Genomic DNA, 107,986 nt, shown 5'->3' on the forward strand with positions numbered 1-107,986 from the left:
TGTTCAGACCAGCGCGAATTAAGAGGACTTCCAAGATAGTCAATGACATATAATTCAGTTTGAAAAATCGATGAGCCCAACATTTGCGATCAGACGGCGTGGACTCGCACTGCTTCCCCATTGATTTTCTTCTATTCTGGGCATAAAGGTTCACTTCCTATATTGGCTCCTGCGAGCGCAGCGATTCATCTGGGGCCTGAGCATGGCCTCAAGCAGCTCTGCCAGTGCATGAACGAGCTTCTGGAATTGAGATGTGCCACTAATGTGTGTGAACAGCCTTGGCGCTACTCAATGGTGAGCAGATGGAGCTGCCAGCGGAGTCCATTAGTCAATGCAACTGAATTAAGAGCAGCGCTGCCGCCGCCTCCTTCGCTTCTTCCTTGGGCCGGTGAGGAAGCAGAGGCCGCCGAGGTGCTGTTAGAAGGTGGCGCAGGTGGCATGCTCGCAGGCACATGCGATGGGAATGATGCTGCACGTTATGCCATCTTTAAAGATCAATAGAAGGGGAAAAAAAAACCTGAGGAGGAAAATCTGCAAGGGAAATCAAATTCTTTGGCTTTATTTGATTAAAATCGACACATCAAGCAATTTTATATTGCTCATATACAGCAGGCGTAGTTCTTTCGGAAAAAAAACTGCTCCATCACCGCTTTCTGGAAAAGGTGATCGGGCAAATAGTTTTTTCCACAAATCCGACATTGACACGGAGCAGAAAGTACATGAAATCATTTTTGGAATAGTGCTGTGAAGTGGAATTTGGTCACTATTTTTGTGCTAAATTATTTATTTGCTTCTCTTTGTAACTCGAAGCTCTTTATAAAACCAGTTTTACATAATTATTAGTACAATCGAACCTTGTTACTATGTACCTCGAGGGACATAGTGAATCTGTACGTGAACGGCCGTTTTAAAATTCGTTAATGTTTTTTTTTTTTACCTGTTACTGTCGAGTGAGGCTAATTTATTTTTACAACTGTGTGACAGTTTTAGAATGTCATTTGGTGGTTTATAGGGGCTAGGGGGTCCTCAGTAGCTCAAATGTGTACACAATCGAACACTAACGCAGTAGTAAATTGCCAATTGCGGTAAGTCCTGAGTGCGACTCCTTGTTCTGAACCAATGACAAAAAGACAAAAGAAGACAAAGACATTTTTTTCCCACATGAACTGAGGTGTTTTTACTGCATTTCAACAACAGCAAGCCTACCCTGTACATACACTGCACTCACGCCGTCCTCGACAATCTCGTACCAACAAAGGCAATAAAAGCACCCAGTTGATGTTGCGACGGGTCAAGACGACACACACGATGGGCGTAGATGTGATCGACGGAACTGTGGTGGGGGTGATCCACTGGCACAGAATCTTCTAGCAACTGGACAATTATACTGGCACACACGTCATAGCCCGTCTGTCACTGCCGTGATGCCACGCCAAGGTGGGGACAAGTTTAAATAGGGGACAAAACGGACAAGGCAGGTCCAAACCTCATGCCTCGGTGGTCTCCCTTCTATTGCCACTTTTGTCCGCATGAAAAAAAAAAAACAAACCAAAAACGTTTGTGTTAATTTTCAGAATATGATACTCTTGCAAGTCATACACGTCCATATAGATAGATAACTCTTTTTTTTCCACTCTCTTTTTTTTTTTGTAAGTCAGCATACAAGGTAAGCTAGGTGACTATATATGAAGACAACGACTTGAACTTTCACAGCACTGGCATTGGTTAATCTTAAATACAGTACTCAAGCATTGTTAGATGAAGAAAAGAACAGAATAAAAGAAAGAAACATAATACCCCTGAAACAAATAAGCTACAAGTTGGTTTCGCTCATCTAAAATGTTTCTTTTGTATTTCAATTGCATGATGTACATATTTGTGTTAACCATACCAACAGACACGAATCTTGTGGGAAATGTGTTGGACTTGCCTTCAATTAATACAGGACCATGCATATCGCTTGTTGATTTGTTTTCTTCTTCTTTTTTTTGTTGTTTTTTTTTAAACCAAGACTCAACTTGTCACAAATGTGTGGAGATAGTGTTGTCTTCACATAGACTCGGGTAATGGGGCTTTTAGTCGCTCGCTTCATGGTGCACATCCACCCTATTGCATGTTGACAGGTTATGCAGGATACAGTGGCCATCGTGGGGTAAAGGAAAAGGTTGGCTGGGTTTGGTGTGTGTGTGTGTGTGTGTGTGAGTGAGGAGGGGATTAGTTACATTTTGAACTCAGGCAGGGGGTGGTGAGGGGCCAGGCGGCCGAGAGTGAGAGGGAGAAAGGGGATGTCAGCTCCTGGACGACAGCCTTTGAATCCATGCAGACCTGAGTGGTGGTGCCTGAGTTAGTCTGTTTAATGTCCGTCCTCCCTCCCGCAGGTTTCGGTGCTCTACGAACACAAAGCAAATTGCGTTACTGTCTGGCAGGGCCGAGAATTTGTCTGACCTGCCCTTGGGTACGCTGCCTCGTCCTTCAGTTTCGAATAGGAGTGAAAACAAAGATGTCACAAGTTGGTGCAGGGACTGATTGATACGTGAAAGGGAAAATGGTGGATAGCGGCAACTCAAGAGTCACTTCTGAGGCCATCCAAGTCAACAAAAATTGGTGGTTGTGGGGGGGGGGGGGGTTAAACCAAAAAAAGACCCGCTAAAAGTCACAGCAACCCCCTGCCCATCCATTGTGACTGTTTAGGAAGTCAGTGTCAGAACTTTAACAGGTCGGACGGTGCAAGGGATTAAACACCCAAAAGAGATAAAACATTCAACAGTACGTGTATTTATCCTATCATGATTGAAAATATCTGCATTTTTTTCAGAATTAATATTGGGTACCGCCACATTGGCATTTTCAATACATTTTGTCAGGTGTTAAATGTGCGCAAAACCTTGCCTGTCTACCATTTCTATTTCCGTGATGGGGAACATGTCATTGCTGAGATACGTTTCACTCTTATTTTCTTTTTGATTGTGGTAGTTTTGTGAGCCCAGTGACCAAAAATGTGAACTGAGTCGGTAAATGCCCAAAATGGTGTGAAATAAGTCACTGACGATTAAATACGGTCCTATTTTGTATTTTTTCTGCTGTGATGATGACGTAAATGAAGTTGTCTTTCCTCACGTTCTCATTGTCTCAGTCTTCTGCTCCTGGATGGGAAATGCAAGAAAACAGCCCTGCACAAACTTTTCTTTTCTTTTTTTTTTTTCCCAGGGCACACCTACAAGGAAAATATTCCAGAAATGATGGACAGGGATTTCCTCATCCTCTTTCCTTTCCTAACGTGCTCATCACGGAAAGGTTTGAGGAACGGGGGAAGTTAGGAGGAGAAAGCCCTCGTGTTCCTGTGGACTTGGATGTGACATTGTACCGAGTACACGCGAAGCGGTTCCCTATGGAAGAACGCCGACGGGGATGCGGACGGGAAGCGGACCGACACTTCACCAGAGCGGCTCAGACGGCGGGCGAGTGACGTTCCGTACCTTGACGGGGCCATCCACCGGGTCCAGTCCTTGCTCGGACAGCTGTTTCAAGGCACTTAGAGCAGCCTGAGAAGAGAGGGAAGAACAGATGGTCGAGTGAATGCGCAGGGAAGAAGAGCGCGTTGGAGTGGGAGGAGAGTGAGTGTCACCCTTCAGCTGCTTTTCAAATAACACTTAACTCTGGGAAAGACAATGCCAGCAGGACACTTTCCCTTCACTCTGTGTTGTCTTTGGCTCCTCCGTTCTCACTGTTTGTCTAGCGTTATTGGCTTAACATTTCCACTTGATGTTCTTGCTGCCAAGTCAATAGGAGCGAGCGACATCTGTATCCCCGAATGTCACACCTCGGTAAAGACCAGCGGCGAAAGGAACAACTAACGTTTGAGGAGTCCATACTGCGGGAACTTCAATGAAGCGTATATAACGTTTGGCTTAAGACTTGAGCGATTTCAACGAATTCTGCCACTCTCGGCTTGACGGCGCACCTTGTGGGTCGGCCGCTGAATCAAACCGCAAATTGAAACCACTTGAGGGCCACTTATAGAAAGGGGCTCCTTAAGTGTGCCAAGATAAACGGGGCCCATCTGATGTTGTCCAGGTTCTGTCATGACGCACATCCTCTCTACCCCAACGAACCGGTCCAGATGAGCTGGCATTTTCCCCGTTCGCAACGCCGAGTGTGGGCTGAGGCGCGGTCAGGGAATGTAACTTCGAGTTGAGCAAGATGCCACAGGATCCGGGCACGGTGGAGCACATTCGACATCTGTCTCCCCCCCTTCTACGTGCATTGCATACACATCATTGGGGTAGGAGATGAGATGCGTGTTAACACCACCCGTTTATTTTCAGTTCCTTTCAACACTCCTGTTTCCACGCTTAACCGTTTTGACATAGGAGCATCGGGCGGCTATTTGCGTCGGCAAAAGGAGCGCTGATAATGACACAGCTTGGATCATTTAGACTCGTCACCGCTCGATCAGAGTTGAGATAAGAAAATGAGTGGCTCTGCTCAACAGATGAGTGGCCAAGTGATAAATGGATGAGCCAAGCATACAGACCACCCACATTAGCCAGGATACAAGCTTAATGTACGGCCCCGAAAGAAAATAAAAAGCCTTCTCAACATGCATTCCGACACTAAGCACACTTCTTCACATCTGAATTCGAAAGATACGTTCACTGTGAGATACCCAAAAGCCACATACAGTACAAGGTGCACCAACGTGGCTCTGTGGAATGCAACGCAACAAGGGAGGATAACAGCAATTATCGTCTGTAAAGCTTGAGTAAGAAAACCACGCCCCAGCCAAAAAAAAAAAAAATGGTGTTTGACTTCAGATTATGAGAGTCCTAATGCAGGAATGACAATTTATGACTGAAGGAAGCATAGGTCAAAATCTGGATTTTATCCATCAAACTGACGAAACCAAATCTGCAATGCCTGCAACAACACAGCAAGACAGGTTTGAGAAATTGGACTGTTGGGATTTTATTTTTTGGAATGAAAAAGAAAATCACCGGAATACCGTTTTTCGCATTACGAAGATAGTTACACAATTTGGGGATTTTTGGATTTCAACATTGAACAGGAAGATCTAGTTAAAGTAATATTTATCAAGTGAATAAGTAATTGTCATCGAAACTAACTTGTGTGTGTGTGTTTTTTTTTGTTGCATTTATTCAAATAGGTTTGGGAATTTTTTCTCCTTGGGTAAATAGCTGCGGCCCATCTGTTTTGGGCTGTGTGGGGGTGTGTGGAGATAAACAGCCATAAATCAGAGGTCTGACGGTGGCAGAGCTGCTGATATACGACAGGCAGGCATAAGGGCCAAGGCAGTCAAGCCTATGGCCTAAAAGCTCAACAGAGCCCGGGACAAATACTGGGCCTATCTCTGGGAATGGAAGCCAATGATCCCCTTAACTCATTCACTCCCAAAGACGTTTTTAAACGTCTTTTAGACATAGAAAAACTCACTTGTATTCTTTGGCATTCGACTCAGCATGACGTAGATTTGTTCTTGATTTTACTGCTTGGTGCTTTCTACCGCCCTTATTACCGATTCGTCTTACTGTTTATTGTGTATGTTAAATCGCTCCATGTACAGCACTTTGTATGCAGCGATGGCTGTTTGAAAGTGCTCTATAAATTCTGTTGACTTGACTTGACAGTCCAAGAATTGGCTGGTACTGAATGACTTAAGTGTAGATCTACAAGGACAATGAACACATTAAGATATAATATACAAAAATCTTTGTTCATGATTGGATGTGCTTGATGGGACATCTCGCACAAAACTGAAGTGAGCCCTATTAAGTCCCTCTTCAGCCTCACTCTCCTTGCACACTCCACCTTCAGATAACAAACCGGCACTCACCCCGTCCGTGCCCACCTCACACATTGGCTCATTCATCCATCTATTTCACTTCTCGTAGTTCAAAGGCTCGGACAAGCAAGCAGTCAAACGGACCGCCGCCGTCTGAGGACGATCTGCAACTATAGCCGAGTTTCTGATGCGGAGTGACAAGAGCGGCTCATTTTTCGGGGCCTGCTGCTCTGTTAATGGCTTCCCCAACAGAGGCTTTGATTCCATCAACGGCTTAGCCAAACAAAAGCCCAGTCTCCCAGGAGTCCGATGCATCGGCCCGACGGATCTAATGGATTGTTAGATCACATTGACCCAGACAAATCGGACTCCCGTGTCAGTTCTCACTGCAGGACCGCTGGGTTCTAGTCAAGCACGAGGAGAAATATGGCCGGCCGAGGAGATGGGAAGACAGCGCAGCAAAAAAATAAATAAATCTTGGATTGCAAATATTTTAGAAAATAAAGAGAATGTGCAATTCTTTCATACCCATTACAAGCCTCTCTGGACCTCAAAAGCAACATCTCCAAAAACAAGTACAGATCAATTTGCTCGTCTGCGTCTGTGTTGGGAATGGAAACCCTGAACAAGCATGTGCTACCACCGCAAGAATTTAAGGTTGGATGGCGATGGGCGTAAACAGGTAAGAAAATAATAAAGACAAATGGGACACGGTACAGTAGTGTGAACAACAAACACAAATGGCGTTCGAATTCTGCTGTGTCTTTGCCACTGCCCCAGATGTTGCTCTGTTTTATTCAAATTGCATTCTTCATTTCCTGGGTCAACACATAAATAGAAACTTCACTCCTGGCTTATCAATAGACAGAACTAGAGTCATTCCAGTCAATTGTTGCTGAAAAATGGGAGGGTGCGGGGACAAGAGAGTAAAACGCAACGTGTATAGGACCGAATTGCAGCGATTGGTGGAAATTTTGCTTCCACCATCTTCCGATTCTATTTTTCTGGCCTGCAGTTGCCTTCCAGTTACGAGTCTGCTGCCACTTTGATCTACTTGCAGACACCAGTCACAGGTTTCATCCACTGACCCAGCCTTTGATCATGGGCACCAGATCCACAAGGATTGGGTCTCATAAAACCCATCCCTGACTTTTGATCCAGGCCAAGACTGTCAGTGAAAGGCTCCCATCATGCGAATCATAATACACGAGGGAGCGTGATGGCGCTGCGCTCAAAGGCCGCTGACTCTCAGTGCCTGGAAGTGACTCCAGACATCAGTGACGTCGGGAGTCATCTCGGGGTTGATGAAACAGTGCTGCAGGTGCATTCAAGTATGAAGTAAATGGGGGGGGGGGGGGGGGGGAAGTAGGCTTCAGCAGTGTGGTTCTGATAAACGAGCGGCTGCCATTATCAATGCCAGACAGTGAAGTGACTCAATTACATGAAAGCAACTGTTGTCTTTTGTCACTCCGTTTTGAAATCAATCTTTGTACGCTTGCATTGTTCTAAGAGAGGTTACCGACACTTGTGATTACGGAGCCTTGCAGTAAAGTGGGAGGACAACTTCCACATGAAAAGCATCTTGGATGGCTTGTGATGAGAACGATCTAAGGGATGTCGGCTAGACTAAACATTGACCAGAGTGGATTTCAAACGGGGCGCTTTATAGGCAGCATGACAGGAGCTGGAAAGGTGGAAAATGAGTGGCATTGTCAGACATCTAAAGCTGGATATATTGTGCCGTTTCCAAAAGGCCACATAAAACCATGACAACGCTCTTCCCTCCCGCAACCGTACAGAAATCGATACCTGGGAGGAGGGACATCGACCGTTGCCAGCACCGAGCCTTCGTATCACAAGCTCCTGTTTGTTTGTTATTTCTTTTAGCGTAGCGTCGGTGAGTTTTCCTCTTGTCATGAATGTCTTGAGCTTCTTCTCATCCCTTGGCTTTCATTTCCTCCAAATTCCTTTGCTTTGCTTCAGCCCACAGTTGGAGCCTGGACTGGGATCACAGAGAACTTCCAAGGCAGCTCATGGAGAACACCTGTGTGTGCTTAAGTGCTGCCAGAGTACGCCATCTATTTGTTAATATGGTGCTATATGTACATGGACTCTTGAGCAACTACAGAGAAAATGTATTCGGAACATCTCACCAAAATCGCTTCCTCACTCTCGCTCCAGATTTCACATCCTCTCCCGCAACGGAGGCATTGAGAAAAGGGGCATTATGTGCCACAGCCTGACATGACGTTAATTCCTCTGAAGCCCTTCACATGTGCCGCCTCACTTTTTTTTTTTGCCTCTGCGGATTACCCGCTGCTTTGGTACAGCTGAACAAACTTTTCAATGGGGGAAATGTATTTGATTCCAGCATACATTGCAGTTATGTGTGGACGCCGCCACATTACGGTGATGAGGATTCCCCAAGGGGATGGGCATGCATATTTCCGTGCAAGCTTCTGGCCTGCTCGCAGGCCGGCCGAGCTTAGCCGGCGGGTCCTTGAGGCTCCCCGGGGGAGCAAGCCTTCGTTGACATGGGAAGCCATAAATAAGGGCCTGGGGCGAAGCGCCGTGTCATGCGTCATTTGGGCCGGAGAGGCCTGCTTTCTCCCCTCCCTTCATTGAGCTGCCTGAGCATGGCACCTCCTAGGGCGTAATTCAGAACATATGGGCAAAGGCCGAGGGCAGAAGCACATACCACACTCAAGCCTTGTCAGCGTAGCATCTCAGATGATACACAGATACATCCCGAGACAGCCTTCATGATAAGAGAGTAGATATGCCCCTCTGGGGTTGAAAAATTCAAATAAAAACACTGCATTCAATTCAATGTAATATGAACAGGCTTAATTTCATGATATACCATGAACCATTCACAAGTATGCATGACGACAGTACTGCTCAAATAGAACGGTGTGGCACACATACAAAATGCTTGTGCAAAGAAATTACTTCAACTATCAACTACTACACCTCAACTATCAGGTGACTTCAATTTGTTAGTAATAATAATGTGATAAAAAATGATATATATATATATATATATATATATACTGTATATAAATATATATATTGGTACAGTAGGACTTGCTGTACCAACCACAGCAAGCCCTGCTGGGGAATCGCCATCCACTTTCAAAATGCAAACTAATCCGTTTTTTGCTGGTGAACCAGCATCTATTTCAAGCGAGAGATGAGACTGAAAAACGAACTTGAGAAGGGCTGTGGAAAGTGCCTTAAGGCCAATGTGTCACCAGGATTTCTTATGCCAAATTGCCTCACAAACAAAAGCACGACGACTCCCAGCCTTGGGTGTGTTGGCACACACCGTGAAACTTCATCAGGGCTACAGTGGGCAACTATATATTCATAAAAATGCCATTGCTCAGTAAAAGTAGGTCTTCACCCCCCCCTCCCCCACCAAACCCCCCATCATTCATCGTGGGAAATTCTGGATGCAGCTTGATGACCGTGCACTCTCTTTATTAGGTTTCCTCGGCGACTCCAAATTAATACATTATTACATCACATCACATCCACCTGCAGCGGTCAATGTGTTATCTATGCCACAGGGAGTATCGTCTATGTAAAATCCTGGACTATAAGGACTCAAATTGCCCTTGGGGACCAACAGAAAGCTGTGGGAAGAACGGCCGGCCTTCAGACACATTCTTTTATCGGCAAAGTGATACTGATCGGCCCCCAAGGGCGTCCCACTTCTCTATTGTCAAGCTTGTCTTTGCCTCGACTCTCCATCTCTGGCCAGCGTTACAGGCGGAAAAGTTGTCCTTTGGCCGTTTCTTTACATGGCAACAAGGCGACAAGGCAAATATTTGAAAACGGGTCTCCAAGTGGAAGTTGTTGAAGATGACATAGCTATATTTCAGCTGTGTTAGAACATTAAAACCTTCTGTCTGTTCGGTCAGGGCACGTGTGAGGAGAGCACAGCAAAAATAATAATGGTAGGACACAGAATTACAATGACATTTATGGCAATAACAGACTCCAGCGAAATTTATTTTTGCAACACCACTAGCAATGTCGCAGTGTATGTCAAATTATAAACCAACAACGGCGGTTGGTGTTATGTTGAGTGTCCCTTTGGCCAACAATCACATTTTCAGTTGATCTGCAAGAGCTGACATCTCTTTAAAAACAGCTATGCCAGTTTTTTTCCCCCTCCAACTCAGCCAAGGCACAAATCTTTCATTTGAAAAAGCTCACAGAACACCACCAAACAAGAAAATGGAGGGGAAATAGCAGTAAAACAGGCCAAAATCCAAATGTCCAAATATTATGAATGTGTCATGCTTTCAAATTATATGGTGGGCTGTCATCAAACCTTCATCGAAACACAGAATTTGATGATCGTGACAAACTCAACCTCAAAATAGCCTGAACCAAGCCTTAAGCGGTAGAATCTATTGGGTCGGACTGTCAAACCCGCCGATATTAATTCGCTGGGTGCAGGTCTTCAAAACCTCCAAGGCATTTCAGCACACAATCGTTCCTTTTCAGACTGACAGAAACGGGCGACAAGATTTAATGGGCAGACTTACAGGTGTGGAAAAAGAGCAACTTGGGAATCCCGCCTTGGAAGGTGAAACGAAAGGGTAAGGTGAGAGGAGCTAAGTGTTTTACTGCCATCTGCATGCAATAATCCTGAAACTGCCCATCAAAAAAAAAAAAAAAAAAAAAAAAAACGCTGCATTTCCCATGTCGGGGACAACAGTGAGAGTGGATGTCTGCTAGACAAGGACATCCGGTAACAAGAGAGGACGCGCAGCCGGGCAGCCTTTTTACACTCTTTTCCTCTCATCTCTTCCTGTAGCGCTCTCCTCTCTCCGTGTTGACTTTAATGGCCTGGTACACACAAGGGACACGCCTGTAAAACCCTTTGTGATGTTTTATCATCTCCTATGGATTGCCACCAGACTGTTTCTCATTACTCTGTGCGCTCACTATAGGTTGCCTCTTGCACAGAAAGCCCCGTGTCGTGCTTGGTAGGCCCGTCTACTGTGTGACAGGGGGAGGTTGAGACCCACTGTGATGAAGGGAGCGCCTGAAATGTTATGAAAACCCTTGCATGTTTCCATAGCAACTGGCACCGCGAGCTGCAGACACGGATTATGTGTAAACCAAGTTTACTGACAACAATAAATTCCATCATGCTTAAATCAAGAGAAAGCCCTTGCCAGGTATAACTCCTCCGACAAAACTTTGTGACATGTACATCCAAGGACGTACGCTAACTTCAAAAAGGAGAACTGGGATGGGGAAAACTGCAACGCAATACAGACTAAAGCAGTGGTTTCAACAAAGGGCAATAAAGAAGAGAGAGAAGTTTTTGTCGGAGCTGAGCAAAAATATGGATTAAGTCTGAAAACAGGGAGAGGTTCAAGTGCCGAGCAAGCTCACTGACGCGGATATGTTTCGGCCGCATGTTCGCAAGAAAGCGCATCCAAATTCTCTGCAGCTGCATATGACACAGTGACACCCAAGGCAAAAGGTATAAACCTGTCATAGAATTGATTTATCAAAATCTTTATGATTGTGGTTATAATTTGCGGTAGTGTACAACTGCACCAAGGAGCTTTTCAAAAAATATATTTTGGTTATTTAGCACAAGCAGGGGTCTATTGAAGAGTGTTTTAAAACACCTCTCTTTTTGCATGGGTGCACTGATGCAGTTAAAACTCAATCACATTAGCCTAAACCGTTGACTTAATACTGCCCCCAAAACATCAATCAAAATGGAGCATTCATTTAAAAAGGCACCATTTTAATCACAGCTCTCTCTGTGTTTTGTACTGAACGAATTGAGGGTATGAGGAAATTAAAACGCAAGGTCGATCACCATTTGGTCATTACCCCCCCCCATCTCAATTTGTAGAAAAATTAGATGAGCAGGTAGCCTCCTGAATCTGCCTTGCACTAAAAGTCAAGAAAATCAACCTAACAGATGCTCTGAAGAAGCACTGTGGTCCATAGCCACATTTTCAGCTACTGATACTGTTAGTTGGAGGGAGCATTTAATCCTTTGTGGGCACGTTGATTTAATTTTTTTTATTTTTATGAGACATGTCACACCATTTTACAGCATTGCAAACAGACAGTAAACACCTGGAAAGTGCTGCACTTTAACACGTGATTAAGAGCCAACTAATTGGATTGCAGATGGTAAAACTGTAAGGAGGACCGTAAAAGAGAACGGAAGACGAGACGGGGTAGGCCTGAGAGAGGGACCAGGACACCCCAGGCTGCTGACAAATGATCGAGCTAGGGTTTCTCATTTCTGCTGCCTGACTTGAAAATGCAAATAGCAGACTTTCTACGGTCAACAAAAAAAAAAAAAAAGGGAAAAGACTCCCCCCTATGTTCACCATCCATCCATTCATTCTTCTCTCATGCGGTGGTGGTTGGTCGCATGAAACAGAGGTCAGGGGACTAATGGAAGACCTCATAGCCTTGTGTGCTTCTAGAAACAACCCCCCCCCCCTCCTCCCGCCTACTCCCAGTCCTGTCTCTCTTATAAATCAAGCTGGCTTCATTGAGAATGGCAGAATCCTCTGATGTCCCGGCCATGTCTCATTTCAAAGTCCCCCTGAAGGCTCACACGGTTCCACATTTACTCTGTGGGCATAAGAGAGCAATGTGTTTGTGTGTGTGTGTGTGTGTGTGTGTGTGTAAGAAATGTGATTTGAGGAAATTTTTGAGAAAAGGCCCCACAGAAAAAGTGTTTATTTGGTAACAATGCCACAATAGATCCCACCCTTGAAGGCTTTTCCGAAAACTCACATAAATTCAGCTAAGTCATTACACCATCGCCTGAAAATCGTGATGGTGTGTGTGCGCGCGTTCCTATATGGAACTATTGTAGTTTAAGTGGCACACCTATGCTTTTTTTAAAATGACTACAACATTTCCCAAAGATTGCGGTAAAAAGGATGAGGGAGTGTTGAGAGAATGACATTGTCCAACTTCCCTTGAATGTACACTGAAAACAAAGCCAGGTTACATTACATCCATATGGATGCATTCTTCACTCGCGGTTTGGCCCTCGTTTTTACAAGCGGCGCAATACAATTATGCGAATGATGCGGCAAGAATCTAACGGAGCCTGGGAAGTGATGGAAAATGAAAACAAATTAAAAAAAGACAAGCAAGAAAGCCAAAAGACAGAAATACCAGAGGGCTTTGTACACAACCTTGAGACATCCCCATGTGCAGGGAGTTCCAAAAATACTAACATAATTTTGTCGTCTAAATTCAGGAAATAGCTCCACTTATCTCAACGTTTAATGTAAAAATCATTGACGTTGAATGTTTTCCTTTATCAAGATGAAGATGACTCACTAGAAGCAAAAAGGAATCGTGTGTGTGACAGACGCAGTCTGTCAAATATGAGTGAAATTTGACAGACTTCTTCTTTCTATCATCACTGAAACCATGCCTTCCAAAATCTTCAATTTGCAATAGCGTGAAGATTCTGCAGGCAGGCAGGCAGACACGCACGCACGCACGCACAGTGTTTACACACTCCACAGGAGTGTGTGACACCTCAGTCGTAACTAGTGTTAACCCCCGACGTGGCTGTTGTTTTTGAGCGTTTCAAAATGTCTTCCGTTTGAGGCCTGAGAATGCGTTAACATCCAGATGAGAGGAAGGCGATGGCAGCCGGGGAGCAGAGTAGGGAGGGCGGGGGGTCTTGGAGGCGGAGGTAGAGGGCTGTCTCAGACAGACAGAATAACATTCCCCAGTCGTTACGCTCATCTCCATAACTCAGTATGCTGCCACAAAGCACTGATCCCAACGCGGGACTTTAATGAGTGGACTCCCACCACTATAAGCGCCGTTACCTGCTGCTGAACAGCGAGAGTCACTTTGGGCCTGATTCATGGCTGCAGATAGCATCCTTTAACTTATATTGCGTGGAAAGAATAAGATTGACACCGTTCTAGGTGGGAGGCAACTTACAAGGTTGTAAAATCTGACTGATAGCCTTCCAAATTCTGAGCTCAACAACAAAAAAAGGACACTCCAAGTCCAGTGACCGCTCTACAATCCACATTTGTCCATAAAAAGAAAAAAAAGACAGCCTGGTCGTCACGTACTTGGCTACTTGTGTTATCCTGCTGATGGGCCGGCAGACATACGGGGGGGGAAAAAATGTCCTTGGCCAGCAGTAATGGCAAACACCAACACTGGCTTACTCTGTGATCGTTGTTCTACCAGTTTGGCTTGCCTCTTTGCATTCATGACTATGGCGGAAACTTAAGAGAGTTGAAATTACTGTCAATGTTTGATATTCTTAAGGAACACTTTTACCAATTCTGCACCAGGAGCGACATGGAAAGTGTTTAAATCCAGACATCAGTACGCTGCCGTCCAAGCAGATTCCGCGTGTTTGTCTGCAACATGACTTTTTAAAGCGAGACTCTGCATTTGACGCACACCACTTTTACTATCTTCCATGAAGTGCAGATATGCTCTTGCTGCTTTCTGAGGGTTCGCGTTACACATTAACTACAATCCCAGCACAGCTGTTGTCTTTCAATGATGTCATCGTGCCTCAAAATATAACGGGTACACCGATCTACACTCAGGAAATGCGGGAGAGGAAATGGCACGACAATACCTGTAGCAATCAGATCCTTGTAATATTCTTACATTCTATGTTCATAGGGGTGTGGGGGGCCAGGGGGGTCAGTTCATGTGAGTTACGTGTATTATGGTCCGTCTGTATTTTACTTAGCCCTAATGGGTAGGTCACGTTTGTATATTGAGAGGGATGAATTGGAATCACAGCCTGCCTAATGCCAAATCAAAGCAGGAGCATTGACATTTGCAGAGCAAAACGCTTAATGCATCGGTGGCAGAAAAAAGGTGTTTTCTCCCCAGGTGACAAACATCACACGTTGTCACCGCAAGATCGCAAAGCAAAGATTACATAGCCGACACCTTATCTCCGAGACCTTTTCAGCAAGTCCCGCTATCACTCGGTGTCAAATGACATTAGTCTAATGAGGCAAAGACGCTACAAAGAGCAGCAGGTAAGTTGGCCGTCAAACGCCTGGCTGGCTTCAGCCTCTCACCAGGGTGACGATTAAAGGGAGGGGCGACGGCTGAAGAAAGCTCTACCCGCGTTACAGTTGTGTGCGTGGGAAATCACGCATCGGGTAAATCGCGGCCGATGGTTGCGAGGGCTGCTGCCCAAACATCTCGCTCTTCTTGGCACCCAGGTGATAATGAATGTAACACTTTTGTTACCTTTACGCCGTCACAGAGGTGTGCCTGGTACAAAGCCAACGGGGAGGGAAAACAATCAACTCGCACGGTCAGATGCAAATCCGAGTACCACCACTTGCTGTCTTCCAAACAGACCGCTTGCAGAAATGCAAGGAAACACAAGCCGTCCCATTTTCTATTTTCGGTCAACCGACAAAATGCCGAGCAGTCAGTGAGTCAACAATTATGGCCATCACTAATCCACGGCAGACTGCCCATAATAAAAGTTAAACACTCTGAAGAACATTTGTAAGAAATATGTACAAAATCCTAAACATGATATCATCTTCAGAACACGCCAGCTTGTCGCAAAGCATACATGATGAAATAGATCAATGGAGAAAGGAAAATATACGATCCAAGTTTGCGTTTCACAGTCTCTCCGGCTCAATGGAACTCAAGTGTGTCATGCGTGTTGATTCACTTCCCCACGATGTCAACACTTAATAGACATGCTAATCCTTCCAAAGGGCCACTGGGAGCTATCAACGAGTCTCCTAATGGGCAAGTTCATGTTTATTCTCTTCTCCCACTGGGGGAAAAAAAAAACTCACTTGAATCTCCCATTTTATCATCCGCTGTCTCAATCAATCTCTCGCATCCTCACTCGATCAATTTTCTCTCCACTTTTTTTTTTTTTTAGGTTCCCCCCTCTCCCTTTTGGCTCCCCTTTCTGGACGGGTAACCCATCTCCTTACTCCTCCATCATTCTTTCACTGCTCCTATCCACTCCCTAATCTTCTGGTCTGAAGGGTGTTTCCTGAAGAGGGCATGTGTGCAGACGCATGTGAGTGATGGATGGTGCAGGGCATGTTTGACTTAGTTCCCTCTTCAGAGGCTCCGACAGTGGAGGTCCTGGGTGAGGTGATGCTTGCGAGGGAGGAGAGGTAACTAGCTTCTTTGAGGGCGTGCACGGGAGGCGTAGCTCTCACTCAGGGCCCGCGTGACGCGAGCTAATTACGATGAAGGATGGGAGCCGCCACCTCCTCCAATCTGGGAGCGCCTTCATTAAATTTAAAGTCGACCATGCATCACGGCAGGACATTTGGAAATAACCAAAAAAAAATGGTTTTGTGCAAAACATTCCACAACTCTGATGTAAAAGTTGGCGCGGTAAGTCTTGCCAGACTTACCGCGCCAACTTTTACTCCCGTCACCTCCCTGACCGGAATCAGCTTAGCGGTTTTGCAGTGCAGTTTTGTGTCCGCAGAAGCAGCCATCCTGATGGCGCCCGTTTGTTTTTGACGAGGTCGACGCAGAAGATACTCAGACGGACTGAATTTGATACCAAATTAACCAAACATTCCGACAATTGTTCTGTCACCGCAGTGTCAAAGCCACAGCCAAGGCACCATCACACACCGCAAGAATGCTATTTTCCTTTGTTATTGAACAACATTGTAGATTGGATTAGTTTGATGGCTAAGCTTCCCAAATAATTCTAATGATAATAGGAATAAGCGAAAAATACAAATAAAAATGTGTCACTTAAATTGTATTAAAGTGATATATGTGAATGGCGGTTGTCATAACATCTACCGCGGGCAAAATATTGGAGACGCAGTTGATGATGACAAATTACAATATGATTTTTTTTGTGTCCTCTATAAGCCTCAACGCTAGGGATGGGTGAGGTACTGACATCAGTAATGCATATCGGGCACAAAAAGCAAAACATTAAATTAAAAAAAGAAAACAACAACGAGTGAGTCCTCCTTGGCAGTAATTGCCGCCAAACAGCTACTTGACACATCAGCGAAGCAATGATCTGCATCAGAAAGGTTCACAATTTTTGGTCATTGTGTTAAATGTAATTTTATATATCCAAAGTACTAAAGGTATGACAAAAAGTGGTAACGAACATCCCTCCCCAACACTATTGAAAAAATGTTTGCAAACATTCCACTTGGATCAATGGTGACTCCGCTGCGAAAACCAAATTTAGGAAAGCATGCTCCCAACTCGCAGGAACGGTCAATGCAGAATGCTCTTTCAACATATGCGGTGATTTAGGATCCATCCAGGTGCAGTGTTTGGGCATATAAAGCGTAGACGGAGAAGACAGAGAAGCGGAAGAGGAGAGGCTGTCCGACAGCTGCCTGCCTGGTTGGGTAACGCATCAGCGGGACCCCCTGAGAGGAACCCAGCCTGGGGTAACGTCTGCGCTCCAGTCGGGAAGGAGGACATCAAACACCAGCTCACCTGCTGTTCTCGCGTGCTCCACGGGGGGATGTGAGAAGACCGTGGCAGCAGTCATCACGCCAAGACACGGGTCCCACGGATAATCCGGCTGCAACCACACACCTTTACACGACTCAATCCTCACTTCGGCATCATCGCTTGACCCACCTTAACATGCCCAAAAAACTAGAATAGTCACAAACTGCCCGAAAGTTGTCTTATTCACGACTAGTTGTGACAACCGATCGCAGCAAGGAATTCGTTGAGTTCACTTTACAACACATACTACCAACACCCTACAGGCAGAGCTTGTAAGTGGAGAAAAAAAAAAGGTGCCGGTACTCCTCCGATTCCATGTGAAAAGAACATTTCGGGGTAAACCAAGTTAATACCGCATTACATGAATGCATAACAGCACCCCCCTCTCACCCCCTCTATGTTCAACGTGTCAAATGAAATCAACTAAATATGCTCATGTTGCAGAAAATTTGATCAGCCGCAGCTGACAATTTGGGAGACGGGACCCCGGGGATGGCGGTGGCTCAGCTGAGGACATTATTGCACGCAATGAGAAGCCCGTACACACAAATACATGGAGGGAGAGAGGCTGGTGGGAGACAACAGTCACCCCTGTCATTTTCGATTGCAGGCCGCTCATGTTGCATCAGCGACACCTCACATACAGCCCAGTGGGCCTCAGCCCCCCTGGTGTCCCACTGCCGCCACAGACTGACTGCCAGAGACTTACTTCAGCTCTGGAGAACAAACACAGAAATGAGCCTTGTTAATTTTAATTTACAGAAAAAAGAAATGCCCTGCCATCACAATTATAATGTTCAAGCTTATATCAATTATTTATTGTAGATAAGGCTCCAGGAATGAGCAATCAAACTAAGAATAACCAAACTTGTGTCGTAGCAGAAGATCGATTACCCATGCCTACAGAGCACCGCTTCGAAGCCCGAGTAGGTGAGGTGTGGGTGCTGCAGGCTCATCACTTGAAAAACTTTGAAATCAGGACACTTATAAGTCAAGACATCACTGTCAGGCCGAATTAAAAGTGCATTGGCAATCCTTGGCTTTGGGTGAGCCTCCGCCAGTGTGGAGATTCCTTACAGGCTCACATGTGCTTGGCAGATGGTATTGAGCCGATGGCATACCAGGTCAGGAAGACTTCAGCGATGCAACTCTCTCAAATTGGACTCAACAAATGCTGTGCTTTCAAGAATGTCTGCAAAAAGGAATCACGACATTCAAGCGCGGCGCTGTCTTCGGCTCGTCTGTGGTAGATAAATAGCCGCATTGTGAAAATGACATATCTGCTAGGAATCAAAAGGCACGGCCACAGTTTTCGCAATCACGGACAAATGTCTTGTCCAAGACTTGTTTTTCTCCTGGAATAATTCTAAATCTTAACAGAAAGCACTCCGGATGCCATCAATAACGGCTCAATATCCACGTGCGCATCGTTGAAGTAGGCCAAAGCGCTCAGGCCATTATGTCTACACGGACGGCAAACTGGATAAAATATGGAGCTGGTCGCCGAGTCATCCATAAAAGCTTTTGCGAGGGTCATTCATTCATTTGTTTATTCATCTGGTTGGGGTAGAAAGAAGCCCTCAAGTTCTTCCACACCAAAATCATTCAAGCAGGCTTCATTCAACCCAAAAAATGCCAGCATGACTTGTCTAACTGAGATAACGGCACCCAAGACACACATTACTCGATTTATCTCATAGAGGCCGAGCTCAATCAAAATTTACAATCTGTAATCACGCAGGCAAAAGTGCAAAACGTGCGTTTGTGTGTGAGGAAGAAGAGTGCAAGCCAAGGACAACATGTGGCACAGGAAACACGTGGAAACAATTAATTGGCAAGCCAGACAGATCGATGTGCATTCACGCAACACCGGCCAGATTAAAGCTTGTGCTACCACCAAAACATTTTTTTCTTTTATATTTGATTGTATCCGGACAATGGGGTCGATGTCACCCTCCACATGTTTAAGGGAACAAAAGTTACTTTCAAACAGGTATCTCCACTAGTCCCCGGACACATTGGCATTGGGGTTTCTCAATCAGCCATTAAATGATGACTTACGCTCACGCCAAAGTAGCACATGCATGCGAGGCTTTGATGACACGGTGACATTCGTGGAAGCATGTTTTCTCAATCCATTGTTAAAACGTTTGCGGTCCGTCAGGATCTGTTCGTTACCGCCAGCTCTTATTACACGCACATGTTCTACAGGCAGGCCGATAAACAGTCATCGGCTGCGCGCATTTCGAAAATAACTCTCTTCCTGGGAAAACACATGTAAATGCGGTGATCAGTGCGCACTTGCGGCTTAAGATTCAAAGGCTTTAGCTCGACGGCTCGGGGGCTGCGGCGGTGACCGACTCTTTTGACGCCTCTCGGCCTACTTTGTTCAAGTGTCAATGTTTGGGTCCGCTGATGCCGACCTCTCATTGTTGGGGCCACGGTCTTCACTGTACGGGGAAAGAGGCCAAGAAAAGGCCTTTGCCAACAGTCGGTCATGCCCCAGTGCTCCTGGCAACAACAGGTCCAGAGGACGCAGACCTGCATGGCCTATATTGGCTCTCCCTTCGTGGCGGCGGCACTAGCCCCCCCCACCATGTCAGCTGGCCCATTCAGAACAGGGCCGGTCGGCCCTTTATGAAAGCTTTGAAGACTGCCGAACAAAGGGGCGTCCCTATGTTTAGATGATAGAATGTAAGCAAGTCGTTTTCTGCTTGGCCAGCACAAGACAAAAGGGTGTCATTTTTCGAGACAAGGAGTAGGCGAGAGAGTGTCGCGGTGAGACAACCCAAAAAGGAGGGAAAAAGTTGAGGGCGCACGACAAGTGACGACATGATGCTATTGACAGCCCCACTCGCCCCGACAAAATGAAAGTCTCAGCGACTAAATCTCAATGCAAACTAGATTTGCAAATTACAACTATATATATATATATATATAATATCCAAATGGTCTGTGTGTGCAGGTGCTCATAAAGTTGTGGCTAATCAGTGTAAATCTAATTACGTTTCCTGATTGCATGTGCATATCAGAGTTTTGTAAGCAATGGTAAATGCCAATTTGATTTTGTCTCTTAATTGTGCAGCCGCAAATTGGACTGCTGGGCGACAAAAACAAATGACTTTGCAATGGCGAAGCTACAATGTTGCCCTCAAAGTAAGTTGTGTTTCGCCATTGTTTGATGAACTTTTTTTATGAGTAAGGGTTACCTCCTTAGGTATGAGTTAAATATACCTGGTCATGGCTAGCTTGGAGGGTGCTCCCGGTGCCGTGGAAAGTCATTTGCACAGGAGAGAGGGTCAGATAGGTCACAAAGTCCTTGCCGCCCTGCGCATCGCTGTACTGCACCTGGAACAGTTCAAAGACAAAAAGGATGAAGCGGGAAAACGTGATCGCAATGCACTCTTGCATGCCGAACGCACCCGCAGCCGTACAGAGGTGGTGACGCATGTAAGAGTGTGTAAGCGGGTGGTTGTTTCAGATTTTTACGATTGTGCGCAGTGAACAGATGAACCGGCTCCATATCTACAGTACATTCATGACACTTGTACATTAATATGGAACACATCTGTGGCTAAAAAAAAAAAAAAAAGATTTATATGCGGTGTGAGCATATTTATTTATACTTTCATTGGCTTGGGAATTAAAATATATTACCGCCTTCAGTCAAGAATTGTCCGTCATTTACACCCCACACTCTGGATAAACATCTTGCTTGGAAAATGCGAGGAGAAAAAAAATTGTATTCTATCATAAAATAAAAAATGGACCGAGGTGTCATTTTTGAAGACGAGGAGTAAGCGAGAGAGCGAACAATGCAGGGAGAAAATCAAAAGTTGAGGGCACACCACATGTGAAGACACTCTCCACAGTTCCACTAATGAAAACCAACAAATCTTTCAGTTTATTTCACTGAATTGATTAACCTTATCATCATCATCTGTTTTTTTTTTTTTTTTTGCCCACCCTTCACAAATCATTAAGCAGTCAAGGTTTCCGTTTCCTCTGATTTTTGTCAACACTCTTTGGCTCGTTAGAGTGAATTTAATCTGGGAACATTGCTGTTGTGGGTCCGTAGTGCCAACACAATGTGATCTTTGACTGCATATATAAACATCACATGTGTCCAGCGACCAGCCAAATTCTGAGTTAGAAAACGGCAAGATTTGGCAGGTCACCAATCATCACCTGGAGGTCTTTCTTCCACGGTGGCTTGCTGACGGGCATCATTTGATGTGCCCGATGACTTCAAGGCCCGCATCGCATATGTCAGGATGAGGGACCGCGGCATCGCCCCTTTTTTCCAATGATTCGGTCGAAAGGGAACTAACGAGCGTCGACAACAACCTAGTCCATTCTGCGTTGGAGTGCATGTTCGGAGGCATCTGTGAGCGCATGCATTTTAAACAGGCCTAACTAATCATCCCAGGTCCCACTCGCTAATCCACTTCCTTTCCAGACAAAAGGAGGAGGAGAGTTACGCAAGGCCCGCGATTGATCGGCAGCACTAATGTGGAACGACCTCTGACATTTGGCCTCAAAAAGCTGGCTCCACCTCAAAGGCGCCTCTTCCTCTGAAGAGCATGCGGGAAATGAAATGCAATGACAGTGCCCGTGTGGCATGCAAAAACTCGACACTGTATATTCACGGCACCGATGGGGAGACCCGAGTCCATTCGTCGGGTGCGTGTAAAGATTGATGGCTACAAAAGCAGCCGCTGCAAACCGGGCGATGTCGAGATAAAAAAGACATTTCTTTGGACTATGCAAGAATAAACGAGCCCTTTCGCTGGAGGAATGCCGTCATTGTTGCCGAGAAGCAATTAGAGGTCCTCGCCGAGCCACTTCAGAGGAGACCTCGGGGGTCAAGAGTGTTTTAAGCGCACTGTTAATATACCTTTCACTATGCCTAATGGTAGCAGTTTGAGGGTAAACACAGCTGGTATTTGAGGGGCGCGGGGGGTGTCTCAATTAAATGAGAAAGTGCAGTCACGTAAGATTTCCAGAACCGATGAGGGTAGGCAACTGGAATAAGTGCGTACATTGTAAAGCAAGGCCCGGTAGTCCAGTGGTTAGCACGTTGGCTTCACAGTGCAGAGGTACCGGGTTCGATTCCAGCTCCGGCATTCCTGTGTGGAGTTTGCATGTTCTCCCCGGGCCTGCGTGGGTTTTCTCCGGGTGCTCCGGTTTCCTCCCACATTCCAAAAACATGCGTGGCAGGTTGATTGAACACTCTAAATTGTCCCTAGGTGTGAGTGTGAGCGCGAATGGTTGTTTGTCTCTGTGTGCCCTGCAATTGGCTGGCAACCGATTCAGGGTGTCCCCCGCCTACTGCCCGGAGACAGCTGGGATAGGCTCCAGCACCCCCCCGCGACCCTAGTGAGGATCAAGCGGCTCGGAAGATGAATGAATGAATGAATTGTAAAGCAATGCCGAATGGTTGTTTTAATGCGACGCACTGACCACCAGTCCAGGTTGTAAACCTTCTCTCACCCAAATGGGATACGCGCCAGTTCACCCGCGACCCTCGTATGGGTTAGTTCAATCAATGCAATGACCAATAGCGGCCGCTGAATATAAGAACGCGTCAGTGTGCTCGTTTTCCTCTGCATTCAGTGGCAGATTTTGTTCACAGCAAAGATATTCCGCTGGCTGGCACCGCTACCGGGCGGTTGGGTGGTTGTTGACTGCGCCAAATCAAACCGCGGCGTGCCAATTTGTGATTCCATTAAGAGTTTCAACACGCAGAGCGGTGCCGAATGATGGCGGAGGTGGCAGCGCTCCAAGATGGACGCGGACCAGCTTCCCAATGAGGTGCGCTGACGTCTGGCTGATGGCAGCCAGCCTGCGACGACCAACCGCGTAGAGGTCTGCGCGAGCTGGAGGAAGACCAAATGTGCGGGTCGCCTCACCTCCACTTTGCGGTGAACGGCATGACCGAGGGCGTATTTCCACTTGTGGTTCAAGTGACACAAATATCATTTAATTAAAAGTTACGTTTAACCGGATCTTTTATTCTTGTGGTCGCTGCCCCTTGTGAACTTTTGTAGTTATTTATGTTCATTCTGGGCATCTGTTTTCAGACATGTTGGATACAACAATTAGACAAGGGGGGAGGGGGGGGGGAATAGTGTCATGTTCTTTGGAATCAAACAAACTAAAAAAAACTAATTAACAAGGACCAACGAGGAAAGCGAGCCTTTGTGATTTAAAGCTTTCGCTCGGTCGTGCTAACGAGAAAGCAATTGTATTACTCTGCGCACGCTGTTTTTAGGAGTCCATCAGCACGCCTCTGAATCTCCCCGATTTACAATATTTGATGTTTTACCTACTTGAGTTTCCACCGGTTGCCTAGTAACGTCACGATAGCTTTGGTAGAAGTGGTTTTTTTTTTTTTTTTTTTTTGGGTGCGTTTGGAACACGTAGTCATGCACGACACCGCACTAATCCGTTCTTGTCGGAACACGAGGTTTTGTGAGCAGGAAAAGAAAACAAAAGATTAAAGCCATTAATCATAACTTTGCCTTCTTTTATGGCCGGACGGCCTTGTTCTAAGTCCAGATAGATTGGGCAGAGATGACCGTTATTTTTCGTTCAATCATTCAATTATCATGAAAGCGCTTGGGGGAAACGTTCAAAAAAATTAATTCTCGCGAAAGAATGCAAGCCAGAAGAGAGCCCGTGGTCAGTGAGTGCAGATCATGAAAAACAAAAGACAGAGAGGGGGTGGGGTGGGGCGGGGTGGGGTGGGGTGGGGGGGTGGGAATCAACAGGATTCAAAGCAAAGTAACCAGTTGAAAATGAATTTGGAGACTTGCCACGCGCTTAGCGTTGAACAAAGGCGAGACAAAAAATGACGCTGCGTTATGAAGCGTCCGCAAAGTGCTGTCCTGGTGTTTAGGAGGTTTTGATTTAAATGTTTGCAAATGGGCTTGATTGTGGTGAAAAAACATCATCATTCGGGTTTTCCACACGCACGCGCACACGCACACACGCAAAAGGCCACCATGTAGGCAGCACGACTGCACACTCAGCCAACAGTGCATTAACCGTCTGATTTATATCACAGACAAAAGTTGTTTTCGGAGATTGCTATTTGCAGAAATATGCTGCGTTGCGCAGCTGGAAGCCATCACCTACTAATGGGCTCGGGATAAGCCTTCTTCCCAAAATGTATTTTCGAAAACAATTTCCAAAGTAAACAGAGAGACCGGGAGTGTGGTGATGACAAGAAGGGGCGCTGTTCTTGAGTCTTTGGACAAGATCGGCCGTTTGATGTGGATACAGCGAAATGAGAGGCAGCCTTGGAGATCGGGAAGAAGAGGACTAAAGGAGGGGGTGCAGGGGGGGGGGGGTGATTTGAGTGCCAAGCGGGACAGAAGAAGCGGTCGGCACCATTTGAAGTGGTTTCTCAACACGGCCAAAGAAGGAAGGAAAGGGGCCGGAGAACAAATAAGGCAAGAGTGTGAGAAATCCTCAAAGCGCGCTGAAACTATCGACCGAACCGCCCGCCCCGAGGATGCGTTTTTATTCAGACGTGCTTTTCCGTCAACGCGCAGCGCTGCAAAAAGCACCGTCCTCCCGCGCCGCCCAGTCAATCGAACAAGCTGGCCCTCTGATGCCTCCGACACCGGAACCTGTGCTTGGGTGACGTCTGCATCTCGCAAAAAGCCAGAGAAGTGCATTTTGGGGCTACATTGGTGTGCTTCGACCGCAGGAACGCACAAATACTGTACAAATGCCTCAAACCAAGGAGTAATTCACGATTTGGGTTCATTACGATCCATGACACGAAACATCCTCTGAATGAAACCTACGCAGTGCTGCCTGCTGCATGTTTCAATTAGAGCCCGTCTCCGAAATATGCTCATATTCTGATGCGTTTATTACCTCACACTAATGCAATGCGGGATTTCGCAGAGAAATATTCGAGTCCTATGTCGAGAACGCAGACTCCGGCTTGTACAATCCGAGAACAAGATAGGCTCAAACGTAACGCACACGCCTAGACACACGCGAGCGCACACCCGGGCTTGTCCTGACTCTTCAATTTCACTAAACAGAACCTGCTGTGCGCATGTGTGTGTTTTTGCGCCTACGTGCTCGTGTGTTTGGGCTTTGCCAGGCTGTACAGCTCTCTCAGGTTACACACACACACACAAAGAGGAAGGCTCAGAGCAATAACAATAGCACATAACAAAAGAACCCTCAGCAGGTTAAGAGAAAATGTTTTTACTCTTTTTTGATTTCATTTTTGGGGGCAAACTGCTAAAAAGCATCTGCAGCTGAAAAACTGCATGTGACCGATGGTATGTGAATGTACGTGTTTGGAGCGTGGGCGCGTACGTTTCCTGCTCGGTAATGAAGCACCTTTGAGCTCGACTTCTGGAAATCTATCGCTTGCCAATAAAGTCCGCGGCGAGAAGCAGAAATCAGATAAGGTGATGCTGAGCGAGTTGACGCGGCAGTCCCGCGCAAACTTGCCTGCCCTCCAGTACTGTGTGTCCTTTTTAGCACAAGTCAGACCAGGTGCGCATGTTTCGAAAAAAAAAAAAAAAAAAAGGGAACGCGCCCAGGATTTAAGTCAAGACCGCGACACCCGGCGGAGCATCGGGGGCGACATCTCTCTTTGTGGCGTTTTCGAAGCTTACCTGGAAGCCCTGGATGCGAGCCAGGTACTCCAGCTGCTGAGCAGGTTGCACCGAGACGCCGCAGGCCAAGGGGGGACTCTTCGCCTTTGCCGGCAGCGCCGAGTCCCCCGCGGGGGACGACTGGCCGTTCAGCAGCAGCTCCCGGGCCATGGTGGCCGTCGGGCTCGGAGCGCTGAAGTACGGAGCGTGGCCTGCGGGGTGCGGGGTGGCGCAGGGACCCGTGTCTTTGGAGGCCATGTAGTTAAGGGGGCCGCCACCGCTGCCGTTGGGGCCCGGGGAAGCCCCTCCTTGCTTCCTGCTGGCTTCCATCTCCTGGTAGACGTCAGGACTGAGGTGGAGGAGACCTTTCGGGGCTGAGAGGGTTGAGAGGGATGTTAACTTGTTTGTCGTCATGACGTTTCATGATGAAGCTTGCGAATCGGAATGCTATGTGTGAACTGCGATGCTCTTACGGTCGGTGTCTGTCGGCATCAACAAAATTGGAGAGGAAAGTGAAGGAACAACACCCCCCCCCCCCACCGTCTTTGATCAGGAAGTGACATTTCATACATTTACCACTAAAATGACAGCCACACAACTTCATTTGCGCAAATATATGCGTGTCATTGTTTGTGTCGTTTGGCTTCCAAAGTGTCATTCCATCACTTTGTGCGGTTTGGCAGTTGTGAGCTCCGCCAATGCATCATCGACCGCCGGGATAGAAGCGCAGATTCTTTTCTTTCTCGCGCGGAAAGGCAAACACCGACAGAGAAACCGACATCAACACGACAGCTCCGATTGCATCGGCGCTGAGAAAAAGCACAGTCCTTGACTGGCATCGGAACCTTCCGGGAGCACTTTGAGCATTTTGTCTGGCTGATTTGGGCCTTGAAATGAAACGATGCTAAACATACGCTAATGTGCAAATTATGAAGCGGGTTTTGCGTTTTGGGTTTTTTCCGCAAGTAGCTTTCGGTGGTCCGCGCCATTTGCATTTTACAGGCCAAGGCATCCGTTTTGTCCGACCTCCTTCCCTTTCACAGGACGGGCACGGTTCCATCCAGATGAGCAAGACGGGACACTTTTGAGACTCTTGTGATTCTGCTCGCTTATCTCCTGTGTTTATCTTGGCGGTCCGCGGCTGCTACAGGTGGACTGAGCCAAAGGGTCGGGCTACTTTTGTCACTTTGTGGCTAAGATGAAAAGCAAGACCGAAAGAACACGAGGCGTGAAAGAGCGACGGCGGGAAGGAGGCGGCTCACGATGCTAAAAAGTCAAGGAGCTCGTTTTTTGGGATGGGAGAGGAGCTGCGTGTGGAGGAGTGGATGTGAAAACCACGCGGAGCCTCCTTAAATGCGGCCAAGGTCACCAGAGACAGGAAGTCCAGCTGTGTTCATGTGCGTGTGTGTCTTTGCGCTTGTTTGCGTCTGTGCCGACCGACAGCTGGGAAGAAAGTGTTGGAGCGAGCGCGTGACTGACAGCATACTTCCTGTTTGAGTTACTATGGCCGTCACGCATACACAGACGAGAGAGGGAGTTGCGCACTTGCACGCCGGTTGGGGCTTTTCCGGGAATCCGGACCCTCTTGCCCAACGCTAACAACCGAAGTGGGCACGGAAGGCCGCGATGGAACCCAGGCGCTATTACTCAGACGAGAACAATCACCGCCACGCCAGTAAGTGACACAACTTCTCCCGCTTTACCCTTCTTTGAATTCAGATCTCCACAAACTTGCCAGCTAACTGTGCATGCGGCGTCGGAAAAAAAAAAAAAAAGAAAGATGCCGGCCAACATGACATCAGCAGTGGACAGAGAGCATTATGCGGGGGCTCGGAGAGGGGCAGAGAATGTAAGCCGCGTGAGTTCTGCTCTGCCGGTGTGGGTGTGAGGACATGTGCAACGGAGAGCGAGGATTTCAAAGACGAAGCACTTTAAGAAATTGCGCGAGCCAAGTCCGAGCAGAGGAGGAAAAAGCGGAAGATGGGCAGAAGAGGCGGTAAAAGTGGGAGGTAAGAAGAGAATGAAAGGAGAGCGGTGCAAGTTTGCAGGCAGTTTCGGAGGGGCCCCGCCCATGTTCGGCGACCGGCGGGCCAAGGGGAGCGCTGGAGGGAAGCCAGAGCCAAGCGTGAGATTGATCGAAAACAGATAGGGCCGTAGCCCGCCGCTATAAATCACCGCGGCTGAGCGGGACCTTCGCATAGTTCACACTCGCACACAATCGTGTGCGCGCACACATATGCACAGCAGGAAATGAAATGTGGCAACTCCAGTGAAAAGCTTGGCTGCAGGACCCATGGGAATAGACGAGAGAAAAATCACTCCTCTTACTAGTCTTTCTTTTCACGCTCCATTCCAGTCTCTAAGCCACTGCGAGTAGCGGCGCAGCGCCCCGCAGCTCACGCAGGCCAAAGGACGGAGGCGCGCAGGCACAGCAACACACAATGAGGTGCGCGTTGGGTATGCTCAAACAAAAGCCTCGGCTTACTTTGGATTCGCCGTCTTTCCTGGACAACTACAATCATCCATGCTGCTGAATGCAAGTTGTCGCGCGTCATCGGAGCCCCGCGCTTATTTCCCTTCAACCATCTGGTCCGATCTAAAACGACAAGCGATATGCGTGCTACGTTGCAGAAAGCAGCGTGTGCATCGTGCGCCGCGTGTGTGGTTTGGGAGACCAGAACAAGCTAATTGGCAGAGACTTAAGTCTGATATTGAGGAAGGGGGGGCGAATTATGAATTGGAGCGGATGCAGCCATCATCCCCAAACGAGGGGAATTTCGCAGCGGGCTCTCTTCTGGAGTTATGGGACAGGCGGTGTCTTGTGCAAAAGGCTCCAACGCAAACCTCAAGATATATTTGGCGCAACAAGCAAGCATCTCTCCACGAATGTGATTTTTTTTTTTTTTTTTTTTAAATAATTTATCTCTTGACAAATTGAGCCAACTCGCAAACGTCGGTAATGTGGCTCTGTCGTCATTCGGGTATTGTGTACACAAAGCAAATAACATTCAGTGGTGAGTCGGTTTTGCACACAGCTCATCATCAAGCGCGAGCATCCCATTCATTCCCGTTTTCAAACTGCGGTCGCGCATTTGAGTCTTGGTTTGGGCAGCGCTGCCAAACACGGCGCATTCCAATTGAAAAATACTCATCTGTTTGTTGTCTATGCCACATCACACGGGCTCCAGCTGCTGGCGTTTAAGTTAAGTGATGTTGTTTGCAATGTTTTCATTGTGCATGGAGAAAAGTGGAACCTGTAGCCGCCCACCCACCCACACCCCACCAAAAAAATGTTTGACTTAATGACAAGCCATGTGACTACATTATTATTTTCATTCCAAACAATGGCCAACGTAACGGATATCCAGCTGACAGAGAGCCGCTTGCTTTCTACAGAACTGCACCGTCATGCTTTTAACGGACCGCGAGTCAGACCTCCCACTGTCAAACGAAAAGGCATGCCGAGTCACCACATTCCCATGGAAACAATACAGAGAAATCTTTCTTTCATTATTTTAAAATATATATATATATATAAATAAAGAAAGATTGACACGTGGAAGTCGATGCAAGCAAGAAGGTGAGCCGATAATGAAGAGTCACTATTATGGCGAGATGCAGAAGACTTTAAGCGGTACTAGAGGTGACTTCAAAGTTATACACTTTGCCGTCTTGAGCTTATTTTGCCCGCAGTTGTCTTCAAGTCAGCAAGCAACAAAGACATCCCGCCGCCGCCTCCGCGTCATATTTTCACGCCGATGGCCTGCGTCATCTTGTGCTTCGTATACGTCTGCGGTGTGCGGGATTAAGTGAATGTGCGCTTGTGCGTTAATCCTGAGTGAAATGTGATGTTTTGTGCACAGGAAGCCAGCGGGGGACGGGGGGGGGGGGGGGGGGGGGGGGGGGGTACTCCCCAGAGGGCCTCAGTGTGCGGGCCCTGTAAGTCCGAGTGAATGGGCCTGAATTCGCAGGCTGCCCACGAGGACGCACGGCCGATTAAACTGACAGTCAGGTGCCCATTGACCAGTCACAGAGATTAAACGCCGGGCCTTCTCGCCGACTAAAACCACCTGGGGAGAGAGGCGGCGATGGAGATGCGGCGAAGAAATGGAAAGAGAGACGAAGGGACGTTGCCCATACTCACTGTTACTCGTCGCTTCGGTAAAAGATGCCTTTTGTCCACTCCAGGCTTTGTTGTCCATCTGTGGTGATGCAGAGGGAGGCGGAGAAGGGGGGTAAGTAAGAGAGATGTATTCTTGAACAGACAGCTTTTTCCACGCATGTCAGACAAGTTCCTTCCTACTGTTTGGACCACAAAGAGACGAGCGCTCACATGCGAGAACGCTTAAGGAGCCCAGTGTCCGTCTAAGCCAGCTATTTAATCAGGTGGGGGCCGTCAATGTTCAGCACCCTCAAAGGCTCCTATTCAGTGTGCTGCTGCTGTGGCGGTATGCGTGTCTGCATACGCAAACACGCACAGTCGCGAACGTACGCGTGCGCAACACCGAGCCCGACTATTTTTTGGCTCGGCGTAGCAGTTGAGATGAGAAAAGAGGTTGCAATGGTGACGAGCGGGAGAGAAAACGGGAACGCGGCTGATTTGGAGGAGCACCTTGGGTACCTTAAAAGGTGCTATCTGAAAAGAAGATGCGATCAGGAACGGAGCTCGTCGGAAGTATAACGTGAATAAGAAAAGGGATGGAATGGCAACAACAGGCAGGAATAAAAAAAAACGGATTCTGGCTTAAATTGCATGCTGCACTCTGGTCTGAGTTTGTAAGTAAGTCACGCGGTGATGTCATCTATCACTAATCAATGCTAAATGCAGTAGAACATTTTGTTAAAAACAAAACACTTCACCACTTAAAAAAAAAAAAAGTACCTCTGTAGGATTTTGGGAGACGGTCGAGGCTTTGTATCCCAGCTGCAGCAGCATTGCCTCAGCGGCATTCCGTTTAGCCACCTTTTTGTTCGGCCCTGTTCCCGAGGCAACATCGTCGTTTACCTTCACCTGCGTGAAGAACACGGCCGACTTAAAATAGTCACAATTCATAATTTAAAAAAAAATAAAAAAAGAAGCCAGCTGCAAGGCACCACTTGAGCAGAGGTCCGTTGAAGCGCCACGGTTTTTGTGACATTCCCTCCGTTTTTCCACACTTTGAGGCACTTGTAGCCAGGAAGGCGTCAGTTTCCTTCCCCGGACCGAGCCGGCCACACAATTTGCACTTTGCGAAGAAAGGCAAAGTGAAGAGTTTGTTTTTCAGCGAACCTTGAAACATTAAATCCGTCAGCTTATAATGTAAGCAGCTATTTCCGAGAGAATATCAGACGTCGTTATGTTATGCAAACAGACAATTACGCTGTACAAATAACATGAAGGCGTGCCGGAGCCTGTGAAAAGACAGGCTTCCACGCACTTACTCCAAGTGCTCTGACGCGCTCGTTTCAAGCCCATCGTATGGGCCGCGAGCAAGCCAGAAGGAAGACAAGCCCGGCAAATGACTCGTAGAATAAACACAATCGTTCTTAAAATAATAAATACAACCCCGCTATTAAAAGGCACTCGAGACAAGGTGAACTCGTGCGTTGGAACACAACTCAAGAGGAGTACGCAAGAGACACCATTTCACTCCCTGCGCCTGTGGCGGAGAACAATGAGGAAATTTAAGAAGGGTGAACGGACTCCACAAAAGAAACGCGCAAACATTCACAGAGTCTGATGCGCGTATCCGAGAGGCATGGAGAATAGGTTTGAGGACGAATGACTGCCTGACGCTAAGAGAAGCTCTGTTCCGCTTATGAAAGAAGGGGACTGCGGGAAAAGAAAATGTGACTGACAGACACAGAAAAAAAAAAAACCCCAGCAAGGATCATCGAGAGGATGACAAGAAAACTAAATGCAATTATGAAGACAAACGCTTGTTGCACGGGTCTTTGACAAAAAATCATCGACTGGCGTTTCCCCAATTAAATACAGATTTGCAGCTTTCCCACCAACGTAAATGCCGTTCAGTAGATATGGGCCAAAAGCATCGGACATGGAATGAACGACATGCTTCTCACGTGCCCACAATGTCTCAAAGTCTGCAGCATTTGATGAGATTTACATTCACGTTTCGAGGGTCTCGCGTTACTTCCAAAATCAAAACCTTTGCCAACTCAATTTTGACGTCGCGGTGACTATCTGCATGCCTGACAAAACGTTCTTCTGTGTAAAATGTGTCCTTGTCCGTCCTCTCGTATGGCCCTAAAGACGCAACGCGCCCCGGGGCCCCCCGAGCCTTTTACTTCTCCAAAGAACCCCAGATTGTCATCTGCCGGTCTGTACCAGGATGCCAAAGCAGTACGTACCTGCATGATAAACTCCCGGCGTCGGGGCATCCCCCTCTCCGAAAGCAGCAAATACTCAGGCTCTTTCTCCTTCTTGGCCTGCTGGATCTGGGCCAGGCGGCTGATCGGGTTCATGCCCTGGCCGTAGTCCGGTCCCGTCTAGAGGACGAGGTAACAAGCAACCGGAAAGATGAACGCTTCCGATGATAATAGTCGTCGAGCGGTGTGTCACGCGGTTTCACAGAAGCATTTAAAGCTTCATTGCAAAATGCTGTCATCCAGATGAACACCGCAAACATTTTCAGACTGAATTAGGGATGAGAAAAGAACGACGCCATTGTTAGCCCACGGGAAGACACTGTACCTCGCTGCAGGTGGAGAAATAAAGTCAGTGAGGAATTGGAAGGAAAGTGATCCTAAAGTGCATTTTAGAGTCTAAAAAATGATGACTTTGGGCAAGAGAGGCAAGGTACGCGCTGGACTGATCTTCAGTCAACATACTCATAGTCCAATCCTTCATTAGAATAGGCCTGCAGTTGAAGAAATAAAATCCCTGCTTAATCTACAGGAGGAAAGGCAACGGATTCAAATCTGAGCACCCCCCCTGGGCCCCCCACGCTGGCTCGAGTACCTTGAGGATGGTCTTGGTGCGTTTTTTGTAGTGCGTTTTGGGTTTCTCCACAACCGGAATGAAGGGCAACTTCTTGAGGTCCTGCAGAACGGACAGTGCGGCGCGCTTCTTGGACAGCTTTTTGCTGTTGCCCTCGCCCTCGGCCGAGAATTCCCCAACGGTGACGCGGGTCAGGAAGCTTTTCATGTGCGGGGGTCCACTCTCCTTCAACACCTATTGCATATACACAAGCGGAGAGGGAGTTCCGCAAAAGGAAAATGTTGACTCCGTTCCAGATGATTCCTGGACAGATACACGAAACAGAACCGAGAGGCTTGCGTGCGTGCGTGTGGACAGAAAGGGCTTCTGCAGATCCATGCAAATGCGTGTTTTGTGTCTTTTTAGTCATGGTGTGTGTAAATGTGTGTATGTGTGTGTGTGTTGGGAAGCGTGTGCAGCACACTCTGCAAGCCGCTACACCAGGTGGTCTGAAACATCTGCTCTCAATGGTGAAAGTGCTACCCGCCCATATACTCATGTTATTCATATACAAGAAACACACACACACACACACAGGCACTGACGTACAAGAACACATTAAGAGTAACATGCTCCTAGATGACAGTCTCTAGTGATGAGGGCTCAGTTTCCTTCCTCTAGCCTCTGGTCACCTGGGAGACCTAAAACAAACACCGGCTGGCGTTAGGTCATGCTTCTGCAATCACATCTACTTCCTGTGAAGTGCGCAAGCGGGGTTTGTGCGAGTCATGTGTGTGTGTGTGTGTGTGTGTGTGTGAGGGGGAGAAAGCGAGAAAGAGAGATAAAGCGAGAGAGGGAGACAAAGAGAGACACACGACAGGTGTGGCTCTCTGAAACATTTCGTGAAAACATACAAAAAGGGAGAATCACGTTTGACACGGCAAGACAACAACAGCACAGTGCACCTCGTCGCTATTCTTTTGTTGTTTTTAAGCGGCGTCCATTAACTGGTGCGTCAACAACTCCATAAGCGGGGCACAATTTGCGTTGCTCACGGCGCAAATTGCTGCAATCAAACAAACTGCAAACGGCTCATTTCAACCCCCGTGAACTGATTAAAACCGATAAGTGGAACCATGAGCATTCCAGAAATACTCGACGCAACAACGCGGGCAGGCCAATTCAGCACCACGACGGGAATCGAGGCATCAAGTCCCCATTATTGCCCAGTGAATAAAAACTGCACGCCGATTGTTGCGGTTCACCACGTAAGATGACGCAGACGGCGGCCATCGCGCCGGTTGCACTTGAAAATGTAAGGAGTGGTCAACACCACAGTGTGGAAAAGTTAGTCGATCAAAGTTTGACAAGTATCTTCGAGCATATGGACCAAAACCTTCGCCGCCGAGAGTGCGGCAACTCGCATTTATTTCATCTTCAATTCTGACTCACCGTGGTTATACTTGCAAAATAGCTCTTACATCTCTTCGAAACGCTGTGACTGCCAAGCACTCGTGTGCGTGGCCAACGCTCACTCCGTCAGGTTTTTTTTTTTTTCTGTCAGCATTCCTGTACAATGAATACACTTTATGTGGAAAAAAAAGCATATTGCATGGAGGCCTTGGAGCTCAAAAGCTTGTTCACCCCATAGCAGAAACGCTTAAGAAATACATGGAACAGGGCTTCTTCTAGCACCAGCCGCGCACTGCATGTTAGTCTTTACGCTTGTGAATTTCCAATCTGCAATAGGATGTTGGCAAGTTCTGCTTGTGTCGGGAAGACCGGCACACACGTGGCATCACGCTCTCGGCCCATCGTTGCTCTTCCCTCGCTCCTCACTTTATTACTTCAAGCTCATGCGCCGTCTCTTTTTCCATCAGCGGCTGCCTTAAAACACACGCGATGGGAAGCTACCCAAGGAAATAAACAATTACAACAGAGTTTAGATTTGCAATGAGGAAAAACTAAAATCATCAATGCTCTGATTTTGAAAAAAAAAAAAAAAAAGAGTGATGCCAAAATGTGTTCCGGTAATACTTTCCTCACAAACATGAGCTGCCCGAGGGCCTCAGGTACACCAGAAGTGAAATAGACAGATAGGCATATAGAAAGTTCAGAGAAAAGGTAGGGGTCCGGCGGAATGAAGAAAAGCTCTTTTGTGTGATGCCCGGTGGATGGACAAGCTCTTGGGGGGTGGGGGGGGCTCTTCTCATACGATGGGTGGTTCTTGGCCCAGACTCTCGACTCTTGTGTCCCTCCTCGGAAGAGGAGCCTCCAATCCAACAAACAAGCTGTGATTTATAGATTGGTTCCTCTTTGATGCTGACATCTGCTTGATATTGCCTGACAGGAGGATTAAATGAGCCAACTGGCTCAGAGGGTGGCGCGACCCTCATCGGCGTGGAGGGATGGGAAAGCAGGCGCTCGCTCGCAGTGACTCATTGCTAATTTCATGGCCCAGAGAGGGGAGGACGGAGACGTGAAAACAAGGGCACTGCTGTGAGAGGTGTTCAACCTGAGAAATGACCGGGACGCTTTTGTGAATTGATGAAAAAGAAAATGTGCCGCCTCAATGTGTTAAGCACACTTCTAAAGGCTAGCGTGGAACACTAATAAAAACAAACAACAACAACAAAAACACTCCATGTTGAATGCATTCATCAGACATTTACTAAAAAACAAAAGGACAACAGTTGACGAAACTGCCAAACTTGCCAGTTGAAAAGGACCAATAACAAATAGAGCCGTGTTGAGCACAGCAAGTACCGCGCAATGAAAATGGGCAGAAGTGCAAGAGTCAAACAAAAATAAGGTGCTGAGGCGTTTAAACATGCCATCAAAGAGAGAAAAGTCAGACTCGTTTGTTTCGCTGTGTGGTTAGTGCAACTAGCACGTCAAACTGGTAGTCTAAGTGAAAACACAATCATAAAAAAAAATAAAAAATTAACGCCCGTAAAAGGAGTCGCTGTTTGCTTCCAAGTGGCTCAGGCTTTTGTTTTACAAGACAGGAAAATGAATGTCGTGCGAGGGACGCGCAAAGACAGACGCCAACGCGGAGCAACATTCCCTGGCCCGTTTAAAGTCGGAGCAAACCAAGACAAACACGAGCGTCACCGGATGGCACGCAGCAATATCTTGCGAGAAGGAAGACGATCGAGTTGGCAAGCAAGCATAGAAATCTAAAAGTTGGACAGGAAACACAAGATGAAAGTTGGAGGGAAATCCACACGCAGAGAAAGCGAAGATGAACTGCTCATCGGACAACTGAAAGGAGGAAGCGCCAGCAAAAGCTACGCTGAAAACGGCTACTCGAGCCATCGAAGTGGGAGGCTGAAAACGAAAGTAGCCTAATTTCACACCGGGACGGCTCATGAATCACACGGACGCAGATTTAGCCATCCTCGTGTATTAATAGCTCGTTCCAGGAAGAACGGCTGTGTCACGGTCTGATGAGCAAACGCGGTTTCCCAAAATAAATAAATAAACACGTGGGGGGGTAGACGGGAGGAATGGGGGCAGCTTTCCGGATAATTTTACAAAATCGTGTCGAGTCATGAGCAAACAACGCCGACAGAGAAACGTATGCGTCGCTTCCTTCCATCCTTGTCTCCATTTCCTCTCGCCCCCGTTCACCGAAACAGTAAACCCGTTGCTTTCACAAGTATCATTCTTCTGTGTTTTTTGGGGAGTGATGGCCCGAGGAGTGGAAAGGAAGGATTCAATAGCGGAAGGGAGGGGGGCACACAAAATAAACTGAGCCTCCCTTGTTTTTGGCACTTTGGAGAGTTGAGAAGGAGAAAGGGCGACCAAGGAGAGATTATTGGAGACGTCAGCCGAGATATGGTGAAAAGCCAAAGAGAACAGACGAAGCGGGTCGCTTAGGGACATCATTGATTTTTACAAAACTCACGGTCAGTCAAAGTCAACAACGTGAAAAAAAAAAAGAAAAAACGTGCAACACTTTAAAATCTCTACGGGACACAAAACCTTGGGAAAGGTCTACATCAATCCGCTTCGTTAAGACATAGCCACTGCCCATCGGTTATCCCGAGCCGTTATCCGGTTCAGGGTCGTATCAAAGCTGCAACCGGTGTTATAAGTTTCAGACACCATTTTAAGACAACGTACGAGACAGACAAATTCCAACATTCGCCTTAAAACACTGGACGCATTTTATCAGCTCATGTTGTTAACATTCTTAACAACATGAGCATTTTCCGCCGCCCCAAAAATAAAATACAAATGCACTTTAAATTAAAATCCGATAATCCAAAACAACTTCTGAGTCTTTTTTTTTTTTTTGGGGTGGAGGGTAGTCAAATAAGTGATTTTTGGGTTCACAATTGCTGACACTGACAAAGGTGACATCTCACAGTATTGGCCACCATGGCATTGGAAACCCAGTTGGCTGAACATGTGTCACTTTCCAAAAAAAAAAAGAAAAAGAATCTGTCGAGGCTTCTCACCTCAAAGTTGACGTTCAAGTTCCTCTTCAGGGCAATTTCATAGACCAGGCTGATCTCAGACTTGCTGGCGTCAGCGCCTTCCTCACTTTCCACCTTTTCTTCTGGGTCCTAACAACAACAAAAAAAAAGGATCAAGAAAGGATGTCAGATGAGCATTTGAGAAACGTGTTTTTGGAAACGGCATTTTTAAGAGTGGTCTGTGTTGACGACATCGACGAGACAATGCCAACTAAGCGCATGGACGGAGGACAGATAGGATGGAGGTTTTTTTTTGGGGGGGGAACTGTCAATGGTTTCAAGCTGTAAAAATACAGAGCTATTTGTTTTCTTTCAACTGATAAGCGTATCTTATATTCGGTGTGGAAAATGGTAATAAATGATTCGCCAGTAAATGCTGACACTTAGAAAAAATCATTGTCCATGACTGTTTGAGAACTGTATCCAACCATGTCATGAAATGACAAATTTAGGAGGTGCACGTCAGCCAAGCTGTTGGAAAGCGAGGCACGCACCGTACTGCAGAACCATTTGATCGAGTCTTTATTCCCACGAGCCAAATTAATCACTGTAAGCGTCATGAACATTTTTCTCTTAACCAGCAGAAATTAGATCACAAGAACCCGAGTTGGTCAACAATTAGGTTGGTCCATGGGAATCGAATAAGGACACTATTCACTACCAAATGCATGATGTTTATTTTTTTTTCTGGGAAAGAATTGCCCAAAATCAAAATTCTTTAGTGCTTGGAATGTAACATGGGAAGGAACGAAGATGCACTTTCATATGATTCATGCTTAAATCTGCGCTGCTGAGAGAATTGCGATAAGTATAATGATAGACGCATGCGTCATCGGCTGCGTCCGCACAAGGAATGACCACGCAGACCGGCAACCCTGCTATGACTAATTACAAATGGATTCAACTTTCCTGCTTTTCCTAAGATCAGCAAATTCTGGGGAAAATGCAGCAAGTCACAAAAAGTCAAGCCCAAATTTCTCATGAGGGGATTTCGTGATGTCGTAACGACAGTGCTGCGGATTTCAACATTTGAGGTTTTCGTTCCCTGCGATTGGCCGGCAACCAGTTCAGGATGTCCCCCGCCACTGCCCCAAGACAGCTGGGATGGGCTCCAGTGAGGAGAAGCGGATCGGAATCAACTGGATTTCACAAATGATTTCAACTTCCAAAGAGCAATGGCTAACCACAAATTTTTTGAAACGATTGGGAGAGGCAACACAGGCAAGACTCCTATGCATTCAAGAACACTTGCAACAGGAAAAATAGATTTGATTGTTGGTCGAGAGGTGTCTTCCACACTATAATAGGGTATTTTGTGCTGGACGGAGAAGTTACCGAGGACATTTCGTCACGTTTTATTTGGAGTCAGAATCACAGGCATTTAGCAAACAACCACAATGTGCAACAAATTGCGCAACAAGACTCCGTCAAAGCCACAAAAAAAAAAAAAAGCTCCTTTATTGATGCTACAACAAAACCGGTCAGGCAAAATAACAGAAGCAAACCGTAGCAAAAGCAAATTAGTGGCAATTAGCAGGTTGTGAGCATCTGGGGTAATTCGATTTGCCGTATGAGACAATAACGGTTGGCAAATGCGCCTCGAGGAAAACCAGGGAAAGGTACGGACACACTGAGAGACAAAAAGAAGATCACAACTAATTCTGACAGCGGCAAACTAAAACCAGATTCATTACACGTTAGAGTAATTGGCACGCAGGCGGATTTGGAAGCCGGTGACGTATTCATTTGATTAATCGCTAAAGAGGTCGAACGCTGCCCACGGAGTAGAGCAGTGTTAAAACGAGTCTGTAAAATAAGGAAAGTAGTTATTACTATTATTATTTTTTTAGATGACAGTAATGCTGTGGCCGCTCATCTTAAATGTTGCTTTCATGCGAGGAAATAAATCAAAGTAACGTATGCATGCGGCGGGGCATGCTCGTTTGCGAGAGGTCACCTGCGGCGGTCGTTCCGGGATGGGCTCATTGCGGAGTGCTTGGAGGGCCTTCATGGCAGCGTTGTGTCTGGCGGCTTGGCGAGTGCGCCCCTCCCCGATAAATTCGTGACTCCCCACGGAGAGCTGGACGTAGAAGATCTTGGGAATGGGATAATGGTACCTGGAAAGAGACAAACAGGAAGCGGCGCCGTCATCAACAAAATGAATTCAATGAGGAGTTGTTTATGTCCCCCAAAGAGAACAAATTTAACTTTAAAAAAAAAAATGCACGGCAAACAAAAAAGAAGCTTGAAAACACTCGCATTTAATACACTGCTAAAAACAAACAGGTCATGCACTACATTAGAGTCAATTACCCTGTTGGCCAATCACCAAAGTAACGTGGCATTTCATTTCGGAGTTTGGTCTCGCGAAACAAAGCGCCGGCACACATCTATCCTTCTCCTCTTTCTTCTCGGCCTCAACATAGATTTTGCTCTCTTTCATTGAGGCCCGACAGAGTGCGACTGAGCTGTCAACAAATTGATAGAATGGTCTGCAAGTCCATGTGGTGATGCCCCCCTCCTGGGTCAAGGGGATGGGAAGGGCGGGAGGTCTGCAGAATGGAGGGCAATGAGAGAGAAATAGTGGGAAAGCTAACAAGAGGTGGGAGGAACCCAACGTTTGGAATATGCCTTTTCCCCCCCCGTCTTCTGCTTTCTTCTCTGAGATGGACTGACACAAAGTGGAAAAGTGCGCAGTGGTCCGAGGAGTCGTCCGCATTTCAAAATAGTTTTCAGCAATCACGGATGTCATCCGCTCGGGCCATCCGGATTGTTCAAAAGCCGACAACCGTTGGTAAGGGCGTGTTTTCGTGCCCCGCTGCGGCTTGCTTGATGATGTCACGTTATGCTTGACATCACTGAACGTGGAATGAATCGGCAGCAGCGATTGCAGGGCAAGCCAGTCAAAGTTAATGACAAAGAAAAAAACGAGATAAGTCGATTCCAGACTATCATAATATTGCTTCTCTTACTAACAAGTTATTCTGAAAAACACACATTTTTTTTTTCCTGTTCTGTCTCTTCACGTATTTCCCTAATCTCCTGCACAGCAGGCCTTGGAAAAGGCATTTTATTCTCTGACTGGCAGGAGGTCTTTCCTCGGCCCGCAGCCGTCCTTCTCATGCATCTGCTCTCGGCTCCTCCGGGCCACCGGAGCCTTCCCTGGGCGGGGGCTTGCCTGGCCCTCGCACGTCAAGATCAGCCCCCAGGGGTCTCAGAGGATATGCCAAGTGCAACATGGGCTCTGGCCAACAGCGCCGCGCCGAGATGGGAGCAGCTGGGGCTGGAACATGGAGTACAGGTGCAGAGAGAGAGAGAGAGAGAGAGAAGGAGAGATTGAGGGATAAGACGGAGAAGGCAAAAGGAGACCGAAGCGCTGGAAGGGAAGAAGAAAACAGAAAGCGAGAGGCTGGGGTGGAGGGGAGGCCGCTGGGAGACCCTAATCTGCAACGTGGGAAAGTCGCAAGCGAGCGAGCCAAGAACACAGGAGAGCACATGTACACGCAGCAAAAATCCTGCGCGCAAGAAAGGCGAGCGGATCACGTCGGTGCCTGCTGGCTCGCTCGGCATGGATGTGTTAATTATTATTTGGATTATTATTATTATTATTATTACTACAAAGCGGGAATCTGGCCAGGACACCCGAAGGGAGGGTGTGGAAACGGCTTGAAGGAAAGAAAATCATTGAAATCAATAATCATTGAAAAAAAAAATTGATGACGTGTGTGAATGCATATGTAAGGTATGACTCATAATGTCAGCATTTCGCACTCACACACACACCACACAACACACACACATTTTGCTCTCTTTGATCCCTCAAATAGTCAGAATGGAAAGTGAGAGATATGAGCATGCAATTACTCTTGCAAATGACAAGGTGACATTTATTCTGGAAGCCGTTTTTTTGTCGGCTAAGCCAAACTTGCCTTCACGATGCAAAAAAAATTAAAAAAAAATAACTCGTCAACACCAGCATCACCATCAGCATGTCGCCGTCAATATTCCTTTTGTGCATTTGGTGATGGTGAAACTGTTTTGGGAGATAGTTAGTAGATGATGACTCCAACCCACACTTCCCTCTCCAATCAGTCTTTTTTTTTTGTTCCTATTAAAAACAACTTGTTTCCAACAATTTTTGGGAGGGTGAAAACGAGGTGTCACTTTGAGGTGAGCCCAGCATTTGCACTCCGCTCTAAATGAAGGAAAAACTTCCAGCTGTTCCAGCGGAGGCCACGAGTGGAGGCTACATGCTAAACCGTGAGAGTATAACACATTTGGTGGAAAATGCACGCGTGTCCGTCGTTGGCTTTTGAATTGAAAAGCGTTTGTATTCAGGAACGTCGAGTGGCCCGGCCAAAGAGAGGGAAAAACAACATGACACACGCGGGGTTGGCTTTCTTCGCGCCGCCATTCGGACTAGTGGCCAACGGTTAGGACGGGCTTTCACGACAGTCGCGCACAAACATGAACATAACGCCACACAGCCAGAGCAGCAAGAGTGACAGAGCCTTTGTCGACCCCCCCCCAGCACTCCCTCTCCGCCCCCCCCAAAAAGAAAAACTTGGAAAGGCTTGTTCTTCCTTCAGCTGCCCTTTCTTCCAATCTCTTGCCAGACATGTACTTGAATTAATTCCCTCCCTCATACTTCATTCCGTGTCCATCATTAATTGATTTCCCCCCCCCCCCGTTTTCCCTCACGCAACTGCTAATATACAAAATTGATTATGATGCGACATTGCCAAAAACATCAAGAAAAATGAGCAAACAAACAACAAAAACAAATGTTGGGGTTGGATTTATAAATCTGATACAAGGTATCTTCCTGTGTGCGTGAGAATATGCTCTAAAACGGGGGGGGGGGGGGGGTGCAAAGATCGCAAGCATCATCTGTTGAAGTGAGGCGCCCACTTTTGGGGATTTTAGTCAAATCCTGCCCTAAGCGCGCACCAGAAAGACGCGTGATTGGCATCAACTTTGAACAGCGCCCACCAGAGAGGCTTGGTTGCTTCTTTCAATCCCAGTGTCAAAAGCTGAGAAGCGTCCGTTGTTTCCACCGCCTTGTTGTGGTTTCAATTTTGAACATGAGATTAAAGCGCCCTCGCGCAAGTACTGTAATCAGTCTCGGGGGGGCCCGCCTTCCATGCTTGGCTCGGGAGAAATTAGAGCCCCTAATAAAATGACCCCGGGGCCCTCGTAACGGCTGACTCATGGTGACGCATGGGGTATCACTTCCAAATATGAAAAATTTACAATAGTATTACTCAGAGGGAACGGGTTAAAACAAAAAAGGATTGAGTTACTAGGTAGGAAAAAAAAATACATATGGGATAATTCATCATGGAAGTAAAAACCAGCTGCTCGGAAACAACATTTGATGAGCTCACTAAGAACAGGTATCGGCACAGAACAAAAATACCGATGACAATGGGTATTTTTCCAACGTATGTGGACAAACGATGAAGCCATGCGTATGGTCATACGCTAGTAAAAGAATCTATCCGTCTATCTGAACCTCTGTGCCCTTCTAGTGCCAACTTGGCTGGATAAGAGGAAGAGCTGGCTGGGAAATGGGTCGAAAATCAGACCCCGCTGTCCTCATTAAAAGTATTACATTGTGACCTGCTGTTTTATGTTCAGTGTCATTAAGACAGAAAATGAGTTCCTTTGTTGAAAAAGAAAAAAGGACAAGAAACGTCCCGGTGTCATTTTAAGATCCCCTCCACCGTCCCCCTTTTTTTCTCTCTTTTTTTGGGGGGGGTTGTCACGCCTTCGCAACGCCTTTCAAGCTGCAACTTATTTGCCTTTTGTTTGTATGCGGGTTTCCTCCGGGTACACTGGCTTCCTCCTAAAATCTCGATGCGAACGTGAGCGGGAATTAGTGGCGGGGACGCGCGGCGTGACGACAACACCGACCGAGACTTTGTAAAAGTAAGGCGCCGCATTAAAAGGCGCAGCATTCGGCTACGCAATCCCAAGGATTTGGCTTCGGGATTAGGAGGCAACACGTTTGAATCCGGCTGGCTTTGTCCAACTCCCCCCTCGGGTTTAACATTGGAAAACGACAGCGGCAAAACAAACGGATTGAACGTCGGATTGAACGCGCTGGTGCGGTGGCGCGCTCAGTTTTTCCACCGCCGATTCCAAGTTCAAAGAGCAACATTGGCTTGACTGGCTTGATCTTCAAAGTTCAAGTGCGCAGCCACCAAAAAGCCCCGCCACGCAGAGTGGGCCAACAGCCTGGGAAACGGCACCGTTCCAGCGCGGAGGTCGGCCTCACGCTGTCAAACGTACAGAGACGAGGCATTAGGAAAGGAACTTCAGCTGACGTCAGCTCGCTCTCTCGCACACTCTCTGCGAGTTGCCATCAGCCGATGCGTTTCACGCCGGAAACAACGAGGCAAAGGCGGAGCCGTGGGACATGACGACTTACGCAAACATGAGCATGAAATTGGAGTCAGCTCAACTCAATGGACATGAAAGAAGAGACTGGCTGCAGTGACAGCCGGCGCAAATCTTTCCAAATATTTGTTTATTTTGGACGCGAATCCCGAAGCCTCCACGTCTTGGCTCTTAAATACAATATTGTTTTATGAGTTTCAACCCATTTGTACAATTTCAAGACGTCATACTTTGGTCAGGTGCGTTATGCCATCAATCTGATTTACTAGTCAATGAATACATGCCGGGATGTTTATCTTAAAAAAAAATGACAACAATCAAACACGAACTCCTCTCCTGTGGTCTTTGGGAACTCCCTTTTGGTTTGGGATCAGCTGTAAAAGCAACGCAAGGAAGGAAGGATTTTTTTTTTTGGCATCTTTTCTGTACTTCACTTTTTAAGATCAAATATGTGGAAATATCAGACAATGATAACGCAAGTCGACATTAAAATCAGCATAGAAATGATTTTATTTATTTGGGGTGGGGGGGGGGCAGATTCAAAGGCCCCTTTGTTTAGTAACGAATTAACTGTGGCTAATCGCATTTGCTGGAAAGTCCAAGTTCATTTTCCATTTACCACGCCCGAGCCTGATTACCTCCAGACCGGTTCAATCAAGAAATCGTTCAAAAATAAAAACCTGTGGGACCAAAAGAAAACTGCTAAAAGAGCTCCAAAATTGCCACGCTCCAAACAAACTCAACAACCGATTGAGAAATAAACAAAGTGACATTGATCAGTCCGGAAAGTGTCACGACGTCATTTGTTTGTTTGTTTGTGATTTATTTTGGCTCTCTAAATCGAAAACACTTGATTTCAGGCTAGTTCTTTTTGAAACGGGGCCACGTCGCTTTGAATTGTTTTTAAGTGCAGTTTTTGTTAACGTGGCTTCATCTTTGTCTGACCTCTGCAATTATTGACGATCTTAAACTAAAAACGGAGCAACTTTCACAACACTGCACATCTGCGGAACTCCAGAGTGGACCAAAAACAAAAAAACCTAACACTATTTGGATACACGGGAGTGAAATAATACAGAATAATTGATTTCCGTAATGCCTTTCAAGGGACCTATGACGGTTGTGCGAAGAAGAAGAACGCGAGTGATGGCAAGGAAGCGTATCGGTATCGATATCGGACACCTTGAATGGAGAACGAGATGATAAGAACGGTTTTGAACACAGGACAGTGCTCATGAGCAGATTGAGCTCCGCCGACAGTATCGACGTCAACGAAGGCTGGCCAACATCCTTGATGTCGGCGCGCACTCGCCGGTTGCCTGAGCCCTGCGGGCATGGCGGGGAGATCCATTTTTCAAGGAGAAAAATATTCACTGCAATGCAGCATTGTAATCCTTACATCATCGAAGACGCACGCACGCACCTCCAGTGTGACCTTGAGGCGTCATTGACTTGACTAAAGCGTCCAATGTGGCGCAATCAACAGTCGGCGCCATACCGAGAGCTCAACTTGAAGGCTTTCCTTTCATTGACTTTGTGTCTCTAATTATGCACAAGCACATAAAAAGATTGGATTTGACCAAAAAAAAATTTTTTTAATTAAAAAAAAATCTGAACTGAGCATCATGCGGTCCCACTGAAAGAAAGGGACCTTCCTTGAGCTCTGGGAACTGAACGTCAACATTCTTTCCAATGAACATGGAAGCTATTCAAATGTCCCTCAAATGATATATTTGGGATATTGACCATATTTTGGAAAGGCAAAGGTTGCACGACGGCACAACGACCAGCTTCAACAAGGGCTGTAAGAGAACATGATTTAAAAAAATATATATATATTAATAATAATAATATATTGTACACCGGATGTTTTGTATAGTAACAGCTTAATAGTGAATGATTTATATTTACCCTTTTTTTTCTTTTTGAAAAATGAGAGTCTGATCTCCTAGAGCATTTGACTTCTTTATTATTCCAAACAGGAAACATTGCTTTGAAATGTAAATATGAATCAGAAGTCAACCTGTGGCCCGGAACAGGATGTGCATGACATGTGAGGTTCTACCGCATTTCTCCTTTTATTTCAGATTTGAGACATTAAAATGCCGTACGCCGGGTTAAGAAAACTGGCTTCCCCTTGCTTTCTGGCATGAAAACAAAAAAACTAACGGCTCGTTCAGTTGATCAGCGTGTTCACACGAGGAAATGTCACAGGGCAGAGAACCCCCAGACGTTCATTCCTCTCGCTGACAAAATGTTACTGACAAAACCAAATTAGGTGTGGGAGAGGGTGGGTGGTCAAAGGCTGCTCAGCTGTGCTCCTAAGGGGGGAGAAAATCCTGTCCCTACTCCAAATTCTGACAGAAAACGCCAAATGGGGCAAAGAGGGGAGCAGAGAGGTGGGGTGGGGTGGGGACATGGTGCGACGCTCAGGACAATGCCAGGGGGGGTCACACACCTCGGGGCCCTTTTTTGGATTCTGCGGTCAAACATGAAATTGTCATTTTGGGATCTCTTGGCCTCGACTGACTCATACGATTTGGGGTGTTCCAATGATAACACGATTTTCACAAGAACGTGCTGACGTCACAGTTTTTTTTTTTCTTTCTCATGGCTGCTTGAGACTGGATGTCCACACCAGTTGACTCACTTGCAAAGTAGCATAAGCATCAAGTCGAGGGCGATGTTCGCCAGTGCGCCATTTGAAAATGAACAATGAGACGCTTACGACACCGCAAAAGATCAAGTGGCCATTTTAAAGTGGACCGGGATGGTCAGAAATTATTCACCGGGCCCTTCGCCATAAATAAGATTCATGAAGACGCTGATAAATGCTCTGTACATATTCCGGCCATATTTTCTCATCAAAGCACTTTCTGAATCAATCAATATGGGTGCTGGTGGTGATTAGAGCGCTGATGGATCGGAGCCAAACTGCCCTTCTAATGAGAAGATTCTACATCAACATGGTTCCAGATCACTCTGATTCATCATAAAAGGTAAGGGCATGGGCATCTGGAAACCTCCGTTTCACCGCGGCGTCATTACCATGACCGATGGCGGCTATGGCCTGTCACTTTCTGCCACGAGGCCCGTCATTGGAGGAGCAGAATTCATATTCACAAGGTCTCACTTTCATTAATCCCTGTGAAAGAAAGGGACCTTGTGAAACCACAAATGACCTTATGGTAATGGGGTACTTTTATTTTTTTTTGTCAGCCTGCGTGCATCTCCTCAGCACCACTCTGGCTCACTGAAAAAGTGGCGCTAAAGAGGCAAACAGACCCAAAGGCTGCCGCCGCCTTCCGCATTTCAACTCACCACTGTGACGCCGACAGACAAAACATTGGCGGCCAGATTTTCACCCCAAACATCGCAGGCATTTTTGTCTGCGGTCCCGTTTGTGACTGCGCCGATCAAAAAGAAGATGTGCGCCAGATGCCAAACTGCCTGGCTGCAGACTACACTCGCTGAACCAACAATGCCACTCAATCGCTCTTTATTCCAGGTGCTGTTTAGATATTGTTTAAAAATGCACTCCAAAGTAGGAACCGCAGGATTATTGTTTTCAAACGTTTGCATCATCAAATCATGAGGTACTGTGTAAATCCTAAATTACATTTCTGGCTGAGAAGCCCCAAAAATGGGTGTCCAGGCCGCTGAACAGAAGCCAGTCAAAAATTGAAAAATGAGGAAACACTGCCATCTGGAGGGAACGTGTCAATGGGTGGCAAAAATGCTCTCGAGATGCTCATATTATAAATCCATTTTTTAAAAACGTTAATATATGACTTTCCCAAGTCCACTGGCTTCCCTCCCACATTCCAAAAACACGACCAGGAACTGTCATCAGGTTATTTTGTTTACATGTGACTTGCATCCCCAGCTCTGGTCAAGCTGGGAAGAGATGAGGCTCCAGCACACAAGCGTTGTCCTTGTGTTGTCCATGCTTTGTCTTCAACCCAGAAATAACATAATGTAGCTTACCTTTGGTTAAACATGCCTCTGAAGTTGTAGCAAGCTCTGTAGTTGGGCATGGGCTTGGGATCTAAAGGCCTGTAGATAGCCGGCTCGCCTCTCTTCATAGCCAAACCGTTGAGCTCCACTGTGGGTGTTATACTGCCTGTGTGAGGACGTACATGTGGAACAATCAGGACAAGATTACACAATGAGCAATCAAAGATTCATCCCAATAAAAACAAGAGGGAAAATGTCTAGATTAATTCATTCAGAGGATGATGAGCAAGGATAAAGACTACGGCGAGTAAGGGCTTCACAGTAATTTTGGGGCCGATCAGCGGATTAAAAATAAAAAAATCAAAAAAGATCATTTTGACCATTTTTTTAGTCATCTAATATTATGAGTCTATTCATAATCTGTAAATTTACAACAATTTTTTTCACCATATAACCATTTTCATGCAAAAACAGTGTCTGGCCCAAGCAGCTTTGCAGCTTGTGCCCATCTTGATCTGCAAGTGAGTGATTCTTTCACATAATCCTTCAAAAAATTAAAAAAGAAAACACACAAGTAGAGAGATTTTGTCTTGACTGACCGTACCTGGATTGCTGTTGATGTCCACTTTAGGTGAGCGGGGCATCGGCCTAGGAAGGACACTCTCATCCAGAGCTTTGGAGGCCGTGGAATGCTGGGCCTTTTTAATGCTGGAGCCCTCTGCCTCCCAGACCTGCTCCCCAAGAGTCAACTGCACTGTGAAGATCTGCAACAGCGACATCCGGAGGCAATAACGTGTCATGATCGCTCTTGGATCAAAAGCGAAGGAGCGCAGCCATTCAACTGACAGTCGGTGGAATTTTCGACATAATTATGCATGCTAGTCATCATACAGCGATCAACGAGAATAAAAGTCCTGTCCTCACCTTAGCGTGTGCAGGGCCCCTCTCATTGAGGAGCTTGTACTGCGGCTGGATCCGATTGAAACGGGCTAACTCATTCACCAAACACATTGGAGTTTTCTCTTTAGGGTTTGCCATGTTCTCCTCGGGTGAACCTGTACACAGAGAAACACACCGCGGGATACTGGATCGGACAAAGACAGGTGTGAGACAGCTCCCGAGACCTGGTATCGCTACTGGCCCATCCCTACCTGGCGGTGTGGCAGACACAGGTGCGTCCCCATAGCCAGCTGCAGGAGCGGGGCAGGCGGGGGTGGGGGACGGGCCTGTGCCGTTGACAGAGGGTTGCAGAGCCAGGGATCCTGGGCTGGCCATGGCCGCCAGAGGACTTCCGGAGGAGAGGCCGGGGCCAGCCTGGGGTGCTGAGGTCTGTATTTTTACTTGAGCCATGCTCTATTCCTGAAAAAAGACCAGCATTGTTATTTAAAACATTGCACGATGAACGGAAGTTGAACGAGGGTGGTAGATTGACCCTTGGAGCAGATTATTTGCATCATTTCCTCTGAGAATGATAAACAGATGACGTTTGGCCCGATGTTCCACTGGGTCACACATTTCTGGAGAATTTGCAAGCATTCAAAGCACTTAACCAAAGTGCAGTATTTAAGCAAAAAGTAACTCCAACTTTAAATTGAGAGGCACTCAGCATAAGACCCATTCTGATGCCCTGGGAGCCATCGCACAAAGACAATGAAGCTTTATGTGAAGGATGACATGACAGCATGACATGTCAGCAAATCTTGCAACACTTCACCTAAAACAGCATCTCAATGATTCATTCGACTACAGTTTAGCGTTTTGTGCTTTCAAAATGGGTACTAGCGGTGGCAGGCAGAATTTATTGTGACATGGGTAAGCACTACCACAAGATCAATACAAATATTTACAAATCATTTACATATGCATATTTATTTTATCTAACGGAGGCCAGTTGAGCATGCCCTAAAAAATAAATACCGGGAAAAAGGGACAAAGCTGAAGAGGTTTCCTTTTGTTCCGTGCTGATGACCCTTATATTTTGAGCAGTGGATGAGACACCACTTTGTGACAGCATACTTTGTCAAACAACTTCATGTTCTCTCTCCATTAAGCCAGAGACAAAACATTCCAGTTAAAAAATAAATACATAAATGATGTGTTCAAAATTATTTCAATGAAACAAGAGGCAAAGCGTGCATTTTATTTTTAATAAAACTATTTCAGAATAGCGCAACCAATTTCAGTCATGTTTCACACCCAAACCGCCAATATTTCACAATTTTTGCCAGGTTAGATAAATCCGTAAATCACAACAAGAGGTCAGACACTAAAACGGAAGCCAGCAGATGTGCAGAAAACCCAATCTACCGCTGCATGCTAGTTCTTGGATCATTTGCGTTCAGGTGTTTAACCGCACCTTCAATAAGACAATATAATAACTTCAATCAGCCATAAACAAGTACACTTACGCTGGCTTGTGTAGACGTGGGCCAATTATTACTCCGAATTTTGTTTTTCCCTGCAACAAACACTACACTATTATGTTGTTTCGAATCTGAGAATTCTTACACATAAATGCATTAGTTAGGAAATCAAGTGAAGATATAGGCAGTATCATGGCTGGAAAAGTTGCACTGAACAAAATGACATTTCGAGTTTCTGCTTTCCAGCAATTCATTGCGTTATCACGGCGACGCATTTGCCTGATCTTCCGTTATGCACAATTAGAGAGGAAGGCAAACACCCGTAATCACATCGGTTCTTGCCTCAATTGTGGAGAATGAGTGTTAGGTTGCAGGATATCTACGACCCCAACAGCATTCTGTGAAGGCTCGGACTGTGTCCACTTTAGCAGAAAGCTAACGTTGCCCAGCAAAATCAAAATCAACCGTTCCTCTGCGTGGCAGCTTCCCAAAACAAACGCTCGTGATGCGCAAGGACTCCAGGACGATTATGGAGTCGGCGATTGGTCACGATCTGTGATTAAGCAATATAATGTCATCTTATCGTTGCTTCAGCTGCTTTCAAGCTCATGATGGCAGGTCGGCCGTGCAGCCCTCGTTAGCATCACCATAGTGCTCCATCTACCACGAAAGTCACGGCTCTTTCAGTGCACGTCGACAACGCAAGAGAAGTGACAGCAGCATGGCAAATAAACTAAAGACAACTTAAAGCAAAACGACAAATATGCATGCGCATTATTTTTACCTTTGTTCAGGGCCAGACCCCAGTTACACCTCCAACATTGGCAAACACTAAAGAGAACTGGAAGCAGTTGAAACATACCATTTCATTAGCGTGGGTCATGAAAATGAAAGTAAATCAAACCACTGGCAAATGCAGATTATTCATATTTAAGCGTGTACACAGAGAGCGTCTTGTGTATAGCAATGCCATTGAGCGTTATATATTGCCTCTATAACGTAGTAAGAGATTTAAGCAAACCCGGAATGCATTGCACACCCCCGTGATGAACAAATGGTTCAGTCCTAGTTTTCGTCTGTAGCAACGTCCATTCCGACTTTAATTCTACAAACAATTGACTATAAATTCAGTGTGCGAATGTAAAGATGCGTATTTTGAAGTTTGAAAATGCTCCAATATGTTGTACAAGTATCGTCGCTTAAAACTGGGGGGGGGGGGACTATTTAGTAAGATTAACTTCTTTCGACTGTGCCGAGTGCATTCATATTTTAAGTACATTATAGCTCATGAATATTGCACGCTTAACTGTTTGGATTATATTATTTCATACCTGATTGTAAGTGTTGCTAACATTCACGGATGCTGAAGTCAGGGAGCGGGTAAACGTTACCATGACAACTATAAAGCGAGGTGTTGATAAAACTCGGTTCATTGGTGCGGAGTAAATGCTGCTTTCGCCATGAAACTACGTGTTTTTTTCCAGGCACGGTTGCAGGTAAAAGCACCATTATTTCACAGATCGCGCTCACCAGTTAAACGTGAATCTTCGCTTTTATTATCGATTATGAAAATGAATAGGCACCTATTACAGAGCTTGAACAGCCCAGAACTAGAGTTTTTAAAAATAAATATGAAACCCTTATTCCCCCCCCCCCCACTCAAATAAAATAAAATCTGCAACTTGGAACTTCAAACCACATTGAAAAAAAAAACAACAATGCCTCACGTATTCAACTACAAGTTAGAAATAGCTTTTCTGTGAAGACTTTTGCTAAATTCCCTCACAAATCCTGTTATGGCTGCTTCGTTAACACAATCATTTGGGTACCATCATGTCTGAGAGTGGATGAGAACATTTAAAATAACATACAGTAGCATTGTACTGCGATCTCTAGATCAGAAGGGTGCCATCTCATTCACATCACTCAAGACAAACAAGCATAGCCTGTGGGGAAGAGAGGCAAATGCAAGACAGAACAAAGCAAGATGGAAAATTCAAGTATCATATTGGTTTCTTAAGGAATAGTGATTACACTTGAAATTACCAAGTCCCTCGGGTGAACGAAATCTTTATGGCATTCATTGATGCTGACTGTACACATCCTAATTAGGTCTACATTATAGGCCAACTCCTATTATCACTACGCTATGAAGTAAATCCATAAACCCATCTCCCCTAATATCCTTCTCCCCCCAAATAAAACCCTGTATACAATAGCTCCAGACATGTTAGTTTTACAATATAACAGTCTTTTGGCAAAAATATAGTTTAAACATCTGGATAGGTATCTTTATTGGAAAAAAGTACCTGAGCCATAACACTGACCAGGCATAATCACAAAACCATCATGTTATTACGCCTGCATTGACTCCCCCCTATTCTCTGCCTTTGTCTGAATAAAAATATATCACAATTAAAAAAAACGTATTCAGCGTTCCAAGCAGTCCACTCCCAAAACAGTATAAAAAGAACTGGACATTATCGAAGCATGAAAAACCTTGAAAAGAAAAACGCAACAGACATTCTTTAAATGAAAAAGGGCCCTGCTCATTACTGAGGCTGGACACGTCAAGATAAAGTTTGACAGCTCTAAATTTGACCCAATGCCACGCTTGTTTTGTTGCCACGTGTACCGTCCGCACCGGTCTCCACGGGAATGAGTATTGTGTTGACGTTTGAACTTATACGTATGAGTGGGGGGCTGCTCAAGGTGTTGGGAATGATGTACTGACAGTGCCTCTTAACTACGTACTCTTCACAGTGCATATAATGTATATATATTTAAAAAAAAAAAAGATGAAGCATTTTCTTGGGCTTATGATGGTCAGGTCCCTTCCAGAAATCCTTTTGGAGAACTCCTTTGTCAGCCCGAGAATGCCTCCATCGGTTGGTTATTATTGCACAACACAAGGATCTTAAAGTCCGCACACACGCAAAAATGTAACAATAATCATTTTAAAAACAGGAAATACATAAAAATACACCTTGCGTACTGCATTACTATCGTTCAGCCCCCGCCCAAAAAAAATTATCCATTTCGAGTGCATCTAAAGGGTTCCAACGGTTTTCCATTCTTAGTTATTACCAACTAAAACATGCATGGAACTGCCCGGCGGGTGGGGTGGGGTGGGTGGGGGGGATATGCAGTCTGGAGCCTCCAGCGCATCGGTGTCTGTCCATCGTTCCAGTCAAAGGTCAGAGTTCAGAGACTGAATGTTTAAAAAGTGCTTTACGTAGGTCAGTAGGACTTTTCTTCTGTGATTATTACAAACTTTTTTGTACATTAGCAAGTATCATCTGTGAAGACAATGACAAACACTGATTATAAAATACATCGGCGGTGGCTTTCAATTCATCATCCTTGGGAAAGTACTCACCGTGATACCACCATTTTGTCTTCTTTGGATTTTTGTTACATGTTCTTACATAAAAGGAGTTGTCAGGTGGTCGTCTCTGCGGGACAAAAAAAAAACAATCAGAAAAAGGCATGGCTGTATGCTACAGCTTGACTTCACAACTCATCAATTTAATCAAGTACGACTAAGAACGGGCAGAATTGATCTCTTTGTCCATCATGTGGAATTTGAAGCTAAAAAACGAATACGGTACAGTGGGTACCCTCCTTCCCAAAGGTTCTTACCTTTTCTTTGCAACTGGACAACATGCTAATAATGCTAAGACAAACAGATTGCACTGAGAGGGCTGGTGACCAGTCTTCCGTCAGGATGGATAGACAGATGTGACCGTTGCTATACACATGAGGGTGGACAGGTACATTGTCCCCTGTGAACATTACCTGTAAACAATGACACATCAGTTACTTTGCGTCAAATAATCCCAAAGCTGCAGCAGACAAAAAAAGCAACATCTGAGACGATATACACATTTCCAATTTGGGGGGGAGGAATGGGAGCATTTGAGTCAGAAGAACCCCGCTCGGTGAGTTGGCCTTCAAACCAGCAAGACGTGCCGCTATGTGATGCTCACTCCGACGTCGTCAAAAACTCTCAGACGACTCGAGTTTGTTTGAACCATGTGGTCGCCCAGCGCTTACCTGAGGTGAATCGAAAGGATATCGACTACTAAATTTGAAGAGCAGTTGAAATTTTTCTCCTTCGTACAGTGTGCCGGGGGCCCCCTCCATGTCGACGATCCACCTGAAGAAAAGCATCGCGTTACAGAAACACGGTGAGTACAACACACTATTTCCTCAACTCGTGCTCCACGTGTACAACACCGGGAACTAAATGTGTTAATCGTGAGATGACTGAATTCTTTTAAATGAGTTCAGCACATAACACGAATCAGAATTGCCTGCTTGTAGTATTAAAGCTTCATGTATAAGAAAAAGGGGTCACTGATAGTAGCATCGTAATCGCTGGCCTAATTTCTCCCACTGAGTGAAGCTGATAAAACGTCAGGAACTTGTGGCTTTGCGTTACAGCCTTGGGGAGCTTTCTACTCATTTCTGGTGTGCACAATCATTCGGGCCATATGACAATCAGGTCAGTGCTTTACTCTGAGAAGGCCTGATGTTTACACTTCAGGGTTTGAAAATGGCAATGCACAAACAGTTACCATCACCAGATCTTTATTGACTGTGCAGGCGATGTTTTCAAGCAACAGTGAACGTCAGAAAAGTCAATGAATTCACAAAAATGGCTCAATTAGAAAGAATTAGAAGAAGACAGTCGCTGTGTACAAAGGAACTGCATCGAATAAAAATCGAAAGTGTATGAAACAGCAGCCAAATACTGACAAATACCCCAACTGCTATACAGGTTTTGGAGAGGAACATTCAACACAATTATTTCCATTATTTCCACTGTACATTCAGATTAGGCATGCTTCCATCAACCTTAGTTATCTGTGCCAGTCCAGTGAACCATATAAGGAAAAAGACCAGGGCCAGATGAGGATATATTTGACACAGCAGTGCCTTGTTTGAACTACTTGACATAATTTTCAAAGTGTAACCATCTGCCATACTGATAACAGTAACCAGTGTGTGCTATACACTGTAAACAGACACAAACACATGGGCACCTTATCTCAGTCACACACAAAACCACCAAGTATGAAATCATCAATGTTTGCTTTTTGAAGCAAAACCTTCATTTTTATTTATTTATTTTTTTCATGACTCCATGGGGACTTTTGATGCAAACGGCGGAAATTCATTCAATGTCAACCCTTAGCTCCTCAGAAGGGCTCATTATAATGGTTTAAAAGGCACACCCTTTCAAAGCATCGCAACTCTAATGTGCGCATTCAATGCAGAAGCCAGCTGAACTGGTTGGAATACTTGTCTGTCAGACAAAAACACAAAACACTTCTTCAGTCTCACCATGGAATAAAGTTGAAGTATTTCCTTGAAAACTGACACAATGAAACGTGTATCAGTGCTTGAGGAAATGTATAACAACTGAAGGCTTTCAGCACTACTCTACATGTAGATGGTGAATGGAATGAAAAGTCAGCCAAGTAGCGCTAGTTCCTTGCTATAACAGCTCAACTACATTCAATATTTCAAAGGTAGGCCATAAGTATTGGATAAGTCACTTGAGAGTGGGCACAATTCTGTAATTCGCTGGAAGGACCCGATTGCTTCCTGCTGAGACTACAAATGACTTCATATTCCCGCTTATTTTTTGCATGACTTGGATTCAAAGGAAAGAAATAGGAGGGTGCAAAAAATAACACAATAATACTCACTGAGTTATGGTGTTCTGTACACTTTTTTCATTCAGCGTCATTCCAGGGGGTGGATCATTTTGCAGGGCTAATAATTCCTTTTGTAGCCGTTTCTGTATATGAAAAAAAACCACAGCAGTTACAAAACTACAGAAAATCGATTCTGCTTTCACTCAGTGTTTTAAACAATATCACGAGTCCCACTTAAGGTATTAGTGTATGAATGTGAGATGAATCTACAATATTTATGAGCAACAATACCTAAATGTGCATTGACAAGGTTTCTCACACGCCACTGTCACTTAAAATTTGGACGACTGACGAAGGTTTTCAAGAGGCGACTTTGAAATAGAAACGGACCCACACATACAAGCATCGTCAATCGGTGTGTCCTGGTGTTTATTCGGTTCTTTCCTTTAATGGCCCACTCTTGTGTAGTTTTCCTTTGGAAGCGATGCACCTGTTCAGCTCAAGAGGAAACTAGAACAGGTCAACCTGCGCACCGCCTAACAAGCTAACTGAGCCGAACGGCAAACGCTCGGCCGTCGTTTAACTGGACGAACCTTAAATCTGAACTCGTTACATCATATGAGTTGTGGTATCAAAGTGTTAGTCGCAAAACTACATGGCAGGGCGTGGGTATTTTGGCCCGGGCTAACTGGTTTCTCCGCTCGCCTTCACTCGGTGCCGCTGTTGATGATGATGTGCTAACGTTAGTTATGCTAACACAAGCCGAGCGCCGGACTTAAACAGTTGAAGTCAAAATGTGTCAGCGCATTTACACTGACATCATCATCACTTCATTTAAAAGCCGTGTATTGGTCATGACGCGGTGAACAAAAAAGGCCAAAAGAGTGTCGACAAGAGCAGGTATACGATGAAGTTGGGGTCGCTGTCATTTGTGCTCTTACCTGCATCGACGCCATGATGGAACCCCCTCCAGTCCCCACGCACCAGTAAGCGCAGTGCTAGGGAGGATGACGTCACGGGGACACGTGACGGACACAATTTGCCCTCGCAAAAATATATTTCCTCCACATACATCTGTTATTTGGAAAAATGACTGTATTATTAAAAGGAAAAAATCCCTATCTTTACAAAATTGGATTGATAGAAACTGGATTTATTTTATGGTCAACTCCTCAGTTATCCTGATGTTAATTGCCAGGTTTCGTCAGGAAAGTTTCACATTGATACATGTACGTTTCAAAACTCAAACCCATTATTTTGAATTTTATTTCAAGTCTCTTTTGTGAATACCAAATAAATCTAGATCGATAACTGCTATTCATTCAGAAATGTAAATAGTAACTCACACATATGCTTGTTTGAAATGTGACTATTATTCATATTACCTTTTTCTATCCCTTCTTTGATTATTCTTTTATCTGAAATTATATAGTCAGTTTTATTGTTGTGGATGCAAAGCATGTAAAGTGGATTGCCTGACATTTGTATTATAGTCTGTCACTTAAAAAAAGGACAACTGTGCTCTCTACATTTCAAAAAGAAATGTGCTCCAAAGTGGATTGCCTGACGTTTGTATTATAGTCCGTCACTTTAAAAAAAGGACAACTGTGCTCTCTACATTTCAAAAAGAAATGTGCTCCATATTTAATCGGCAACCTTTCAATTTCACATTTGATACTTTACTCCAAATTGCAGAATTTAGTTGTAGCTCACGGCACATTTGAGCAGCACATTTGACCGTCAAATAAGTACAAAGAGACAAATGCTTGACACTCAGTTCAAACAGCTGTTTACTAAGACAGAGGGTAGGGAAGATTGTGGGTAGAACAGACACGTCTGTCACATCGGAATAAACACAGTCTGCCGAATCCATACATTAAATTAAAATGAAATCCTTTAATACTCATAACAATGATTGATATTCTGATGCAAAAATCATAATGTTTTACATGGTTTTATGGCAAAACAAGTTAAATAGTCAAAAGCATCTAAAAGTGTTTTCTAGGCTACTGCATAAACAGTAACTTTAGCAATCCAGGAAGTTAGCCGCCATGAGCAGTTCCAGTGCAATCTCGGGAGCAATGGGGAATTCAGGGATTTCCGTGGAGCTGTTGGTGTATCGGACCTTGTAAGTGAAGTACATGCAGACCTTGGACAGGACATGAGAGGGAATCTCCCTGAAGTTAACTTCGTTGGTTTCATTCTCTGCAAACTGACCTACATAAAGGGGAGAGAAAGATATTCATGATGAGCTTCAAGGTTGTCAAAGATTAACAACAGAAGTAAAAAAATAATTTAAAACATTATTAAAGACATGAAAATATTTCAACAACATATTGCTAGTGGGGTTAATGTAATTTATTTTCTACCAGGCAACTATATAAACAGACAGCTCTTATGATTTAACTTATGATTTCAAGATGCATTATGAGATGACTGTATTTACAATCCTATTTGGAAGCACTGATTCCACAAAGAGGAATGTTTGTCTGAGAATTTTGGGGTGAAAAAATAAAAAGGGTCCCTAGCCCACGCGAATGAATTACTGAAACGTTTCAAATGACATGATGCCTCTGCAAGCGGTGTGTGTTGTGGCAATGCCGTTACAACACTTGTATCAGATGTTCGAGTTTTACTACAGCCACCAAGTGGTCGCACCTGTTTCTGTCTATTCCAGCTTTCGTCATTAGGTTCGTAAGTGAGCAAGAGGCTACCGCGGCTGAATTTGGGTAAGAGGCAGGGTACACCCTGGACCAGTTGCCAGCCAATCACAGTGCCTATAGAACGACATGGTACACATCGTCTGAATCCTCACCTGGGCCACTCAGCATAGCCTTGATAGTACCCGATGTCAATGCATGTTCTCTTTTCACAATGAACTCATGGCCATCTGAAGATATCAATTTCACATACATGGCTTCTGGTCCTTCACAGCCGCCATAGGTCCTTTCTTCGCCATCTATGAGACACGGGCACAGTTTCTGACAGCAGATAGTTACGCTGATAGTGTTGTATGCACACAGCGTTCTTAACAGATGGCACCATTTCGAGATACCGCCAAGAAGGCATGATAAACTCACCCATGCCGATGCAGGGGTTTATTCCTAACAAAGACAAAGAAAACGGCATATAAGTGTATAGAAATATATTTGCACATTTTCAAGGAGTAATGAAACGGGAGTGGCGATATGTGCCGAACTGCTGAATCCATTACGGGCCCTTTAATTAAATGTTGGACAACCATCGCTTGAAACCGACACATTTATTCAAACTGGAATTTGGCGAACTAACAAAATGACGTTAAAAGTGTGTTCCATGTTTGGAAGATCCTCTGTGTTGAAAACAACGACTAAAATCTCCAACCGAGTTCCTCGCAGTTCGTGTTAGCTGTCTCATGCTAAACTGTTACCATGCTAATGCTGGGACAACTCGACCTATACGAAAATATTTACGAGAAGTCTTTTAAAGCTCAAAAGATCATCGTGACCTTAACATACACAAAACAATGAGTAAATAACTAAAACACATAAATAAGGCTTACCACTTGTCGGTAGACTGTGGAGTGTCAATAGTGCTTTAGCTAACTTTAACAGCCGGGATGTTGACAACCGGAAATCGTTTCCGAATTACGCGAGTTAAAATATTCCGTGGTGCTTCTGTGGAAATGAAAGCTGTTCCTTCTTTACACTTTAATTATTTTTTTGCAGCGCATATGCTTAGGTTTAGTATACTGGAAATGCTGTTGCGAGTCGGCGTGGCACATTAAAAATAAGAATTCCACTTGGAATGTATGTAGCAATTACACACTTGAAAATACTAACGAAAATGCCGCCGAAATACTTCCTAGCTCCCCACCCCAAATAATAAATGCAATAATAAAACAAACTGAAAAAAAGAGAAGATGCAGTAATGACCTCCTATAGTTCACCGAGCTTCCCGTGCGGATGAAGTGAATACAGCCATGATTAATCTGAATAGAAACGTTTCAAGTCGTGACGTTACGACACGCGTAATCTTTGAACGACTCTGTTGGTAATCGTCAGTAGAGCATTTGCATTACATTGTGAATCTCCAGAAATATGGGGATATATTCATTTCAAAATTATTCCCAATAATGTTTTCGTGATTATCACGTGTTTTTCAAATCCACAAATATTTCCGCGATTTGGAGAGTCAGTCCGCGTTATTGTCAATTTCTTAACGTGTTAGACATAAAATAATCGAAATTGCGTTCCTCGCACTTTCAGTTGTAGACAACCGGCAAAAATAACAAGACGAGACATAAACAGTCAACAGTAAATAAAGTGCATGGGACAATAGTACAAGAAACGAAAGCATAAAAATAACTAACATGTTGCTGGAATCACTACCTCAAGACCTCAAGTGCTAAGCCTACAGCCCTACTCTCATCCTATGTTTTTCCTTTGCTCTGACTGTCTATAATAAGCCGCTCTCACACAACACTAATTGCCCCACGGGGATAAATAAAGTTTTCTGAATCTAACATGTAAAGTGCAGGGATCTGGAGGTATTGTTTTGGACGGATGTTTTTCCAACATATCTTTATTGTTATTATTATTATTACAGCATATTCGTTTAAAATACAAAAACTACAACTGAAATCCAATTTTACTTTCTCCTTTGTCTGCAACGAGTAATGAAAAATCGAGTACTGGTACCTGTAATCTGATTTTGGATTCCCGGAAGGTGTCACAGACGGCATTTCTTCTACTTCTATTTATCCTGTACCTGTTCTATGAAGACAGCAACGCTGCCTCCTAGCGGATGGGGGAGGGATGGCCTTTCAACGCGTGACTGTTTTGAGCTGCCGTGTGAGTACAGTACTGTCCTCAAACTGCATGACGTTTGTCTCAAAACTAAAAGTGCACGCCCACGTAACCACAAACGCACATACAACAAGGCGTGAAAATCACGATATATTTGTGTGAATATTTTTGACACATTTCTCCCCATACAGATGGGGCCCGTTTTACACTATTGAAATATTCATATTTCAGATGCTAATTGAAATTGCAATTTTTATCCTGGAGGGGTCGTATGTGTAGCAGAATCAACCCCTGACCCCCCCCCCCCCCCCACCCCCTCGCCCCCAAACCCCCCACGGTCTCTGGCTGTGATGGGAGAGAGCAGGTGCTCAGTGAATGTGACAGTGACATTTTGCGGGATCATAAATCTACATTCAAGATAGAATGTGTGAGTTAGAAGCGTGCACATTGTACTGTCATCCATTTTTTCCCCTTCCAAAACAGCCACTTCTTCCATTGATGCCAAACTTTTAGGTGTGATGTGGGAACACCCTAATGCTTGGCAGTGCAAAGCTACACATTTTTGATATTTGATGCTCATGTGATCATAGATCAGACAGTTGAGAGTGGGTTGATAATCATGGTTAGGTTCAGAATGTGACACTGATTGGTGTTGCTGCATGCCCGAAAAAATTATGACTGGTGAAATGTGAGGCAACCGGGAGCTACAACACTTACAATCGTCCATAGAGCGGGCGTGGTGTGTCTTAGTGGAGCAAAAATAAAGCAATGATAATTAAAAATAAATAAAGGATACTGCAGAAGTGACGCCACTGACCTGGTATTTGTTATATAGTAAGGCCTGGCTTTCACTGTGTTCCAGAAAGTTCTTTTGGAGCACATACACACACACACACACACACACACACACACACACACACACACACACACACACACACACACACACACACACACACACACACACACACACGCACACACACACACACACACACACACACACACACACACACACACACACACAATTGAAAGCAATCAGTGACCTTCCAGTCTACCCCATTACACCATTAGTGCTTCTGATCAGGGCAGGCGGGTGGCGGAGGCCTCTTTCATGTCTCTCTGATATGACCCCGCCCCACTGCAGCTGCTCGATGCTCTATTTTCGGGAAGCTTCCTTGACACACCAACACACCAGTTTACACATGCACTCGCAAGCCGAATATACACCATCTTTTGTCATGCCAAGGCAAGAGATCTCCCTGCCGTTGACGCCATGAACACACTTTCTTTTCAGGACTCCGTGATTAGAGTTAGATGAATGTTTTAAAAATGGCTCTATACAATATCCTGATTAAAATGTGATGACAGGTAAATGTATGTAATTATGTGTACTCTGAGTGCATATACAAGTCGGGTGAGGCATCTTTACTCTAATTATATAGTTAAATTTGCTGTATTTATTTTTATTGATCTTTTATTCATTACACCACGAGAGAATGAGTCAAAGGTCAGCACATACTACATTCTAGGCTCAAATATGAATGCTACAATGAGTTCTTTGCAGGTCCTTGTGCATTGTAAACCAGGTCAGAATGTCTAGTGCTGATGTGGGAATGGATGGGGGAGGACGTCTGTGTGCATTTCTTCAGTTAAAAGAGGCAAAGGCCTGTCACAATGAATTGGAGGCTCCTTCCCCATCACTTTCTGAGTCTGAAGCCATTTGAATGTTCTCTATCTATCTGTTTATTGACAGTTTAGTATGGCATAAATGACACATAAGCAGATGTGACAACTGCCTTGCATTATTAGCGCCAGTCCAAAGCAAAGTTTACAGCTTCATTTACTATAAGGAATCATTCAGTACTATTGTGAAATCTTTGCCACATAAGTTAAATATTTAAAACAAATTGGTGTGTTTTTTAAAATAATTTGGACTTCCCCCAGATCAGGTGTGGTAACAAGATTCCTTTAGTGGGCTTAGGGTTTTATAACCGAGCTTTGCCTATGTAAATTTAACAGCTAAGCTAAGCTAAACTAGCTATGCAAGGCACGGAAATTGGATCTCGTTCACACTGATGGCTTAGCACAAGTTTAGAAAAGGAAAAAAAAAATGCCAGGGTGCTGAGGAGACTCAGTCCAGTTTTAGAAGCAAGTTTCTTCACGGTGAGGCTTTTACAGTATTTGGGGGGCTGGGGGGGGGCAAAGATAAGACTCCTCGACATGAATACCATCTCTAAGGTGAAGCAAGGTGGTGGGAGCATCATGGAGGGGTATTTTTTAACCGCAAGAAGTGGGTGACTGGTTAAGATTGAGGGAAAGACAGACATTCTGGATCAAAAAAATTCTCCAGTGCGCCCTTGACCTTGGGTGGGGGTCAACAACAAAGTGTAGAAAAAGTGAAGCGCTGCAATTACTTCCTGCATGCACAATAGAAACTACATTATTGAAAGCCTCATATTAAAAATAATCAACATCATTGATAATGGCAAGAAATGCTGCCTTGGCCTAATACAAATAGATGATTGCCCTCCGTGACATGAGCTGTCATTGGAATGTGTTAAATGGCCTCTTTGATGACACTAAAGACCCACATAGTTTATATTCGTACACTGAGTGCACTTAAATCTTGGCGGGCGCCCTGCACGCACATATGAGAATAGCAACAGCGATATTAAATACCATTACTGACGAGCTGGGCGTCGCATTTGTGTTTTACACTCTCAAGAGGGGGAACACAGTCTTATCAGTTTACGGTTATCTCGTCGACCAAAATTTATGACGCGACAACTTTTTATGTCAATGTGTTGCCAGCAAGTAGTTCAGGGAATGACTGCAAGAAAAAAAAAAGGCAGCGTGAATACAATTGAATCACGTGCAAAAGAGGGCGGCAGATGAAACAGCACGCAAATCAGCAATGGAAAAGAGTGAGAAACGGAGGCACCTGCCTGTTCCCGCACCGCCAATGCAACAGCCTGACAAAGACACTTTGATTACAAGCTTCAGCTTCTTCTCTTGGGACCTCATTATGGGAAGGTCACTGGGAGGGTTTTCATTGCTCGGAGGGTACACGCACATTATCAACACAGGAGAGACCCACAAGTGAACACTGGAATGGAATCCAACATGTTTGAAACAGTTGCAAGGCATTTTCGTGCTGGTTTTCACAAACCTTGAGTGGAAACTTGGAAAGGAACCAGAGTTGGTAACGAGTTAAAATGGATGCCTCACACCTTACTGCAAGACAATCAAACCTTGTGACCTCTTCTAGCCAATCAAAAACAGAATGTGGTTATGAAAAATCCAATTTAGATAGCTAGAGTAGATAACGGTGTACTACTGCAGCACAAAAATGTATTAGCACTATTTTCCAATGACATATATTCCATTTTCTTTTTATACTTGTACATTTTTACTATGAAAATAACTACAGTACAATTATTTTTTTTAAGTAAAACTGATCTGCATGTTTTTTCTAATTAAGACAAGTACATACTTTGTAGGGGCGTCCCGGTAGTCCAGTGGTTAGCACGTCGGCTTCACAGTGCAGAGGTACCGGGTTCGATTCCAGCTCCGGCCTCCCTGTGTGGAGTTTGCATGTTCTCCCCGGGCCTGCGTGGGATTTCTCCGGGTGCTCCGGTTTCCTCCCACATTCCAAAAACATGCGTGGCAGGCTGATTGAACACGCTAAATTGTCCCTAGGTGTGAGTGTGAGTGCGAATGGTTGTTCGTTTCTGTGTGCCCTGCGATTGGCTGGCAACCGATTCAGGGTGTCCCCCGCCTACTGCCCGAAGACAGCTGGAATAGGCTCCAGCACCCCCCGCGACCCTAGTGAGGATCAAGCGACTTGGAAGATGAATGAATGAATGAATGACATACTTTGTATTATGCATAATAGGTATTATGATGTAATCTATCTGATCTATGTGTATATATGCAGTATATACTGTATGTACATACAGTATTGCAATTTCACTTTCACAGTCACAATGAAAGATAAAATATCAGACAAAAAAAACATTTACCAAGGCATAACATTTTTATTGTTATACACATAAATTCTTCTCCATAGACTTTGCACAAATCATGAGCCTTGAGGTCTCAAAAGTCTCCAACATTTTCCAAAAATACTCATAAGGAAACACCTATTCGCCTTTCGCGTCCTCAAATGATACATAGAGTTAGAAATGTCTTCATTTTTATGTCATCTCACTGTCAAACATTAGAATATGTGCATTACGTTACCAATTACAAACAAGTTATAGCCACTGTCAAAATACAGGTGTGCAAATTGTTAGAAAAATACCTATTACCCATACCAGATTCTGTATTGTGCTCTGTAAAAATCCTTAGAAATAGTATGGATTGTCTATATATAAATGTCTCCAAGATGCAATGTTGCACTAAAAAAAAAGGTTCCAAAAACAGACTCCCACATTAACCCAAAACTTGCCTCTTCATGGTTCTGAAGACAACAAATGGGAACACACACAAATTGATATTGTAGCCTTTTTTATAATGACAAGAGATGGGCATAATAATCGATCAATTGATCGGGAAGGATTCTTCAGTGTGGCGCCGATTGTTAATAGGCGTACGGGGAGCGTCTGACTTATGTAATTCCTGACTGGTTATCATCACGTGGCTGCAACAGAGCCAACTTTAATTCAGTCTCAGCTGGTTTGCTGCCTCAAAAAGGACATGAAGGTCCGCTTGAGTTTTTCAAGGGGTCAGATGATGCTGAATTGACTTTGCGTCGATTTCATAAAAACAGTTGAATCTCTACAGTGCCAGCCCACTTATCAAATGTGAAATGAAAATGAAATGTGGTTGTCTGTCTGGTTTCGATAACACGACTGTGAGCAAGCCATGCTGAATTTTGACAAATTATGACTTGACACGTCCACTCATTTTACACCACATCTGCCCCGGAGTCACCATTGTCAAGCGACGCCTGGAATCCGGAAGCCAGACTTCACGGAAGTACGATCATGACAGAGCTAAAAGGTAAGCAGAGCTGCAGTGCAAGCCCAGATGAGCCAAACCGACCAGCCGTTATGGTTAAATTGGTCAGTGGTGAACATCTCTTGCTTGGCTGCTTGCTTTGTCACATGCCTGTAGCTCCGCCCCCGGTTGCCATGCTGACAAATGCTGAGACAGATCAGCCCTAAAAAAAACCGAGGGATTGAAATGAAAGTTTCAAAGCTAGTTGTGGAGTGCGCTGTGTTTTGTGATCCTTTGTGTACTGTGACCTTTTATTAAGACACCTGGGAGCGATTTCAAATTGTGAAAAATTGCATAATACGTATCTTGAGATCAAGAATCTAACTAATATAAAATACATTTAGAAAATCCAAAATAATCAATTTGCCATTAATTTCGCAAGAAGTGGATGAAGGGAATTTAATCAAATGCCCTTATCTTATGAATTACAAGTGTGAACAGACACAAACAAACATTTCATCTTTAGTCATGATAGTAAACCATATAAATAACCTTTTTTTTGTCGTTTTTTTTAAGTCAAAGCCTTAGCTGCAAAGGAGATGATAGGCAGTTCCTGCGAGGAAAGTTGACTCATTAAAAAGCACGACTCAGCAGATGACAACAGTCACCAGTAGCCAGTGCTCTCAACATCCTCATCTTTGAATAAGGTAAACAGTAGTACTGTTAAAGACTTTTAAAGGCATCATTCTCATTTCCCCCGCCCAGGGCCGCCACATTCCCTCTAAGAGTCAAACAGAATAATTCCCACTTCCCCGTCCTCCCCAAGTAGCGTTTCGGTCGCTGCCGCAGCAGCCATTGCATCCGAGAGTAAAATAATGGTTACCAGTGGAGAGAACCCGGACGGAATTCAAGCCCAGTGGTGTCGTGGAGGCAGGTGTCGCAATACATATTCAAACATTTGATTCGGATTTCAATAAATAACAATAAGACCTTTGTCAACACCACTCTCGACAGCCCGCGTCAATAAACTTCCTTTGCTAGCTGTCAATCAACATCAAGGGTAGGTACTGTAACATTTATCCCGTTTCATTGGGGCCATTTCAGTGCTCTGAAGTCTATTAACATATATAACAAACAGAATCAATGTTTTATTTTTAATTCTTATTATTATGAATTTAAAATTCAATGTTATTGGGCTTTTTCTTAAGAGTTTAAAAAAATACAAATAATCTGAAATCCAGGCCAACTCAAATGCTCTTTTGAACGGTGTAATGGCCCACTCCAGCGATAAATTATACTTAAATCATAATGTTATAATTGACTTTTTAGCAAAATATACTCCAAGCGCTTCAAAATAAAAGAACATATTGCACTTGCATTTAACCCCGCCCCCCCCCCAAAAATTGCGCAATCAGTGTGTGAATTGCAAAATAAAAGTGTTACCACCATCCCAACAACAACAAAGAACAAACACAATATAATAAAAAGAAAATGTCAAAAACAGTACCATGCAACGGGGGCTTGTTCTGAGCAGTGCTGGAAGGAGCTGGATAAACATGAAGAGCTTTGAAAACAGTAAGACTGGCGAGTGACCGTGCTAGCACTGACTTCTTAGCAACAGGCCCGGGCCGCCAGCTTGCCGTTGGATGAAGCGGCGGGAAGCCCCTCGCCCCCCCCCCCCCTCCGAAAAACGCCCCTCGTGCTCCTACTGCAACTGTTCCGCACCTCACTCCCGCCCCGCCATCGTGGCCTCCCGGCGATGGCAAAATAGAAAGGCAGCTGTTTGCTCCCGTCATCTAAAAGTGCAGCTCCGCATTCTCTCAGCAGCAAAGTCCGTCAGGCCGCCGCCTCGTCGGGCTGCAGGGGCCGCCGCTCGCCTCAGCGCCAGCGGGTTGAAATGACTTCCACTATGTTTGATTGGTTTAGTATAACTCAATAGACACAACATTTCACCTCAGATTTTTCCAGAAGCCCAAAGTAGTGCTAATTGGCAGGGGTGGTCCACGCGGGGGCCTGTGACAGGTCGGCGCTCGTGACGCCTTCCTCTTGGTTCTCTGCGGTGTCATGCTGTAAACCAAACACCTGCGGCTGCCACCGTGACTCGTCGGCGCCATTTTTTTTCTCCCAAGGCCGGCGATGCAACTGCACAGCTTGCCGTCTTTTCGCTAGAAACACAAACTTTTTGTTTCATTCGCAATCGACATTTGACAACCCGGATTGATCAAATTCAGACCGTGCAACCTCCAAAGTCAAACACAAACATTCCTTGAAGGAAGTTGACTTCAAAATTGATGGAGAATGTTTTTGTTTATTCCCCGTGAGTGGAGTCAAGTGCGGAAGTACTTGACAGGAGCATGAAATCATCCTTGCCATAATTTCGTAATGTTGTTAAACCTTCGGAGAGCTTTGGAGGTTTCACCTGTACATTGCGTCAAAACATACTTACCTAAGAATGAGCACTATCATGTCAGAAAATGGACAAATATAATTGCAAGGCCGATATTCAACAGCATTACCATCGCGACCAGGATGGCGTTAGGACCCTGCAAAACAACGGGAAATGAAATACGGTAAATGATGTGAACTACCCCGAAAATACGACCCCTTAGCCGCCGTGCGAGCGGTGAAGTGAAGACAGCGGAGCCCAGCCAATTTTGCGGCAGTGTCTCAACATCACTTGAGCGCTGTCACTTTTCCTGACGGCAGAAAACGTCTGCGTGTTCAAAAACGGATATGGCTCGTGTTCAGTAGATCAGTGCGTCATCTCGAGCCGTTATATTTCGACACAACAAAATGTGGCGCACCGATCACTTGGGGGCGAGAGGACGACGTACCAGAAAAAGCTACAGTACAGCACTTGGTAATCCCTCGTGTTAAACATGATTCCTGCTCGCACCCCATGTTTGTATGGTCAGCTGTTTCTAGGCAGAGGTCATAAAGCTCCGGAATAACAGCCCCCATTGGCCAAGGAGAAATTATATGCCAGGCACGTTCATAAGGCTGTATAAATGCTAAATTTGGACGTCACAGGAAGTCCCGTATTTGAAGGAAGTCACACCAAAACCAGCAGTGAGAATGAAAAAGGGCCCCGATTGCACCACGGTCATTGATATGATGTACAAAAAAATCGATCGACTGCAAGATCGGTGTAAAAACAGGAAGACTCACTGTTTCCGCCGTGCTTTCTGCAATCTCCGTACTGGCTTTCTTTGTGTCTGCGAGGCTCTTTGGCTTGAGGGAATCTTGCTTCCTGAGTTTGGGTTCGCCCTTGCCGTCCCGTGTGGAGGCCGACTTCGGGGTCGGGGTCGTCGTCGGGGTCGGGGTACCAATAGACCTGGGCTGTGGTGGCATGCGTGCCAGGGTCTGCGCACTAGGCTCTTGCTCCGGGTCCTCCTCTGGGTCGGGCGGCGGAGGGCCCTTTACGGGCGCTTTGACGTAGTAACTGTGGTACTCCGTGTGGAGCTGGCCGTTGACCGGGACGGAAGGGGCACGTGCGGGGGAATCGGGCGGAGGGCTCGGCTGTTGAAGTTTCGCGGGTTTCGGGGGTGCCTCGATGTGCATATGAGCGGCTTTGGGGCCATCGGGGACGGACGTTCTCTCCTCTTTGTTTGGCTTCCTGCTCGAACGGTCATCTTTGCTGTTTTTATGCGCCGACTTCTCCTCCTTGCTTATTTTACGGGAAGGCTGCTCCTCTTGGCCGGTTTTTCGGCTGTTGCTGTTGGCAAGATGGCCTTTCTTCTTGTTGGAGTGAGGCGAGTGTGGAGGCGAGCCCACGGGACTATTCAACGGGGAATGAGGAGGGGTGGTACCTTTGCGGTAAAAATGGGGAGAATCGCGTGGTGAGTCGTCTTTCTTCACAACGGGGAGCTCCTTAATCGCTACAGGCTCTTTAAACTGCTGTTTTACGTAGTCGGGCCCTGCACAAGTGACAAAGGGGATTGAGTGGAACATTGACATCGACAGAATCATAATATATAGACTTTTGCAAATCGCACGTCTTCATATTGTAAGCCTAATTTTCTCACAAAGTAGAGCAAATTCATTATGGTTTTATCAATCTGCGTGTCTATAAATGCTCACAAAAATCCAGAAGATATATGCCCCCCCACCCCACACACACATTGGCAAGCTCAAATATACGACGGAGCAACACCAATAAGGAGAGAAAAAATAAAACATAAAATCGGAACAGCTCACTGATGGCTTGGGAGATAACCAGATCTTGAACAGAGGCCAGTTCTATTTAAAAAAAAAATGTTATCCAGCATCCAAGAACTCATACTGAGAGAGCAGCGGCCTCTTATCTAACTCCTCCTGCCTCGTGTGAGGTTTTAACGGTAAACTGCAGGAACGGCATTGTTGCTTTCAAATAAAACTGGAATGTCTTATAAGCCGTTGACTTATCCACTTGTCAGGCAGATGCTCTCCTTTACACAAACGCAGAGCAGGCTACTTGTTTGGAATGTTCATTGTGTCCTCGAATAAACTCAGAAACCAAATGTAAATGTCCACCTGCATGTGTGAAAAATCTGACTCAATTTGTCACCTTGTACTGTGCTGCGTTGATGCTCGACTGTGAGAGCAGACTTGTCGTTTGCATGTTGCCCCTTTGATCAAAATAGTCTTCAACTGACGATTGGATGTGGACAAAATCGGGTCAATAGATTCCATTTTTTTTTTCTCTCGAGCTCTACCGCTAATGGAACCATCGCCAGGAGGTCCGCAGTAGAATTGAACTTATCATTGAAGAAGTTGACTTTTTAATGCCATCAAATACATTGGAAATGAACTGGAATGCAGTTTGGAGAGACGTGCAATTGGAACTGTCATGCACTGTAAATTTACCAAGGTCAGCATGACGAAGATGTGGGGGGGGGCATTATGTGAGGTCGGTGAACCACTCTAATTGCCCCTAGGTGTCATTGTGAGTGTCAGTGGTAGTTTGATGGTCTGGGATTTATTAATAACCAGTCCGGGGCCTTGCCCTTCCGGCCACTCACCCAAAGTTGGCCGGGATTGTCTCCAGCTCACTAACAATGAGACGAACCGATGCTGTGTCATTCAATATAACTGCGGATTGCCAAGAAAGGGGCATTCTCATGATCTTCTTTCAATTTGAATTTCCTTTGAACGCAAAGCAGTACTTTTGTGCACATGTAGTATCCTCAAAAGTCAACGTCGAGGTGCGACGACACCTGCTCCCGGACTCATAAGTCGCAACTGCTCGTATCAGCTTCCAGCTTTTATGACGCCGCCTGATTGCGCTTGAGTGTACCTTCACTGGGTCAAACAAGGTGGAGCGTGATCCCTCGGCCCCCCGCCTCTGGTGACCAGGCTGAGGGAAGGGACAGCTGCGCCGCGTCGGCCATGCAGAGGGAGGGGCGGGGAGAGCGGGCAAAGATGCCAGTTATGTCTCCATCAGACGGCGGCAAACCCACGTTGGCAACCAATATAGCCCAGTTAACGTCATCACGGGGGCCCACGCCCACCCTCACCCTCACCCTCAACGCTCCCCTCCAGGGTGCTGCGTGTGAATCAATCGTAAAGGTCAGGGTTCTGTTCGCCGTGACCCTATTTTTCCCGTTTGAAGTGGACACTCCCAATGTGGGTGATAATCTGCGATGAGTCTGATATGTCAATTACAAACAACAAGGGGTTTACAGCCCTGGTTGCTACCCGGGAGGATTGAGCATGAAAAGCTGAGCGACTGAGGAAAAGTGAGAACATTTCCACCCCAAGGTAGCTAAAAACGACAACTAATGTAAAGAAGTCGATGTACAGTTGCGTGACATGACCACAATGGCACGACTTTGCCAAAATTTAGTCAAATCCATGCGAAGACATTAAAAAAAAAAACAAAAGTGCTTTTATGATGAGCACAAAGCACAATGCGTTCATTTTAATGAAACAATTCCGATAAATGTAGGAGGTGTGTCATTTGGATTATTAAGCCTCGGTTGAATCATTTTAGTTCACCGAATATATTCAAGCAGACGCTTCATATTTACACCGTTAGTGTGGGCGGGTTCCTTTTGAATGCTTCGTCGATGATATAAAAGCTCCTTGTGATGTAACATCAACGGACAATGACACCACCACTGAAGAAGGAAGAGTGAATATTGGCTGGCTTTTATTTGCTTGGCCAGCGTGTGCGTTCCCCCTCTTTTGAGGTGGTTGTCATATAAGCATAAAAAGAAATAGGGGCGTGTGTTTGCACTCAAACATGCAGCCAAAGGGCAAAGGGACCCAACAGCAAGCCGCAAGAGCATTCTTGGTTGCGGGACTCTGTGATGTCGCCGTGCCCCGCGCACTTTGATGAGGACGTTGGCCCGCTCTCTCATTCATGATCTCACTGGAAAGACAAGGACACCCTCTGCACACACTTGTGGAAATGTGCGGGATGCCTGTGCCGCCGCGGCATGACCGCCGGTTTCCACAACACGACAAATGGCTCCACGGCGTTTGCGGCCGGAGCGCAGCATCGCCGCGGCTTAGTGGAGGGGACACGTTCAAATGAGTCCCATTGTCAATGTGTTGGTCACTCACTATTTTGTGGCGCCTTCTGGCAAAAGCCCAAGGTCATGCGGCTCAAAGGCCTAAATATACTGCACGGTCTGAGCGAGGGAGGGGGACACGCCTCGTTGCTACACAGCGGACATCACACACAGCTGGTGTAATGAATGGGTTTGTTTTCTTTCATGTACAATTATTCCGAGGCTCGCTACACAGGGCCGCAATATGAAATAGATGATGAAATTAATATACCTACGGGTGCTGAAAGACTTTTTTTTTTTACATTTATTTTTGGCAGGTTCGATGACTTTAGACCTAAGCTGCTCGGAACAAGCCCGAGAGAGCGCAGACAAGGCTCACAGGCAGAATTCAGCTTTGTCTTTGGCACAAACACAGCCGTACGTTGTGGCACATTTGTAACCCTCCTCATTACTTTTCATCTGCCATTTCAGTGCCGGAACACAGAAGTGACCCTTTTATGCTCCCGTTACAAAGAGTCAGAACCGACAGAAAGACTTTAAAACCAACACGAAAACTTTTTTGGGAGAAATATTTTGAAATCATTTGGAACTCATTCATTCATCTTCTGAGCCGCTTGATCCTCACGAGGGTCGCGGGGGGTGCTGGAGCCTATCCCAGCTGTCATCGGGCAGTAGGCGGGGGACACCCTGGATCGGTTGCCAGCCAATCGCAGGGCACACAGAAACGAACAACCATTCGCACTCACAATCACACCTAGGGACAATTTAGAGTGTTCAATCAGCCTGCCACGCATGTTTTTGGAATGTGGGAGGAAACCGGAGCACCCGGAGAAAACCCACGCAGGCCCGGGGAGAACATGCAAACTCCACACAGGGAGGCCGGAGCTGGAATCGAACCCGGCACCTCTGCACTGTGAAGCCGACGTGCTAACCACTGGACTACTGGGCCGCCCTCATTTGGAACTGTACATGCATAATACTAGACTGTTTTGGGGAGGCCGTCAACGTTCACCTGGTTGATAGAAGTTTGGTGCAAGCTCCCGAGCAACCGCTCTGGCGATTTCGGCATCTTGCACTGCAGAGATGGCGGCTTGGTCTGCGGCCTCGCTCTTAGTCCTGGCATGGGCCGTCCTAGATAGAAAACAGAACATTGGCCGTTTAATATGACATACAGTACTGTACACCCGTCACACTTAATGAAGAGCAACGGGCACCGGAAACGTCTTTGCCGCATTGAACGTCCGGTGATGCAGTATGAGAGCATGTATGTGAGTGAGGCGACACGAATGTTAAAACACCGTGATTCCCATTCACACATGATGACTCGTAATAGGGGCAGGTTATATGACGACGAGCAAGGACACAAGCTAACTGGCCCCGATTTGGACATTCTCATGAAGAGGGGAGCCCTCGTTTTTGTTGCCAGCGGTTTAGACGCCGACGGCTGTGTGTTGAGTGAGTTATTTTGAGGGGACGGTAAATGAACACCGTTATACAAGCTGTATGCTGACTGCTTCACATTGCAGCAAAGCCTCATTTCATTTCGGCGTAGTCCAATGAAAAACTAAAATAAAACAATGCTTCTCCATTTGGCTTCTTCATTTCATTTGAACTCGTCTTTGACCCGTATCTTTTTTGGGGATGCTAACACAACCCCCCCTCGTGCTTGAATCACACATCCAAAGCCAGATTATTATTTTATTTTTTTCCTAAATGGAGTGAGCGGTAATCCAGTCCGTGGCAACGTGTACGACACATGTGACAAATTCCTAAATGGTCTACAGTGGGCATGGATGCAAAGAGGGAAAAAAAATAAAAAAATCGACACGCATGCTAATGCCAACAGTCAAGAGAGGTAGCAAATCCTCTAGCTAAAAGCATCACATAAATCTGGCTTGTGTCTACTGCGCTATGGCCACGCTCAAAACTGCCAAAATAGGGGAAGATCAAGGGGAAGCCTAGTGTGAGCAGTCAATATATGGTAACGTTAACACAACTCCACCAACGGAATTTGTTTTTGCTAGTGGGGGCAGCACACATTGAGCTCACGTTGAAAGACTTTGGGTTGCAACCTCAACTTTGACCTTTCTGCGTTGTCTTTACTGTTCATACAGTAGTCTCTCCATTCAACACCGCTTATTCTCAATATGATTGCGGGGCTTACAGGACCGAAAGCCAGTTGACTTTGGGCTAGACCCTGAACTGGTCGCCAGTCAGTCGCAGGACGCATATAGAGACGAACAACCATTCACACCCAACATCCACACCGTCACTGAGTGGGAAGCGATCCCACGCTGCCCGCACGCAAGTCAGGCGAGTGAACCACAACACCATCCGCGACTCTCATCAACTATTTAACTATAAATAACAACACCGATATAACATGTCATTTAATTCCCACACACTTCGCCTTCCCTCTCCCCGTCTTTCGGTCAGAGTGACCCCAAAGGCTCGCTACGCTGAGGGATGTCCTGTTTTTGAGCAGCACTTTATTAAAATGCATGAGGAGCCATATGCCGGTGGCTCGGTTTCCTCCGCAGAACTAAGTTGGTGCATGACCCCGTAGACAGAGGACACCCGGGCTGCATTTACAGCCAGACTGCGTGGTCTCCCGAGAAGCTTGCCACTGACCAGCTGCAGATGAAAATGTAAAAATAAATTCACAAAGAATTGTCTGTGTGACCAGTCCTTTTAACGCGCAGGACTTTATTTGTCGAAGCAATGCTATACACTGGGAAAACCGTTAATTTTTATTTTTATTTTTTTAATGAAAGACCGGAGGGGAAACAACCACTTAGACTAGATCGAGTGGAACATCAATAGGCCAACGCAATCCGCTTGGCCACTTGTTGCCAGGCAGACTTCTTGGACTTTAGTCACAACTGCCACATGGGCCAATGAAAACAAAAACGGGAAATGGCGCAAAAATTCAACGAATGCCAGTTAGTTCATGTGTTAAAATTACACCATTGAATCACTGCTCTGTAATACATGCACAACAGACTCAATCAAAGGACTAAATGTCGTCAACTCTCATGGGGCGGCTACATGTGACTATGAAGACATGTCTACGGTTACGACGCAACTAAAACGTGTAAGCCCAGGGACACGTGTCTGACTATTTCTGAAATGTGCGAAATGTGCGCCTGTGTAATGAGCAGGCATGAAAGAATTTACAGAGCATGGCTGTGATACATCCATACGGGACTGTAACAGCTCCCGTTAGGTAGCGCATATTAGCAAGTCCCGGAAGCGACGGAGACTGTTTCCCAGACGGGATGTGTGCGGGTGGGAGGTGACAGGCGGAGAAAGATGGGAGTCACAGTGGAGCGGAGTGACTCGGAAGGTGAGAAAACATGAACGCTTGGGGAGTCGAAACGGTGACGTTGGTTCGTTGTATCCCTGGCGAGGCTTCGTATCCCGCGACGGATGTTTTGGAATAAACAAATTCATCATTTAGGGCCAGTGCGACACTTTCAAAATTCAGGCGGGCGAGTCTCCAGATAAAAAATGACGCCATCACCCATTGCCCTTTTGCAAACTACTGCCTCGTACAGGTTCATCTCAATACTCGAACAGACTTCGAGTTTAGGCCACACGAGTTTTCATGGATTTAAGTGCTGACAATATCGCTGCATGACACAGCCACTGGTTACAGTTACACATTTTTCAACACGTGGTATTGGAGTCATTCAAGAGTCACTAAAAGTAAACATGTTACTTTCATTTAAAATGACAGTCCCTGGATTATGTTACCAACTACATTTAAGGCTGTACCGTCAAGCACGGATTCAAAATGACACGTACACTTGGAATTCAGAGGACACCGTTTGCTCCTGCGCATATAACGCGGCACCTGTTCACGTCGTCTTTCGAGCCCCGCAGGCACCTTGCACCCTGCGGTTGTGCGCCGGTGTGGGTTCCGAGCAAACTAAGGCGCAGCGTTTCAATGTGAGGCACACACACACGCACGCACGAGGCACGAACACAAGTTCCCACACGAGCGCACCGAGCATTTCTAAATTTACTCGCCGCTTCCATTTCAGTCCGTGCTCGGAGCGTTCCTCCATAAATATTTAAGTGGCCCCAATGAGTGTGCATGTCATTAAGTTTCAGTCCCTCACTCATCAACTGGACTGCGGTTGAGGTAAAGATGCTCTCTCACACACATGCTGACACGGTTCTACACCCCGAAGCCCCTCCTCCCCCTCTCCCATCTCATTTTCTTTGGGCACATATCGCCCCTCTTTACAGAATGGTCAGCACAATGCTGACTGGTCCAATGTATAATAAGCCAGAAGACGAGTCCTGACCCGGACCGGGGATAAACATCGGCTCTTGAAAATCTTTCATTTGCTTCCATCAATCTCTTTCATCCCCCTCAGATAATCAAGAAATACAACAATCCATCGCTTTCAGTAGACCGTGAGCTCAGATTTCAGGGACAGACACGACTTGAGAAGCTCCAGTGTCATGAAAAACCGTGAAATGATCTTAGTAGTACTGACAAACTGTTCAATATGCACTTTCGGGACAAAAAACACAGCACACTGTTGCTCATAACGTTGAAAGAAAATGTGATTTATTCTTGACACAAACGAAAGCTGGATATAAGTTTTAAAAACGTTGTTGTCCCTTTAACTCCTTGCTGCATATGGGACACATGGAGAAAGAAAATCTTTAGTTTGAAGGATATGCCACAGATGCAATCTCTTTTTTTTTTTATTCATGCTAATTCAGGATTACCAAAGCGCAACTAATGCTGTTAGAGATTAGCCAAAAGCAGCGCCCGAAACGATTCCTAATGTATTCTTGTGATAAGGTCCCACATGACCAGGGGGACACATGGGCTGATCACTGGCGTAAAATGAAATGGTGGGGTGGGGGTGGGGGACGATTGCTGTTCCGAAGCGATAAGGTAACATCACTTTAAATAAAGAGAGATCATACTTGACGTGAAATCGAACAAGCCGTGAACATTTTACCTTGACCTTTTTTTTTCTTGTTCTTTGTACAAAATACCGGTATGACAATCTAGCTACCGGGAACAACTTCCTAATTTTACTATTAACCTTCAAATTTACACCAAATACAATGCACTCCACAACTATCAGATGAATGATTGTCGATGGGGTTTGTCCACTCACGAAAGATGTCTGCGCATGTCACTGCTCTCAAATCAAGTGTGACGCGCATGGATTTGCGCGGCGCACTGGCACATGTCGGAGGCTCGCAAACATGCGCCCGATCTTGGCGGGCGTTGTTGAGAAGGCGACACCGTATCTCCCGGCTGGGGATGATCCCTCTGCTTTTTGGTGAGGGGAGGGACTCGGGCTAGCTGCACAGAATCACGTTGCTTTTTGCGTCAACACGGCTGGTGAAAAATGAGCACAGCTGATGCGGCGATCGACACCACACAAGGGGAAAGTGCCGACTGCCAGAGGAAAGGGGTGAACCGTGCAAACAAGCGGGTGGATGGAATGAAAAATCGGAGAGAGCCCGTGCCGGACGCAATTCACTCGAGTAGTTTGAATGCTTTTAACTTGAATGAACCTTTTCAGCCAAGACCGACACAACAAACTGGATTCCGCCCCCATTTGACAAGAAAATAACCATTTAAATGATGTCATGATATGATAGCAAACACTCTGTGCCGGTCAGGCAACTAGCCGTCTTCACATCGGGTTATTATAAGCAATGTCACGGTTGATTCATTTGCCATCTTGATTATACGCCCGCTCGGGGATGAGCAGCATTTGAAAAAAAGACTCCTCTCAACTCTGCTACTTACAAACCAAATCGACAAATGGCGTTTGGTGAGCAACAACGACAGCAGTGATGGGATATCCATGGCGACCGGCAGCACCAACACTTGAGCAAGCGCGCCAACCGGGCATCTGGTGCGTATTAATGAATTTGCAAATGAGCAAAACCCACGTAACAACCGAGCGCATGTCTCCAGTTGTGCCCCCCGCCGCGGCAACACACATGCATTGATCCTCTTTATTTGAACAAGTGCCACTCCACTGCGGCGCACCTTGTTAAGCCACAAGGCTCGGAAGAGTAAAGGTCACATTGCCAGGCAACCGCTTCAGTTTAAGGTACGTTTTAATCATGGTCGCAGCATGCGCAGGCGTGCGCACACGGATCACAATCTGCCTGCGTGCGTGATTACGAGAGGGGCCGCGTGCAACACGGAGGGAGGTTGAAAAAAAGCAATGCCGTCAAGCAGCCATAGAAGCGATAACGCCATAATCCAATCCAGCAACATCTGGAGACACGGCGCCCGAGCCGGCCAATCAGAGTGGCTGGATGGAAATCGACCTGCCACCTTCAAATAATTGGCAGGGTCATTTCTTCACTTCCCTTCAATCGTGAGCGGTTCAGCTTGATAGGAAAACATCACATCCTGCCTCGTGCGTGGCGGAGAAAAGAGGAAGGAAGCAGTTAATCAAAACTGGTAAAAAAAAAATGGAGAAGAAAGAGCCTGGTGGGGAATTTCAAGGGAATATTATGCAAGAGTTTATAACGACTCCACATGACTCCTCTTTAATTATCCTCCCGTGCGGCTGGTTGAGTCACCCCCAGTATTCCCTAATAACTATCCTATGAACGATCACCGGCGGCAGCCGCTCAGTTTAATGGCATGTTGGCGAAACCTAATCCCATCATTGTCACTTTCCAACGAGCCCAGCAGTCTTCCTGGAATGAAGCTTTCATGGATTGTAACTGACTGGCAGTAAATTCTGTTGCAACATATTGGAAGGCTAAAAAAAAAAAAGTTGAGAAATTGGGTGTTTTGATGGAATCTGATTGCGGCCGTTTAGCTTGCATGGTTAAATATAGAAGAAGAGCGACATTGTTTTCTATTCAAGCTCCAGAATATTTGCTGAAACTTACACACGTACTTAACACACGTCGCATTTGGGAGAGATGACAGCAAGAGGGAGATGGCGGCCTGCTATATCAGTGGTGTATATATTCCTGGCTGGTGCTGATAAGTCAACTGATGCCTTGCCTTATTTAGTCAGTACACACTGTGCTGACACACGCTGCAAGGCTCTGTGTGTGTGCGGGAGTGTGTGTGTGTGTATGCGTGTGTGTATATGCGTGTGTGTGTGTGTCAGATTGGAAACAGACTTGACACAGTACGTTAAAACGGTTATTTGAGCAGCACATTTGCCTCCCATAGTTCACACGTTCCAGTACACCGGGAAGCTTTTTTTTTTCACTTGTATAACAAAATGAGAATTATCGTCCATTTGCCTGTTGCATAAACAAGCTCATCCATTAATTCATGTTTTACTTTTTTTTATTTGCAATGTCAATTATTAATGTGACTAAAGTCTTTCTTTTGCGACTGTGATCCTACGGCACTCGATGGTGAAACATGCATCGCTGCAATTTGACAAAAAGTTTGGACTGTAGGCTGCTTCCCAGAATGTAATGTTTTGTTTTATTTTTTATACACCGTTTTCCAAATATTGATATATTTAATTTGGGATTTTATTTCCAGCTTAATATGTGATTACTTATCAAAATTGTCCAACCCTAAAAATAAATAAATAAATAAATAAATAAAAATAAAATAAAATAAAATAAAATAAAATAAAATAAAATAAAATAAAATAAAATAAAATAAAATAAAATTAAATTAAATTAAATTAAATTAAATTAAATAAAATATCCACCCATGTACAGGGTGGACATTCTAAACCCACACACAAGGTTGCGGGCCAAGATTGAAAGCTCGAACCCACTGCTGAGAGACAGACGTTCTCGGCAAAGGCTCCACCTGCCCTCCTTTTAGCCGTGATATTTCCCGAGAAGACAATTGATCCGTGGTCCGGCTGCATTCCCATGACCCCCGCCCACAATCACTGCTGACAGTCACAGGGTCACATGACCAGAAATGAATCAATATGGGTGCATCCTCTGCCATGCAGCGCATAATGAGTCTTATGTAACCTGCTTACAGCATCGCAGTCTGTCACTGGCTGTCTTTCTTTCGTTCTTTTTTTCATACGAGCATCCTCTCAAATGAGCGGCACTAAAACAACAACGTTGTAAATCAAAACAAAAGAAAAGCTCGTATTGAGCTTTGCAGCTGCACATGCGGAGTAATTTGATTACTCACGATCTCACTAGACTACAAAGGGAGCTCCGGCTTGCTCGCTGCCATAAGCACTTCGCATCAAATCCAAGGCTTGCTACTGCGGCTGTGATGGCGCCACGCATCAGGTCATGCGTCTCCTTCTGCCTTACACCCTTATTCCAATGCACAGCATTTATTTGTGTTTAGTCAGATGCTTACACTCAACACATCATATCAGAAGTCTGAGCCGTTTGGAAAACAGTATGTGGAAGGTTTGGTGTTAAGCACGTTAAATCCGCCTTATGTAACCCTCATCTTATATCCTTGAAATCTGCAGAATAATGTCTCCCTGAACTCGCCAAAGTGGAATTCTAGTCAAAAAGAATGGCTGAGGCTGCGGCACCATGCAGCTTTTTATTTATTTTTAACATTAAAGAAGTATTTTTTTCTATAACCGATACGTTGAAAAAAAAAAAAACTCCCTTCATCACAGGAAGGCTGCATAGAAAATGTATAGCGCGGGGTTCCCCTCCGTTGCTTAGCAACACGACCGATCGACACGTACATTGCTGTACTTCCGGAGGCACGGCGCGCGTGGTCTAAAAGCACGTCTGGTAAACGGGAGCAAATCTCGCTCAACTTTCAAAAGGGAGTCTCCCAGTCCAAGCTCAACTGAGACTACAAATTGGCAAAGTCGACGATGTTTCAAATTTGGGGAGTTGCAGCGCCGTCAAGGTGGAAACACAACATTCGATAAACACCAAAATCGGGATGGGTTCTTCCTCAGCAAATGTGCCAGGGCTCTAGAAAGAATAATAGATACTAACAACCAATAAAAAGCCAGCAGCAAAACAATACATTTGACCTTTCCACAGCTTGTATACACTGAGCCCCCCCAAGCTAACAACTCAATGTTGTGACGGCAGCGGATGTCAAAGCGATGCTCTCTATGTACATTGAACTGTGTCCTTGCGGGGGTGAGACGCCTTTTTTTTTTAAAATGAAAAGGTCACGTCTCATCCACCTGTTAAAGCCCATGTGCCACATCAGAGCAACACTTAGCAGGGGGTGCGGCTCGCGTCGTCGGGCACACGAGACGCCGTTGGCGCAGTTGTGGATACGAGCACGCAGTTCATACGCAGCGGGAATGAAAAATATGGGTAGAGAATAGAAACAGAACCTCTCGCAGGAGATGATGAGTGTGGTTACACAAAAGCCGTTGATGGATATGGGTCAAAAGTGTTGACAGCCTTTGTGCAGGCCGACATAACGGGCTTCGGGACTCGTACGTGGATGGCCGAGGAAAAGGCAAAGTAGCGTAAAGAATAAAAAAAAAAGAAGGCTCTACCTGGAAGCTGCTATTTCCACTTTACTCCTGGCGATGGCCGCCGCCCTCTGCGCCCCCTCGACCGCCCGATCCACCTTCTCTTTAGTTTTGGGGTTCTTCAGAGGAATCAGCTGCTTCCTTATTCCACGCACCAGCACATTATTTTTGTACTTCCCTTCTTCTTTGGTGCCATCTGGGAAAACCGTGCAGCCGTAACCATGGCGCTTGTTGTTCAGCCACTCGCCCTCGTACTTCATCCCGTTGGATCTCTCCGAAACGCCAAATCCGTTGCGCTTGTCGTTCTTCCATTCGCCCATGTAGGTCTCGGTGGTGGTGGCGTCCACGTGGTCCTCCAAGAGAAGGTCCTCGTCTTGCAGCTCGCCGTCGCCGATGGATATGGTGGAGTTGGCGTCGCTGGAGCTGATGCGGCTCATTGCGGCGTCGCTGCGCGCCGAGCTGCGCTTGCTGGAGATGGAGGTCCGCGAGTCGGACTTGCGTAACTGCCGCAGGCTCCCGAAGAGGGAACCCCGGCGGAAGAGGCCCTTCTTCTTGCCCGTCACCACCTCGCTGTCCGAGTGGAAGTTGAGCACGAAGCCCCCGCGGTTGCCCGTGGGGGTGTCTGCCGGGGTGGAGAGCTCCTGCAGCACGGTGCCGTTGCTCTGCTCGGAGCGCAGGGAAGCCATGGACGTACGTAAAGGCGAGCGGATAACGGTCGCCATCCCGTAAGGGACGCTCTGGCGCACGCCGTAGCCGTGGCGCATGCCGCCCATCCACTGGCCTTGATAGGTGCCTGAGGACGGGGACAGACATCGTGTGTCAATTACGCAACGCAGCGTGACCGCGGTTCCCCTGAATTTCAGAAACATAGACAAACGCTGCATAAAATGCCACACCGAAAAATCTCGATTTATTTTTATGCTGGGCGGCCATATTTAACGTGGTGGCCGGCAATTGCGCACTGTTATTTCTAAGACTCATCACATATGCGAAGATCAACCGGAATGTTTCCTTGAGCTTTCGCCTCAAACAAAGTGGTTGGATGTGAATCACTGAGCTCTGAGCCTATTTTCAGGCAGCCGGTAACTCCCCCACTGACAGTGGGCACATTCACCGCTACCTGTTTGTCTCTGACCGCAGGGACGGGCTATGAGTCACACAATGAGAGGAACGCTTCATTAAACCCGTTTGGTGCTGCCGAACGCCCAATGGGCTACGAGCGGCTCCTCTGCGGCGTCGTAGTACAAACCAAGAACCAGAGCATGCAATGCAATAATCCACAATGTTCACTTTCAGAGGAGAAACCGATCTATTGGTCGGGACTGCAATTTAGATGGATAAACAGCCGTGAGATTAAAAGGCTGGCGCTGCGCTGAAGTTCAATTGGGTGACCCTGCAGATTCAAGTGATCGGGATGCTGCCGGGTCAGACAAGCCAGATGTTCTCTTTATCCTCTCGGATCAGCTGACTTCCCCCAAATGACCCCGCCCCTCCCAGAACTATCGCCGCCATGTGGGCAGCATCATTCAGCAACATATGGCCGCAGATTGTGATGTGGATGCTCACAAGTCAACGCGCTGGTTGTCGTATGAAAGAGCTTAGTGATGATTGCTTGGACGTCTTGAAGTGAGACTATCCATATCATACCAAAAGCGCGGATGAAAGAAGCCTCTTTTCTGTCTAATCTTAAATGGCAGTCATTCGATTAGGTTGGACCATCAACAAAGAAAGTTCCATGTTTTTTTTCGTCCTCAAGGACCACGCTGTTCTTCATTCTAGGGACTGGGAAAACAGTTCCACTGTGACACATGTTTAAAAGAGATGACGTTCTCTAATAAATATAATTAAAACACGTCCTTTTCTTTTTCCTCTGTTGCAAATTCAGTTTTTAAGATGAGTTGAAATTCATTGTTATGATGCTTTGGTTAAAAAAAAATAATCCACCAGTTGCTAAATGTAACCATTAATTCATAAATAGGTAAACTTTTTCAAAAAGTTATTATGATGAAAACCATATGTGCCAAAGAACAAATCAGGGCAGATTGGGAATTAGTGAAAAAAAATATATAGGAAAGTTTAACTTCAATCGCTGCTTAAAAAAAAAATCTAGTAAAAAAATGATGACCATTGTCATGGGGGAGGGTGTGACCACGCAGGGCACTAGTTGTGTTTATTTGTCTCAAGTTTGCCTTGCCCCCAGTTTGGGGTAGGCTCTTGCTCTCCTTAAAACCTTATGCAAGCTCTCGAGAAAATGGATGGATGGATATTTTGCATTATTATTATTATTTTTTTTTCAGAAATAGCCCTGGGATGACTTTAAAAAAAACTGAAGCAGCCGCCGCGAGGTAAAATAGTCCCAAGTGTGGGCATTGCGAATGTTTCCAAGCGGTGCCCACTTCCCGTAACGTGCACGCGTTCAAGTGCAATGCGCAATCATCTCCGGATTCACCCTGGGCGCTCGTTCGCGCAACACGTTGCCTCACCTCCATCGCCATAGGTTTCGATGCCATATCCATCTTGGAGCCCGTTGCTCCAGGTGCCGTCGTATCTCGCGGGCGTGTTGTGGCTCTGCCGTACGCCGTAGCGCCCCTTGAAGCCGTGGCTCCACTCCCCGCGGTAGATCCACTTGCCTTTATTCTCCACGCCCAGGCCATGCCTCTTGCCCTGGGACCAGTAGCCCTTGTAGGTGTTGCCACTGGGCCAGGTGTACACGCCGACTATCTCGAAGCCGTGCGACCAAGAGCCCGCGTACTCGCCCTGGCCCTTGGGTCCGGTGCAGATGCCGTGTCCGTGGGCTTTGCCATCCTCCCAACCCCCGCAGTATGTGCCGCCGTCGTCGAAGTCGAACCTTCCGCCCGTCATTCAGATGCAAAGCTGGGGGTGGGGGGGAACGGCACGACCGAGGCAGGGGCGTCCAGGACCAACGGGAGAGGATGACTGGTGGAGGAGAAAACGGTAGAGAGAGTGGTGATGAAGATGATATGATGGGGAGGAGGTGGAGGATGATGGCGAGTGGGTGAGCCTCCCTCTTGCGTGCTCACGTGATATTTTATATATATATATAAAATATATATATAACGACGTCTGTTAAATAAGCTTCGGAAGTGTGGAGGTATGAATGGTGGGCGTCATTTACCGGATCCGCGCACCGGCTTGTTCGTTGAGTGTGGCTGGTCTCCCCACTCTCGCCCACTGGCCACCGAGGGAGGGAGGGAGGAGAGAGAGATACCCCTGCTGGACAGGGTCACTCGGCCAATCACACGCGACGTCACCGCAAAGATCCCGCCCACTCCTCCTCTGCCATCTCTGATGCATCACACTCCCTCCTCCACGAAGATTGACTGAAATGTTATACAATTAATATATCAAGGCCATATCCAGGCCAATTGCACGCTGCTTTTACTATTAATTTCCTTCAAAACAAAGTTCAATTTACAACGACTGCGTTCAAAACGTGATATGACTGCATAAAGACCGATGGTATGATGTATCATATCTACTTTTAAGAAGTTGAAAAATAAATACATGGGCAAATTTTGGACGAATATTGACTGATCATTTGTCTTTTAATATGTAGTTCATTATTAGAGGTACTGTAGTCGTGCATGCTTTAAATCCGTCTTCTCAATGTCGGTTCCTTACAGACGTCTACAGCGACATCTGCTGTCACATGTACTGACTACATTCTGGATCTTTGGTATCCTGTGCATAAGGGCCCTGCGATTGGCTGGCAACCAGTTCAGGGTGTACTTCCCGAAGACAGCGCGGGTAGGCTCCAGCACGCCCGTGAACTTCGTGAGGAAAAGCAGATTGGAAAATGGCTGAATGGATGTATAAGGTCCATCTATGACCCCTCACTTGTAGGACCACTACTAGATTGACTGAGTAACGTTAGCCTCGCAATGAACGCAAGTCAGTGTAGGGTTATATTATTTATTTAACCATTCAAACAAAATAAAATGGCTAAAAATATATATTGCGAGAAACAATACAGAACAAATCTAATCGAGATTGGTAAGTAGTACTACTCCCTGCCAACAGGGGGTGTCTTGAGTCAACTTGGGCATTGTCGCCTGCTTATCTTGTCCCCGGTGCCCCTCAAAACGAAAAGATGGAGGCTGAAAACAACTCGCAGTGCCAAGATGATAACGCGGCTCTTGTGGAGAAGGACTGGGGCGAGGAGGCGCCAGAACGGCGTGACGCCGTCACCAAAGCAAACGAGCCAAAATTAACACTTTATCACTGGACACAGTCGTTCAATTCACAGAAGGTAAGCGTCCCCCTTTTTCAGCACCAGACGTCCATGGACAGCTCCCGATTGAAGCTCAATTGGAGACGCCCGTGTGCTGTTGACGGACACCTGCGGGATGTATTTTGCACTCGTGTTCTGTCACTGAACATCAGCGCTGTTGTTTGCGTCCATGGCTTTCTGGGGGGCATTATTTCCCATGTTGTTTAGAATATTCAGTGGTGGGAGTCATGATGTACAGTCCTATTTTGTTACTGCAGCTTTTTCAGGTATCTGTACTTTACGCGACGAGGTGTTATTTATTTTATTCGATTTTAATTATTTGAATGATATCTGGGGGTGCATTCGAGGCAAGTACAGAATTACAGCAGCAACATGGTGGAATGTAAACCGTGGAGCATGAACATATGAAAACAGATTCAAATAAGCAAGATATTAACTATCAATTTAGAATTGTGTTCCCACTTACAAAGTGACGTCACCGTAGGAAACTAAGTCCGTCATTCACCAAGGCTGGTCTTTATTTGACAACATAAAGTAGCCCATTGTACAACTGCACTGCATCAGGCTAGAGTTTTTTTTTACATTTTTAAATTTTTGAAAACATGTATTTTTTTCCCCCCCAGGTGCGTCTGGCCATTGCAGAGAAAGGTTTACATTGTGAAGAGTATGACGTGAGCTTACCACTCAGTGAGCACAATGAGCCGTGGTTCATGCGTCTCAATCCGACTGGCGAGGTGCCCGTCCTGGTTCACGGCGACAGCGTCATCTGTGACCCCACACAAATCATGGACCACCTCGAGCACAACTTCACCCACGGTGAGATTACAATGACCGCGGCACATTCATATAAATCACTGCAGGGTTGCGCTTTTTCCTTTTTCTCATCATTTATGTTGTCATGTTTGTTGAAGGAGACGTATTATTCATTTTTCTTGGCAAAATAACCCAACTGAGCAGTAATTACTAGAAGGTGAAAGCTGAAAGCAGCTCGTTTGAGAGGGTAGCCTTGTAAAGTACATTTTCCATCATGTGTCCCATTTCACTTTCAGTTACATTTGATAATGTTTCTATCATTTCCTTTTGGCATGTACCAGCCCATGATAGCTTTATCCTGATGGCTTAAGTGGAGGAAAAAATATATATATCTGGTAAGCACGCATTCCTCTCACATACTGCCTTGCTTATGTTTTTTTTCTACGCAAACCGAACGGTGGAGTATTTTTAAGAAATCCATTTGAGCATTTATTCAGCATCCTCGGTATCTACCACATACTAGTCCATTCTTTGGACGGCGTTCCATGGTCTTCTCCCTTCCGTTTCACTCTCCTATTCTTCACCTGCAGAGGGCACTCCAAGGCTGATACCAGAAGAGGGAAGCACATACTACCACCGAGTGCAGCACTACAGAGAGCTGCTGGACTCACTGCAAATGGACGCCTACACGCATGGCTGCATCCTCCACCCTGAGATCACCGTAGACTCGCACATACCTGCTTATGCTGCCACAAGCATACGAAGTAAGCCGCAATGGCCTGGATTCCAGTCACTTCTGTAATTACCTGATGTGCTTGAAAAAATCCCCCAAAATACATTCATATTTCATTAGAAACATGGACAAATGAGCATTCCGGAAAACCGGCTTCATTTACTGGATCTAGTGTGTTCTCTGCCCCAAATGCAGAGTCATGACTTCCTACTCCTTTTTGCTTTTACGATAGCGCAAATCCTAAACACAGAGTCAGAGCTGAAGAAACTAGCAGAGGAGAACCCGGAGCTCAAAGAGGCTTATATCGCAAAACAGAGGCGCTTGAAGGTGAGTCATAAACGTTGTCTGGTTGTCACATGCACGCTACCGCTTCCAAACTGATTGAATTGCTGTCGGCAGTCCAAGTTGTTTGACCACGACAACATGAAGTACCTGAAGAAGCTTCTGGATGAACTAGAGAACGTGATGGATCAGGTTGAGACTGAGCTGCAGAGGAGGGAGGAAGAAACACCGGGTAGCAATGAGTTGGATATTACGCAATGGCGCGGACATTCAAGAGAGTATACAGTATTTGTAAAAAGCAATCTTATCTTTCTCAGAAGAAAACAGCCAGCAGTCGTGGCTGTGCGGCCAGTTCTTCAGCATGGCCGACGTCTCGCTGGCCGTCACCCTGCACCGCCTCAAGTTCCTGGGCTTGTCCCGCCGCTACTGGGGCAACGGCAGCCGCGCCAACCTGGAGGCCTACTACCAGCGTGTGCTGGAGCGTCCCGCCTTCAGGAGAGTCCTGGGCCACGTCAACAACATCCTGATCTCGGCTGTGCTTCCGGTTGCCTTTCGCGTGGCCCGCAAGAATGCGCCGGTTATTGCCGGCACCACGCTGTTGATCGGTCTTTTGGGCGGAGCCACCTACCTGGCCTTTCTTTACATGAGGAGGAGGTTGACTCTGCCCAGTTGGGGACTCTGGAGCTGAATTTAAGAGATGGCACAAATACCGCATTTGTCAAATTCAACTCAAATTGTATTCATCTCATAAATAATACGCATCATGAACCGGGAGCACGCAAAATGAATTCAACCCTTGGACCCGTATTAGACCTATTTGTAAAGTTAAACTCCACACAATAAGGCCAGATGCGCCATTTCGAAATAAATTCTGCTTGCAATGGCGGTTGAATATTTTGAGTGCAACATTATATATGGGACGATGCACAAAACTTTGGCCACCGTTAGCTTTGTTGCTGTCATTTAGTACGTTCTACTTCATAAAAAGTAAGTAGTATTATGAAAAAGGGGCCATCCAGATGAAAATTCAGGTCATCGTAGCATTGGACAGCCAACAAAGCTGCAGGTGGTTGTTGCATATTGCTGTAACTAAAAACAAGCCATCATTTGCAAAGATGCCTTTATGTTGAGGACATGTAGGCTCAAATCAGCATTTAAAAGACAAAAAACAAAACAAAACAATACCACAAGCTAAACTATTATCGGTCATAGGACAAGCATGTACCAAACACTTCTTGCATTAATCGCATAATTCTGGGTCAAGTTGAGCGGCTCCAATGAGAATCACGATGGAGTGAAATGCTATCAAGTGTCAAGGAACAGCAGAAAAAGACAGAAAAAAAATCTTCTTGCTGAATAGAAAATGTTTGTTTGTGGGCAGCGAGGCGAATGGTTTTAGAGGGTCAGTGCGAGCTTCGTTGCATGTCCACAGACGGGCAGGCTGGGCAAACACAAACCCACACAAGCGGCAGCTGACAGCCAAAACCCACTTGACGGTACACGTTGGATGGAGTGGGCTTGAATGGCAGCGTGGAAACTTCGGCTCAAGCTTTGAAAAGGCTCGGCCAAAAAAAAAAAAGATGGTTTTCATGTCCACAGCTTCATCACATCATCCCACTGCGTACGCAGGACTGAAAATGTCAAGGTAACCGCCCGCCCCCTCTCAATGAAAGCAGGCGGCAGCTGCTGCGCTCTCGTCATGATGAGTTACTCTTCCATCTCACTCGCCGCACGGCGACGTTGGACACCCCCGCTACAAAATGGAGGAGAGGAGGCCTCATCCAAAGCCCATTTGGCATCGTCAAAAGGTCTTCTGAGAAAAAAAAAACCCTTTCGGGCTCTTTCAGAACGTCTGCCACGCACTGTTTGCTGAGTCGAGCGCCGTGTTGACACTACTGTTAAAATGACCCCCCGCTGGCTCGCCTCTCACAGCTTTGTGATGAAATCCTGTGCCACCATTCACCCCCGCATGTGCTCCTCAAATATTGAACCTGGCCATACATAAACAGCGCTAAGAGTGAACCTGTCGCGTAACAAATCACGGCGCGGCCGAGTCAGACACGCACGAGGTCCGATTTCTTCATCGGGCTCATGAATTTAAAGTCATTGAAATGATTCGGGAAAATTACTCGCCTCACAGACATGTAATGAGAAGCAACGGCAAAGTGCAACTTTTCATTCGTAGTGAATTGTGTTCATAACTGATTACATCGGCGATATGGTACTGAGCAGCCCCGAGTTCTTAGGCCACAGTAAGTGGCGTGCTTTGCTGGCAATACCGCACGGGATCAGGATTTTTCCAAGCATATTTCTTGCCGTGGTGAGATTTCCTCATTGAATCTCAGACCGGGACTCACGTAATTAACGCGCCAGAAACCCCGCGATTTGTTAAAAAGTCCATCTTCCATCATAATATGTCGCCTTTAAAGCCACGATTTCATTCACAGGGTCCAGCGCGGCTCGCAAACAGAGACTGCGACTGGATTATGCGAGCAGGCTAACAGGTGAAACTATATATGGTATTCCAAGCAGGCACTGGGAAGCGGCTTTTTACATTGGCAAGATTACGTCGCCTCTTTGCCAAGTACAATAGTCAGCATAATGAGAAACACTTGTTCCACCAGAATGAACCATCCAGTCAGTCACCCACACGGGCCTCAAGCAAGGGGGAGCCCCTGCGTGTTTGATGGCGTTGTTACATCGTCATTGATGATGTTTGGTGGCTTTGGCTCGGAGCCACGGCGATATTCTCATACAGCCGCGGACACGCTGGCCCGAGAGTTGCTTTCCACGGTAAAAAAACAAAAACAACAAACAGGACACGTAGAGACTCGAGCGGCACACGCTGGCATCCGGGGACAGTATTTGACAGTTCTTCGATGGTTTTAGCAGAAAAGTAACTTAGCAAAAGTGTTAGCCAGGCTAAGACGGATTTCGGCGTCATTTATTTATGGCCGAGCGACAAGCCGGCACTGGTGTCCATTTTCCTCGCGCTCTATCATGGACGACAGCGAGTCCGACGTAATATTTAGCAGTGCGGCGTTACTTGAATGTAGCGCTTGTCCCGATTGGGGCTGATGGGGGTAAATCATAAGCCTGAGAATTCTCTTAGCGACAAAGTAGGATGACACGACACATTGTAGAGATGGCACAAACGAAAACGAACGAGCGCTTCAGAAATCAAAGTCTGGGTTGAGGGGTTATTTTTTTTTTTTTTCGGACTAGTAGCAGTCAGTCAAATGAGCTCAGCATGTTTTGCCGTGTTGCATTACCATGGCACTGAAGGTGAGAAGGCCGCATTGGGAGCTTTACGCTTTTGGAGGTTTGGTGCGAGCGCTCCATTTCTGGATGGCAGCACTGTACTAACAAACACTTGCACTGATATAGAACACCTCCCCCCAAGCTGAAAACTGTACTCGCTGTGTTTCCGAGCCCGTGAGTCAGACTTTTCCGACAAAGTTGCACAGCAGCAAACCTAAATATTTTCTCCACGGACTATGGACGTCGTCGGCGAATCCCATGAGATCTTTGCGGCTAAAAATAGCAACGAAGCCGCGTGTGAAAGGTGTGTCTCTGTGTCATACGTTCGAGGGCTGAATTTGGAATGTGCAGACTCATCTTGCCCAGTTCAAGGTGGGATATCAAACAAAAACAACCCCCCCACACCCAATATACGACCTATGCATCATTTCTCACGACACTCTGACCTTGCGGAGTTGAGCAATGCAGGATGCATTGTAGAACAATAATGTCACCGAGCTACGGGTGCAATTTCGAGGTACTTGGTACTTGCTATCGAATTGATTGTAGCGTATTACCCATGAGCAGCCGGATGCTTTTCGATGCGGAATGAGCCCAACATCTGTTTTGACCACAAATGGCCCTCGTGCCCCCAGCCAAAGCGGTGGGCCGAGTTCCGTGCGGCCAAAAGCAACTCGATCCCATCATTAACTCAACCAGGTTGCACGCAAGCAAAAATAAAAGCGCAAAAAGTATCTTATTTTTGTGTCCTCTTCGAGAGGGCGCGCAAAACCGAATAATTGACAAGTCAAATGAGGTAAGAGGAGAGATTATGTGTCAGGTAAGTCCATTTACGTTTGGCCTCACTTGTGGGTTCCAGTTATTTGGATTTTGAGGTGGGTGATGTATTATGGCGGATCATTTTATTTCCATTGCACAAAAGCAAAACGGAGCATTACTGTACAAATACAACCGCGATTTTAGTTTCTGTCAGGCTCGACCCGCAAATGAAAAAAAAAAAAATCATCATATTTGATGCCTCAAAAATCTAAATGACGGTCCAGATTACGCGTAGCGCCAACAGTGAGTTGACGCGGGAAAGCGAAAAAGAAGATAGGAGCCAGACACGCTTCCACAGCCGATGACGTCAAAGTCATTTCCCGAAGTAGACGTAAAGACACGAGCGCTAATACGTCTTGTGCCGAGCAAACGCAAACACGCGGAAGGCTTATAAATCATCACTCCTCTGAATGACTAACGGCGGATATCGTGCGTGGCCGCAAGGAGAGCGAAGGCAGAAAAGAAGCGCGTCTTGTTTGGAGGCTCTCAGTCGTGCGTTCTTTCGGCCGCGTTTTACGTCACTGCCACCCACTGCTTCTGCTCTACGTATGGTTGCCTCGCAGGAATGTGTTTCCTTAGCGTGTTTTTGATGACACGGGGTCACCGTATTGACACCGCACATGTGGGAAAGAGCTGGACCGACATCGCGGGGCTGGATGGGTCTTAAGTGCCGCTAAGTGGCAACTCAGGATTTCTGCTCATTTCCATGGTTCTATTTTTGATTTATGAACCATAAATGCACAGACTGACCGAATGGCGGGTGAAAAAGCGGAGCTGTTATATGGCGTGAAACAGCCACAGTATTTCTTGTTTGGGGGGTAATCACATCCAGATCTTCTCGATTCAACGTTCAACTGGATGCGATCAAAAAAAATGTGTCCCCGTCTACTTGTAAGCCGCGAACGCACCGAGATAGGCCAGCTTTTTAGAAACACCTTATGCAATCATTGCGGGGTCTCGGGTGAAGTTAACCCTGAAATTGGTACGTGTGGACGCCATGTTATGCAAAACATTCACGGGACAGTGCAAAAAAAAAGAGTCAAACAACACTTCTTCAGCCCTGATCGTGACCAGTCGGAATGGAAGTGAGGTAAATCTGCAGCTAAAAGAGAACGCGTTAACTCTTGGATTCCCACTTAGATGCCACTTGGATGCGGCCGAATGCGAAGTGGAGATATTTATGTTCATTGGAGCTGTGTCTATACACTTTGGTGTCCATCCAAACTTTGCAGCGAGTTTGAGAGATCGGCGTTAATGCGTGTAGCATTTGGCACCGAGTGTAAATGGTTGATTTATGGACACGACGACGACAATAGAACACCATTGTGATCCAAGATTCGAACCTTGCCATTGTGAAACTTCCCTGACGGTCCCGACGAACAATTATTGCACTCATTTATTTATCGTGTGTCGTCATAGCATTTGACACAAACTCAAAATCATGTTTTTCTCACAAAACGCAAAGCAAACTTCGATCGCGTGTCTTTGCGATGGCGACAATTGCTTTTCAGGGAATTCCCGTCAGATTCCTCCTCACATACATCACCAAAGACTGCCGCTAACATGAATCGACTGTATTCGGCCTCGAATCGTTCCATTTCAAACGCGTCTGCTCGCTTCCACTGCGAATGCGTGACCACGTCCCCCGTCGCCTACCCGAATGTTGCTTGCGACTGCAGCTGGCGTACTGTCAAACGTGCGTCGCAAGCATCTCCGAACTCTCCTTGCACGGTTTCAACCCGTTTGCACAATGACGTGAAGCAGGAGTTTTGAAAATATCCGGAGCAACCAGGATTAGGGCCTTCATGAGGTCGTGTTCAGTGATTTCCCTAACAAACGAACAGCAGTCGGCAGCTCTGCTAACAAATTAGCCACATCGGTCATTGTGTGGAGAATTGTGTTCATTGGTTAAGAATCCACCCTTGCGTTGGCTACCGACTCTACCTCTTGACCAAAATCGCTGAGGACAAGTACGATAGAAGACGGATGGTTAAAAAATATCAGCGGGCCAACGTTCAAGGTCCAAAGACATTGGAGATGTTTGCGTTTTCCTTGTTGTTGCTCAACTCAAGGGGAAAACTGGAACCGGTAAGAAAATAGATTGCATCATCTTGGCTAATTGGAGGGCTTACACGGGGAACGTCACGTAGGACAACAAAACAAAAGATGAAACCAGCAGCGCAAGCCAAGTGAAACGCCGCATCAAAGAAAATCGCAGTGATGGCACACGGCATCGCCCGAATCACCAATGAAAGAGCTCAAATACGAGTAGATATCGTCAGTAAGTTCGCTTTCTGGCGCCATGGTTATCATTACAGTGATGCCCGGGCACTTTTTGGGGTCTTGAGCACCTGCCCCTGAAAAATGTCTACGCGCATGCCTGGTGACAGTCTTTTACCGTTGATTAGACCTGTACGGGTTTTGGGGCACATAACTTTAGAGGTTGGGCTGTTTTTACATTGCGCATGAAAAGCGAAATAAATCAGAGCCGGCTGAAAAACCTTTTTTTTTTTTGCAATATGAAGTATGTCACAGTAGGGAGAGCAACGCGCAAGGCATTTTATCGACCGTTATGAGCGTCATACCTGGTTGAAAAAAAAAAAAAGTGAAAATAAATCAGATGGTTCCAAGAAAATTGTAGGATGTCAGAATTTTGTTTCGGTTGATCCCAGACAGCAAAGTATGTGCCGCTACCTTTCCTCTTGCGGCCCCGTGGTCTCACATCTGCTTCGAGGTCACCAAAACCGACAGTAAGACAAGAAAACTAGCCTGGTGCTAATTGTAACCATGTGCCGCTATGTTTCCGTCGGACTTTTTCATACGCACCAGGAAACGAGCGCGGGAAATGCGCATGGGCTTAAGAATGATGCGATACGTGTGCGCTCGCCATCCCGCGAGGCTGAGTCGAAGGCAGCAGCTGGTAGCGTTTGTTTTGGCCTCCAGTCCAGTAAGACTCAGACAAATTTCCTGGTTGCTCACAACCGAGTTCTGTCGCAACAAGCAGCAACGGTTTTGGGAAAAGAGATCATCACTAATATTGGTTTTGTTTTTTGTTTTTGGTTGATTTTCCTGGATTCGTAGCTGAACAGGTCACTCAAATTTGGCGTATGAGAGCTTGAAAACAGCCGCCTTCTCCAGATGCAAGATATGGCCACAAGTGCCTTCGATGCACTGTTTTTCCCCTCACCTTTTTGGGTTTCAATTTCACAGCCGTCCATCTGTTCATTATCCAAACTTCATTAGTTCGCAGATGAGGGTCCCAGACGTGTCTACAGCTGAAATCTCACTTCTCGGGCAAATATAAATCGGCAATAAGATGAAATGGAGACGTCAGCTAGACAGATTCTTGTCAAATTACGACCCAGTCGTGACATTTTGGAATGAAATGAAGCACATGGCAATGGCATACTGAAGAAATAGATATTAATGAATCTCTGTAAACATCATTGCAATGGATTTTATTTTTTATTTTTTATTTTTTGACCAGAGCAGGTGTCGGACCCATGTCATCTGATAATGATGACGCAGCATGTGGCTCAGTGCCCAAGGTTCTTTTGTCCGCTCTGGTCCATCTATAAACAATTGTAGGTTAATGATGAAGAGAAATCTGTCAACGGTTATAAAAATATTTTTTTAATTCTTTTTTTTTTCTTGCATGAATATCCTCTTGCAGTACTTTCATTTGAAATGTCCTTCCTTGCGTGATAGCGGAATCACACCTCAGGATGGAACATGGCCGCTTCCTTATTTGCTCCATAAACTTCGTATGTTTGCACTGAACCAGAAGAACCTTGCTAGTAAATTCTTCCAAGCGATGCCACCGGCTGCAGTGGGTTTCAAAGCCACTAAAAAGGGGGCGCACGGCATCACTTGTGAACTCGCCTTGTTTTGAGGAAAAAAAAAACAAGCGTGAGGAAGACCAGTGGGTGAAGGGCTCAGAGGGGAAAACCGACGAAGCAACTTTACCAATAAAACATGGCCTCTTTACTCATAAACCCCCCCTTTGTTCATGGTAACGCCATGCTTCGGGTGATCTATGTAAAACCATCGACGCTGACCGTAGCGCGTCGGTTTCGGCCAACTAATTGATTACTATTGAATAAAATCGGAGTCTCTGGCCGGTCATATCTGACAAAGTTTGGAGAAGCTGGGAAACACAAAATCCACTGGCGGGAATGACGCAGACACGGTGCCAAAATGTAACTCGCAGAAATCCACGGGGACTTCTTCTTCATCGTAACTTTAAATCCGTCATTTTTAGACAACGCAGAGCCCAATAAGGCCTGAATGGTCCTGATAAAACGTGTCCAAGAAAAACAGGCCCACTGATGTCAGAGCAAACGCAGCCCAGATGAAGGGAAAAGTGGTGACTGCTCATTGGCATGAACTCTAAACTGAAAACACAAAGTTCAGGCATTTGGGGGTCCTGGGTTCACCGTTTACTAACATACGAGGTTTTGAGGTCATCACCAGAAAAGGAAACATAATACCACCAGATTAACGTGACTTGCAAAAACAACAATGAACTGACAAAGACACAAGGGAACTAAATACAAGCAAAGAAAAAAAAACAGCACAATCAGCGCACTTTTTGTTCGGCTGTGTTCACACCCACAACGGCGCACAATGCTTATTTTGAAATACGTCACACTTCACCAGTTTGCACGTGTCTGCAAGATTACCAAAACTTAGTCTAGCCCGCCCCTGCACAGATTTACGCCACGCCTCGTGCCACATTGGGCACGAAAATACTTTGCAGTACCACTGTTTCATCATTGATACTGTATGGGCCAATGTCTGCCATCTCTTGAAGCCCTAAGAAATTGCCTGAGTTGCCTCCCCCCATTGCTTTGTTTCTGATCATCAAAAGTATTTACTTTAGTTATGAACTATTAAACGGATATGTCAATCATTAACTACGGCGCAATCCAATTGACACGTGCGGTTCACATAGCAGTTGTAAAAATGGAACAAAATCGATGATGTCAAAGCAAACTTTTTAAAAAATATATTGTCATTCAAAAAAGACGCTGAATACATGATTCTTTAGAGTGTGGGAAAAACCGGAGGGATTGCAACAAGCGGGGCGGAGTGCGTGTTTATTTGTGTATGTGTGTGTGGAGATGGGGAGGGCATATGAGGGGATCCTCAGAAATATGTCGCTTCGGCAGTGTATCTATTTTTGACATGTTACATTCCTTGCCCCCCCCACACACACACATATTCTCACCCATCTATAAGACATTTACAGCCATCTTTGATGCTCAGGCCTTGTAAGATTGTACTGGGGCAGGCTTGTGGTCAAACACAGACATTTCTCAGGGTTCAGATGTCAGCTGTGAGTGAGACAGACAAACATAAAAAAAACATCGGGAAGCTAAAGTTAGAGACGAGATGTTTTATGGCGTACCTTCATGACGGCTGGTACCAAAAACTATCACTTGGGACCCAGGAGCACGATGCCAAAACCTAAACACCCATCATGGCCTTTTCTCGATGCTTCTACAGCAGTTGGTACGAGGGCTCGTTTTCCAAGCATCATTTACATTTTGAGCCTTTTCCGGCAGCGCTTCATTGAATTCAAGGATACGTTTTGTAATTGTCAAAGTTTAACATGTCACTTCTGCTCGGGGGAAACCTGCACAAGTGACACGTGCTACCCGGAGACACTGAAGGGAAGGACTTAAGGTTGTTCCCAAACGCAAGCAAGCCGAGCCAGATAAGGCAAAGAGGCTAGCGACATGTTCCTGGTTGAATCGTGTTTGTCTTAGTCAATGACCTTTTTTCATCATTAAAATAGTCAATCCCGGCACAAGTGCTGTAGAAAAGCAACAATGCACGGATGACACTTTATTGCTATTCATTTATCGTCTGGATTGAAACCGAGACCGCCTTACAATTTGAGTGCAATAAAATCTCGCCTTGCCGTTTGAGTGAAAAACTGGGGAACGATGGGTCCACATTGGATTTTCTTTCTTGCGCCTCCGTGAAATGCCACAAATCTGTCTTGCGAAAGGTTGAAAATCTGCAAAAGCAGTAAAACTCTGCAGTCGGGACGACTCAAGTTTTCACCATTACGCCTTCAAGTGTGCACACTATCACAAGGTGAAAGAAAAGCTTGAGTCATTGTTGCCTAAGTGGGCGTAAGAAGATTTGATCCTAGCTTAGTTGGCACTTAGAAGGAGCTTTTGCGCGGTGCGGAGCCGGAATCACGGAGGACGTCTCCGACTTGCAGAAAATGTGTCCAGAGTGCAGTAGTGACATCTGGAGAACTGCACCGTTCACCGTTGGACAACATGCAAATTGTTAGGTGGGCTTATCTTCTTTGAGCCTCTTAGGGCCCGATCGAGGAGCTACCTGCCAGAAAGCCCGAGTACAATCACACAAGGGATAGCATTGTTACACTCTTGCTTACTTCATTTCAACACATTTACAACAGTAGCCTTCAACTAGGTTTGTAAAATGAACGGCATTCAGGCAGAGTTCGATCGAAGCCTCACACGCGGATGTCAGAACCAAAACGATCACCAAGCATCTAAAAATTTGTTTCGGGGAAGTGGCTTTGAGGACAAGCCCTCGACGTGCGTTGGTGTAATGTTTTCTTAACACGATCTGGCGTCGTCCACTGCGGGCCTGACGTACGTATTACGGCGTTTTCAATCATTTTTGCAGCCCCATTGTGAACAGTGATTTGTTTCCAGTTTTGACGGTCTTCCGCGGACTATAAATTCTGATGAAATACGCACCAATCATTCCCTGAGGTTCTCAGTTTGAAATGGTTGGTGCAGCGAGTAAGTCATCGTTTGGCAAAAGAAGGTGACTGCAATATTCTTTGATTTGAATGTTCGATATTATGAGCCCATAAATGTCAGACTAACATTGACTATAACTACGAAATGACTTTACACAGCATAGGTTGCTGATAGATTGCCTCGTTAGGAACACAAGTCTGTTTCAAACCGAGGATCCTAAACATCCAGCGCTTGACGGTCTCATCTTTGCCACTGCAAATTTCCAACAAAAATCAGCCCAACAACATTCAGACCATTCGCTACATTCTTGTTCACGGAGTCCAGTGCGATTGAGTAAAAACAAGGTTACGCGGTTCGGGTTATCCAGGGTGTCGTTTCAGCTGTAAGCATGGTTCTGTTTACCAACTGGCATTGCGGACACCATGGGAAAACCCATCAGTGATGTTGTATAATCACTGCCGTGTATGCGGTCAAAACAGAGCAGGAATTTAATTTTGAATCAAACCGAAACCCGGCGAGGGCGCTCTTTGATCCAATTTATTGAATGACTCAACACTGCTTATTTCTCTTTTGGACTGGGCGTGGAGCAAAGACACACTCCTCAACTTGCTTTAACCAAGTTGAAACTCTCCAGTCAACAAAGCCTCAGCAGAGCCAACAATGGATTTTGTGTGATGCGGCGTGGGACAAGACGCATTGTTTAGCAGCTTTATCTGGAAGGTGGCTTGAATCTGGGCTTCCCACCAATGGAAACCACTCATGACATGTCATCAATTACTTTTGCCCCCATCGCCAACAAAAATCAACAAACTGCCTCGAGGCATCCAAGCCAACGAACTCTCCAAAATTTTTTTTTGCATATGGTGCGCACACCCTGTGGAAATTAGCATTCATCTAAGGGCTACCGTGAATGAATGAGGAAACGGTGCATTATTTTTAGCTTTGCACACAGGGCAAAGACAATCCACCGAGTCTTAAAGGATCATAAAAGTACATTCAAATACAGTAATGGCGAATCACATTTGTTGTATTTTTCGTCCACATGGCTTTCCCATTTGCTGCTGCCACTGCTGCCAGCAAAGTAGCAATAACTGTGGGTGGGTGGAGGGCACGCTTTAGCCAAATCTGCGCACTTTGAGTGCTGTCGGAATAGCAGAGCCATGAAATGGAGTTACTTGAATTGAATTGTCAAACCTGAGTCCTATTTTTCCTCCCACGGGTGTTAGTGGGATTTACATCATTTGTTAAGCTTTTCTACTTCTTTCTTGCTTGGACCTCATTCGGTTCACGTTGGACTTTGAGAGGCCTCCAGAAAGGGGAGAGCGGATGCACGGGACGATTAATTGTCGTTTAAATGTTTCAAATGGGGGGGAAAAAAAGGGCTTTTCAAAACAGAGCGGCATATGCCCTGAACAACCCCTTAATTATTGGGATGATCTTTCGATAATAAGGCTTGCAACAAAGTCACTGGGTTCACTTGATGCGTGGGCCGGCAATTGGAAAGGGAGGGAGCATCATCTGGGGCCTTGAAGAGGCGGCACGTGAAAACCTGTGCGTGCCTGTATGTTTAAGAGTGGGCGAAAAGAAGAGTGGATCTTGAATTGCAATTTATGTGTTTTGTCCTAAGCCAATAATCGAATTAGTTGGCCTGTAATAGAGGTTACATGATGGTCAGTGGATGAAAATATTGATAACATATGTGAGCATTACTCCAAATACTTTGCAGATGTAATCGTGCAATGTGACCACAACACTAGACTCCCAAAAAGCGCGTTTTGTTGCTAAGTCAAGTCAAGCGAAGTCTCGATGTAGCAGTTCACTCCTTGTTTCCTGTGCAGTTTGTGGTAGCGTCGAATCGCGCTGCGTGCATCATACGAGGGGGTGTTTTCATAATTCTGCCGACCCAGAGAGAATCTTGTGACTTTTGAACCCACTTATATTCCAGCGTCTTGGATCGGATGTCATTCAAAAATCAATCGGGGTGCCTGTATAGAAATAACCATTTGTCTCGTCTTCAACATCAATGGCCCAAAGCTGTGAATATGAACTCTTTTTTTCCCCCTGGCTTTTAAAGTGCCCCGTAATTGGATGGCGACCAAAAGCTCACCCGTGATGAAGAGCAGCACGACATTGAGAATTGACAATATGTGCCCAATGCGACCTCGCGGCGATGCTAACAAAGTCCAACGGTGGCAAGCGGAAACTGAAGCATATACCTCCTGTATGGCGTGACAGTTCTGCGGCTGAAATGTTCAGCGCTTACAAACAAAATTATGGAGGGAAAGAGAGCAGAGGCACAGCAAAAAAAAATGGGAGAGGGAGAGGAGGGAGAGGAGAAGAGGGGGGGGAGCAGGAAATTTCTTCCTGCGTCACTTGCTTTAATGCCTTCAGCAGCTGCCAATGAAAATGATGACCGACAGAAGTGTTATTTCTTCCCCCCCCTTGCTCTCGGCATCTTGCCCTGGAAAACCACACAGCTTCAGCCGCACGGCGAACAAGTGTAATCTACAAAATGCTCGTGAAAAGTCACCAATAGAGCTCATCCGTGTATCTTTGGAGAGTCACAACACATAAAAACTGTATAAAAAAGCGATCCGCCTCGCTTTTTACTCACACTTCAAATCGTGTGGAGAAGCAAACAAATGTCATTGTGTGCACGGAGGCAAATCTGTTCTCAGTAAAGATCAATGGATGTTTGGACCTGTGCAGCTCACAACCCGGACAAGGAGCATCTGAGAATGCTGGCGGGCCTTTCTTGTAGATTTGGATCATTAGCCAATTTAGAATGAATTTGCAATTTTGACTTTATTATTTTTCTGTTACCACCGTTGTGGTTTGCAGTGCTGTTTGTAGTATTTTGGTTTCCTTAGAGTGTATTTACCTATTTACAAATAACTGGATACATCTATGTGTGCCTATTTCTATAGATATTTACAAATATATATATATAGTTCAATGCATACGTTTTAAAAATACGTATTTTCAAAGAACCCCCCACCCCCACCCCAACTTCCTATTAAAGTTTTATGGAATGTACCAGAGATTTTGTTATTCAGTGAAAAGTGACTATCTGGCTCTTCAACTGGATCTGATGACAATATTGTGAATGATTATTTCCCATTATCCTTAAACTAAAGCAGACCTTCACCCCCCCCCCCTCCCACACACACACAGTTTACAAATTATGCTGTATTGCAGATGACCATGCAGGGGGGAGGGGGAGAGGGTGGTCCGCTACGTCCCAGTGCACTTCCTGCATCGTCCCCCTGGTAAGACTATATAAACCCGCAGAGACCAACTACACCCGAGGACTTCTTATAGTTTGCAAAGCTGCAGAAACTGCGAGCGGAGGAAAACTTGAGCCCTTCCTTTCTCCCATCTCTCATTTGGTAGCGCCGCACAAGAAAGGTCAGCCAGGAATTTCTTGTCCAATTAAATTGTAATTGACTGCTATCCTGCACCGAGTCAAGAAATCCATTCCCTTCCATTGCAGGTCCGACCACGACGCGAAGGACGGCGAGCCGGCAAAAACATGCAGCCTCACTTACTTGCGCTCATCTTTTTGTGCGCGCATTGCGCAACAAGTGCACTGGCAGTCACAGTCACCGTCGCGCACACCTCCTCTGCCTTGCGCGCGGCCAATTCGAGCAGCGCGGACGCCGGGACGGACGGCGGCTCTTCTTCGAAAAGCAGGAGGAAGCGCTTCATTAGTCAGACCGACATGGTGGCTATTCTTGATTACCACAACAAAGTGAGGGGCAAGGTGTTTCCCCCTGCGTCCAACATGGAATACATGGTGAGTCTGAATCTTACACGAGGTCAATGCACTGTATAAGTCTTTGTCGCTTTTCCCCTGGCCAGCAGTTTGGAGCACCTATGCAATCATTTCCAAAAGGAAGCAAAGGGTCGTGTATCCTAGTGGAGCGTCGTCGCACTAAGGCGACGCTAACAGCGATTTCGAGCAAAAGTCAAATGACTCGTTATGACGTTATAGCAACCGGTGTTCATAGTGATGCCAGGAAATCATCTTAGCGCTTAACTATTTATTCAATGTCATATTTCATTGAAAATGTTTAAATATATATATATATATATATAAGGCAATTTTCTCTATATTTTGTTATCATGACCTCAACAACAATAATGCAATAATAATGTTTTAACCTAAAGTGAAAATGGAGGGATGGAGGGGGCGGGGGGTTCTTTCATGAATGCACGTGCTGTTCATTGTGGCTCAAATGACCAAATATGGTTCCTTACTCTGAAAAGTGCCGCTTCTGTTTTGGGCTCTTATTCATTACAAAGCGTTTGTGGAGTTCAATCATCTTTGGATGCTCCACATGTACGCGCCAGTGTTTGCCTCCGCAATTGGAAACTGTCCAATTTGCCTTCAGCGCTGGGAAGAAGAAAAGGTCTTCTGGATCAAAGAGTTGCGTGACGGCTGCCTGTCCGCTCACTTCTCTTATGTAACCGTTTTGATGGATGCCGTAGCTCACAGCTGAATGCGAAATGTGACTTAGATGGAGCGGATCTTGTGTTTATATTTTACATGACTTGTGTAATAGTTTCCATGTGTGTGTGTGTGTGTGTGTCTAGGTGTGGGATGATACACTGGCCAAGTCAGCTGAGAGCTGGGCCCACGCCTGCATGTGGGAGCATGGCCCATCTCACCTCCTCAGGTTTCTGGGTCAGAACCTCTCCGTCAGGACAGGACGGTAGGTGAACTGCGAACCTCTAACACCCCCCCAGACACCCATGGGCAACATCTGCTGCAGCACTCTCAGCAGGCATGACGCTGCTTTGCAGTCACGGTCATTGCCTTGCACCCCCTTCCCACCCCCTGCCTTCCTTTTTCTTCCCCTTGAACGGTGACCTGGTGACTGCTCAAGGAATGCTCGTGTGCCCCCTCAAATAAACAGAAACTATGCTTTCAGGCGTGACCCAAGAGGACAAAGAAGCGTCCCTTCGGTCGCTCTTGACTTTCCATGTGGACCATCGTTCACCAATGCATTATTATTATTTTTTTTTTTTTTTGAGCAACACTATGAGACTCAGGGGAGCACAAGTAATACCAAGTGTGACTGTTTTCACTTTGTATCCCCTCCTATCAAAATTCTTGCAAGCACAAGCAATGCATTATTTTATATTACAATAAATAATAATCAGATTTATGATATATCCTGCAAATGTTTTGGGCTTATAAGGTTGGCAGGAGCTAAAATAAAGGCAAATGACCCATTTATCTACTTCTATCGGAATGTTTAATTTGCAAACCATTTTGGGCTCTACATTCGTAGCTCAGTGCAAGTCTGGCGCGTGGCGTAAATCTGCATGGATGAGCGAGACCACTTTTGGCTTCTTCGCCGGTGGACGCACTTTAAGAAACAGGCGGTTTGCGCCGTTGTGGGTATGAACACAGCTGACTATCTGCGCAACCAATTGAAGTAGCGGCGGGGCTTCTCTTCACAGGTATCGTTCAATCCTTCAGCTTGTGAAGCCGTGGTACGACGAGGTCAACGATTATTCCTTTCCTTATCCCCGTGACTGCAACCCCCGATGTCCCCTCAGATGCTACGGCCCCATGTGCACCCATTATACACAGGTAGGCAAGCTATTCCTATGAGCCAGAGTGGCCCTCTTGAAATTGCTTAGTTTCTTCGTCCTAACGCAGCATCTTATTCTTAGTCCAAATAAAGTACAATTTTGAGTACTTCTGCATTTAAAAAAAGCCATCAAATTTTGCCCATGCGTTCATTCTGATGAAACTGTATACTTGGAACGGTTGCGGCCGTGACCCTGAACATAAGGCTTGCCGCTATTTTGTCGACACGTCTACTACGAAGAGACCCACAAAAAAGACTTGACAACTGATACCAGAAAAGATATGCTGATGGCAAAAATCCAGAAGTAATTGATGCCCACCTAAAATGTTTTATAATTCCCTATGCGCGGCTGTGCGCTTTGAAAATGAATTTCTTGCCCTCACTTTCACATTATTCCTTGGCATAATGCATAAAATTGCCTTCAATGACAACTGTTTTATCTTTTTTTTTTTTTTTGCAGATGGTGTGGGCCACCTCCAACAAAGTGGGCTGTGCCGTTCACACCTGCCACAATATGAACGTTTGGGGATCCGTGTGGAAACGGGCGACATATTTAGTCTGCAACTACTCGCCCAAGTAAGTAGCTCACGGGTTGCGACATGCCGCTTTTACCAATGAACCAGTTCACCTGACGACGGCTGGCCGACGACGGCTCTAATCCCGTCGCCCGCTCGTGCCAAGCTGTGAAATGCCACCCATGTTGCGGGGGAGATTCAGATAAGACTCAATACAGTACAAGCCTTTAAACAGGTACTGTACAACTAAAGCGCTTGAGAAGAAAAAGCAAAGGAAAGGGGAGTCGTTCCAAGAATTAAAGCCAATTTGGATTTCATCCCCTTGGTTTGAGATATATGCAAAGCACTCTGCCCATGGATGACCGACTTTCTTGACTTGTGAGAGTCGACATGACTTGGCTTTTATCACGTAAGGGCTCGATTAATCACTTAAGACTGCCTCCACGGCAGTTGCCATTTGTCGTCTATTGGACACACTACAAATGTATCAACTGCCATCATGTGGATTTGTAGCCATGAGATTACGCACGCCGAACACAAATCATGGTTCTATGTTTTTTAATGCATTCAATCTTTCATACTTAAGATCTCAATTTGTCCCAAAATGGCATATGCAAATAGGTAGAAAACCAAAAACTAACTATTAGGATAGCAAAAATCATCTGTTTCAATTTACACCATAGATGAGCTTTTGAAAGTAAAAGATCACTCTTCCTAGTCTTCATCCTGCCCACTTTCAAGGTCTAATAACACTTCTGGCTGTCGCGTCTCGCAGGGGCAACTGGATCGGAGAGGCTCCCTACAAAGTCGGGGTCCCCTGCTCCGCCTGCCCCCCCAGCTACGGCGGCTCGTGCAGCAACAACATGTGCTTCCCTGCTCTGAAGACCAACTACTTGCACTGGTTCAAATAAACCAGGCCCCTGGCCAGCCCCACTACCACAGAGACGCTATTGGCATCGAAAGGCATAACGATTTGCACAACCGGCATGGGCCAGTCGGTTTTGTATATACGGCTTATTTAAAGACACGAAGACACGTTTGAAGGCAGCGGATCATTTTGACGGTGTGTATGTGAACTGTAAATTAATGTAACTTTGAGACTTTTTTTTTTATACTTGCCTGGACTCTATTTGATTTTTTTTTTAATGTATTTATATGGAGAATGGGTCCTTAAAACACACACATACACATGCGGTGCTACGTACATTTTACCATTGACAATGTAGCCATCAAGGCCCTGACATCACGATAGCTGCTCATGTCTGCTCACTATGGTGCTACTAGGGCATCACACCTCCATGTTGTGTGCTCTTGCTTTTGTCGGAATGTTGGGATATAACTTCAAACGGACGCCGGCATAGCAACAACACACGCTTCATTCTCGGATGTCTATTTTTAGCCTGTGAGGTATCGCCAAAAGTGCACTTAGAAAGTTCAACTGTACAGTACATTTTCTTTTTGTATCGTTTAACTGAATAATACCACGATCAAACCAAAAGCCAACACAAGTGTTGGTGATGCTGGTGCTGTGGTCGACACCTCATTTAGTTCTCGCAGTGCATGACTTCCATCTGCAGTTTAACGCTGCTGTAATCTGCCCGTTTCACCCTTTCGTTTAATTTTTCTTTTTTTTTTGAAGCACAACATATCGGAGATATTTTTTGTGATGCAGTTTTGGAGCAAAACACTCAAGTGCACCTTAATTGTTTGTAAATATCCCAAATACTTAACATTTACTTTGTGTTCTTTTTTTAATGTAAATGTACATAATCATTTTACCTTGATTATCCTTAAGACTACAATTATTGTATAAGTTATTCGTTTTTGTATTGGGAAATATTTAAATAGTATTCCTTTTTTTTCTTGTATTGTTTTATGAAAGGATTGTACAGCGAAACAAGTCACAGCATGCAGTTAAGTAAAGAAAAGAACACATTTGCTGCATCAGTGATCAACTCAAAAACAGAGGGCATTGCTGCGACTTCAACAAAACAGGAAATGTTCCGCACTGACTACAAGCTGTTTATGCAATGAACTGCTCTCTTGCTTTGAAATTGTGAATAAAATGGTTTTAAAATGTCTCCAAGGTGTGGTGATAACCATAGAATAGGAAACAGCTGTTATTGCAATCATTGCAAGTTAGCTACAATTCAATAAAATGAATTCATAACTTTCACCGAGCAGATATTAACATGCAAAACGTATACCTGAAAGGCTCGAGGCTTGGTACACCCTGGGTGTCATATTAGGGCATATTTGTTCAAATAAAACAACCTGTATGCCACAGATTTCTTTGCAGAGGATAAAGAATGTATCTCTCAGATTATCTGTCTACATGTGCTCCTCCACTGTTTGTGTTCAAATATCCGTCCCGCAAAGGGTCGCAACCCCAACACATACATGCCATTCGCTATGGGTTTTTTCCCCCCTTCAATTATTAGCATTAGCATTAAGCTAGCTGACTCCCCAGGCTAATATGCAGTTGCTTACAATACACAGTGTCGTTCTCTTTTAGATTGAGATTTAACTTTGGAGTGGCGACAAACGGCTTCGAGCCTCCTCTTTCAAGCAATGCTCACTAATTCTATCTGCCAAGCAGCTGCCTGTTGCGAAGTGAGTTGAGCTCACTAACATCATGAAGCGCTCGAATCTCAAGCGTACGCTCTCAAGTTAAAACGGAAACTAGTAAATCAGTATCTCAAGGTGCCACTCTACAGGTAACAAGTTATGAGGTGTGGACGCAATATGCGTTTTTGGACCAATAATACTGTACATCGAGGTTTTATGAGACCAACGAAGAGTTTGAGTCTTGAACAGATAAATTCATTTTCCACTCTTTCCGACGGGGAAATTCAAAGAGCGTCCGGCGTCCGAACGAATCATGTTCGACCTGAGAGGATCCAACTGTATCAACATTAAGGCTAAACAGTCCAACATCCTGCGTGTGAGGGGGGGGGGGGGGAAGCAAAGAGGAAACACGGGTGGGTTTCAAGGGAGCCTCTTGTCTGAGTTTGTCCAGGGAAAGCTTTGACCTCAAAGCGGAGCGAGGCGGGGAGCAGACTGGAATGTCAGAAGCCGCAAAGAGCGAGAATGTCTGTCACCTCCAGGCACACAAAGCGAGACAAAAACATCATTTTCTTGAATGTTTCATCATTTTCAGAACACCTGAAGACAATGACAAGGAAAATAGCAGGAGCCTCGTTTCAACATGCAAATATGATTGAATGTTTTTTGCAGATGTTTCTGCTTTTTTTTTTTTTCTTTCCTCCTCCTTCCCCATTTGGGATTGCAAGTTATGTGTCTGGGTCAGCCTGAGCGTTGGCCCTGATGTCGGCAGACTATCAAACAAACAAACAACTCGGGCAAATGTTTTATTCATTAGCCAAACACGTGCGAGCCCAGGTGCTCAAAAGACATCTGCGCAGGTGGGAATGTAATCCAGTTTAACGCAAGCGCTTTGCATCGTATGAGGGATTCAATCCATTTCCTGCACTTTGCCAATGCCTGGAATCAAGCAAACTAGCGATTTCGAGGAATCGGCTCGTTTGCGTTGGAAAGCTCTTCAGTGTGTGGAGCCAAACAAAAGATTGATGGCTTTTTCAAAGGCACAATCAGGATTCAATGGGCAAGCCTGCCGCGCACTTAGAGC

At 45.7% G+C, this 107,986-nt stretch overlaps 6 protein-coding genes across 10 annotated transcripts; 2 read left to right on the plus strand and 4 right to left on the minus strand.

Moving 5' to 3' along the window:
- Positions 1 to 1,960: 1,960 nt before the first annotated feature.
- On the minus strand, positions 1,961 to 51,006 carry stau2 (staufen double-stranded RNA binding protein 2). 2 transcript variants are annotated; one of them, XM_052054213.1, is made up of 16 exons: positions 50,848 to 50,912; positions 50,109 to 50,158; positions 48,852 to 49,059; positions 48,625 to 48,755; positions 48,305 to 48,464; positions 47,731 to 47,866; positions 39,299 to 39,458; positions 37,324 to 37,431; positions 32,900 to 33,112; positions 32,290 to 32,427; positions 30,821 to 30,949; positions 30,083 to 30,140; positions 25,960 to 26,312; positions 20,543 to 20,656; positions 3,477 to 3,542; positions 1,961 to 2,389 (listed from the first exon to the last, which is right to left on the minus strand). In XM_052054213.1, the coding sequence occupies exons 3-16, from the start codon at positions 49,048 to 49,050 to the stop codon at positions 2,354 to 2,356; spliced, it is 2,001 nt and encodes a 666-aa protein (XP_051910173.1). In that variant the 5' UTR covers positions 49,051 to 49,059; positions 50,109 to 50,158; positions 50,848 to 50,912; the 3' UTR covers positions 1,961 to 2,353. The 2 variants fall into 2 exon arrangements, with proteins under 2 accessions (XP_051910173.1, XP_051910172.1); XM_052054212.1 differs by lacking the exon at positions 50,109 to 50,158 and having other exon boundaries at positions 50,848 to 51,006.
- Positions 51,007 to 51,596: 590 nt separating this feature from the next.
- On the minus strand, positions 51,597 to 56,750 carry ube2wb (ubiquitin conjugating enzyme E2 Wb). Of its 2 annotated transcripts, none has more exons than XM_052054240.1 (6): positions 56,671 to 56,750; positions 55,781 to 55,872; positions 54,120 to 54,222; positions 53,706 to 53,861; positions 53,443 to 53,518; positions 51,597 to 53,362 (listed from the first exon to the last, which is right to left on the minus strand). In XM_052054240.1, exons 1-6 carry the CDS (start codon positions 56,683 to 56,685, stop codon positions 53,349 to 53,351), a joined length of 456 nt encoding a protein of 151 aa, XP_051910200.1. In that variant the 5' UTR covers positions 56,686 to 56,750; the 3' UTR covers positions 51,597 to 53,348. The 2 variants fall into 2 exon arrangements, with proteins under 2 accessions (XP_051910200.1, XP_051910201.1); XM_052054241.1 differs by lacking the exon at positions 56,671 to 56,750 and adding an exon at positions 56,130 to 56,649.
- Positions 56,751 to 57,501: 751 nt separating this feature from the next.
- LOC127593050 (elongin-C) lies at positions 57,502 to 58,972 on the minus strand. Its single transcript, XM_052054243.1, has 3 exons — positions 58,810 to 58,972; positions 58,545 to 58,688; positions 57,502 to 57,946 (listed from the first exon to the last, which is right to left on the minus strand). Exons 1-3 carry the CDS (start codon positions 58,856 to 58,858, stop codon positions 57,756 to 57,758), a joined length of 384 nt encoding a protein of 127 aa, XP_051910203.1. The 5' UTR covers positions 58,859 to 58,972; the 3' UTR covers positions 57,502 to 57,755.
- A 6,377-nt stretch (positions 58,973 to 65,349) lies between these two features.
- Positions 65,350 to 84,694, minus strand: jph1a (junctophilin 1a). Of its 2 annotated transcripts, none has more exons than XM_052054211.1 (7): positions 84,504 to 84,694; positions 83,851 to 84,304; positions 81,392 to 82,160; positions 72,961 to 73,079; positions 68,623 to 69,263; positions 67,901 to 67,997; positions 65,350 to 67,619 (listed from the first exon to the last, which is right to left on the minus strand). In XM_052054211.1, exons 2-6 carry the CDS (start codon positions 84,227 to 84,229, stop codon positions 67,917 to 67,919), a joined length of 1,989 nt encoding a protein of 662 aa, XP_051910171.1. In that variant the 5' UTR covers positions 84,230 to 84,304; positions 84,504 to 84,694; the 3' UTR covers positions 65,350 to 67,619; positions 67,901 to 67,916. The 2 variants fall into 2 exon arrangements, with proteins under 2 accessions (XP_051910171.1, XP_051910170.1); XM_052054210.1 differs by having other exon boundaries at positions 68,623 to 69,371; positions 84,504 to 84,691.
- Positions 84,695 to 85,399: 705 nt separating this feature from the next.
- Positions 85,400 to 88,281, plus strand: gdap1 (ganglioside induced differentiation associated protein 1). Of its 2 annotated transcripts, none has more exons than XM_052054220.1 (6): positions 85,400 to 85,637; positions 86,243 to 86,435; positions 86,963 to 87,136; positions 87,338 to 87,432; positions 87,505 to 87,619; positions 87,708 to 88,281. In XM_052054220.1, exons 1-6 carry the CDS (start codon positions 85,479 to 85,481, stop codon positions 88,073 to 88,075), a joined length of 1,104 nt encoding a protein of 367 aa, XP_051910180.1. In that variant the 5' UTR covers positions 85,400 to 85,478; the 3' UTR covers positions 88,076 to 88,281. The 2 variants fall into 2 exon arrangements, with proteins under 2 accessions (XP_051910180.1, XP_051910179.1); XM_052054219.1 differs by having other exon boundaries at positions 85,410 to 85,637; positions 87,705 to 88,281.
- Positions 88,282 to 101,463: 13,182 nt separating this feature from the next.
- On the plus strand, positions 101,464 to 106,417 carry pi15a (peptidase inhibitor 15a). Its single transcript, XM_052054230.1, has 6 exons — positions 101,464 to 101,627; positions 101,713 to 102,015; positions 102,816 to 102,934; positions 103,689 to 103,821; positions 104,283 to 104,398; positions 105,113 to 106,417. Exons 2-6 carry the CDS (start codon positions 101,752 to 101,754, stop codon positions 105,246 to 105,248), a joined length of 768 nt encoding a protein of 255 aa, XP_051910190.1. The 5' UTR covers positions 101,464 to 101,627; positions 101,713 to 101,751; the 3' UTR covers positions 105,249 to 106,417.
- Positions 106,418 to 107,986: the final 1,569 nt, after the last annotated feature.

The sequence above is a fragment of the Hippocampus zosterae genome, chromosome 20 (assembly GCF_025434085.1).
Source record: "Hippocampus zosterae strain Florida chromosome 20, ASM2543408v3, whole genome shotgun sequence".
In the NCBI taxonomy this organism is placed as follows: Eukaryota; Metazoa; Chordata; class Actinopteri; order Syngnathiformes; family Syngnathidae; genus Hippocampus; species Hippocampus zosterae.

Bases quoted from the DNA above. Each gene is read 5' to 3' on its own strand.
- LOC127593050 (XM_052054243.1), bottom strand. From the start codon at position 58,858: ATGCCGTTTTCTTTGTCTTTGTTAGGAATAAACCCCTGCATCGGCATG. The intron at 58,689-58,809 runs GTGAGTTTATCA...CGTGTCTCATAG, and splicing joins AAACCCCTGCATCGGCATGG to ATGGCGAAGAAAGGACCTAT. The intron at 57,947-58,544 runs GTGAGGATTCAG...CCCTTTATGTAG, and splicing joins GGCTATGCTGAGTGGCCCAG to GTCAGTTTGCAGAGAATGAA.
- jph1a (XM_052054210.1), bottom strand. From the start codon at position 84,229: ATGACGGGCGGAAGGTTCGACTTCGACGACGGCGGCACATACTGCGGG. The intron at 69,372-72,960 runs GTGAACGTTGAC...TCACTTGTGCAG, and splicing joins ACCAAACTTCTATCAACCAG to GGCCCGACTACGTAAAACAG. The intron at 67,998-68,622 runs GTGAGTCTTCCT...GTTGTTTTGCAG, and splicing joins CAGAAAGCACGGCGGAAACA to GGTCCTAACGCCATCCTGGT.
- pi15a (XM_052054230.1), top strand. From the start codon at position 101,752: ATGCAGCCTCACTTACTTGCGCTCATCTTTTTGTGCGCGCATTGCGCA. The intron at 102,935-103,688 runs GTAGGTGAACTG...TTCTCTTCACAG, and splicing joins CTCTCCGTCAGGACAGGACG to GTATCGTTCAATCCTTCAGC. The intron at 103,822-104,282 runs GTAGGCAAGCTA...TTTTTTTTGCAG, and splicing joins TGTGCACCCATTATACACAG to ATGGTGTGGGCCACCTCCAA.
- stau2 (XM_052054212.1), bottom strand. From the start codon at position 49,050: ATGGCTCAAGTAAAAATACAGACCTCAGCACCCCAGGCTGGCCCCGGC. The intron at 39,459-47,730 runs GTAAGCTACATT...GTCTCTTTCCAG, and splicing joins AGAGGCATGTTTAACCAAAG to GTACCATTATCCCATTCCCA. The intron at 30,141-30,820 runs GTACTTTTTTTT...GCATCACCACAG, and splicing joins TCTCCCAAAATCCTACAGAG to ATGGACAACAAAGCCTGGAG.
- ube2wb (XM_052054240.1), bottom strand. The intron at 54,223-55,780 runs GTGAGTATTATT...GCTTTTCTTCAG, and splicing joins GTACAGAACACCATAACTCA to GTGGATCGTCGACATGGAGG. The intron at 53,862-54,119 runs GTAAGCGCTGGG...CATTGTTTACAG, and splicing joins ATCCTTTCGATTCACCTCAG to GTAATGTTCACAGGGGACAA.
- gdap1 (XM_052054219.1), top strand. From the start codon at position 85,479: ATGGAGGCTGAAAACAACTCGCAGTGCCAAGATGATAACGCGGCTCTT. The intron at 86,436-86,962 runs GTGAGATTACAA...CTTCACCTGCAG, and splicing joins CGAGCACAACTTCACCCACG to AGGGCACTCCAAGGCTGATA. The intron at 87,620-87,704 runs GTAGCAATGAGT...TATCTTTCTCAG, and splicing joins GAGGGAGGAAGAAACACCGG to AAGAAAACAGCCAGCAGTCG.